Source organism: Coturnix japonica, chromosome 3, assembly GCF_054131305.1.
Source record: "Coturnix japonica strain WE chromosome 3, WE-NBRP24, whole genome shotgun sequence".
Lineage (NCBI taxonomy): Eukaryota > Metazoa > Chordata > Aves > Galliformes > Phasianidae > Coturnix > Coturnix japonica.
Genome location: NC_140665.1, coordinates 11788391 through 11932569, shown reverse-complemented (window position 1 = coordinate 11932569; position 144179 = coordinate 11788391). Strand labels below are relative to the sequence as shown.

Genomic DNA, 144179 nt, shown 5'->3' with positions numbered 1-144179 from the left:
TGCTGATACTTAAGAAAGTGTGAAGAACAGCTTTTAAAGCTAAAAGCGCACCATTAATAGAAATGATCTGCTTGTTCTCCTGTAACCTTTTATACGCGTTACACTTAAGTTCTTAGGCAAGGCATTACTTACCTGGTAGATAACTGTTGGACAAGAGCTGTACAAATGCTCCTCAAGGGTGCAAATCTGCTGAGAAAAATCACATCCTTAATATAAGGGTTAAATGAAAAGAGAAGAAAGTCTAGATTATATTATTAACTACTTCACAGTCATTGTGGCAGTTCATTTATGTTATAAAGATGGAACAATGAACATCAGGTACTTTTTACTTCAGAGCACGGTAGTAATAGATCTATAATATTTGTGTTCTCAGTTTTAATTCATGTTAGGTTTATTTTGCTTTTAATTAAAAATTGGAGTAAAAAGGATTCAGAAAAGTTAAACAATGAAAAATAATTACATATGTGTCCAACCTTCCCAGATTTCTTTGGGTGCTACCCTGAGGCCCACCTCCTTTCACCCGAAACCCTCAGAACAAAGCTTTAACCAAGCTCTATCGTTGAGCCTTATCCATTCAGTCCACGGTGAAGTAGTTTCTATTAGGAGTAGACTAAAATGTGCCTTTGCTGCAGGTACTTCCAATCAGGGAGAGAAGGGCTGGACAGCTGTGTATGTGAGGCACCTGTGATGAGAAGCACACAGCTTATGCCTCTCACACACTTTATTGCTTGACCAAATCAACTCCTGCTGTACTGAATCAAAGCTAAAGAATTACCAATCACTTTCCTACCTATGATTGTCGGACACAGACAACGCTATAATTGGGCACAGTGCTTAATTCAGAATTCATTTTTATTTATTTTCTACAAGAGGGACTTCACTTCTGTTTCTATTTACCCATTAAATGTTCTCTGCTGCCCCTGAGTAGCCAAGGTCTCTACTAGCAGATGAGGGGTTTCCTTTGAGAAGCCACATGTTGAGAGTTTTGTCAAAAACAGCTGAAGTTTAACACTCTCGTAGCATGCTACATTATTCATAGCATTGTTTTAATCTAGTAAAACATTTTCTTTTTTCTTTGAGTTGTTATTGTAGCTGTTCCATTTCCCTGGTAAATGATTAAGCATGTACTTGTACTAATTTTTGATGCCTGCAGGTGGTAGTGAGCTGAGCTGTCTCCAGCCCTACTCTGAAAGCAATACAGGTATTATTCTCCAAGAGAATCATGGTGTAGCTTTCTATGGCACAGAAAGTACCTCCAGGCACTGAGCTTTGAATTATAAAATAATTTTATACTTTAAATGTGAGCTCACATTTACAAAAGGAAGTATCAGAGTCAGACTGGCTACAAGACGAAGAATATGTTCATTTTGGCCCACGAGGCATTTGTAAGTTGTGTTCTTCCAGACTGAAAATTAGAGACTAGTCACACCTGTACTCCAATCAGTGGCTGGGTTTTTTTTGTCACTGTGTCACCTGTGAAGCTCTGGTTTGGGTGTTCTGCTTGCCAGCTTTCTGCCAAGGAAAGCATCTTTACAGCAAGACCATGATATACCTTCCAGGACTGTTTGGGGAACGGAGAAATAAATGTTTTGGAGCCCAAGTTTGTCAATGGTAAGTGTTGCATGGCTGTTTTAAATTGAACTGTCTCAGAATTTCAGTAATTAAATATAATGTTAGCAAGAAGAGCTTAATTCAAGATGTATTCATTGTGGCCTGAAATACTTTTAAAAGCTGTTTCTGGGACACTAGCCTCCTGGTAGTTAAATAAAACATTTTCCCTAGACTGTGAGTGAAACCAAAGATAGGGATGGTTTGCTGGGCAACAAGCAGATAAGGACAGAAGAGATATCTTTCATATAACAGCACTTCTGTGCTTTCTAGCTACGGCCTGACGAGGGCTTAAAAGCAAGTTTCTGTTTGATGAGAAGGCTGAAATTACAGTTCTATCTGTAGTGAAACAAGTAGCGGTAAGAAATGAAACACAGTAATTATATGCATTGATTCTGTTTGAATTAAGATGTGTGTGATTTAAACTCTCTGTTGGCAATTCTGTAACAGGGTAGTAGCTACAGCTCATTGTCATACAGGGATTGGGTGGAGGGCTGATGAGCTGCTGTGTTCTGGAGATGGGAGTACAGCATGGCTGCTAATCTAGTGATACACGCTGACATGGCTTCCCCAGAGTAAAGGGGTTTCTGTGGCATTCCTTCATAATGAGTGGCTCTTTATATGCATAGATATGGTGCTCGTTTTATGAAAGAAAAAACAAAGTATTAATGTTTATGCCAGTGGTAACAAGACTTCCTCCATCAAAATATTAGGCATCACTGAGGAAATCCTCCTGTTGCAAGATAATTAAAATATGAATCTCCTTTTTACATTTCAAGGGACTGGGAGGGAGAAAAACAAAAAGCAGAACTTGGAAATGCATGTGGAAGCCTCTCACTGATAGAACAGAAGGTTGCCCTTGTATTCAGTGTAGTAACTTAACTCTCAAGCCTTGCTTCTGTTAATGTTCATTAATCCATACATGAATCACTTGGTCTGACAGTGGAAAAATATGAACTCTAAATGCAAATTGTGGACAGATCAAAGGGAGGTTATCAGCGGTTTACTTTCAGGAGAGTAATAAAGGCTTCTGAGTTGAATAGGTCTAGCTTTTCACAGGGTGTCAGAAATGAGGCTAAAATGATTCTTATTGCAATGTTTTAAAGAGATAAAGTGATGTAAAGGAAATTTGCTGTGACATTGAGACAACAGACCTTGGAAACAAGCAGTTTGTTGACAAATTTAAGATTCATTGCCAATTCAGCAATATCTGTAGATCACAGAATTATATTCCATATCTCCTGAATAATAGCTGTGTTTAATGAAATAAATATGTCATGGTCTGAATTTTTTTTTATTTATTTATTATTTTTTTTGGCTTAGTGCAGGATAATACAACATATTTACTTTCCCATCCTGCATTAATTACTTGTCTGTTCTAGGTATATATATTTTGGTACTGCTACCTATAGACAACAGAGGGTTGCTGTTTTCTTTTAGATACTTGGTCTGATCATTATACCTTGAATATTCAGGTTGGAAGGCTTGGTATAATTTGTAGTTTTATTTATTTGTAAAGGGAGTTGGTGATTAAGAAGTCATAGTCATATAACCAGATTAACACGCCTCACTCACGCATGCTCACTCTGCAGGAGCTCTGCTTCTCCAGTCCTGGGGCAGGAGAAGAAAAAAGAGCTCATCTGTGCTCATCATTGCTTCTAGCAAAATCTGACAGCTGTTAAAGTAGCCAGGCAATGGTTTTCCTATTCCGTAGAAATTAAAATATCTCTATGCTTCTGATCTCTTCAGTTTTATTTTCCACATAGGAAAACTTTCAATTTTATTTAAAGAAGAGGCAAGGAGTTTCAGGGAGGAAGAGAGAAGTTCAGTAGGATGTCACCATCCTCTTCACCCATCACTCCTTGTCCTTTGGAAGAGCCATGGAAGAGCCCCACATGTGCACACAGTATAGTTATAAGTTTTTGTATAAGTATATATTTTGTATAAAATGTTTCTGCCTTTTCTCAGGTAATCCCAAAATGCATAAAAATGTTATATCACTGAGGAGGGAGAGAAGGAGGAGGGTGAACAGTCGTCACTATCAGAAAACTGGGGGCAATATAAAATAAGGAACGGAAATTCAGATGTCTCCATAAAGTATAAGCAAGGATTGTAATTCACTGCTCAAGTCTAAAGAGAATTTTCTAAAATATGCTGGTGTCTTCCTTTATGGTGTGCCTTACCTGGAATGGCAATACTTCATTCCTATCCCCAGCTGAGCAGGCAGTTGCTAAAATGCAGCGCTTACTGGGTTGCAGCTACTCCCTTGAGAAATTAAATGCAACTTAAGAAACTCTGAGTAAAGATAAGGCCTCTCACCAGACTTCAGGAGTCTTTTGAATATCTTCATTTGACATAACACACTACTACACAGGAAACATGATTTAAGCTTACAAGGTGCAGAAATGAGGATTACTGAAATGACAAGAGGGATTAGCCTGTGGAGGAAATAGCTGAGAGTGAATTTTTGCATCATGGGACCAGAGAAATTAATTTTCAACATCTTCTGCCACAAATGTTCTGTTTCTGTACGGCTCCTAAAAGTCTTTGGCCATCCAGGAGAAATATCAAGTATATTCAGTTTTGTTGGCAATAAATATGTTCTTTCTGTTTATCTTTTCCTTTTTTTTTTTTTTTTTTTTTTTTTTTTTTTTGCTCTTTTCTTTTTCCCCCATTAGTGAGTGGTAATTTATTGAGATCTTTCTCTTTTTTTTCTGACGTATTAAATATGAATATTGGTAGAAGATGGTAGAAGAAAGAGCCGTGTCACAGCAATGACTCATCTGCAACTGCTGTACCTTTATGGTAATGAGTGCATTGTTAATAAGTTGCTGCCCTTACGTAGCTTTGAACAGCTTTGAAGCTGTTCTTCACTGGATTATATCAGAACTCACTGAGATTTTTGTAAGGGCTACAACATGCCAAACGTTCTGGCGTTCCTGTTCAAGTAAAGGAAAGTAGTGGTAGAAAGCCTGTCCTGTGTGCGGTGATGGAAGTGTATGCTATGTGCCATTTGTTACCAGCTGCAAACAGTTTCTGCTGTATTTAAATACAGAATACATGCTAGAGTAATATAAGCAGCATTCTTTATTTTTTCCATTCCACATCTGCAATGTACAGATAGATTTAAACTGCAATCCATCTCTATTGGATAGATATCAACTGGGTCAAAACCAACTTGCAGCGGTAGAACCTTTAAATAACTATACAGAAAGGGAGTACTTATACCTAAATATCTGCATGAAGGCACCCTGTGCTATGTATGTCCCTAACCAAGGTATCTCATATTCACTCCTTCATGTAATACCCTCATGCTTGTAAGAGAAGTTGAAGATGAAAGCCACTCTTTGTAGAGGTGAATGCAGTGCTCTCCCCCCAATAAGGGATGCATAGTGAAATAGCTATCATCCTATAAAACATTTGTGCACCTAGTCTGCCATCGTAGCCCCCAGTGTATATTTTTAATATTAACATAGCATTTTTAAAGGTCTGCTGTCTGTGAAGCAACTTTTAGTTATCCTAGATGTGCCTTTTTTTCCCCTTTATTCACAGATGTCAATCTCTTATTCCCTGTGATGCAAGTTCTTCGATCCAGCAATCCATATGTAACTGTAACCGAAATCTTCTGACCCCTGAAAGTCCCACCTGTAAAATAGAATATCATGGAATTGCTGTGATATTTTTATTATTTGGATAAAAATCCCACTGGTATGGTTGGAGTTCTGCCTCAGTAAGAGCCGTAGAAGCATCCATTAGTTCTAGCTGGCCCTTAACATATCTTACTGGGGAATAGAGGAACAGTTAGTGTCTCAACTAATGACCTAAGTTTTTGAAAACCGTGTACACATTCAGGGTTATACCTGGGCTCATCTCTACTAGCAAAAAAAAAAAAAAAAAAATAGCATGCAAATGTTCTGCTTTAAATAAGGAAGGAGAAAAATAATACAGGAAATGTGCTATGTTGCGAAATAATGATGTAGGATGTTGCAAAAGATGAATTAGATGGGAAGTAGTGTTGTTTTGCACTGAAGGTGCAGAATTGAGCCATCTCAAGTTTAGTAGCTGGTGACAGGGCCTATATGTAGCCCTATTGTCAGCCATTGCCACCATGGATGCTATTGTTACCTTTCTGTTGCTCAGGCTTTCAAGGTATGTTGTTCTTCAAGAAACTGATACTTTAGCAACTTCTTGATGTTTTCTAGGTGAAGATATTGAGCTTGGAAAAGATTTTGAGAAGGCATTAAAACAAGTGTATTCACTGCAAAATAATTAGGTTAGCAGATCAAAATTAGAAGCTGTTTTCGATAAAACATAGTAGCACCTGGTAGATGAGGAGCACTAATGTTGATTTTATTTTTTTTTTTTTCTACATGAGGTCTAAATTGGTTGAGACTTCAGTGAACATGAGAATAAGTTGATTCCTGGACCACATAGCTCTTCCATTTTCTGTTGCACATGCCTACCAAAACTCACTGAATGTATTGAACCTTGAAACTTCCAGAGCCACAGAAGTCTCCTTCATTTCATAAGAGCATCTGTGCAAAAAGAACATCAGATTTTTAGTAAGCCAGTGTTTACGCTCTGTTACTAAAATATCCTCTGAAATGGATAATTCAGGAGACAGTTATATAGCTTGGTATGAAAGCAGCAATGTAAATAAGCATTGTTTGAGTGATGTTCTTGCATTTTTAGTAATATAGAAACTGGCCTAGGAAAGATAACAAATAAAAGGAGGAATGGTGCTGAAGACTTTATGCAGGTCTCTGAGCATCATCAGTTTCAGAAAAAGCTTGTCAAATATCCTGAAAATTCACCAGTTCTTTGTGAGTAGCTTCACTGAAACCCAGGCTGTAGATGCAGATTTAATTTGAGGTTTGCATTCGTGCACACTTCAGACAGATAAAAACTTTCCCATGTCAAGCAAGCATGAACAGACTATGACAACAAAATCTGGCACTTCTAGAAAGAAAGCCAGGTTTATTTCAGCTGTACTCCCAACATCTTGGTATAAATGCAGGAGAGTGTTGAAAACATCATTACAAACCAGGCACCACAAGGACAGGTTTTAACACCCTAGTTACTCTTTTTGAAAGGTCTTCATCTCATGTTACATGACTTAGGGAGACAAATGTAATGATATATGATAGAAGATACTGAAAAAATTAGGAAGCTTTTGTCAGTGCTCAGTGTAACATGCCTATTTGTTTGCTGTTGGCTGTTAAGACAGATGAGTAGTTAAATCAGTGTGTGGAAAGGTATTTCTGTAGGAGAAAACTGCATGTATTGATTTGCCTGGTTCAAGAAACCAGTGCATCAAACAACAAAAGGGTGTAAAGAACCTGCCCTGATCCTTGATGAGTGAAGGCTAACAGGGAAGTGCAGATTGAAGCATAGAGAGTGAACTGGATCTCTGTTTGTGTCTCTCAGGACCGTTAATAGATGAAGGGTGATGATAGTTGGTAAATGCAGCATATGTGTGCATTGGTTGCTTTTATGACATACATTTAACTCTTTCAGGATAGCACAAAGCTTTGTGAAAGCTAATGGGTGTCCTTTTCACCTCATTCTTCCTCTAAGAGAGAATATGAAATACTTGGGCTATGATTAAGACCTCAAGGGTAGGAACAGTGTGCAGATCCAGGAGTTGGATTCGATGATCCTTATGTGGGTCCCTTTCAACCTGGGATATTCTGATTCTGTGACTTGGCAGCCCAAAACCACAGTCATTGAGAGAAAGAAGAGAGGTGATCCTGGCTGGAGAGGGGAGGGCTTGTCCCTGGAGTCAAAGATTGTAACAATAAATTTTGGCAGAAAAGGTTGTTTTTTAAACCATAATGAGCTTCAGTTATATTTTGAATTCAAAAATTGTGAAAGGAAACCACAAATAATTAGACTCAGCACATGGTAATTTTATGCAAAGGGGACATTGAAATTGAGTTTACCTACAGGCCAGTAGGTGAGAATATTACATTAAGTTAGGGCAACTCCATATTTGAGTTTATAAAGCCCAAAATATTTCTTTTGAAAAGTCAATCTCATTTTTTCTAGTTGTACAGCTGTGTTTGTTTATCTAAGGACAAATGTTGGTCTTGGAGATGGAATATGTTTGTCTGATGTTTCAGCCCTTAGAGGCTAGTAGAACTCTACATATAATTAACACTTCTCTGATGTGTAATACATTGCAACATGAGTGTCGTGTCAAGTGTTTAGTTTCTTGCCTCTAATATTATTATTAGTCTCATGGAGCATCTAAGCATTGTAAAAAGCAAGGAGACCACATTGCCTTTGGCTAAGGATTTTGCTGCAGATGGACTTCGTAGCCCCTGGATTTACACTGTCAGAAACAAAGAAGCATGAAATTGTCTTAACCTCTTCGCTTCTGAAACTTTGGAGATGAACAGTCTCTAACAGCTGTCGTTATTTTGGTAAGCCTAATTCCTATATAAATAGGACTTGTTTTGTATTTGGGGACCCAATTTATTGAATTTGATCTTCAATTGAAGACTATGCACAGATCAGAACAAGTATCAAATCAGCAGACCACATTTACAGCTTAACTATAAATATATAGCATTTTGATTATATTTGATTTTGAGATTATGTTTTGAACGTTCATGTTATCATGTCATCATCTGCCACTTTAAATATCATTGTCAGCAAAGGACTGCTATAAACTTCCTCTTATTCTTTCTTTATCATCTTGGTTTTGAGTCAGCTGCAAGGACACAAAAACAGAAGAACACATGAATAGAAATTTAGTGCCCTTGTTTAGGAAACATGCAGTACACAACTGAAACAGATTTAACAGGATAAATATCAGAAAGCAAGTTGCCATCCATACCTTAATAAAGCATATATTACCAAATATACAGGATTTTTATGGGCTATGTGATCATACATCTTAAGAATTTTACTTACCTACAGAAAAGCACCTGATTAAAGTGAAAGATATATTATATTGCTTCTGTACTGCTTCTCCTGTAAATCGTCTTGTTTCTCACTGGGTCGAAATTGTTGTCCTGACTTCCATCACTTTCCATCAAATGAGGATCTGGCATGCTATACATAATTCTTTATGAATTCCTCTTAGAAACTGGTTTCTATAAAACTAAAACACAGAGTTCAGCCAAATTCACCTCACCAAAATGAGGGACTGAAACTCAGCAGTGCCAACAAACATAGATAATAAATAATTTGTTGTTGTTTTTGTTTTATACTTGGACCCAAAGAAAAGTTATATTGGGAAAAAGTGGCCTATTCTGAAAACTGGGAAAGAACTCCATTACCCTGAAATGCTAAGCAAGGTGAATATTTAGGAACCTGGGGATCTTTATTAGTGCTAACATTCTATCCCTTTTTTGTGTAGGTGGAGTAGAGATAGGGAATCATGGTTGACCTCTTAGTGGACTTCAAAGTGGCCACTTTTGACTGAAGTTTGACTAAGTCATTGGATTCTATTCTCTTCTGGCTGTGGGCTCTGGCTACCAGCCAGTCTGTTTGCCAAATGTGAGGCCTCAGTACAAAGTTCTTAGCAACTATTTTAGTCTAATTAGCACTTCCTAAAAGCTTGATTGAGACAGGGCAGGTGCCTTTGAGTATGCGTCATACTACTTGATTTAAAGCCTTGTGAGGACAATCCAGTCATTGTCAACCAACTCTATTATGTGATTAAAATTATGTTTCTCTTAGTGAAAGGAAAACTTTCTAGTAGAGAAAGGTTCTTCACCTGGATAGGATTTGAGGCCAACTCTGCCCACTAATAGCAAGACTCAAGGAAAAGGCATGTCTGATACAATGGTTGTAAGTTAAACTGCCATGCATGTTCCCCTGTAGGAGCAAGAAAGTTACTGAAATGATTACAGACCTCTATCTGGAGTTGTTCATGTTTCTCTCCAGGAACATCTGACTCATTCTGAGGACAGGTTGAACTGAATTTGCAGTAGAGAAGTGCTGAGCATGGATGCAGGTTTGTTCCTGTTTCTTCTCTTTCACAGCTCCTTCACTGAATTTCCTCTCAGGACTAGCACACTACCTGTGATCTGTGCATGTCTGAATATCTTTTGAAATATCCACATTTCTTTTTAAGTGTCTCAGCCTCCTCTTTTCTGATATTTCTTAAGTTCCTTGCTGTGCTGGCATTTTTTGAAAGATTTTCTAGCCCCACCAACATGCTGGCTGATTCAGCCACCACATTAAGTAAGCTTCCTACTTCCAGACACTTCCACTTGCTGGGCCCTCCAGAGAGACAGAGCTCTTCTGAAGATACAGCAAGGGGACAGCTTTTCTTTGTTCTCTTGAATGGCAGCCTCCTCTCACTGTTCTTGCTAAAACTCAGAAATGGTGATACCTGATATAGAAGGGCAGGTTGGCACTGTGAGTGTTCTACAGCCAAAGGCTTCTGTTCAGTAGCACTCCATCAACCCAATACATCTTAAACAGTTTGGGTTTATTCTGCTGTGGTACAGATCAGATATTCACTATTTCTCTTTCTCCTACCAAGCAAGGCACTGAATAAATGTGAAAATATTTGCATCCTAAATAAGATGCCCAATTTAATATTTTCCTTTAGGGCAGAATCTTCTTCATTCCAGATGGGTTCTCTCACTCCATCATGATCAACCTGGCCTACTTTATATGTAAACTTTCATTTGTCTATCTAGTTGCAAATACTTTTTCTGTTTTAATTTTGAAACAAAATTGGAAAACTGTGAATGTTTAGGCAGAGTGCACAGAGTAGAGTCGGATTCTCCTCATCTCTTCTGTGTGCTTACTTGGTCCTGTACGAAGCAGACACAAGTCTGCCAGTGAGCAGATATGCAGCCACACATGCAATTGATCACACGACTGTAGGCAATTCAAGCTGTCTTTTTTTGCAAAGAAATTACCGCAGTGCTTGAATTCCCAAAGTGTTCCTTTTTATCCCAGGTGTGACTGATGCTTAGCAAACCCACTCTCTCTTAATTACAAGCACAGGTATTATTGTACTCTGCATCTTTTATTTGATTTTTTCTAATTAAGTGGATCCCGTGCAGTTGCTCCTGGTTTGTTTGTGAATTCCTGTCATCTTTGTCTCTGCTATCTTTGGAAGGAGTAGCTCCGAAAAACAAAAACACAACAAAAAAATCTGTACATTTTTCTTACAAGCAAATTTCACACTTCAGATAATATTCTTCTGTAAAACGGTATTATAAAAAACGATTGAAGAGGTGCTGAAATATTAAGTTCTTTCATTAACTCAAGGATAAACTGAGTAGAGCTTTGGTGAGCCACTGCAGTGGCTGCATTTATGTTACTTCTATTGTATGCAGTTTATTGGTTAGCAGCTACTATTCAATCGGAGATATTTATGAGAGATATCCTGCAGACCTTAAAACGATTGCTGGATTGAAATGAACGTTAATATGATACCATCTGATGATTTTCATTGGACTCATGGAGTGGGGGGGAAGAGGAAACAAGACTAACTGATGACATAAGCTCAGAGTGGGGATGTAGATTTACAGTGAAGACAATCAGGTGCAGGTGGGAGGAGATGTATTCTGCAATTCTCCAGCACTAGAAGGAATTAGAAAAGTCTCCTTTGAGAAAAATGCACCGACTGTTTATTTGTTCAAAGTGACCTTGCAATCCATCAGCCATTAATTTGATAGCAAAGAACGTGATCGCCACCCTGTGGTTGCGGGTAGAATTAGGCTAATGTAATGTCACTAATTAAAAAGTAATTAATCCTTCCTGCTGTCTGCAGTGAAGGGTTTGTTTTTTTTTTTTGTTGTGCTTTTTGGATGTAGCTGGTGAGTTCATAAAGGATGCAGAAATACTTGGGAATGGAGGAGGTAGGACTGGAGGCTGAGGCGCCAGCATGACCAGGGAAAGAGGATTTATTTTGGAGACATTTAGCTTCCAGAAATGAAGCTCTTATCTCTGTGTGTAAGCTGTATTTTTCAGATTCCTCAGTTGTCTGAAGTTGACTTGGTTTTCACAGGATGATGAGAGGCATGTTCCAGAAAATAAGATGATGTGAGAAAAAATGCTCTGTGCAATAATTTGTCCAAACATTTTTCTTGAAATTTCCCATTAAGAAAGGAAGCCCCCCCAAAAAAGAACACCCAGAGGTGACTATTGCTGATATTGCAAAATTGCAGAATCACAGAGTTGTAGGGGTTGGAAGGGACCTCTGGAGATGATCAAGTCCAACCCCCTGCTACAGCAGTTCCCGACAGCATGGGTAACTTGTTCCAGTGCTCCATCACCCTCACAGTGAAGAAGATTTTTCTCACGTTCAGATAGAACTGCTGTATACCATTCATGATGTCAGTCCTAGTTGTGAAAGAAAATAGGCTTACACTTCCTTAGCAGCTTTCTTGGAGAAAGTCCTGATGACAGTTTTGTTCACTTATTCTATCTGCATGTAGGTTGCCTTTGCTGAGGAGTCATTGTCCTTTTGCAGAGGAAGACTAGGAAGATTAAGCTCCCTGTACTTACTTAAGCCATTCTGTGTGAGCACCTTCTTAGCTTAAATTTACCAGCGTCAGACAATGTTTTTAAGAAGCCTAGTGCTAATCCTATCTCTGTTTTTGTGAATTCTTAGTGCTCATGAAAAGTGATCGAACAACACCTTCCCCAGTACAGCAGCGCTTTGCCTTCTGCACAGGTAGTGGAGATCCTTCTGGGGTTGTTGGGCTTTCTGGGACTGAGGACTTTCTCCATATCTTTCAGCCCAAAAGTACAGATGTTCTCTGTAGCATGGAGCACATCTTCCATGAGGAAGAAGGTTTTGTAGAGCAAATAGAAACATCTTGCTGATTGTTTCGTTTTCTTGCATTTTTTGTAGTGGACAATGCGTCCCTCTTTGAAGAAAGGATCTTGAGCGGATCTGCTTTCAGAGTACTTCCACAGCATCATGCTATTTCTAAGGCACTGAGAGACCCAAGGGTGACCCATGGAAATTTTGGTCACCTGTAATTTAATTTCATTTAGAACTTAAAGCCCCAAAAAGTTAAGTGACTGCATTTAACCCAAAGCATACTTAACCTTTAACACAAACTGACTAGTGTGGATTGCCCACCTTATGGGTGCTAACATTTTTCTTCTACCAAATGCTTTTCCATCACACTGAGATCCTGTAAAGGCGGGGAATAAATATAACCAGTCACCTCAAAATCGAGATTGGAGGTGAAGAAATATAACTGCAGTGCAGTGTTACCATAGTAACAAAAGCTCTAAAGTGATCTAATCTACTGTTAAATTCCAGCTCAGAGATGAACGAAATCAACATAACGGAATAAATGTTACATTAAAAGGGGTAAAATGATATTTTGAGAGTGCTATTATGTTTGTGTCCACAAATACAGCATAAAAGCCACATTTGAAAGGAGAGGGAATTGGAATTGTGCATTTATCATATTTGTTTCTAGTCTGGTCTCTAATTAATATCCTGCGAGGATAGCTGTCAGGTGACTGGTTAATATATAGCCTGAGTTTACTCACACAGATGTACGGCTTTTCATAATATTCCCCTCCTATTGTTCTGTTTGTGCAGATGGAGAATGGTGGTCCATCCACTGTGCATCCCAGATTTTTTGAACCATTAAAGCCTCCCGTCTCTCACCATTGCTGGATCACTTGAAATGCTGAATCCCTTCTAAAAACTGGGTTAGAACATGAGGAGCCCAGAATGGGACTGCATCAGTAGGCAAAGTTGTTTTTTTCTTGTCTTAATGAATGTTGACATATCAATAGCTGTTTTTCATTCTATTTCAAAAGAACAAGCAGCTCTGTACAACTTCCCATCAAATTAATTAAAAAACATATATAGTTTTGAGAAAGATTAGTGAAAGTCATTAAGCGGGAAAGTTTATCACATTACATCATGGCATAATGTTCTGAGGTGTAAATCACATGCATTACCTGAACAGGCAGAGAGTAACGTGTTGGGGGGGGGTTGGATTTTATTCTCTTACCATTATGGTCATTGGGAGTTTCAGCTATCAGTGAAGATTAGCTGTGATTTTGGTTTGCAGGATTGGAGGCTGGGTTGTTTTTATTTTAAGCAGTCAGTGCTTGTGCTGTGGGTTTGAAATTCTAATAGCTGTTATTAGAGCAGTTCTAAACTGGCTATGATAGAAAATCCATTTTAGCGGTCTAGGTGAGTTCTGTATAATTTTGACTTATGCATAATAATGTAAAAATAAAAAGAAAATAGCTAAACTAACAGCAGTGCATTTCAAATAATTTTTTAAAAATTTGACTAAGAGATTTGAAATGTTCAGTATAAAGAAAACTTATTTCAGTGACGGAGTTTGATCAGAAAAAAAAAACACCCAGCTTCTCTTAATCTAAGCAGTTGGCATATATTTCACAATAGGATACATCTTCTTGATCAAAGACACTCCAGAATTTCTCTCTGGCTCATAGCAAGGAATAAATTAGGTTTGTGTTTTAAAAGTAGGTCTTCAGCTGTATTTCATCAGCAAGGAACAGGTGAAAATAGAATTTACAGAGCATGTCTTCTAGTTTGTGTTAATAGCCCATAAACAGCTTGCGAACAGCATGCTTTAGAGTTACATTTTGCTTTTCCAATGGGAGAAGATCAGCCCTTAGAAAATGGCAACTCATCTGCATGCAATTTACACGCTGCATTTTTGAAGGAATACATTTGACTTTTTTTGCTCCTTTTTTCTGGGAGGAGAATTTCATTTTCTCAGTGCAGCACAGAAGTTTTAAGTTCAGATTTTGAAAGGTGGATCCTGTGTTCTTTGCAGATGTAGACTTAAGGGTGATATTTGCAAAAATAACTCTTTCTAGCTTTTTCTTGGGCAATATGTAAAATCTATTTTTTTTTTTCTTCTTTTTGTTTTTTTTTGTGATATCTAACCATGTGTTTGTCTCTTTGTCCTTTATACCATGCTGATCATTCTGGTGTCTTACATAAAATTCTTGCCTCATTATTGAAAGGCATGGAAAGCAGAGCTATTTCTGAGGCAATAATCTTTGCTTTTATAGTCTATTCTCGTTCACATTGATTGCTTGAATTTGAAACTCTGATGACATTCTGAAGGTAATAAAAAACTGTGGAAGATTTTGTTTCTTTCTTTTGACAGCATATTCTTATAAAGTTAATCAGTGCTGCTTACAAGTGTGGTGCAGTTGCTGTTGACAAATTCAGGTAAATGAGGAGCAAGACAAATTCCATGAAGGTTGAAGCTGGGGAGGCCTTTGGCTGTTCTACTGGTATCCTTTGCTTTTTCAACTCAGTCTGTCTTCCTTCCATTTGAGACTTCACTGAACTTAGATGGATGAAGCTCTCTGGGGAGAAAAGAAATGCCATCATTCTCTTCTCTCAAACTATGCAGATTCCAAATAGGCTGGGCTAACTCAAGAGTCTCTACCCCCCTAGACATTAAAATGTACTATAGTGTAACAGATCCTCTTATCTGTTCTGTTTTTGAGTCCAATCTGACTCCTTACTTTAGTTTAGCCAATTAAAAAGTTCAAGATGATGTGTACTGATATGGAGGAACAAAGTCTCATGATAGAATTTTCAAGTGTATCTCCTCTATAGGGTAAGACCTCTTTTTCTGTGTACAAGTATGCTAGTATTTATTCTTTAATTTTCATACTTTATATAGATATTTTATAGGTAGCTTCAGGTAAGCGTAATAATATGCAGATAATCTTGTAAGTGAATACCACTTCTAAATCTTTTTGTCAGACCTGAATTCATATTTTTCTTACATTTTAGAGGTTCCATTTAGAGTTCCAATCCCTATACATATGGCATTGTGCAAATATATTTGAAATGTAACTTATAATGTAGTCTTCAATTACTGAGAAAGTGAAGGTCTAGTTGAGAGTCATTAATTTAGGCTTGAAAAAGCAGAGCTAAGTAGAGGATGGTGACACGATAGAATGGGAATGTTAGAAATTTCAGATCTGTACTTTTTCATTATGTCCACATCTGTTTTCATTGTGTTTCATCTTGTAAACCACTTTGCAGATGAGAAATACAACGATGTACCTTGCTAAGGGTGGCCAGTGATTCTTGCAGACTTCTATCTTGTTTTTAATACAGTCCAGGAGCAGATATCTGTGAAAATAACGTATGAGTGGAGCAAGTACGCAGTTACACTTCTCCCAGCACTTTCCCAATTTCTGGCAGTCTGTGGCTATTGACATACTGACCAAGTTTATTATATTAGTCATGTTTATTCTGGCATTTATAGGTCATTCTTCCACAGATTTCTTTTTCTCTTGCAAAACATTTTTGGCAATGAGTTTTGACATTTTGGTTATAGGTTGTGGTCAAAGAGAGAAACCTGCTTGCTTTTCCTAGTCCTAAAACTGCTGCCTGAAATTACAGAAATGAAGAAGTACCAGATCAAACTCGGGCATAAGGAATAAGCACTTGGTTGCCTCTACCAGCTTTCATCTGCTGCTGTATCCATTTAGAGGTGAGTTGCCTAAAAAGGCACGCAGCAGTAAAGCTGTGGGTACACTGTAGGCTTATAAGGCGGTATAATACTGATTTTGCTTTTGTTTTTCTTCCCTTCTTAATGATTCCTTCCAGTCTATTTTCCCTTCTTGATGCCTCTGAGCCACGAGCTGACATTTTCAAAGAACTATCCTTAATGACTCTGAGAACTTCCCTGAATGTTGAGAGATCATTTAAAGCACATTAATATATACATATTTAGACTAGTTCTTCCCCAAATGCTTTACTTTAAAATTCATCTGACATTGATTGATTGTCTCGTCACACAGTATTGTGAGATCATTCTGCTGCTTGTCACAGTCGGTTTTCATTTTTAGTACTCTGAATAATTTTGAATCATGAAGAAACTTTGCCATCTTACTATTAATTCCTTTCTCGAGCTTTAAATATGTTGAAGAGGACTCATACAGGCCCACAGTTTTGATGTGTTATGAGAAATGACTATTCTTATGCTTTATGTTCTACCTTTTAGTAAGTCATTAATCCTGTAAAGGACATTGCTTGTAGTTCCATACAATTTAACTTTTTTAAGAGCCTTTGGTGAGAAGCCTTGTCAGAACCTTATTGGAAATCCAAGTGGAGCAGATCAATCGAAGTGGCCTCATTCCCATTTATCAACTCTTTCAGCAATCCTGAATACCCTCGTGAGACATGACTTTGTGTCTTGGTTCTTCTGTGTTGTATTTATTTGTGTGTCTGCTACTTCTTCTTTTATTATAGTTTTTATCAATTCACTTGATATAAAAATCAGATTTACTGATCTGAACTTTACTGAGTTTTCCATTAATCATTCAAAGAAAAACTTGGCTCACAAATCCATGCGTTTCTACTGAAGCTTGTTTAAGCAGGGAGTGCTTTCATACGTGATTTGTTTTCAGGCTCTTACTGAAATATTAGTATCTATTCTTTCCTAATCTTAAACCTTCCTTGGTTACATTTCAGTTTGAGGCAGTCAATCTGACTTTTCTCCAGGAAAGAAATGATCCAGTGTGCCATTTCTCTTGCTTCCTATCAAATAGTGAAATAATGGATTTCAGAGCTCTGATAAATAGTGACCATTTGCTGCTTCTAGAAATTGTTTGGAAGACATGCTACTACTGATGCACTCTTTTGGAAAACTGTCTTTCCTCTTTATAATTTCATCTGTAAAATTCCCTTTTGTCTGTACATATCACTATATTTAGATTTGATTTCCTAACATGCACTTTCCCATTTTCTTCAGCTGAAAGCAGCTTCCCATTCTCAATTTTTTGGATTTCTCAGAAGCGTGAATGTAGTTTCCAATGTGATTTATTATCTCCCTTCCATTCTTCCACAAGTAAAATGAAATGGTTAATAGTACTGATGTGTGAATTATCTCTGCAAGGTGCTCAAATCAATTCTGTGTTGAGGGATTTTTGCTCCCCCCTCTCTCTAGAACCTCAATGAAACCCATCAACATGGCACTTGGTTGGTTTTTTTTAAAGCATTGCAGCCTGAAGTCAGCACCACTGTATCTTCAGAGCTAGTTCTACCTGAGCTGGGTAGATTGAACCTTGGTACAGTGCATTTTTCAGTCTCCTCTCCTGCCAGGTATCCAAGAGATGCTGTGTTGGATGTGCTAAACATGGTACTCACAGTTCACTTCATGTGTGCGCTGATGTCTTCAAGTTTCCTTCCAAATGCTCATGCACATTCTGAAATCAGTGTGCCATGAAAGCATCTGCACAAAAGCACTTGTTATTAATGTGCCTCGTTTATTTAGCTATTAATATGCCCGGTGCTGCTGCTGACATCAGTAAAACATCTTCTAAACGAAATGTCTGTTTAGAAGTTGACTTTGCATGCTAGTTCATTAGCTTGGAAATAATGGGAAGGAGAGTTGGAGGGCACATAACTGTCTGACTGCATTGATGGCTTTTTCTTAAATGTTGAGAAGGTGAGTCTTTAAGAAAGTCTTTGTCAGGAAAGTGTAACAATTGGTGGCTGAAGGGGGGAAAGATAATATTTTTATAATAGAAGGTTTTGTCAGCAGGAGGCAGACGAGATTGGACCAACAGAGAGATAACTGAAAAAAAAATAAAAAACAAAAAACCCACACCAAACTAGGTTTTATCAACAAAATACTTAAAGACAGACAAAATATTGAGCTTTTCTCTGTAAATATATTTAAGGTTCACTTTGTTCACCATTGGTGATAGCAATTGCCTTTTAGGTAGGATGTTCCATGAAGTGCCATAAGACCTTTCTGATGAGGTGCCCTAGTGCCTGCTAAGTCTGCGCAAGGCTGGACCATCTGGGACAGATTCTGATTTTACACCATTCAAAACACTCAAAGCATTTAAGCTGCTGGTTTCTGTACTAAACACAGGGAATGTATCCGCATAGTTAAACAATCTTCAGGGTCAATAATCATAGGCCTAACTTAATTTGTGAAGAAACATACAGATATAGAAAGTTGTTCTAGCAAACTACATTGTGGAAATAAAAAATATCTGGCTTTTTAATATTGCAGTGTTGAACTACATATTTAGGAGAAACTCTGTCTAGCACTCATATCAATTGCTTTTTAACTCGTTAAACAGTCTTTACTGTTTAAGTATGGTTTCTGTAGTCTTGGTTTTGCTTGGCATTGATGTCTTTCCATTTTATAGTTATGACATTTGTTAGGCTATGTATCAGTCTTTATTACTTCTATCTATTCGTTTCAGTTTCACCTTTACAAGTAAAAGACTATTAGGGTTGGAAGAAATCTTTAACACATTATTTAGCCTTCTTTTACCTGCAATAAAAGTAATTTCTCTACTGTAGATGATCTCTAATCCATGGATAGCCCTATCAAGGATATTGCCTGGATATTATTAGAATGCTTGATACCTTATTCCTGCTGCTATATATGGCTGCCATTATTTCTCTATCTTTTCAAGCAAAAATTTTATGTGAATCACAGAATTCACATAAGGTGTTGGAAGGGGCCTCCAGAGAAGGACCAAAGCAGGTTCCCTACACCAGGTTGCACATGTAGGCATGCAGGCGGGTCTTGAATATCTCCATGGAAGGAAACTCCACAACCCCCCTGTTCCAGCGCTCCATCACCCTCACCATAAAGAAGACCTTGCGCACATTGGTGTGGAACTTCCTATGCTCCAGTTTCTGGCCATTTCCCCTTATCCTGTCTCCACACACTGCTGAAAAGAGTCTGGCCTCGCCACTTTGCCCCCCACACCTCAGATATTTATAGACCTGGATCAAGTCCCCTCTCAGTCTTCTTTTCTCAAGGCTAAACAGACCCAGTTCACTTAGCCTTTCTTCATAGGGGAGATGCTCCAGGCTCTTCACCATCTTTGTGGCCCTCCGCTGGACTCTTTCCAAGAGATGCCTCTTTTTTGTACTGGGGAGCCAGATGAGGCCTTACCAGGGCAGAGTAGAGGGGAAGGATCACATTCGACCTGCTGGACACACTCTTTTTAATGAACCCCAGTATGCCATTGGCCTTTTGGCCACAAGGGCACACTGCTGGATCATGGCCAACCTGTCATCCATCAGGACACCCAGGTCCTTCTCTGCAGAGCTCCTCTCCAGCAGGTCATCCCCCAGTCTGTACTGGTGCATGCAATTATTCTTCCCTAGATGCAAGACTCTACACTTGCTTTTGTTAAACCTCATCTGGTTTCTTACTGCCCAGCTCTCCAGCCTGTCCAGGTCTCATTGAATGGCAGCACAGCCTTCAGGTATGTCAGCCAATCCTTCCAACTTCATATCATCAGCAAACTTGCTGAGGGTGGCCACTATCCCCTCGTCAAGGTCATTGGTGAAGATGTTGAACAAGACCGGACCCAGCACTGACCCCTGAGGAACACCACTAGTTACAGGTCTCCAGCCAGACTCTGCACCACCAATGACAACCCTCTGTCAGCCAGTTCTCAACCCACCTCACTGTACACTCATCATAACTTCCTTTTCTTCCAATTGTCTGGAGATGGCATCCAGCACAAGCTGTTCCATCACCTTTCCAAGGACAGAGGTAAGGTTGACTGGCCAGTGTTTATAGATGAATGTTCATAGATCTGAAAGTACATTTCCTCCTGAGCAAAAAGAAGAAAAATTCCTGTTTTCCATAGTTTTAAACACTATTTCTGTTCTACATCAGTCATTTCTATTCCAGGCTTCTAGCTAGAATGCTGACTTGTGGTTGAAATAGAACTTGAAGATAACATTTTTTCTTTATAAGCTACTGCTTTCTTTTTTTTATCTTCTATGTTTGTTTCACATACTTCCAAAACACATTCATTTTTAGTAGTTAAGAATTTTGAGGCCAAATATTAAGTATGCATTAAAAGGTGGGAATAATTCTTGCTTTGGTTGGATATTCTTTTTAGATTCCATTCATTTAAACTCCTTTTCTGCAGGTCTCTTGCATATTTAATACAATGATCAGAATTTTTTTGAAATGTAAAGGAATCTCACAAAACTTTGAAATGGTTTCATTCAACATTAAGGTATGTGGAACAGCCATCACTTGTCTCTGTCTTAGCCAGTGTCTTTCTCAGGTCTTAAAGGCAGAACTTTGATACTCTTCTTTTGCTGCATCTGGAGTATTTCTCTAATCATGCATCAGTGGCAGAATATCAATGTCGAGATCTGCAATGCAAAAGTCAGAGAAAAAGAGACACTAAAAGCTAGTACAAAAGCTACTGTAGCTGTAGAAAGTTTCCATCAGTTTATATTAATAAGCTACCTGTGTGGGGAATTAAGATACTAACCCATCAGCTTAGGATGAAGCGTTCTCAGCAAGTCCTCTCCTTTCCTTGTAAAAGACATGATACAAGGAACTGAGACATGATACAAGGAACTGGGCCCGTCTTAAGATGGTACCACCACCCAGTGTCCCTAGTACTATAAACCCTTTCCGTTAAGTTAGTAGGAACTTTTATGAGTCCAGAATTCTTCACACTTACTTTCATCATAATACAAATAAGCACAGAATGGCAATGTAGAGAAAATCAGACAGGTTATTCTTATGGGAATACAGAACAGGTTGATTAAGATACTCCAAAATTTCTGTTTATGGCTGAACTCAAGGCTTGCCTGGAGGATTCCCACAAAGCAGAACAAGCACTGTGAGTTTCAGAGTGCTGCAGAACCTAACGCTGGGCTGATAAGCAGCCCATGTGAATGCATACTTGGCTGGCAGCACCTCTTCTTGGAGAGAGGCAGTAAGCAACTTCCAGTGTTTCCACCCTGGCTGTAGTCTGTGGAGTTAGTTAGTATGCTGCAGCTGTGCAGATTTTCATTTCTGATAAAACTTAGCCTGAGAGGTATTTGCTGATGATTGTCAACAATCAAATGAATTATAGATGATGTTGGTAAACAAAATGCTGCCTTGATGAATGATGAGTTGGCTATACTATGACATGACTGCTAAGTCATTCAAAGCACTGATTAAACCCATTACAGTAAAATAATCACCATCCATTACCTTTAATGTCGTGAACTGACAACCTAGTTAAGGCAGCTGATGGTGTCAGCAAAATGATTTGTTGGTCTTCTTGCCCAATGACAATAAATCACTTCGATAAATCAATGAACAGTAGCAATAAAACAATATATTTTCATTTTTCTTGACATTCAATTACAGAGTGTGTATATGGACTTATTCTTAAACACTCAGTGATATGGCAGGATTCAGCATCCACCAGCAACTAATACATACAGTTGTTGAATTCTAGTTTTGTCCAATCATCTTTTTCCCTTACTGTTTTTTTCTTCCTGCTGTGTCTCCTGTTGTGTGATGCACCACTTGTTTTACACAGCTAGATTTTCTTATGTCTAAAAGGCAGAACTTATAATATACCTTTCACTGAATCCAAAGAAGTTTCATCTTCTAAAGATTTTAGAGATACAGCTCTTTTTTCAAAACCTGAAGGATAATAGTAACATTCTTCATTTTTCTTCTTGCTTGTAATGCCTCCAAGCAACTAAAGTTCATAATTCGGCTTATGGATTAGGTGAAAATTGAACTTGAAATGCATTTGGTCAGCCAGAACAGAATCCAGACTTCTGTGTTGCTTGTTGATGAAAACTATAAAACCTAACTTAGATGGTGGCCAGAGTCTTCCTACTGTTCTGCCATCACCAGGGGCATGCCAATCTGTCCTTTTAAGTAGGCAAAGAGTATTGGGAGTGTTGGATTTTATTTCAGAAGAGTATATCAGTATCTGCCTATTTCTCTGTCTCTTCACAGATATGTTTGTGTGTGTGTGATATTAAAGTTTTGGTTATGTACTGAATTTCAACTGAAGCAGCAGTTTCCCTGGAAATCAATTATATGTTCCTTGGCAGTTATGAAGGGCAAGGCTGAAATTATTGAGTACTTTCATAGAAAACATCATGCATTTTAAATAAATGTTGGGAAGGCTGAAATCCTTCTTTATTTATTTCAGACTAAGAGAAAATTTGGAGTACATTAGCAAATTTTTACTGAATTCCTTCCTCTGACCCACCCATTCACACACGCGTACACTGTACCAGATCTTAAGGAATTCAGAGGATATGAATGCTTTATGTAGTTCAAAGCAATACTGGGAGGGTAATAATAAGACACAAAACAAAATGGCTGTGGATCTTACTTCTATCCTGAGTCTTCTTGTCATTTTTGTGCCCTGTGTTCCTTTTTGGTCAGACTTGACTTTTTTTGCTTCACACTTGCATTGTTCCAGCAGAAACAGATCTCTTTCATGTATGTGTAAGGATAAGGAGAAAGAGTTCTCTCTTTTCCTTGTACTGTAGCAGAGCTTGAAAAGAAGAGCACTGTCTGAAGAAGTAGGTAATGTATTGCATCTGCATAGACTAATACTTAGAAGTACACCAAAAGTTTCTTAGCATCCTGGACCTCATCTCTAGTGGTTGAAGTAAATCTCAAAATATGCATCAACTCCTAGATTTCTAACCTTCTTTTTAATTATGAAAATATGAAAAGCATGACTGATATGCCTTTCTGTGCTGCTAACCCGGAGACTTCACTGAGGTGATCATTTGGGATGGTATGTTTTCCCATCGTCAGATCCTGTGCAGCCCATCAAATAGCTGAAAATAAGGTTCAGTTTTCATTTACTTCTGGACCTGACTCAGTTCAAAGTAATGATTTTATGTGGGATCCATTTCTTTTAGCACTTGCCTGCAGAAAACAGAAAGATCATTGTGGGGATGAAACTTTTTCAATGTGGCGATATAGCATATGAAAGATTTTCTCATTTCTTTCTAAAAATGGATCTGTCAGTAGAGAATGATTGGTCTCACTGGACATATGGGCAGTTAGAACAAGAGAAGCTGAATGTCACTAAGGGATAGTAAAAATGAACTGTTTGACTATAAATTATTTTTATGTCATATTTAGATTCAAGTATAGAAAATGCAAGTACTTGATATGAGTTATGTAGCAGACGCCAGAATGTGTCATGAAATGTTCCATTTTTTGATGAGAGTGAACATAGTGGAGACCCTGCATTGACTCTGGAGAAGAAATAAGTTGTTGGTACTTATTCCAGAAGTATTATCTGCAGCAAACTGTTCTGAAATTACAACTTTCAGTACACCGTGGGATATTTCTTGTGTAAGTTTTATTAAAAGATCATTTGAGATAACCATCTTCAATTTGGTTCTGTAAAATCTCAGCAGTTGCTCAGAAAACAGGTAGTAAAGCAGACTGCTGTCCTGTGTTGAACTGCCTGTCTGTGAGATCTGTAAAAACAGTTAAAAAGACACAATAGGAGAGAAATAAAGGTAGAAATAGGGATTTTTGTTGGGAAAAATAAAAGCTTTTTTTTTTTTTTTTCTCCAAGATTTTCTGGCCTTCCAACTCAAGATGTACCTGTATGTTCAACTTCATGATCTTTTCTATGAACTATTTAGCACACCTGTGCCTTTTCTGACAAAGCAGAGTGTTTAGATGTGGCTAGTTTGTTTTTTTAACCATGTATGCTCTCAAGTAGAAGCTAACTTCTTTGGGCTCTACTGGAGCTTGTTTGTATTTGTCATACTTCCTCAAGTGAGCTTCAAAACTGCCAGGACAAGGCTCAGCACACAGCCTTGACACTAAGCTTTCTTCCTTGCTAATGTTGCAGTTCTTGATTGCTGAGGAGGCTTTGACTTGCCTGATGCCACAAGGAGTTACCATCTCCAATGGGAGAAACACACCGGCTGGGGGGAAGGTATTTTGTATTGCAGTTTTCTGGCTTATAGCACATGCTCCTTAGGCTTCTCTGATTTTAGCCTGGTTTGGTATGCTCTGTGGAATTCATGCTGTTAACCAGTCAGTACCCACTTGTGTCACACAGCTGTCACTCCTGATCCTGAAATTAGAGAAGGGGATTGGGCTCCCTACTACCCCTCCCTACTGCTGATGAAAGCTTGGACAAAAAGCTATGGGAGGGTAGACTCAGGTCTTCTTTTATTCCAGCTGCACCTGATATGCAAGGCCATTGGCCTCCAGCAAAGTAGTGTGGCTTTGAGTCAAGGCAATGCGTAGAGGTGAGCACAGTGTTTTAGAGTCACACCAGAGAAATTTCATACTGTCAAAAGCAATTTTATCTCCTCAGCTCCAGAACAAAGATGAGATGGAATTCATTTTTAATGTGAATCAGTGTTTCCATCTGTATGAGAAGCCTTAGGTCATGGCCTAAACCAGTGATTGAACACCTGGTGAAAGGGTGTAGCCAGCTCTGGGAGCACAGGTGCAAGCAATTCCCAACAGGTGCAAAAAACCCTTCCCTAACCTCATTTAAGGAATGGCAGCTGTAGAGAAAGGTTTTCTACTTGGAGGTCATCTCTTTTGGAATGTTTAGTGAGTCCTGACCCTTGGAAAGAGGTAAGCAATTTCTTTGACAGATTGTGATTACTACATCTTTTGGGTGATCTGAAGCTGGTTTAAAGCAACTGTATCTGCTGTCTCCTACTCTTACACCATATTGGACTTTTACTAGACTATGCACTATTTCAGGTGGCGTAGATACAGCCTATTTAAGAGGCAGTTTTCCCATGGAGAGCAAGAGTATCTGTGGAGCATTTTTCAAGCAAATGCTCTTCCATGCCTTGTTAAAACTGCAAAGCACTGTGAGAAAATTGGTGATGTGCGGTAGATAAGCTTGAGCACTAAGCTGGTAATTTCTCTGTCTGAAGAGTTAAATAGTGCTTTTTCAAGTGAAGCAACAACTTTTTGTATTTTTGATAGCTGAATTCTGAGATAGGTGTGTTATAGTGGTATACTTATATACTGTATCTTTGGAAAACATTTATCACTGAGTACTGGTGGGTGTCGGAGAAAACCAGCTTGAAAGAATTGCTTGAATGAGGCAAAGAGGTGAGTTGTTACCTTGTTTCCTTTAATATTTCTAGAGACAGGTTCTCAATATTTCTGTTACTATGCTAGTGTTAAGAGTATGTTTTGTATTGGTTTAAATGTGTATTTCTATATAGATATTAGTTTTTTAAGTAGCTTGTAAGTTGCTGGTCTGAGTAACTTTCACTCTATGCATGTGAGGAAACCCTGTTAGATGATACTCAAGTTTTCCTTTTGTCAGGAAGAGATGACTTTATTAACCTTTTTAAAACATCATTGATAAGATCCTTGCCATTAAGTAGGTATGCTCTATCCCAGTCAATATTGATCTGTTTGTAAAGCTGGCTCTGCAGCATCTCACTGCCATCTCTGTAAACACTTTTATAAAAGCCTCAATATCTGCTGGATTTCTTTCAAAGCTGCTGTAGAATTTTAGAAAAAGTCCTAATTTACTAAGAGAGCAAATATTGGAAGTTCCCCCACGTACGTTCCATTTGTGTATTGGCTGAGTCTGATTTAATTAGGATCCCTAATATCACTTCCCAAAGTACATCTGATCTTCCTTGTGGCTGAGGGAAATGAAAAATGAAATATTGAGACCGTGCAGTTCCTGTCATGCAGCTCAAAAGATGTAACAAACCCTAGCTGATCCCTCCAATGCTTCACAGTGTTCCTGCATGCAGCTCAGAGAAAACTGGACAGTTTTGGTGTGCTGTGTCACGTACAGTTTGAAGGCGTGCTCCAGTGCTGAGAATATTGCAGGGAGAGGAGAAGAACATGCACATCTAATTTAAATAGCTCTCAGAAGTGCTTTCCTTTGTCTTTGACACCTGCCCTAGAGTAAATGCAGCACACTGCTAAATAACATCTTGTCACAAAGACCAAAGCAATGATTACGCTATGACTAGGTTCGTAAGGCAATTTTGTTTCACGCTTGTCTACTAAGGTACAGGCAAAAATGATCTTTCAGGAAGAGAATGAGAGGTTCTTTAAGCTGCGGGGCTTTTGTTTTTTTAGTATCTTGCCATTGAAACCTCCCGAGTGTTCTACTGCAGTCATACAGTAATCATATTATTATTTTTAAACAAATAAAAGGCTTTCTCTTTGTTAGCAATGCATTGTGTCCCAATTCACAGCAGTTTGTCACAAATTTCCCATCTTTTTTTGTCAGCTCAGCACATGGTGTTTGTAAACTGATATTTCTTATTTATTTATCTTTGTTGAGACTGGGGCTGTTGCTATTAAGAGCATTCTTACTGTGTTTTGCTGGAGGGAGGGAAAAAAGGTAAATTTTACACTTCATCAGTTCGCTGTTTTGATTAAAAGGTAGAAGTCAGTCACTTTATTTCCTTATGAGGCTCCCTCACTTGGCAGTAGTCTTAATTCATGCTTTCATTTCTCCTATAAGGGTGTATTCAGGGCTGTGAATTTGGTGTATATTGAGAATCCCATCAGAAAACTAGTATTCAAATCAAAGATTCACCAAAATATTGTTTAGGCTTGGAACAAATTAATGACCAAGGGAAAGTACTGAGATAACCAAAGTAATATATATGCATGCATGTAGGTAGGTACAACCTTTCCAGATGTTCTCCAGAACAGCTTGTCTATTAGGTCAGTGTTGGAGTGTCTCTGTTAATGTACTGTAGGACCACACTTACCTTACCCATGGAAATAGCCAGTTGATTACTCATACTCTGGGAACTGCACCACATTCATGTTACTTGTAATAGTCCTGGGAGCCAGATGCTATTTACTCTAAGTGGAGAACAAGGGAGAAGAGTCCTTTCAGAATATGGAGTGAGCTCTCTCAAAAATAACCTCCAGCAAATCTGTCTGAATCTGTGTCAGATGATCCTGACATCACTTTTTGCCTGCAGCTGTACTGCTAGAGAACTGTGACCTGAATACCCCAGACCAGCATTTCTTGCATCAGTGGAGGGCTTAATGGGTAGAACTTTAACGACATCAAAGTTTGCAAACCAGAGCAGCTGAGGCATGGGCACAGTGGCACAATGTCCTGCTGAGCCAACCCAATAACTTAGTAGGGCACTTGTGACATCTCTGACTACTAGTATTCATTTATCAGAGCCTGGAGCCCATCTTCCCTGTGTTGGAACAATGTTCTCTGTGACAGAGCCCAATGAACAGCTGTTGCCAGAGTGGGCGCACCACAAGGCTCTGCTTACAATGAGAAAGCGTTACACTGACATTAAATGAATTGCTGGAAGAAACAGACTGAAAAAATAGCCCCATCATTTTTATTTTACTTGGGGGAAGAATTTCATACAGTGAGGCTTTCAATCGGTGGGATAGATAATAGTTCTGTGGCTCTGTGTTGCCTTGTTATGTAGCTCCATGGGAGACTGTGCCCCCTCAGTTGAAAAAAAAGAAAAAAACACCTCTTTCTGCAGCCTAATGAACAAACTCCTTCACAGTGTGTTCCCCCAGCATATGGGGAGAAAAAATGTCTCAAATTGAATATATTGTTAGTGTTCCCAAAGTGAAAGGGAATAAAATATTTTGTTCCTGAGATGTAAGACTTTAATTTTTTTTATCTCCTATTTTGTTGTCCCCAGGAAAGGATCTGTTTTCTTTTGTAGGAAAACAAGTTGTGATCAGTAGAACGTTATCTCCATTTAAAGAAATGCAACAGTATATTCCCTGTCCTCACATTAACCAGAAAATAAAAATATTTGTTTTCTTTTTCTTGACACCTCATTCTTCAGTGTATTCTTTTTCCTAAACAATCAGTGTGAGATATGGTATTTGTGTTATGGTTTTCTGAGGAATGTGGTTGGTGCTCATGAAGGGGATAGGTTGGGACTGGGCATGGAGATCTTAGAGATCTTTAACACCCTTCGTGATTCTGTGACTGTACGATTATAATATTTTTGTGGGTTTTTTTCCAAGGTATTTGGTATTTACAGGTATTTACAAGTGCTCAAGGAAATTCAGGCTTGGGGTTAGGAAAATATGTCATGTCCAGACTGATGTGCAGTGGGTATGGAAAATGGAATATGGATGGGTGTGTGTTATCCAGTGGGATTCTGTTGCTGATCCAAATTTCTTGCACTTTTTTTCTGATCATGAGTTGCATCAGCACAACAGAGAGCTAATTCTACTTCATTTTCACTCTATAGAATCATAGAATGGCTTGGGTTAGAAAGGACCCTAAGGATCATCAAGTTCTAACCCTCTGCCACAGGCAGGACCACCAACCTCCAGACCTGGTACTAGACCAGGTTGCCCAGGGCCCCATCCAACCTGGTCTTGAACACCTTCAGGGGTGGAGCATTGACGGCTCTTCTGGGCAAATATCCCACCCTGTTACTACTAGCATATGAAAATAAAATTCAAATAACCAATTGAATGCACTCATGGCAGAGGAGAAATACAGCAGCTGATGACTGGGAAAGAGTTTGATTTTTCTTTTTTTTTCTTTTTCTTAAACCAGGTAACATGGATTGTTTTTCACCTGCTTTGCTCTGGAGGTTAAATGAGATGTACTGAGCTCTAAGTAGCAGCACAAGAGTAAAGAGGACTGGATCTCTCCAGATTTCCATACAGAAAATCTCAACAGGTAACAGAACATCACTGTTTCATATATATGTTTCATATTGCTGTTGCACGTGTATTCGAACTCTGTGTTCTGCAAATGCTCAATTATTTGTGTTACTATGTTCAACTACAAAGGCTAGCTCTTGGGAACTGTATTTAAGAGAGATTTCTGTAATAACTATTGAGAACAAGTTACTATGTGGTGTAATGAGAACTGTGTGTTACACCAAGAGGAGAAGTTCAAAGTCAGCGTGAAGATTTCTGTGACACCCAGCTCTGCATGTTCTCTGGAATACCATGCATGTTCCCTGTCATACCAAAGACCTGGCATGTTGCCCATCCAGCAGTGCTTTGTTGTGATGCTGTACTGATTAAGTGCAATTTGGCAAACTTGTTAAAAGCAAACCTGCGGTGTGCAAACATAGAACGAAATGTGAAACCAAAGTTTATAGCTTTTAAATTCAAGCATATTCACGAATAAATACTGAGTATTTTGATTTAATGTGTTTATCTGGCTATCCTGAAGGATAACTGCAAGTTTATGATCTACCAATGAGACCACAACAAGCTTAATTCTGCTTCAGGAATTGCAGGAATGCTATAGTAAATGGGCATGGTCATTTATGCTTGTACCTAATAGGCTATAGTTATCTATACTGCCTATATATGTTATATATTACGTAATATTTTAAGTTTTGGAGCCTGTGAAACTTGATTGGTACTCTCATTGTCCTCCTATGTCTCCGTACTAGATCCCACATTAGTGATTCTTTCCTTTAATCATTCTATGAAAGGCCTGAAATTTGTTTTTCTAGCATATGCATCTCTGTAGTTATTAGTTAAAAAATAAATATAGAAAAGAGTGAAAATTAATCTGCAATTATAGCATAATAATGGTGCAGTCAAAAAGCCAGTGAATGCTATAAGACATTTTATTGTGTATTGTTACGAAGCATAACAGTAACACTTCTAAATCTCTGAAATCCTACTAAGATTACATCGTCTTCTGTTATAAAAGGAATTTAGTACCAGTGAAAGATGTTCCACAGAATGTTGCTGCCTTTATGCAAGATGGATGTGCAGTATCAGCAGTGAGCATTCCCCCACTATTTAGGTGTCAAATGGTCTGTAGGCTTGCAAAACTAAATCAGTTGTTTTGGAAGAGATCTGTAGAGGTGCTGCAATTGTAATACGTCAGCCTAGGAACTGCTGTGATGCCATTGCTGGTTCCTCAAACTCTTCTGCAGCAAATGGTTGCAACTCCCTTTTCACAGTGTTACAACTTTGCTGTTGAAAATAACCTTAGAAACTTTGGGAGGTCATTCCCTGTCTTTTCCTTAATTGCTGAGATCAAGTCTGCTAGTTCCTAGGCCTCAATATGGACACAGATTTTTCCAGCATACCACCACATCAAAGTATTTCTGAAGCATGTGATGGCTGTAAGAAAATTACTTGCAAGTCCCTTGGCAGTGTCCCAGTCAGTGGATTGTTTGTATCCTTTTTTAGTAAATCCTATGCCCAAGACAGTGTGTTTCTACATTTCTTCTGCTGGTGAAGATTGCTTACATGTTTAGCTACCAAAGTCTTGAGTCTTCAAGTTTCCACTGCTGCTCTGAGCATGCAGCTGCCTGGTGTAGACCATCCTATTGTAGTTTACCTTTTGCCATTGCTATTTGGACCCAGACCTGATCCCTGTGCACAGTGTTTCCCAGTCACTGACACCTTTGTAGCAAGCTGTTAGCTTTACAGGATGCTTCCTGTAGAGCTAATGTAAACTCTAAACAAGACAATATTTCATTTAGTGAGGTTTTTAGCAACTGCCTGTTCTTGCCAGCTGGCCCCAGAAAACTTATTTTCCATCACCTGCAGTTGGTGACACTTGCCCAGCTGAAGATTGCTGCTTATCATTGTTGTTTTAATGATACTGCATCTGGCTTCACAAACCAGCTGGAATGAGAACAGTCATTCACTGAATGGTATAGATGCAAATATGGCAGTTGAATGATACGCTGCTGACTTCTGCTGTGTGTACACTTCAGGAATCCTCACTTTCACTGAAATTGTATCACAGACATCTTCCTCCAGAACAGAAACCCTCTGTATTTTGGTGTGTGTGTCACTACTCACTGCTTTCCTCCTGAAATAGATGCAGAGCTGAGGTTATGGGTGACTCTATTTTACATTTTCCTTGCACCTGTCCCTCACTACTTCTTCACGGAGATCTTTAGCTCAAGCTTCTTTCTATGTGTTCTGTTTTTGTTCTATTTTTTCCAACTTTACTTTTGCTGTTTTCTCTAATCCCTTTGGAGGTTCCAGTGGGGTTGGTAACATTTGGAGGTGTCTCCCTGGAGGAAAAGCCGCTCTCTCCTCCATCTCTGGAATCACAGGTTGGTAGGGAGTCCTTAAGTCTCCTAAACTACAGGCAGATGAGAAAGATTTCAGTTCTGAAGCTTAAACTTCCTAATACTTACTGAGGTTTAATTCGTTTGGGATGGCAATGGTTACCCAGTGCTTCTCCGGGATGCCTGTTGTTTTAGATACTGTTCTTGGCAATGGTGTTTATCTCACTCTGCCTTTTTTTCCTTTTCCTCCTCACTGAGATAACTGTGACCTCTCCCTACCCCCCTTTTTCTTTATCTTTCAGAAGCTATCTCTAGTTCTCTGTACAGACTTTGTTCTCCCTGAATTTGTTTGTGCCAGATTCTTTGTTAGGAATCCAGTGTGGCCAATGATCTGAGTCACTATGTGCTAATCATATTCTATTCCTTGATGTGTGTCTCGCTAGAAGGCCTTTGCTGCATTTCACATACCACATTATGGCTCATAAAGAAAGAGGGTTTCATGCTGGTGTGAATGTAAGTTGCTTTTTATTTAGAGAGTTACTTTTAGAAATGCTGCTAATGTACTATATAGTCCATCTGTAATATGTAGGCTGAAGTCATGGTTCTTTCTTCAAACTCTTCTTCCTTTGGCGTTTTGTGTGTTTCAGGTTTTAACAGGGACAGTGTCTCTGGGGCAGAAGCAGTGTTTTATTTCCATTTCCTTTAGTATTTAGTACTTGTGCAAACCGCATGCTTATTCTAAATGAGGCTGTTCACTATGTACATTAACAATAGTTTGAGTCTATGTCAGAAGAGGCATCCTGCTGAATATGACATCCGTTCAAAAGTGCTCCAAGAGCTGTGTGACTGTTGTGTCTCATTCTCTGATGTCTGTTTTTCTGTTCTGGGGAAGCTACTTCTCTCTTTTCCCATTCACCTGCTTCCTTGTAACGCCAAGTGTTCTTAAGTGCTTCTTCCCATTTTTGTGAAAGATAACTTCTAAACAAGAATTGACTTCTAAAAAAATGTATGGTGGGAGGGCGCCTGAGATGCTTGAAGTGCTGGCTGAGCTCTGCAACATGAGAGCAATGCCTTGGGTTGGTCTGGGCAGGGGTCTGAGGGGGCTAAGGGAAAAGGATAAATGGAATGTAAGGTGGTAGTGGTTAGTAGGTGGATGGTTCCTCTGGTTGATATGAGAGGTCTCTTTCAATCTTAGTGACTCTATGACTCTGCTGAACTGGGACGCGGTTAACCTGAGATCAGTTCCTGGGTCTGCTGCAGACCTTTAGTGACTTGGCCGAAGCACTGTGCACTCAGTGCAAGTTAGATCTTTAAGGTAATTCCTGGGCACCCTTATCTGGCTTAACCTAGTGCATGTTGGTTGGAATAGGTGCTATTTTTTTGGACTGGTACCTGAAATTATGTGGTTGTCTTCTGGGGTACTTAAGTCTCAATGTTGCCTGATCTAGTTTTGCATAAAGTGTGCTCAGACTGGAAGTTACCTGCCAGACTGGAGAGGGATAGATTTTTTTCAGATGGAATTAGAGCTTGATTGAACTCTTGGGGCTGAGCTCATCTTTAGGAGAGATTTTACTCTGCAAAGAATGATGGCTGCTTATTTGACCTTGCTTCTGTTATGCACATCAGTAGGGTTGTCCTTGATTTCAAAGGTAAATGTTGAGTGTCTAAAATAGTATATATATTTTTAATGTAGTTGTGATGTATCAGTGAATGCAACCACACTAGTGAGATTAATAAACCCATAATGTATAAAGAACTTTAATGCAATGACCTTTTAAGTCACAAGTTTAAAGGAAGCAGCTAATAGACAGAACTACAATATTTGTTAGCTATGCAGTGCAGAATTTACTGATCTTAGAGCCTCAGTAAATGAGCACCAGACCAAAAAATGTGTTCTTTTATGTTAATCCTTTAAATGAGTAGTAGTTTTTGCCACATGTTAAAGCCTCTAACTTTTAGGCAGAGGGCCTACAAAAAGGGCAGAGCAGATGTGAACTTTTTGGCTGTATTTCTGTAAATTTTGTGGGAAGTTGCCAGCATTCAGTTACATTTGCAGATCTCCTTTGATTGCCTGGAAATTTCTTATGCCCTATTCAGTCTTTTTTGTTTTTGTTTTGATTGGCAAAGGTATTTTGAGGTTGCTGTAATAGAAACATATTAAAATATATTGCTATATTACATCTAAGTTGTGTTTAAGTAGCACAAACAGTCAGACTTGTTTCTGGGTCTGACAAAGAAGGTGATGGTAGTCATATGTGGAGAGCTGCCTGGGAGTCATCACCCTTAACAGTTCAAATCATTATTCCTAATTGTGGATAATCAGCAAAGAAAAGAATTAAGTATGTGGCTTTATTTAACAGAATGCTTTGAAGAGGTATGGAATTCTTTGTGAATTATTCATGCTCTTTAAGATCAGAAGTGCTGAAACAAAAAAAAAAAAAAAAAGAAAAAAAAGGTGGGGAATTCAGCTGGGAGGTGCCAGTTGAGACACAAAACGATACTGCTGCTACATGTAAATGCAGCTAAAGCAAGATAGCTGTAACATCAGTGTAAAAAAATGTCTGTAGCAATACAGTTGATCTGTTCTTCAGAAATTAAATTATTCATTTTGTCCTTGATCAATTCCAGTTAGCATGTATTTGTGGCTCATAACTATTTCTTTGAAACATAGAAGCAGCTCACAGGGGAAAAAAAATGTCACGCTTGGGGAAAAGGCATCAAGAAAATCCTGCCATGATGTCACCTTCCCCATCTTATTGCCCCTACCAGGCATGTCTGAGATAACCCTTTCAACGGCTTTGGCACTTACTAGTTATTTAAGTTACCACTGCCTATCTCAATACTTTTCTGCTGTATTAGATGCAAAATTTAAATGAAAAAGGGAAAGAAATATTGCAGTGTGCTTTTGATTTGGGGTTGGTAGTTGAATAGCAGGCACAGTATGGACTGTCAGGTGAAGTCCTGGGAGGGATGGGTGGCAGCTCTGTTACCTTATTCTAACTTTCATATACTGGAATATCAGCATATCTCCTCGACATGAGAGATGCTTCATAGGCACAGTATGGAAACAGGCTGTGTCCACTTACATGCTAATGCCAGGATATTATCACAGCCTAAGGGTATAAAATCCCACAAAACAGGAGATAAATGTGTCAGTCTTAAGTACAGATTGAACACTTGCTCTTTTTTGTTTTTTTCCTGAAAAGTATATATTTGAAAATAGTTTGTTAAGGTTCATACAAATGAAACTGACTGAACACTAAGCGATTTTTGGAGACACGCCAGTGTGCCCTGTACCAGTTCTTTTCCGTTCTATATGCATGCAGAGAAGGTCAAGCCGTGAATTAGCAAACAGCTTTGATGGTGCCAAAGACAACAACCTGCTTCAATACATTACCAAATAATAGACTATAAATTATGTAAGCACTAAAATGCCAAGCAGCAAACAGCATTTCCACTGCTAAATAGAATCACCGAATTCATTAGAAACTGCTAACCCTGATGTATTTATTTTGAGGAGGATGAACATGAACTGTTTGCCACCAAACCTCCTTTTCTTTCTGCCCTTCTGTCAGATGTTCTTTTTCTTTTTTTAATCACATAGCTTCATTATGCAATTATCCATCAAGCCCGTCCTCTAGCATACAGAAACTGTGTTTTGATTCATGTTTAAACCAGCCAAGGTGACAGACATCCAAGGCAGCTCTAGAGGGGCACCACATGGCAGCATGTGCCTTCCCCCTCTGGGCTGTGCTGCCAATACCCTGTGTGGTCTTCCTGAGCATACCTAGATCTTCCCCAAGGCAGACATCATCTCTTTTCCCTTCAGAGGGTGGTTGGCTGGTTTGTTTTTATGGTGAAGTCACCTTATGGAAGTACAGCACATAACTAAAATCACTAGGATGGATATTCACCATCCCATATGTGTGTTTTGTCTGCACAAGTGTTTTTCTGATCTCTCCCACCAGAGGTGAGACATCTCTTGCAGTATCTAGCATGTAATTGAACCAGTGTGTGGCACTGGACGCTTCAGCATTAAGAAAAATACGTACAGTTCTGTGCAAAACATTGTAGTTGGACTTGGGTAGAAAGGATGTACAACTTCACTGAACTGAAACTTATTTATTGTGGACCGCTTTAAGTTCCTTGGTTTCAGGGAGTGAAATGACCTTGTTGGTTACGTTTTAATGTATCCAAGTCAAGGGATTCTTTGAGAAGCAGGAGTAACCTTAATAGGTGTGGTTTTTATATTCAAACACTATTTAACAGAAGTTCCCAGAGGCTGTAGCTGGACAGTATTATGCTAATACAGTTGTTAGACATACAAGGACAAGTAACGTGACATATGCAAAATATCATCATTGCTTATTGACAAAATGCTTCATAGGCTCAAAGAGCTAAGTATAAATTAGGCTAAAAATAAAGAAACAAAAACCAAAGTAAATATTAATGAACAAAATCCATAGTCTGGCATAGCAGCTGTGTAAGCTTGGCAAGTACCCTGAAATTAGGTACGTGGAAGGACTGAGGCGATTGCAAAGCCCCGTAGGAAAATCTGGTTGTTTGTATACAGTATAGGCTGCTAACAGGACGTTATTTTACAGAGCCACTAAAATTCAGTGGAATTGTTATCAAAGGGTAAAAAGAATAAGGTTGAAATACATCATAGGTGCTGGGTATGAGATGTTTGCCTCTGAACATTGTACTTGCTAAGCTTTATTCTTTCAGGGAACTCTGCTGTTCCTAAAAACATTTCTTTTCATGATTGCCTACTGCTTTTAAGACAAACTAATTCTTCCAAATAAAGACAATTTTTCTTTTTCTTGCATTTTTATCTGGTTGTTTCACTAAATACAGTAATTTTGTTAAAGCCTCCAGAGCAAAGACAATTTTCAGATTAATTTCAATTCCAGCCTGAAAAAAAATAAGAAACCATCAAGAGAGCGTGCTGTGTCCTGTGGCACTATGTTTCTGTAAGAGGACACAGGACACACATAATGATGTGTTTCGTAGCTGAAGTTTGCTTTGATTATTTGTATGCTTGTTATAATCTGCCAGTAATGCTGCTTAAGGCAAGGAGGTGGTGATTGTATGTCTTAATTCTGCTTTCTTCTTCTGCAAGGAAACTTGAGACATCAGAAAAGCAGCTTTCTTCCCTTATTTACTCCATAAACCAAGAGACTGGAAGCTGACCTTAGGTTACAGGTGTTTGAAGATTAGCTTAAATAAAGTCTGAGGAAAAAGAAAATACTTTGTAGGACTTCTTTCAAAACAGGAGGTGCTGTCCTTTGCCAGTTGAAGCCCCTAACAAAGGACTATTCTCTGTCAAGTACTCAGATTTTAGCATGAGTTGTCATTTTCATATGCGTGAAACAATTCAGATGCATAAATTTAGATGCATATTTGGCAAGCAATGGCTTCATCTCTTAGTAATGAACCACTGTCCTTGTGTGAATCTGGAGGCAGTAGGAATACATAACTCAAGAGCTAAGTACTAGAAAGTTTATCCAGTTTCTAGAATTATCAGTAGTGGCATGTTTCAGTTTTCTTCTATCCAACTTCTATACAAGATGGTCTATGTATGAGAAAGGGATCTTATGAGGTAAGTGGAAAATAGCATCTAATCTACATAGTAGAAGGCACTCAGTTACTGTGGAAAGCTAGTGCTCTTTAAGTCAGGACTGGATGCTGTATTCTTTAAAATGGCAAGTGTTTACACTAAGGATGCACTATTGAATCCCCTGCTGTTCTGCTAAACAGATATCTAAGGAAGAGGAAGAGCAGGGAGAACTTGTATGATTCCTTCTCATAATATTACTTTCACCTCCAGCTTTCAGCTCTGGGAATATTCCGTGTTTCTTCTTGCTTATCTGTTCAGCAATCTGAAATCTTCAATCTTCCAAGTAATTGTTTAATCTTTCCTTGAGTCAGGTGGACACAATACATCTAGTAATGTTTCTTGAGCCAGTCATCTTCTACAAGCTTCTGCCCAGACCTCTTGACCTTCTGCTGGAAATATGCCACATTGCCCTCTGTTGAATCACTTGGAGACAAAGAAGAAAAAGGATAAACCAGAAACTGTATACAGATATGAGGCTTAACTTTGGTGCTGTCACCTTCTCCTACACACACTGGAGAACACATCCTACAACAGCTGTGGTTTGTCAGTGATGAAAGTTGGGAGTTTGCAGTAGGATGTGAAAGTGTGAATCTTGGCCATGATCAGACCTGGGAACTTTTTCCTACTGGAGCTGGCGTACTTTCTGTCCATAAATTGTATGATTTCAGTGCTCTGACAGCTGATGCCAGCTCTAGATTTGGCCAAATGTGAAGGATACATTTGAGCTGGATTTCTATTTCTTCCTAAACCTTTATCTCATGTAGAATGGTTGTTGCTCATCCTTTTTCTTTAGGAACAGGTGTGTTTAGTGTCAAACCAGTATGGCAGAGAGTTGCATGGTCACCATGCAAAGTCTAAAGATTTTATTTTCTTGGAGTTGCTTATTTTTTCAGAGTTTCTTTTTCAGTCATTTTCTGCCTTGCTCAAAACTCAGCCCTCTTCCTACGCTTCAGTGTCATGTGAGCATTTGGTAAAATCACTTCTTTAGTTCATTTGAATTGAGATATATTAGGGTGACCAGAGGCTTAATGGTTCAACTATAACTACTTGAATCAGCTCCTGGGTAACATGCAAGGTAAGAATATCTCCTCATCTGCAGCAGAACCTGAGGCCCCTGATGGCAGTTATTACTAAAGGTTACTTCCACACATTGTTTGGCCAGATAATGCCATGTAATTAGGCCTTAAGACTAAGCAATGAGATAACTATTGGTGATAGGTGGATGGTTGGACTGGATGGATGACCTTGTAGGTCTTTCCCAACTGTGGAGATTCTATGATTTAATGGAAAGCTCTGTGTAAAAGCTGATGTGTTAGAGCTCAGTAATGTATCCATATAGCACACTCCTAGATCTGTTGCCTTTTAATGTCTCGGTTGCTGCTCTGATCCAGGGACAAGCTGTTTATCCAGACTGCCGCAGGCCAAACCTTCAGTACTGGTACTCTGGTACTGTGGTCAGGGAAAAAACAACCTGGATCCTTCTTACTTATATTCCTTCTCACTCTGTGATGTTAGTTGTATCTCATTGGTATTTTCCAGTTTCTTTTATCGTCACATTCATCTTCAACTGGCATAAATAATGTGTCATCATGAACTCAATGGATCTGTTACTGGAATCATGTCTGCTTCATGGTTTTTGCACAAAGGATGACATGTTCATAGGACTGTGGAGAATAGTACAGAAATAGAAAACCCTGAAAGTCTGGTGAATGCCAGTACAGTTTGGGAAGAAACCTCCACTGTCTCATGTGGCTTCACTGCTGTGCATAGGAGGGCAGGTAGCATAAAATAGTCTCCAGCATAGCCCCATAGCTGAGGAGATGAAAACTGCTCTGGTCATGCAGGGTAGAAAACAAGTATAGCTGACTTCCAAGGGCAGAACTGCAAGCCCAGGTTTAACGTGTTATGGTGGAGTGGGATGGAGTATCTCTAACTATTAAAGAAGGATTGTACAGCTGTCCTGTACTTGGTAAAAGGGCATTCACACATTGTCAGGAGTATTTTTTCTATCTCCCAAAGCTGCTGTGGTCTGGAAGGGTGCAAAGCAATTTTCTTGTGCTTTGTTTTCAAACAAGCAATAAAAGTCTTCCTGAGGCTGTGAACGAGGTGCCTTCTCTTGAAGGGCACACCACACGTTGTTTTGCAAACAGAGGCAAAGTCACTTTGCCCACATGCCAGGCCAATCAGAAGTTATGTGAGCAAGATGACCTTTAGGGTCCCTTCCAGACTAAGCCATTCTAAGATTGGTTCATTGGATTGCTGTGCCCAACCTGTTGTCAGTTTAGTCCAAAAGGTACTTTTTTATTTGTCTTTTTTTTCCCTCTTAGCCAGATGTAACAAAATAGGACATGTCATTAGTTGATAAATTATATCGTACTAAACAATTTCATGTGAGTCAAAAGAATAAGGAAAACTGCAGCAGAGGTATGAAAAATGAAATATGTTAGTGAAGCATGGCTTTAGTTTCTGCTTTGAATTTACAGCATTTAATAGATTTAACTTTAGTGGAAATACATAACACTTTTCTCCTTGGACCCACCAGTGGGTCTCCTTTGACCCTTCAGTGTTACCACAAGGGTGGCAGCAGCCTGGAGATTCTTTTTGAGTTGAAAATATGCAATCTATTGAGAGATGTGATAGAAGTCTGTTAGTGCTTTTTTATGTTTTTCACATAGGTGAGGGTGTTCTGGTGCACCGTCTGGGTTTAAGTTGGGTAGCCATATATTTTTAAGAATTTTAGCCATGGCCTGTGGAGTTTGAGTTATTTGGAAAGCATCTATGTGCTATGTAAACATCAGGCATTCTTGAGACAAACATGGGAAAGTTGAGCTGCTACCTGGGATGTGAGTGAGAACCTTAGCAGATCTCTGCCCATCCCCAGGCCTCCCATCACATACCAGAGAGTTCCCACATGCACAGGTAGCCAAGTTTCATCTGCATGTGTAGAAAAGCACAGAGCACATTTCAAAGCTTCCCTGACCCTGGACAAGCCAAGTGCTAGAGGTCTTTCTCTGCACAGAAGCAGCTACAAAAATGCATATTAGAATAGTGAGGTGCTTTGAAAACATGGTAATGAGGGCTATAAAAGTACCAGAGCTAGATGGAGAAGATTCTTTTCTGTCACTTGTAAAATCTCATTAGCCTACCTTCATTCTTTTCATTAAGAGCAGCAGCAGGATCTTATTTTCCTTCTCCTTTCACAGAGATATGCCTGACCTCCTTGGCATGTGCTGAGAGCACTTGCAGGCAGATGAAGAATGAGGGACTCCTCTCTGCCACCTTCCATACAATAATATGCTTCTAGCAGAAGACTGGGATTTTTTTAATTATTATTTTTATTTTCTTTTTATTTTCTTTTCTGTAGAAGAAGAAACTATTTTTAATGAAGCATATAGCATTAGATATTCCTGTAGCACCAATTCAAGTTACTCTCTGTTTTAGACATGCTTATTTGCTTACAATTAAGTGCATAGGGGATTTTTTTTCTTTTTTTTCATTATTGTATCCTATCAATGTAAGGTAAAGAATCTGAATGTTTTAGTGGTGATTCTCAGAACCTCATTCCAAGATTCATCCTGTTAACTTCAGAACTTCAGTGAGCCTGACTGTGGGTGAGGGAAAAAAAAAAAAAAAAAAAAAAAAGAATGCTGCTTAACAGTGTCTGAGGAACACTACAGGAAGAGCAGGGAAGTGTGAGAGAAGGAAGATGGCTGCAAGAGGTCCCACAGTGTTTAGATTTTAATACAGTCAATGACTGCAGTAAGTTTTGGGAGGGAGTCTGCTGTAAAAGGCTCGCTCAGAGTAGGAAAACCCTTGGTTGCCCTTCTAGAGAGGCTTAAAACAAAGGTGCAATATTCATTCTCGCTGTGTAGTAGTAAAAATAAAAAAAGGCTCAGTGATTCTTTGGCTCCTAATTATCACCTCAGGCAGCTTATTTAGCCTACCTGTTGTGAAGGTAACAAGTACCCATTGCACCGTAACACTTGTGGAGTAATTGTGTCACGTTTCAGCCTTCCGCTATCAATATTAATAACCTGCACTAATTGCACAATGCTTTCTTTTTTTTCTCTCTTTTTCCAAACCTGCTATGGGGATTAGTCATTAGCATTTTCTTCAGAGGCCTTAACAGATGTTGATTTGTATTCACAACTCTGTGTTGTGTTTTTTTTCTTGTATCAAGTGCCAGCATAAAATATATTTCCTAGGATATCTAGTGTCTTTTATGTATCAATCAGGGCTGAGCTCTTCCTTTTCTCATGCAGAGATGGCTTCTCCAAAGATGGATGAGGTCAACAACAGAGAAGGTAACTTTTATACATTGTGGCATGCCTTGGGAACAAAGACATCAGTAGAAAGTTAAGTGACCTGTGGTATTCTGTCAAGGTATTTCTATTTCAGACTTCTTTAATATATTTCAGTGCCTGAGATGCCCATCCAGTTTGAAAGAATTTCAGTGTATTTAGTTGCTCTAGCCAAACAACTGTCTGTCAGTGCTGTCTGTGGGCAGACTGTGCAGGTACTAGAGAAGTAAGCAAGTTTTCTCCTTATGGGTGGCTCAGTACTTCAGTCCTCAAAATTCCTCATGTGTGCTCTGCCAGGCTGCTCTCTTTCCTTCATAGGGGATTCTGGCTATGTGACACATTGTGGAGGTATCGTTGGGTGCCTTCATTTTGTTTCATGACAAGTTGCACTTGAAAGTATTAATAACCTCCTGACTTTTTAAGACATCCGGGTTTTCTGGATGGCAGTTTCATGGAAACTCGGAAACAGTGGGCAAGAAACATTGCCAGCCTGTTTTTTAGTGGTGATGAACATTTCTCTTTACTTATGGATTTAAGACTAATAGCTGAGTGGTAGATCATAACTGTGCTCAAAAACAGCCAACAATGTAGACTGCAGGAAACATGTGAGCAGTCAGTCTGTACTTTAAACATCCTAGGAAGGTGATTTTCTGAGCCATAAGTAGGGTCACAAAGGAATGTGGTTAGAAAGGGACTTCAGGAAGAGTTCGCTCCAACCTTCTGCTCAAAGCAAGGTCAGACCAGGTCGCTCAGGTGTCAGGCAGCACTGGACCCATATCTCTGAAGGGAGTGGTTTGTCTGCCCCATGTGCAAGATTTTGCATTCATCCGTGCTGAATGTCAGGAATGTCACATTTAAAGCTACCTGTCAAGCGTTTTATCTAATGTTTCCAGGCTCCTTGGAAACTGGAAATTACATCCTTAATTTTCCTTAATCTGGAGAGTTTTTAAAGGGATTTAGGTGTGCAGGTGTTCTGGTGCCTTCCATTTTAACCATTTCTCTACAGGTGCTAATATGCGCATGGATGGGTGTTGTTACAGGCAGGTTTACCCTACACTACATTTATGCAGGGTTACTCTTGGCTAACACCTCTGACCTTCATTTGCTAATGGGGAAAGGCATAAAAGAATACATGAAGCAAAGTGAGATTCTAGGCAGCCTGTGGTACGTGTGTGTTATTTTGATCCAGCCAAACCTATGCAAAGGAAAATTACTTCCATAAATATTATTCTGTAGACATATAATGGAAACCTAGCAGATGGGCTGTGTCTCTTATAACTGAGTGCAGACGAACAGACTCGAGCCTGTGGAGCAGTAATAGGTGGAGGTGGCAAGGGCTATTCTCTGACTTATGTGTTGCCTATTGCAAAAGCCTTCTGTAGGTATGCAATTCTTGAGGGTACTTATAACCTTCCTCTGACAAATCTTGTAGGTGGAGTGCTGGGTGGGAACTTCGCCACCAATGCCACAGAAGTATTGGACAGAGTAAAATAAATAGTCATAATTCCCCTGCCCCCCTAGATAATAACAGAAGCAGATTCTCACTATAGAGAAGTATCAGCAAAAATGTTAGATAGAATTGATGTCCTTTCAAGCTGAGCAGCACCCGTCCCTAGTTTAAGCAAATATGAAGGGCCATTTGCATCAGATGCTAATTAAGTTTCAGAGCTGGGATTTGGGGAATAACAGGAGAGAAGCAGGAGGCACAATGCAGTTATTGCTGCGTTAAATGTAATGCTGTACATGTGCAGCTCTGTGGCCTGCAGAGGTGCTACTTAATAAGAGAACTAATCACAGTCAAATTTTGAAGTCAAAGGACAGACAGTCACAGGAAATCTGTGTGAGAGTGATTTTATCAAATTTTTAATCCTTTTCTCCTTCCAGTGTTTCTTCTTGAGTGAATGCACTCCCTCTGGTGGCTCGTTTACTATCTCAATTTCATCCCTCTTTTAGTTAGGGTTGTGTGTGAGCAGCTGGCTAAAAATTGGGAAAGCAATAAGGTACTGCTTTTATTAGGCTAACTTAATGTTTTATGTTCTCAGCAGTGTAGGCACAGATAAAGCCTAGCTATTCAAATGTGTTTTAAAATAATCTCCATTCGTGAAAGGAAAAAGTAAAGCACAGAAGGAAGAAAAAATGAAGTAAGGAACTGCTTACAAGATTATTTTGGAGAAGAAAATGTTATCTTTTTTATCAGGTAAATATTCCATTGGCCTCAGTGGTCTGCTGTTATAATACCCAAGTTGATCATTCACAAAAGGTAAACCAATGTTATATCAAACTCTCTCTTAACAATTTCCTTTTAGGTGTCCATCTGTTATGTCTCACACTGTAGGGTTTTTAGGACAGAAAACATATTTTTCTGATCACAGTTTGATAGGAAAATAAATGCTATTGCTGTTTGTAAGCCCATAGGAAGAATCAGTGAGAAATCTCCACTCAGAAGGATAAACTTTTTTTGGGTGTGGTTTTCTTGTCATCTGTTCATGCAAGCCAATTTATTTACCTACATATTCTATAGAATGATTTTGGTTAAGCAAAGCCAATCTCACAGTGGTGTTTGGTAATTAAACTCTATTCTGAAACTGGGAAACATCAGTATAAAGAGTGTTAATTTAATTAGATGTCATGTTGTGTTTCATAACAGAAGCACAAGCCAAAACTGCTGCAAACCACAAACTTGCTTGCTTACAGGCTGATGTACTCCAAGACATGGTGCACTTTGTCTTACAAGGAACTGGTCTTGAAGAATTAGGTTTAAATGCTGAGCTGACTGTGTCTATACACTGCAGCGAAAAGATTTTGAGTCATTTCAACGTGTCTGGGGCAAGTTTGGTTAGGACAAATGCAAAAAGAGCTGGGATAGTTCCTTTTTACTTCTCTCTGTATCTCCAACAATCTGGGTGACTGATGCTTTGGTCAGATGATGTCCACAAAACACCACAGTTCTCCCAGCTCAGTGCTTGTGGACTTAGGCCAGTCCTAATTTTAGAGGCCAATCCTATTAATTAGGCTCATTTACTTTAGTCTTTAATGAGTTCTCCATGACCATATAGCACTGAACTGTCTATCCCAGAAAACACATAATTACATAATCTATAATATTGTTTCTGTCATGATTCACTAAATTGCATGTCTGTTGCTACAGTGCATCAATTTGAAAAAATTTTTGTTTCCTTACTCAAGAAAACAGTTTATGTTCTCAAGACCAATTTGCCAGCTGGAGCATGTATTTCCCACAAAGGAATGCAAAGATAAGGCTCTTATATAGAAGCATCACCATCTCTGCAGCTATACTTCCCTAGTAGGAATGTCAGTGATGGTGCATCACAGTCAGCCGTCTCCATAAGAAAAGTCCTTGCTCCTGGCAACTGATCCTCAGGGATGGCAGAGTATCTGTCTAGCTGCGATGTGTCTATGGAAGCACTAGTTTGCCCCCTTGCATTGCTTTGAACAAGTTGCTGAGAAAAAGGGATTAAACCCTGTGGTGGCTTGAAGATGCAGGATGTGTTTAGGAACTAGCTTTAGAGATCTGCCACAGACCTCTTGCAACAGGTTTTCAGGCATGTTGGCAGTTCCACACTGGTGATCTGAAAGCTACCTGTGAATCCATACACTCTAGGAAAAGACCTGGAGGTATCGTGACTTTTTATTTTTCTCCTTGTTCTTTCAGTGTTTTTATCCTGAAGTGGTGTTTGTCAGCTGGTAACAAATTATTAAGGGAGGATCATCGTCTGATTAACTTATCCAGGGAGCTGTAGTAATATGGCTATATGTTACTTAATGATGGATAGAAATCAAGAAGGAGATAACTGGTTCACAAAATTAATAGGCACTTGAATCTATTCTTCAAGACCTTGGATGGTATATAAAAAACAAGTCAGAAATTATTCCAAGCCTTCATTTATTCCCAGGTCGTTTGAGCATGGCCCTGAATCCTGTCACTAATATGCATAGAATTGCAGTTGTATTTTGTATACTAGTATGATTCTATTGAATTCAATGATAACTGCATATTTCCATCAGTTTTATCTCAGTGGTGTTTCAAGAGAATCCCGTGTTTGGGCATTTTTGTGTTGTTTAACAACGTCTCATTCTCAACAGCTTTAAATGAAAGTGGAGCAGTGTGTACTGTTCTGATAAAAATGCCTCACTAAACAAAAAGAAGGAGCCAACCTCCCTCCACTTCTTTATTAGACTCATAATTTGTTGTTGGCCCTGACCCAGTGTTTTAAAATGTCTTTGTTTCACCAGTTGTGTTAAAATGAAGCATGCTTCGCATAGTTCTGAAAGCCATTAATAATTGAAAAGATCCCTTCTGACTCCAGTGATATTTTTTTAATCTTCCAACTTCTGCATATAGAATTGTTACTAAGATCTGTAGCAAACTTTGTAGTTTGATATATGAAACCCAGAGTTAATCAGATTGCTATGTCTTCATCTCGGTGTCATTTATTTTGACATTCAACTTGAAGCTACTATCCATTTCATCAGTGCAACACGACTGTTGATAGTGATGTGTTTCAGGTAGAAGGTATGGCTTACGTTTGTCTGCTCCCTGTGAGGAGCTGTTGGCTGCCATGAGGCCTCCGCTCAGCATGCTCTACTCTGGGCTGGACAAACACAGGGGCCTCAGCACTGTTCATACATCCTCTGGGCCCTTCTCCCCCTTTGTAGCCTTCCTTTGGATGCACTCTAGCAGCCTGATGTATTTTTTGTGCTGTGGCACACAGACCTATACCCACTGCTGGAGGTGAGGCTGCACGGTGCAGAGCAGAGGGGAAAACCGATGCCCTCACCCAGTCTTTTTTTATCCTGTATATTCCATATTTCGTATATATGTAGATTAAAAGAATGAGTAAATCTTTCTTCTAGCAGTCAATCCCGTTCTTATGACACCTTAACAGAACAGACTTTGCATTCTATACACATAGCTAATTTAGTTCTTCTACAATTCATTACAAACATTCTCTTGTTAGGAAGAGATTGTCATGCTTTCTATATATATTTTTACTTAAACTTTTTCTATGTAAACATCATCATTCTCGTCTGGAGTATGTTCAAGTGACTGGAGAAAAATAGCAAATATTTGGTGATACTTGGTAATATTGGGGTTACTATGATGTTCATGAAAGAATTAGTTGAACAATTTAAATAACCTTACTTATCTCAAATACCTACTTATCAGTACTTATTTTAAAGGTGAGAATGGAGGAATCATTTCAGAGAAAAGACGCTGTCTTGTGTCTCATTAACTTTGCTTATAGTTATAATTATGGAGGAATTAAGCAAAAGAAACAAGCAAACAATGAAAATCCCAGCAACTTAACAGCTGCATTTACCAAGGTTATTCTTCAGCTTGCTCAGGATTTCAGTGTGAGTCAACATCAGCAGAGTTACCCGTGGAAATCCAACTGGTGAGCTCACTTAACGCGCAGATGACTTACAGGCTCTGTGCATATCTGAAACAGCCATTTATCATTACAACAGGACAAAAACAGAAACAACTCTGTATCACTGAAGTGTCATTTCAAGTGTCTTGTAGACAAACCCTGGTCCCTGATGATAGGTTGGTGCAGAATGACTCAGTGACAGGAATGTGTTAGCAAGGTCCCTTCCTCAAGAATTTATATTTGTAACAGGGAAGATAATCTTGCTCAGTCAGGAAGTGAATAACAAATAAGGACTCAAAGATGGGGCTCAGGGTCCAGGCCTTATGATCATGATAATGTTCTTGTAGCTAATTCTTGAAGCTATACCCCTTGTTGTGTAATAAATATTCATCCTGTTTATTTTTCAGTGATAAAATTAGCTCACTGGTCTCCAAAGATCATTTGGGTTGTGGCATTTTCTCCTTTTGGATTCCTTTAAAGGTGGCAGGGAGGGAGAGAGACAATTCAGCAAGTGCATAAAGAAGCATATCAGTTAAAAGTAAAGGTGTGTTATTTAGCTCTGGCTTCAGGGTTGCATAGCTTTTAACACGTGAAATAGATTATGCACCCTATAAAATACTATCTACACACACATATATTTTGCCTAGGAGCAACATAAAAGCTGAGATTCTTGGATCTATGAAGGGGAGCATAAATACTAGCTCTCCTTCAGTGGCAGAAATGCCTGGGCTGTAGGACATAAAAGTACTTACTTGTCCCTTACTCTTATCAAACAAAATGTGCAAATAAAATAGCTGAGATGGAAGGTTCCCCTTCCATTGTAGATATGCACTGTATCAAAAGCATTCTGGTTCATTCAGCTGTTGCCTGTGATTTCAATGACACTTTAAAATGTTAATCATAAATATTATACTACAGTTTTGGCATGGAAAATCAGCCTCTCTTCTCTCCATCCTAACGTATGCCCATAAAGGATCTTTGACCATGAAATGAAACTTGCTGAAAAAGCATCTCCCAGGAGTCACGTGTTTCATCTCAGCTTTTAGGGCGGACCTTCAAGGAAGGGCGTCTCTCTGAGTTGCTCTGTGAAGTCTTCACACTCCTTCCTTCTAGATGGAGGACAAGGAGACAAATGTGAAGACAGAGATGTCCTTGGGTCTCACCTGCTTGCTGATTCTCTTGGCCAGCTGCTCTGGCTGCCAGCACCGCACGTGCCACTGTGCAGGCAGGATATTCATCTGCCAGGAAAGCAAGGTGGTCCAGCTGCCCCGGGACATTCCCACCAATGCCACAGAACTGTAAGTAGAGAGAGGGAAGGGTATGAGCAGCTCTCTTGCCAGCTTTCAGCATAGCTACTGCTTGGTAAGCCAAGGGCTGTGTTTGTAGGGGGTCACTGGGGAGTCTCACACCAGCTGTGGAAAAGCACAGTGCTTCCTTTGGCACTTGGTTTATTACAGCTTGGAGCTCCTCTCCCTTACTCTTACAATGCTCCACTTCAGATCTATGTTAAGAGAATATGTAGTACCGTATAATACAAAGTACAGACTAGATTTTAAACGGGATTCCTTGCTGCTGTGACAGCATCTTGAAGCTTTGTAGGGTTCCTTTACAGCTTGCTCTCACACCATCAAGGCATGTTTCGGGCAGGCAAGTTGTACTACAACAACCTAGTGAGTTCTGTCTGTGCTGCAGGGCCTTCCCAAAGGTTCAGCCTTATTTGCCAAGAAGCAGCTTATTGTTTTCTGTTTTGAAGTCACAAAGGCAGTAAAGAAAGGACTGAGATAAGCTTCAGAGAGTGATTCTCCTGTATCAGAGAAGCAGCGTGACTGACTTGGAGAGAGCTGTGTAAAGATACAGTATTTCATTACTTGAGGAAGAGTTTTGTTTATCTTAAAGCTTCTTGTTTTCATGAGCAGTACCCTAAGGCAGCTGTTTTCTGTGTCACTAGCACAGGCAAGCAAGAGAAGGCACACAGTGTCAAGCACCTGCATAAGCAATTGTTTTCCTTTTAATTTCTCTTAAAACAGCTTCTCTTGCCCCTTGCCTGCACTCATAGCTGTCTGGCATCGTTAGGATCTACAGCAAAAGTGAAAGGAGTCATCCTGGATAAATCCTTCTACTAATAATTGGAGCAGTAGGTTTGGTGGGAGGATACAAAGAAGAATGATACATTGCGAGTTGAAAAATACATCCATATCTTGACCTTACAGACCACACTTACTGTCCCACAGTTTTCCTAGCACAGAAGTTTTGTTTTATTCAGAAGAAGCAGTTGTTATTCTCAGTGAATCAGTGACTGCAGTGAAAATTTGGAGACAATGCCTGAATTAACCACAGGTCAGTAAAAGTTTAAATCATTCTCACAACTAGAGGGGAAAAAAAGCCATCTGTGAATTAGGTCATCTAGATTTTGGGCAAACCATGCTCCAGGCATACACTGCTAATTTTGTTTAATTTTTGCTTTGATTGTTTCTTTAGATAACGCAGTTCAGGTCTGCCTTCCAGGGACTGAAGGAAAAAAAAAAGAAAAAAAGAAAAAAAAGAAAAAAAAAAGTAGTTTATAATTATTTCTGCAAATAAGCAGAGTTTTGTGTTGCCAAAAAGCACCTGCTAGCAAAACAGGATTTATTTCCAGCAGATCCTTGTTAACTTCTCTAGGGTTTGTTAAGGTTGTTAACTGCTGGTGTTTCAGCACAAGTGTGTGTTTCCTGAGGCAGGCTGACTACAATGTCAGTGTGACTGAGAGCATCAGCTGTGTCCTCTCTTCTTGCTGTAAATATTGTACTTGGAATCTCTTGACTTGACTCTTCCCATTTACACCAAGTTTTATTTCCTCAGTAGATAATTCTGGTCCTTGTAAACCAGGGCAGCCTGGGATTAATTTCAATGTAGTTTAAGAATTTGTACACAAATACTCTGTTAAGTGTGGTGTTCATGCAACTAAAACCAGATGTATTAGCTGAAGAGTTCAGTCACACATAAACCTTTGATCATTCAGACTGAGATGGGAACTCTAGAAGCGTGCCTTCTCATGCACCTCTATGTTGAGTGCTCAGTAGGGCTGTTCCAGCAGACTGAAATAGAGCTCACCGCTCCAGGTGCTATTGCAAATGCACTGCTGGTAACAGAGAAGGTGTTCTCTTTATATTTCTTCAAGAGTCAAAAGGGCTTTAGAACCTGTGTGGCACCCAGAGCATAGATGGCAACAGCATCCTCTTCAGGACATAAGCACATACTTCTCCCTAACAAGTACAGCTGCTGCAAGGTGCTTTGTTTCTCTAAGGGATCGTTCTGAAAATGCTGGATGTGGTTTCTGACTTGACATGAAAGAGGGGTCTTCAGTATATTTTGATCCTTTTACCTTCTCTTATGTGGTCTTGATGGCTTTCCTCGTTTATCCTGGCATCTTCCTTAGTTTTAGCTGTTCAAAAACATGTGCATGAAAGCATTAGAGAGAGAACGGAAGCTCAGTAAAACTCCAGCACTTCTGCTTCCATGTGTTTCTGTTTCACTACTCCAATTTCTCAAGCTGGGACAGGGGCAAGCAGCTATGTTACATAGTAAAAACAAACCTCGGGATGAAAATAAGAAATAGCAACCTCACAGAACAACTGGCTGTTCTGCTGCTCTTCGCTGCAGCTGATTTTTGTGTGATTGCTTTAGGTTGGTTTGTTGGCTTTGTTTGTTTGTGTTTTTTTGTTTTGTTTTGTTTTTGTGGTGGTGGGAGGTTTATGAGGTTTTTGACCTGTTGGCTACTGACGCGCTGCTGCGATGTTTTTGCAGTTATTTCCCAACAGTGAGAGCTTATTCTTGGCAGGGAGTGTGAGCTTTGCAGCATGGTATGAGAGCAAAGGCTCTGCTCCTGGCTCAGCACCTGCTTTAGCAAGGGCAGCAGAGAGAGAAGGTTTGCAGCCACTTAGAGTAAACCCTTTCTGACCAGCAGCACACTGAGCAGGGATTGGAAGCCACAGGTTTTCAGTTTTTCAATGCCTGCTTTTTGCAAAAGTTCTGGGGAGGGCTGCTGCACGTCTATGTGTGCGCTCTGTTCCTTGCTCATTTGAGATTCTTTTGCAGCTGGCCTGCCCCACAAGTTTGCAGGAGCAAATGGTTGTTATTAGCTGTTCTATTTTATAGCCTTTGCTTGGAAGGGGAGTTGCAAAGGAATATATTTTGGCTGTTGGATAGATAGATAGATAGATAGATAGATAGATAGATAGATAGATAGATAGATAGATAGATAGATAGATAGATAGATGATAGGATGATAGATGGTGAAATGCTTGTGAGAAATACATGAGGCTGTGACTTACTGTACTAGAAGCAATCCATGAGAAAAGAGAGTCATAAAGTTCAGATGGGGAATTTAGGTTCATTTATGTCAGTGTTAACTATTAATCAGCCTGCAGAGTGAGAGAGGGGGAAGAACTGATTCATCACCTGTGATAGTTCACTCCTTGAAGAATTAAAGGAGTTTTATGATGCTGTGTCAAGCTTTCTAGACCATCCTTATTATTTTCTAAGGTTTTGTTTAGTCCATAGAGATCTTGCTTTGAGAAAGTTATGCAAACACAAATAGCTTGTTCTCAAATAAAAGGGATCCTTCCAGGAATTTATCAAACTACTTCAAGCAGAATTGTGTGCGTAGCAAATGGGAATACAACCAGAGATGCTGGTAGAAACTTACTCCTCTCCTACTGTACCCTTCCTTGCTTTTGAGCTTTTGATATGAGAAGTGCCTTAAATCACACACTACCCCATGAAAGTAGAGAACTGTAGCCCAGCAGTTAGGTGCACCCATCTGGGCAAGATATTATCTCCCAACAAAATAAAGCTACAGTACGTGACAGCTTTGTAAGGGAAATGGAAAAGGGTTGCTTAGTTCAATTCTGTTTGCATTCTCACAGGGTTATGTGACAGAAGTATTAGTAACAGTGTTTTATCTGCTTCTCATAATTAGCGTTATTTTTAAAAGGTATTATGAAATCAAATTTGTTCATGCTGTAGTCATTAAAAGGAGAAGCTGTCTCCAGCTTGGTTAATTTTCTAATTTTCATCTGCTTCTAAACATCACTCACACAATGATTAGCACTCCTTAGTCCATAGCAGCAGGGAGATGTGGACCAGCAGGTACCTTCTGTTTTGCCTCTTTCTGAGCCACGGAGATGTTGTAAGAAGCATCTACTGGGAATAAAGACTACTCAAAGAAAGCTCGCAATCACTCAGCCAATTAAAAATTCCCCTTTATTTTAGAGTGGGGAAACCAGAGGGTCTGTTTGATGTGTTAGTAAGCCAGAGGCTTCAGCAGGAGAATGCTGCCAGTTCCAGAAAGGAGTAGCTAAGATGACTGAAATAATTGACACTAGAGACGACCCATCATCTCGCTCCTATCTGTCACAATGCTGCCTGAAAGAGGGGGAAATTGCAGGCAAAAATTAATAAGAGCAAGCCTTGATCATAGTGTTTTGTACTTTAAAATACCTTTGCCATCTTCACTACCTGGTTTAGCCATTGGCAGAGCAGTTTAAGTACATGTTATGTAGAAGCTTTTCTCCCACATATCTGCAAACTATAAACAGTGGGTTTTTTCTTGCCCTCTGCATAGGTGTTTTTGTACCACTGCTCAAGGTTATTTATTTTAGACTATCAAGTCAAGGTTGAGTAGATGTCTGCCCACTAGAACAGTGGCTGCCTCGAAATAGCAAGTTCTGTTATAAACCAAATGAGTCAGATGTGTCTCCCTGAGACACAAGCTACGAACAATGTGAACGGGAGCTGCAACACTTCCAGTGACAGCTGCAATTAGATTTTCGTTATGCTTTCACACATAAGGTTGATATTCTCAAGCAATTATAGTTCTTATTCAGGTGTTTGTACAGGTGGGCTGACCTTAATACAGGGTGTGGGGAGAAGAAACTAAGCTAACAAAATGAAGACCTGTGAAGCTTTCAAGTATGTTATGCAGTTAATCAATAAATCTACATGTTATCAGACAGGGATGGGGTAATATTTGCACAGCAGAGCACATGCATTTTGTATTGTGTGCTATCTGAAGCCAAACTTTCTTCCATCTTTTCCTATTTAACCAGTGTTGTTTCTGTTAATGTAGAAAAAAGTCTGAGATTAGCATTATGTTTGTCTCTTTTCAAATTTATATGATCAGTTCATGCTTTGAAGCTGAACACTCTAAAGCTTGTTGTGCAATCACCAGTTGTACAGTGCTGGAGAGGTCCAGTGCATATGTTGGGTTCTGTGTTTGACATTTCCATTGGGAGGATAAAAAGAAAGAAGCAGAACATAAGAAGACAATAAAGAAAAGTCTGAAGGAAGAAAGTGACACTAAGGTAGGATAATAAACTCTGTAGGGCAGATCTTCAGCTAATATAAATTTCCAAGTATGTATCTCTATAGAAACCTCCGGTTTCTACAGACTGAGAAGCATTTCAACATGAGGAGGTGCACTGTGTGCAACACAAGGGGCTTCATGCTGCACCATGCTCTGCTGGCTTATTTGTGGTACTGTGGCAATGAATACATATGCATGACTTCCACCTGACTTGCAATGACTGAAATGCATGATCTAGTCTGAAGATGTATAGGTGTGTACATGTGTATCTAATGCATCTTTGAAATGGAAATGCATTCACTTAAAATGCAGTTGCAGTATTTGACTTGTTATATCACTAAGTTTTTCCAGGGAAACAGAGTGAAAGACAAGAGTTATTTTTTTGTTTGCATATGACATTGAGACTTTAGAAAAGGTCTCAGCATGAGCCCTTGGGGTCAGCTATAGAGACTGCTTCTGTACAAGTCTGGGCTTTTCCAGCAGCTTCTGTCTGGTTCCCTGTGAGCCATAAATTGGCATCCAACTATCTGGATCCTCTGCCTGTGCAAACAAGTATTTCTAGGACAGAAGATGTTACTGCTGTTCTCCAACCAAACTGATTGTTTTACTCTTCACTGTCTTAGTCATTGTTCTGAAGTATTTAAGTCACACAATGTGACTGTCGCATGGAAGTCTTCATTGTAGGAGGTTTAAAAACATTCTAGTTTAGGAAACAGAACTTACACAGGCAGTGGCATCTGATCTCTGAGATCGATAATTGGTAAAAAGGCAAATAATTCATTGGAACAACAAAACCGAGGAGAGAAACATTGGTTAGGGGCTTCACTGATCAGGAACTTCCCTATTCTTCATATGCCATTTTGTGTTAGTGTGGATTAGAAAAATATTTACAGTAAAAATCATGCTCAGAGACAAAGATTTGTATAAAAATTGACTGGTGCTTGCACTGACATTAGCTGAAACACTGTCCTAAGCACAAAAAGTCTTGTGTCACTTGCCAAGTCTTCCAACAGATGGATGGGGTTCCTGGGGTTTCTTATCTTCATGTCTCAAAATAAAGTCTCCCTGTTTGACATCTTAGATATGATCTGCTTTACGTCTACTTACAAAGAATCATAACTTGTTTATTGAATGAGATTGATATCAGTGTTTTTTAAGTATTTGGAAGATTAAACTTAGGCACATGTAGCGTTGCACTTCGTCGCACTTCTTTCTTTTGTCTAGAACAAAATGTCTTCATCTTGGGTGTGTCCCCATTTAAATCTTGTCTCACTTATAGCCTAGAAGAGTTTGACTGTAATGTTATTTATGAGATGTGAGCTGATAGGCACCACAATTGAGCAAGAGAGTTCTGGTGAGTTCAGAAATAGGTAGTTTTCAAATTAAAATGTGGTTAAAAGGGAGAAGTTGTTAAGTTTAGGGGATGTAACAATATAGATCCATCTTTTATCTCTGATAAGAATATGGATTAAAAAAGCAGACATGGAGCAGACAAGGCAGACATGCCTTGTGCTACAACCCGATGGGATATAAGCTGCTGTGATGTTGGTGTCATGAAGCCACAACAACATCTCAGTTTTCCCTTTCTGTGTTTGTCCATATACTACATCTAAAGCTCCTTATTCTGTTTTTTAAATGACATGTGGGGAATTTCAGTTAATCATTTTCTGGATCTGGCCTTTAGCAATGTCATATCAGCACTACAGTACCGAAGAGTAAATCTTATTAACTCCCTCAAAACCTAAGCCATGTCTCTTAAAACTTTACGGGCTGTATTTTGTGATGTATATTGAAGATTTTCAGTGGAAGATATTTCCAGAAGTTCCCTGTTTAATTATGCAATTATTCACCCATGAAATCTGTCACCTCGTAGGCCTGCAGGAGAAAGTCTACTGCACAGCTAGAGGGTTTTCTCCCCAGCTGCCAAGGAGGGCCTCACTGAGCTGGGAACATCACTGAAAACATTAGGTATGTGGAGAGCTTAGCTTAACAAGGAGGGAAAATAAGAGAGTGGATGAGGAAAGCTATAAGGACAGACAATATGGTCATATCAAAGAAGATCTCCAGTGAATGTAATGTCTTGAAGTGAATAACGGCTCTAAATGCTTGCAGTTTATATATAGAAGGAGGTCCAGTGAAACTGAACCAAATTACCTAGCATAGCAAAGAGAAATAACTCAATCACTTAACAGAGGAATGGAAGAAACATGTGCAAAGTTCCCTATACTTTATACAGTCTCCCCAAGCTTGACAGTTTTTTATTTAGTTAACTTTCCTGAGTGTCCTTGTGCAGGCAAGCTAAAAGATAATTGGGATAGGTTCGCAGCTAATTTAAATTGTCATAGCTTCATTAACTTCAGTGGCAAGAGCTGAGTTCGTTTTCACTGTATGGTAGTGGGGACCTCTGCCAGCAGTGTGTTTGTGGTGGCAGTGAATTGGCAATCTATTTATGTGTGCATTTGTTAAACAGGACTCTTTGGGCACAAAATGCAGGTATTGTTTTTCATAATGGTGTATTAGTTTTATGGTATAAGAGGCAAAACTGTGTTAAGAAAAGTCACTTTCCTTTGTTTAAGATACTGACCTTTCCAGACAGAGCCTGCAAATTATTTCTCAGCCTCTGCCTGTGGTTTGATTAGACTGCTTTTATTAGCAGTGAAATGCAAGTCTTTAAAAAGAAGCTTATTTCAAATTATAGGTCAGAGTCGAGCCTGGATTTCATATAAGAGTGTAGAAAAAATATTTCTTCTAATTGTCTTACATAAATCGTAATGAGGAGCCCAACTGCTGCCTTTCTTCTGCTGCTGCTTCTTTGATTTTTAGCGTGTAGGGTCAGGAAAGCTTGTGATTTGTTCTCTTTATTTTATGTTTTCTTCAAAACATCCTCATGCGCTTTGGGAGCTCAGTCTGAAATATATGGATGTTTCTTATCTTTCATTACCTTATCAGGCAGCTTTGATGCATTTGTTCCTAGGTAGCCAGAAGAGGATTTACAGTTTTATTACATGCAAAGGGAGATATGTTTCTGCATGAAATGAAAACTGCCTTCAGTCCAACCTTGCACAAACTAGTCCTTGTTTTTCATTAGTATGTTTCCATAACTTTCAGGCTTTCTGAACCTAGGTTTTTGCCTGGACTGGCTAAATAATGTTCTATCTTTGACTGTAACACATTCAAAATTTGATAAGGTCAGGGCAGCCTGGACTTTGAACATGCAGTTGTTTGGTGAGCTGCGAGTTGAAGCTTTTCACTCTGTACACCATCTTATCTACACAAGAATGCAGTTGCTAGTCAGCACGTTCACATTTTTTGCCTAGAAATCCTGTTTTGTGAGAGCCTATGCAAGACTGTCCTGGTAACTTTCCCATTGATGTTACATTTCCCCATAGCATGTGTGAGAATGTGTTTTCTGATGTGATGCTTTGCTCAAATATAGCCAATTAATAGGAATTAATTTGCAAATAGTTTTTCATACACAATCTGTGAATCTTCAATTGTTTTCCAAAATCTATATGTGCATAAGTACTGGGTGGGGAAAAAAGTTCAAGCTTTCTATGTTTGATTCATCCTTTGAGTGGCATAAGGAGGGCACATATGTTGAAGTGTTGCTCAGCAAACATTTTTTGATTTGAAGTAGATATTAGTCATGTTTAATAAGGCTGTGGAGTTAGTCTGTGAAGATTGGAAGAGAAAGTAGAAAAAGTGATGCATACTTTGGTTTGGTTTTCTTCATTAAAAGGGATTGTCACGTGGGCAGATTAGGGATTTTAGCAGTTTTCTGTAATAAACCAAAAAGCAATTATTGGTTTTATATTCTTATGCTATACCTCACATTCAGGAATGACCCCTTGTATAACTGTCTTGCCCACCTTGGCTTTGAGAACTGTGGATTTCTGTGCCAAGTTTTGCTTTGATTTCTTTTTTCACTTACACAATTGCATGCCATAAATATATTGGGCTGTTGCCTTTCCTAGCCCAGCAAGCATGTTGGAGGACAGAACCCATGTCAAAGGACATGCTGTTTAACAGGAAGCACTCAAATCTACCACAGCCAGAGTCATCTATGCAGGAAAGAAAACTCCAGCATTGGAAGCTAGAGCCCATGCTGTATTCTCTGGCATTTCCATCCTCAGAAGTGCAGAAAATGAGCACAAATCAGCCAAATCCCTTTTCTCCTTGTTAACTACTGGGAAGTAATCATTGCTGAAGTCTTTTCTTAGTGCCTAGTCTCACAGCTGGAATATTTATGGATACACAGAAATTTCTGAGCCAGCAAGCTCTAAGTAGAGAGTTTGTAAATCTCCTCACCTTGCAGCCCCAGCGCTGTTAGGAGGAATAGGTTTGATGCCGAAAAACTCGCCTCATCCCTGCAGTTTTCTTTGGCCACCAAAGATACTATGGAAACCTTTTCTTTGTTTTGGTAAGTGAAAAGTCATAAAAGAAGCACAGACTGTGTAAGAAAAATGACAGCAGTACAAGAAATGTCCCAACAGAACAACTCTCTCTAGGTGGAATTGCTGGTTTGGAAAAACGCCCACTGTATCTGAATCCCAGGAGCTATAAATCTCCTATTTGCAGTATGTTGTTGCCATGTTGGATGAAGACCAGACTACGTTCTTCATGGTAGTGACCCCTGAGAGGAATGCCCTACGAGAAAAGGTAGAATTTTATTCCACAAGTATTTGTACACATCCTGATTGCTTTGCCCAAGCAGCTCTGTTGCATTCCAGTGGGACAAATCATAGGCGTGGAACTACCCATCTGTATATATTTGCAGATTCAGGGCTTTGTACTGTTGCACTGCACAGAAACAACTCCAAGGGAAAATAAAAGGGTTTCTGAAAGCACAAATGAAATACAGACCTGATAAAATGTATTTGAAGTTATGAAGTGGGATTTTAATTGCTTTAATAAGATATATGGAGATGTTGAGGTATTCTTAGTGTCTGCAAAGATTTCTATAAATGTTACAGATTTTACAACGTTCCTTTTAAGTAGCTAAAGTACAATTTTAACCCTTTAAGAAATGGTAAAGCTAGAAGATGCAAATGACAAGTCATTTCCCCAAGTACAGGGTAACAAATCAGAGGGGCAGCTGGGACTACAGCCCCTTCGGGATCTTATTCACCAGGCCACAATCCTATGGCAATATGTTTCCATGCTCAAAGAAACAAAAAATATCTTGCACATTCATATTGCTTTCTAATAACTTTCTTATAATGAGAAGGCTTTATGCTCAGCAAAAAGAAATGGCTGTTGCTTTGAATATAAATAATGAGTCATAACTCTACTATTTTGTGGTGTTCAAGCAATGTGTATGCAGTTTCAGGGCATTTTCTCCTCAAATACATTACTGCTATCATAGTACTGCTGCATCATTGTGTGTCCACATGAGTCCAGCCTGTTTTTCATCCTGTGAACCCAGGATGAAATCTGGGTTCATCTACCCAAGGCATGAGCAGACACTTTCTTCAAGTGCATCCATTGAGGAGTACTTTTTCTTTTGGTCATACTGATGTCTTGTTCTGGCAGGGGCAGCCTTGTAGTTTCAGGACTGTAGAGTTGCAGTAGCTACTGCTTGCCATTTTGTTTGTCTGACAGAGGTGTGCACACTGTCTGGAAGAAGTGCTCCATTGCACTGGAAAATGGGGATTCTGACTCTTGGTCAAGGCTTTGACAGATCTTTTTTCTCTGTCAGGCTGCCAAAAGGTGTCCTTGGTTCTAGGTGTAGATTCATCTGTTTGGTGTCCTCCAGGCTGAAGGAACGTAACAGTGGTTATCAGCTAAAATAGGGAATGAGGCAGGGGCTGCTTCAGAAGTCCCTGCTCTCATCTCCCTGAAGATTTTTTGCATTCCACAGAAACCTCACTAACCTCTGCTTTTGAAGCAGGCTTTTGTATTTATTAGCAGTGCCTGCCTTGCTAGCTAGAATATGTCTCTATGGTGTTCATAGTTTAAAGGAATGCACACATTTTTGTAATGCATGACATGCTTGTATCCTACTTTTATGAACATCTTTAGGCTTTAGCTTATATTGTACAGACAGATTCAGTGTTCCATTTGTCCAAACTCTGGATTCATGTGGGCTTTTGTTCCTCGAAGCCCACAAATCTATAAGCCTGAATCTTCAATATATTGTAAACTACTTTTCCTAAAACCCTCCAAAGATTGAAAGCAATGCACCTAGGCTATGTAGAGGCCAAAAGTTCCACCTTTGGCATTAAGAATAACATCGCCGTGGGAGTTTCCATGGCACTGGAAACTTCCTTCCAACAGCAGTATCTGTATTTCAGTAGTTGTCGTCTTAGAACCCAACGGATGAGCTTCTGTGCTAGCATACCTAACCACATGCATCTAAATTATGCTTGGCTTGCATGTTCACTCAAATGTTTTTCCCTCTTGGTTATTTAAAAAGAAAACTCTACAAATCTTATTGAGGAGGTAGTGGCTGAAAATACTTTCAGGGGGGAGGATGGATGGTAAGGTGTCAAATCAATGATTAACCATTCCCTGCCATATTAATGCTGAAATAGCAATATTCTCTATGTTAGAGGCTACCTATGGTGGATAAAGCAAATGATACATCTGTGAATTTCAGGGGATTATGCTTGAAAGAAAGAGCCAGGAAAATCAAAAAGTGTACACAAAGGCAATATGTCAGTTGTTTCTTTCTGTATTTTCATTGCATAGTTACTTTTCTTTGTTATTCGGTGTATGGACCCTAAATATTCGTTTGATGAATGATTATAGCAGTAGCTCTTTTGCCAAAAGCAGCATATAGTAATTTCTAAACACTGCCGTTTAATAAACAAAGCCCTAGGAAATAAATGTCCTTTACAACTGTCAAGCTCAGAGCAAATGTCCATTTTCTCATCACCACCAAGTGTGCCTTCATCTGAGAAAGTGGGAGAGAATGGCCAGGATCATGCCTACTATTTTCACAAATTATTTGCAGCAATAGATATAGATGTTACATTTAAAAGGGAAGAAAAGGGGAAGGAAAAGTGATTGGGGAACAAGATGGAATAATCAGAAATACTGAGCTACATGTAACCCAGCAGCTTAAGAGAGAGAACTTAGTGGCATGCTTCACCAACAACAAAATTCATTTCTTCTTTCATTTTTTGTAAGACCAGATCATCTTTAGAATTAAGAGACCTTTCACCATGTAAGACAGATTTAAAAAAGGAAAAGGAGATTGTGCAAAGAAGCTGTAATTAGAGATCTTAAAGTGATGATACGGACCTTTGAAATGGGTCTGAATATACGTAATGATTATAGAAGGGTAAGTATGAGACTTAGCAGTGACGTTTCAGGTTTAGTGGTAACACTGACTGTCATTCTACTAGCCCAAAGGCAAAACCAAACATAGTTAACCAAGTCTCTTGCAGCGGATTCCACCAGCTAGATAAGGTGTGCAGCACTTCATGTACAGTACATCTGCTGATTGTATATGTCACTGGAGAAGAATGTGAGGCCAACTCATTCTTTCTTTATGAACTCTGATCAGAATGATTCCATCTTTACATAAAAAGATTGTCATTATGTTGCTGATTAGTTAGCCTCTGTTCCCATTATTCAAGCTTATGCATTTGGTAAAAGGTCTCTCCAAATCAGTGGAAAAACAGGTATTGATTTCTATTGGATTGTGCAATATTGTTGGGTCTGGTCTTCTACTGCATCACTTTAATACTTAGTCATCAGTACTACAGCATCAACTAATGAAAGCCAAGGAGCTTTGGCAACATTTTTCTCATACTAATTATGAATTAATGTGTATATAGAAAGAGAGTATTAGACAAAATGAAGTTACTATACAATTTATACTCCTTTAATTATCTTCTGTCACAGCAAGTTATCATTACTTTTAATTAAGCAGATGTCTTTGGAGTGGTGAGATGTGCTGCCTCATACTTTGTGCCTGCTGGAAATGTTTATATTCGTATTGAAACTTTAATATGAAGTGTCAGGGGGGATAGAAAGAGAGCAGAGGTTTCAGTATCAAATAAATTCAAAAATATTTGTCAGGCTTGCAGTTCATCACTGTCATCTTTTGCCAAGGAAGTTCCCTGTCTTCTGCAATGGCACTGTTTGCTATAAAACATTATGAAATCTGCTTCTGATGGAAATGTAATAAAAACTGCTTAGAGATCTAAACTGAATTTTCTGTCAGATATTCAATGTTATGTTCTTGAAGATTAAAACCCCTTTGAATATTTATTTGTAAGGTGTATGGCTATTCTAGATCAGCTTTGAACTATCGCTGGAGTGTGTGAATGATGCTCAGTAGTGCATCTGTCACATATTGTATTATAATAAGGTTATTATTCCTCTTTCTCTGTTTATCTATAATTCAGCTACAGCAATGAGACTCTTATGTACTATATGTGGGCACAAAGCCCGTGTAACCAATGCAAGCTTTTCAGCCAGAGGATGAAAGGGAGTTAGTGAAGGTTATCAGTGCCAGGCATTGTTCTCACACCTCTAGGGTGTCATGCGGTGTGCCAAAAAGCTCTTCAGTTACACAGTATTTGATTAAATAAATTCAGGGCTCTTAGTTAGGACTTGGCTTAACGGTAATAAGAAGGTGATATCAGAAGGGGGGAAAGCAGAGGGGTTTTTTTTGTTTGTATTGTTTTGTTTTAATGTTTTAGTTTCCTGCACTGCACTCATGTTAATGCTTGGGTGTTTGAGTTAAAAACCTTGCAACGAATGAGTAGCTCATGGTGATGTCCTTTTGCTGAACGGTATAAGCACTCACATCCAGACCCAGGGTGGGTGACCTAGAGTCCAACTGAGACTTGAAAAGCTGTTTGGAGCTGCAGTGTGCTTTTCCTCAGCTTCAGTCTGGGGGAGGAGGCCACTATTAATCAAAATAAGCTTATGTGAGATAGGGTCATCGCCCTGTTACCCAGAGAAATAAAGCAGCTGAGATTCTTCATATTTTCCTGTCCTTTTAAGGGAGATCAGAGCGCGCTCTGTAGCGGCAGTATCTCTGAGTTGTACCCCTACCTTGCTTTGATGGAGCTGGTGACCAGCCCTTGTTGTGAGCATCAGTGTGTCTGGGTGAATACATGCAACACAGAGTAGGAATCATTTGTTGACATGATCTTTGGTCACCTGGCCCTGGAGCTTGTAAGCTCTGACTGACCTAAGCAGTCCCTGTGTAAAGCAGAGTTCCTATGCAAGAAGCATAGGAAGGAAGGAAGCAGGCTATATAGGTGCAAATGCCTCATGCTGATCAAACTTAATTCCTTCTTGCTCCCCTCTGGTGGATAAACCTTGGCCAGCTCTTTTGGGTGAGAGGAAACTCCTAACCCCAACAACCCTTCCTAACCTAAGCTGATGTACAAAAGGCCACGTTTCCAGAGAGATGAACTAAAATCTCTTCACTTGTGCATTCAGTTCCGTGTGTAATGAAGGATTTTTTGTGCTTCTCTGTCCATTTTGTTCTGTTCTCCCTGTAGATTTCTGCATTTACTCCCAGGACAAAGAATTCATGTTATTTATTTTCCCTGCAGAGGAAAGGAAAAAGAAAGGGAGGCTGTGTTTGTGTTTGGATACCCAGAAACATTTATAGCTCTGCATCCAACTCTGTGTACAGCTGTTCTGAGAGATACTAAAAAGCTGCAAGAGGCTTCTTGCACCACCTTATCTCCTTCTGACAAGAGAAGAGACCCCCTGGCTTAAAATGATAAGCTACAGCCTTGATCGATTTGATCTGTGCTTTTGTCCTTCATCATAATTTGAGCTATTGATTCTATTTATTAGAACTAATTCAAGTTACATAAACCCTGAGTGCTATGCTGTTCCAGATCAGGATGCTCTGGGCAGTCTGATCTGAAGCTAATCCATTCACTGCTGATTTATTTTCATTCTGTTTTCAAGCAGAGTTCTGTTCTGTGTGTCCTTATTTTTTTTCTTCCATCTCTCTCAGCAAAAAAAAAGAAAAAAAGAAAAAAAAAAAAAAGAAAAACACAAAAAGACACATTTAATTTCACACCTCAAGTGGGAGCGATGTGATCTGGATTCCTTTTTGTGATATGCAAAGTGAGCTCAGGAAAGTTTCTCTGGCTCGTATTTGTGCAAGATTTTATATGGAAAAAGGTAAGGAAAAATTAGAGAAACAGTACAGCAAATGGGTCACAGAAAGCCTTTAAGCATTGGGAGAATTACAAGGCCAAGTCTATTCCAGCTGCTGCTGTTATTTCCCCCTGGTACAAAATTCAGGGTTTTGTGTGTGTCTGGGGAGAGGACAGTTTGTGGTGTCCATGGGTGGTGAGCTGAGGCAGAGATATTGCCCGGTGGTCAGTAGCTTGCTTCTTGAAGCACCTATGTATGAGAAAAGAAACTCCAATCTTGTTTGGTTTCTGATTCCCTGGCTATTTTGCAGCAGATCATGTCCTGCACTCCAGTATAATGAGCGGGAAGCAGAAAGCTTCAAAGAGAAATGGTTTTGAGGAAACTGGTTTGGTCTGAGGAATAAAAGAAGGTAGAGATTGAAAGGACTGTAAGAACTTGAAACTTCACATCAGCAGCATATTTCTCCTGGCTTTAAAAAGATTAGCAAAATGACCTCAAAAGACTTCATGGAGAGCTGAAATGTTCTTTTAATATTCTCATTATTAAAGAACACTAAAGTGTTCTGATGGAATTTATTTTTAGAAATGTGTTGTAGAGCCAATTCTTTGGAATGAAATAAGAGTCTGGATGAGATGCCGAAAGCATTAACCCTGATTCAGTTTTACCTTTTGATCTGCTGGCAGAGGGAGGGCACTAATCTTTTAATTGTTTTAACCTAAGGAGCAACCTTTTCTTCTGTGAGACACAAACACTTGCTCTAGCTGCAAATATCAGAGAACATTTCAACACTTCAATGAGACTGAGATCACCTTTTTCCAGTAGTGCTAGAACAAATGTTGTTTGCTGATGTGGGTACATCGAATGGTGAGTCCCATTTTGGCAGAGCTGTCCCATGCTGGCTGTGTTGCAGTGTTTTTTTGCTTTTCTGATAGGTGTTTCTCCAACCCTGTCTGACTCAGGCACACCTTGAGTGGTGTCATGTTTTGGTAGTCAGACTTCTTCATGTATTTCACTTATGTGAATTTATACATTTCTCCTTGGACATCAACCACCAACAGTGTCCTGTAGCAAAATGCTACATAGCTTAACTAAATGTTATGCAAAGAATGAAGTTTTTCCATTCTTGCAGCTCTTCTTATCCAGCTCTTTTCTTACTGGACAGTTGTCACCTTGCTCCTTACTCCATTCCCAGATCATTTTTGTCTATGGTTTTCAGGCCTTGTGAAGACCTCTGCAGAATACCATTTATGAGCTTCCATCACTTTAATAACTTAGATCTATACTCATTTATTCCAGTCGGGTGCTATCCAATTTTACATAAGTTATAGAGGAAGAGGACAAAAGTAAAGGTTTCACTCACTAAGGTTATGTGTTGTCATGAATGCTAGTGTCTTTCTTAGGGAGTCTTTCACAGCCTGCATCTGTGACCTGATAGGTCAAGTTTCTCCCATCTTGGTTCCACCATCTTGTCACTATCTTTAACAGGACCATGTGCATCCATTATTTTAAAGTGCTCTACAGAGGTCTCATGTTTGAGAAGCACTCTGAAGTTGAAAACACAGAGCATATCTTCATCCTGAATATATAATTTCTGGTCAAGCTGATGTTTTTCTGAAACAAAAATAAATGCTTTCAAATTCATTAAAGATCTCATCTTGACCCTAGTACATGATTTTCTTTATGTTTTACTGGGAAGAGACATGTCAGTACTAAATGAGATAATATAGGTAGCGTTTGTAAGGTTGGTGGTTGTATCTGTTCAGGTTCATCATTATGACATCTGAAGGTAAATCCATGTTTATTAGAAGTTCAAAAGATAAACTCAGCATTTGAAGTGGTGAGCTAGCCTTTTCTAAAATAATGAAAATATGTATTTTATTTTAGTACAAGAAGAAGTAATAAGATTCCTGGCTTCATCATTTGTTTCTGTTTATCAGATTGGTGATGTCTATGGAGAAGAGATCTCAATAACTGAGAAAGACTGTGAGGGAGAAAAGAAACTGTCAGGGGAGTGGAGAATTAAATTGGAAAGAGCCCATCCACCTGCAATTCATATCTCTGTGAATGTTTCCCTCAGCAATAGCTAATACATGAACTGAAAAAAGTTCTCGTCATGGATACTGGGCAGCTAAAAAGAGAACCAATTGTGAGCAATGAAAGTAAACAGAAATGCTTACTGGACATAAATAAAATGTGCAAAGTATGCCAGTCAAGTAGAAAACTTCATCTTGGCCACTGTCTTTGAGGTGCAAGGACTATAGAAGCTCTCATATGCACACAGGAATATACTGCTCAGACTAATCTTGTTGGTGCTCACATGTTCAATGTGCTGTGTCCTTATTTCTCTTGCACAGGCAGCAGCACAATCAGGAGCCAGCTGCTGCCTCCTGGCAATAGTCAGCTGGGACATTCAGATCAGAGGAAGACCTGACCAGAGGGCACGAACAGAAGGTTTTGTGTCTTTGTGTGGTGCCAAACTAAATGAAAGATGGCTTTTTGCTGCTTTTGGTGGTGGTTATTTCAAAACATCTCTAAAATGCAAACGTACAATTTATTATGTGAAAGGATGGAAATGCCTCACTCAACAGAATAAGATATGGGACCATATGGCATTAGGCCAGCATATTTCTGTATTAACTGTGTCAGCACAAGTCTAATTGTCACCCTGAGAACAGTGGAGGATGTGCCATTCATATGCTGCTTTGGGAGTAGTTGTTTTCCCAACACTGCCAGTTGAGTTAGTTGTGTTTGGTGCTCATGATGCTTTTTGGAAAGTATTAGCATGTAATAGACATCAGAAAGGATATTTGCCTTTTCGAAGCTTGCACTCAGATCCAGAGGAAAAAGATAAAAGTATGATCACTTTTTCAGGTGCTGTTCCTTAAATGGTTTATGACCACTCTGGTATCTGGGAGAATCAGGTATTTCATTGCAACTTCAAACAAGCCTTCGTGTATCCAAATAAATCTAAATATTTGGTGGAGCCTCCCTTTCTTATTAGGCTGTGTGTGTTAGTCGAGTTAAGTACCACTGAGTATCTTTTCTCTGTATTGTTTTATTTTATGAGATTTTAACTGTGTCCCACTAAACAAAGTAGGTATTGTGCTTATGAGGCTATGAGGGAGAAAGGAGATTAAAAAGCATGATACTTGACAGTCTATAGAGCTAATCAATCACCAGCTGTATGAAGCTTAACAAGTGAGATGCTGGATTCTGCAACTGGAACAGGGCAACCCCAGATGTATGTACAGACTGAGAGATGAGATTCTGGAAAGCAGCCCCATGGGAAGGGATCTGGGTGCTCTGACTGACCACAGGTTGGTGAAGGATCTAGATGAAGAACCCCAGAGGGCAGTGGGCATGGAACAGACTGCAAAGGGTACCTATCACCTTTCTGGTATAACTTGTACTAATGAACAAACCATTGTTCCTCTCCCTTCTGAGGAGTATGATCTATTTTAACTCATTCCTGGGACAAGAATAGAGCTGTGTGTGAGTGTGATGTCTATTCTTGCTCCAAATAAAAAATGGGAAGAAAGTTCTGAAGAAGACAATACATACAAAGCCTTGGGCTGTAGACATTTTCTGTAACCCCTTTTGCCTTGACAAGTTGCCCACAGCAAAGAACATAAAATAGAACATGCTGAGGAAGAACAAAATACCCAGGACTTGTGCAGTGCTCCTTTTATTGGGAAAGTATGCAGAGATATCAATATGAATAGACATAACAGAGAGAGTTTGCTCAGAGTGGATGAATTTTTAATGGTTCATCACAGTAAAGATAGTTGTAGATATTAAGGTCACTTTTCAAGGAAGTAGTGTATATTTCACATGCTGTGTGTTTCTCAAAGGCCTATGAGAATAAGCAGAAAGAAGCGTGTGCTCTTCCAAATGTAGTGTAGTGTCTCCCAGGATAATCAATACTAATAAAGTGCAGCTATTTGTAAAAGTAAAGCAAATGCTGTTTTCTGGTTTTCTACAGCAGAGACAGAGTAACTTCATTCAGATAAGCTACTTATCTTACACAAAACAGTTTTCACTGCATGCTGTTCGCATTAATAGGAGCAGTTTTGACTGAGTTTTCAAGCATACTGTTGGCTTTTTTTGTGGGCAACTCATTCTTGACAGTTGAACTCTTTTTGGATGTGAGTATGGTAACTTTGAGCCTGTTCTCTGAATGTAACGAGGACTTGTTTGTTTTTGCAATTCATACTTGGTGACAAATCTTTATTCTCTGTGTGTCTGTATTGTGGGAACCAATGTCCCTGTGTCAGAGGGTGATCTGCAGTCATTCTACTCATGGGATGTCATTTGTGTTTGTTGCGTCTGCTGTACATTGCTGCTTTGCATCTAAATCTTCACTATAACATTTGTCAGACACTTTGCAAAGTGAGTTGACGTATCCAGGCAACTAGCCTGGATAATCACAACTCTGTAGAACTCAGTTCCTCTCCAGCTTTATCTCAGTGTAAAGCATCTCAGCCTAATGAGGTGGAGAATTTACACCAAGTGAGGAGCACTGAACATCTCAAGCCGAGCAGCAGTGTGGTGTTTTATCTCTTTTCCCGACTGTGATTCTTGGGATTTACTTTTCTCTCCATCTTCTTTCTGATTTATTTATTTTTTAAACCCCCAGAGTCCAAATTCATCCCACTCTGTTCAAGCAGAGGTATTTAAAGTCATTTTGGAGGTTTATTTTTAACTGCCTGAACGTGTGACCTCAGAAAGAAGTTATCTGAAGCATAGTAGGGGTATGTTACTGAGGACAGTGGATGCTTTGTCCTGAAATGAAAGTGTATCAGTGCTGAGACTAAACATACCATGTTTTCTTGGAAAACTAAGAAGGAGAGGAGGGGAGTAAGCTTACAAGCACATTTCTTGATCATTTTTGCAGTCATGTAGGTGCTTTAAATGATGCTTTTTTGTTTTCTCACTATAATTCTGTGTCCTTCCTGATCTCTCCATATTCCCTCTTAACTGCTGAGGGGTATATCATGCAGCTTATTAGCTGACCTAAGTGAGAATTTGGGAGTAAAGCAACCCCTACAGCAAGGTTCAGCATTACAGTTCTGTCAGGGAAACAGGACCTCAGCAGTGCAGGCAGAGATGTGCCTTGTTTCTGTTATGGTATGGTGGGTGCCTCACAAGTAAAATGCCAATGGAACAGCAACTGTAGGATCCTCAAATGCCTTCCTTCAGCTTTTTGTAGTTAGGTGGAATTATTTTGCCTAGCAAATATTCAGTGCTATCACCATTTCAAATAGAAATGCCATAATTACTATTCATTGTACTTCTAATTCAAAATAGAAAAGGAAATTGGTTTTAAGGGACACCATTAGTAAAGATTAAAGAGTGATTTTTCATATGCGGCTGCACATGTTACCTTTTAAAGTCAGACCTTCAGAGCAGAAAGGCATTACTAATAACCGTATCATCACAGTTCTAATTGTGTTTACTTTGTCTGTACATTTCACTGTTTAATAGTGCTAAAATGAAAATATTTTCTTTCTCAGAGGTTGCTGCTTACATTACTGTCAGGCCTGGAATGGTTCCTGAGTTGCATACCTGGAAGGACATCTTGCTCTCCCCCAGATTTATTGTGCATTTTTCATTTAAACATAAGTATAGTGTCTCTGCTATCTTCAGAAAGTATGCAGGCTTGCATGCAGCTATAATGCCTTACGCTTTTTGAGTTTCACCCTAATAGCTTCTTGTAAAATTTTAATGTTTCATCAGTTTGCTTATTGCTATTTGTGGTTGCCAGCTGTAAAAAGATTGCTTCAATTTCTTCCATTTTGGTGGAGCTAGAAAGACAAAAAAAAAAAAAAAAAAAAAAAGAAAGAAGGTTGACTTTTTGATTATGAGGCTGAAACTCAGGAGCTCTGGCTTCCAGCCCTGACCCTCTGACAAACTTCCTTTGTGGTCTAAGGAAATATCTTTTGGTTTGTATTTGTATAGCAAAGGCAGATGTAATTATTTTTCTTGAGAATTAAGGGGGAAAGGTGCCAAGAGGCTTGTAAGAACTTCTTGTACCCAGTTCTTTTTAAGTTCTGAATTGACTTAAATTTTTGTCAGGACCTGATGTCTCCTTTAAAAAATACATTAACCAGGCCTTCCAATATTTGAAGGGAGCATATAAACAGGAGGGGGAATGGCTGTTTATGAGGGTGGATGTGATAGGACAAGGGGGAATGGTCTTAAACTGAGACAGGGGAGGTTTAGGTTAGAGATTAGGAGGAAGTTTTTCACCCAGAGGGTGGTGACGCACTGGAACAGGTTGCCCAAGGAGGCTGTGGATGCCCCATCCCTGGAGGCATTCAAGGCCAGGCTGGATGGGGCTCTGGGCAGCCTGGTCTGCTGGTTGGCGACCCTACACATAGCAGGGGGGTTGAAACTGGATGATCACTGTGGTCCTTTTCAACCCAGGCCATTCTATGATTCTGTGACCTTTATCTTGTCCATTGATTCTGTTAGATGGTCTCATTGAGGAAGTGTCTTTTTTCAGCTACCTGTTGGCAGCTGAAAATGTCTTTTATACATGATATGAATGTGATAGAAAGGCTTGAAAGCCAGAAAGGAAATGAAAGCAGTTTTTGTGTAGTGGGGTTGATGATTTTTGAAGCCAGTTTAACGATTTTTTGGGGTCTGATTTGTGTATTTTGGACTCCTCTTTGTCTGCTGATAGGTAGGGGAGACCCTATGGGTCCAAAAGCGTATATGTCCAAAAGCAGCTGGAAACTGCTTTTTAGATTTCAGAAATCTTCCACTTAAGACAGCCGATTTTCATTCTGATCTATGAAAACAATTTTTAGAAAGGTTAAAATTCGAAATGTTAAACTTTGATTATGCTTTGAGAAAGGAACTTGAGACTTTGACCCATTGTGCCTTTGCTTGTAGATGAACAGACTGTAACTCATGCTTCAAGATCCACGGGGTCTGAAGCCTGTCCAAGCTCTGTGTGCATGCTGAGAAAAGCACTTCTGCATGGTCAGAGGCTTCTGCCTGCCTTGGTTTGGGTCACCTAGACACCATGTTGCAAAGCATGAAACAGCTGCCATAAAATAAATGTTTTAAGAAAAAAAAAAAGCTGAACTCAAGGCCTAGGTGGCAACTGAGCTCTTCTTAAGAACTGATGGGCGGCAGTCAGCTACTCGTTGACTTCTGCTAGAATTATTTAGCTCAACTTGTGAATTTCTAGTCCAAAATCAAAAATCAGATTTGTTGCCATAAACAAAGAAGGGTTTGACCTTTTACATTAGCAGTTGTTTGGTTTTTTTCTGCTAATAATCCATTCATGTATTTCAAAATATTAAAATACGCATGTATTTTATGACTAATTCCCGGGAAAATGCTGTTGTTTGTGTATGTCTGCACATTTCTCTTCCTGTGTTTATGAGACCCAAATCAGAGAACTCATTCCAATGAGCTGTGGACTTAGAGATGTTCTTCACAACTTTAAATGAAATCACGTTTAAGTACAAAGGAATTTCATGATTCAATCCAGTGAGAATTAGGATAAAAATTAGGGCCAAGCTGGCACAGCCAGGTTTATTTACACCACCTGAGACACAGTCAGCAATGTCTATTTTCTTTTCTTTTTTTTCCACTTACAGCATGAAAAGCAAAATAATCCTTCACTGTTGCACTGACTCATTGTGCAAAACCACAAATAAACACAGGCAGAATTTTGTTGATTCTTGTATTTTGTCAAGAGTGTGTTAAATAGGTCGTAGCATCATTTCATTCTGTCTTCTCCTGATACAAGGCAGACTTGTGTGCTGGGATCTACAGCAAATCTCCAAAGCAAGATGCAGTAACAAAGAAACAACCAAAAATAATTACAACAAGAACAAATTAAATATCGTTGTAAATCTTTTGGTCTAACAAAATGCATGGTATTGCAGAAGATTAGATGGCGATAACATCAGTCTGTTGGCTTGGAGACTGAAGTCAAATGGGTTTCGACATCCTGTTGTATTTATTTATTTGGAACTTGATTTAGTGATTTAGCAATATGGTCATGGGATATTTTAGGTTTTTTTGTTTTGTTTTCCTTTGGTCTTTATGATCTTTATGATAAAGCTTATACTGTCTTCTTGACATAGTTCATTTAAACATCATGAATTTGCAAATTACAGGGAGGTAATTCTACAAGACGCACACTTTCTGATTAACTGTGTAGATAAGACAAATGAGTTTTCAGATGTTTTGTAAGAACTGTATTCAGCCATGTTGAATGAAGCAGAAATTAATGGTTTTTTTTGACAAGCCTAATTTCCAATAATTGTTGCAGTTGTTTGTTGGTCAAGGTTATGGCTGGTGATGGGGGGCATTATCCAGGGAAGGGAGCTGGGAAGAGTGGGCACCTACACAATGGGAGTTTCAGGGAACTGTTTCAGCTGCTGAACATTCTGTTTTAGGGAAAGGTTTCATACATCTCTTTGTAGTTGAAAATCTTAGTTATTCAGGATCATTTTACCTCTACCTGCTAATTTCTTTTTCTTGCATCACCTTCTACACACTTAGAGATAAACTTGGCACTATGATATTTCTTTTATACTAATGTAGCCATATAGAATTGAGATATATTTGGGTTGTATGCCCTTCATTGTAATACAATGTGCAAATCATCTGTGTCAGTGGCTTCATATCAACTTAGACCTTGCCCTCTTAAATAACCAGGTTTAGATGTATGTGCATATGTAAATAAAACAGTAAGTGACAGCTCTGCTATAATTCTGACAGGCCTAGCCTTAATTAGCAACAGTGTTTTAGTAGTTTTGTAATGGAAAAATTCACTCACAGCCATTCACGAGATTAACTAAAAGTGATAAAAGGCATATTGATAGATAGATAGGTATAGATAGATATAGATAGAGAGATGTGGATAGGTAGAAATTAGAGGTGGTACATGGGAAAACCTTTAGAAACTGGGCATGTTCAGAACAGAGAAGTATGACCTGATCTTGCATGAGATTAATTATCTCTCCAGATGTAACAATATTTTACCACACAACAGAAAACAATTATTCTCAATTAGAAAAACTGAAGTGGATAAAATCGTTAAAATATTATGCAATACCATATATTTAGGTGCCTATATATGCAGTAACTTGCTTATACATATACCTATATGTATATATGTGTGTGCATATATATGTATATATATGTATGTGTGTGTGTGTGTATATATATATATATATATATATATATATATATATATATGTGAGGTGTATATCTGACCTTGCATGCCAGTAGTAACTAACTTCAGTTTCTGTTGGTAAGATCCCAAAGAATGACCTTCAACAGAAGTATTTAAACTGAGAGTTATATCCTCTCTGGACATCGGGGGTTCCACAGGAGAAATGGGCCAGATTAAAATCTAGCTTATACTGCTCTCCATAGGCAATAAGCATTTTTAGTGCTATTATATCATTATACAATATCATTATTATACCATTCTTTTATTTTCAGCCAGATAAAATGAAAGGTAGCCATGTTTCCTTTCTTTCCTTCCTTATTACATGTTAAGCTTTTGATGGCTCCAACAATGGAGACCTTGCAAGGACTTCTAGGATGAACTGTAGCATAAATGATAACACTAACATCGATGAACTTTCAACTTATATCTACATATATTTATTTATTTTTTTTAGCCTGTCCAAGGGAGAACAAATCTAACTGTAATGTCTCTAAAAGAATGCTAGGGTTAAGCATTCTTTTGTTCTCCTTGGTGGCACAAGGAGTTTCATAGCCATGGCTGCACAATGCTTCACCTGCAGTAGGGCACAGAGAGAGGTTCCTGGCTGCTGAGAACCATTTGGGGTGAGGGAGGGACTTGATGCTGGGACTCCATCCCCTGTGTCTGTCCTTCTGCTGCTGGGGTAGCATCAAGGGAGTACGAAGCCTTCTGCCATCCCAGTAAAGGTGCCATGAGTAGAGCTCTTTCTGGATTTTTGTTGTTGCTGGTTTGGGGATTTTCTGGGTTTTTTTTTTTTTTTTTTTTTTTTTTTTTTTTTTTTTTTTTTTTGTATATGTTGAGGGTATGGAAAACCTGGGTGCTTTGGAGATGAGATGTGCATCCATGTAACTGCCTGCACAAGGTACAGATTTTTGGATCACGTAATCCTTAGTCTAACCTTCCTCATGCCCTGTGCCAGGCACCTGCCTTTGGGTTTTTAATTCCACACCATGTGCTGAAGTTGTAATGGACTCCATTGCACAGTTGATAATTCAACAGGTATCTGATTCTAATTTTCAGTATTAGTTTTAACATTAAAGCTGACTTTATTAGCCTACTTGGGGATGTTTAAAAACAATTAACCTTAATTTAATGAAATGGAATGTGAAACTTCAGTTATTAAACTTGAGTTCTACCTTCACTGCTCCAGGGCACTAGGCATGGAATTCTGGCTTTTTATTAGCACAGGATTGCAGACTATTCAGCAAAGCCCAAGGTTTGATTCTTCTATGCACTTGTAGCATTACTTATACAGGTAACCTTATATATGAATGAAGTTCCCTTCTTTTAATTAGTGTCACAATCAGGCTGTAAATTCTTTGTGTGGTAAGGAATGGTATAGGCCAGTGTTTAATTAAAGAATTGCAAATCTATTGATGATCTACAGAGAGGATTTATTTCAGAGTGCGGCCATAAAGATATGTAAGTGGCTTTTCAGACTGAGCCCACTTTCTAGGGTGCCAAAATTAGGCATGTCTCTACAAAGGAGAGGTTAGGAAAGGTTTCAAAGTAAATCAAAGTTAAACAGTTGCCTGATGGTTCAGCTTTGCAGCACTAAGCCTGCTGAGCGTTCTGCACAGATCCAATATCTGAATTCTGAAAGTACAGACATAGCTTTGCATGCATTATACTGACTGTGCTTTTAGCAGGCCTTTACAAATTGCTTGATCCAGGTTAGGCCTTTTCTGGAAGCCTTTTAATCCTTCAGACATTTGCATAATGATCTCAACGCTATAATATTTGTGTGACAGTATATAGAAGCTCGTTCTAACTTACATTAATAATAGTGCAAGAATAATGGAATACCAGTCTTTCAAGATTGAGACAGCCACACATATCAGTGCTTAAAATAGGATGGGGCAAAACTCACTGCTAGCATAATCCTAGTGACATCTCTAGAGCTAAATGAGTTGTGCACTGACTTTGTCATGTATAAGTAAATGCTAACTTGAAATTTGATAATCCAAATGAGGAAACAGATTCTGCAGAAGATCTAGAATTAAAAATCAAAACAGAAATCTATCAAAATGGTGCTCCAACAGAATATTACATACTTTTTCCTAATTTTTGATTAAAAAATGATGCACTCATATGAAAATTCTAAACTCAACAGCTGAAATAAAAAATAAGTAAGGATTCTATACGTAGTTGATGTAAACAGCAAGGTATAATGTTTCTAGTTTTTAAGCATTGTGTTAAAATGTGCAGGACTACACAGCAGGCAGTACCAGCCTGATTTCCCATTTCTTTAAGGTGCAGTAGATACTCTAATATTCTTTTTGTTGTTGGTGGTGGTTGTTGTTTTATGTTTTAATGTTTTGTAGTCCTTTGTTTACTGTGATAAATGAAGATGAGTTCAGGTTAACAACAAGGTTTATCTGATATTTCAAACATTTATTCTTCATAAAGCATTTTCTGTGACCTTTAAAAAATGATTAAAGTATTATCTTGGCCCTTATGTAATAGAGTTGTGTATTCCAAAGTTTCAATTTTATGGCATATTATGAACTAATTAGAAGAGAGACTGTGAGAAGCAATAAGAAGTATTAAAGTGGCACTGATGGGAGATACAAACTGACTCCTTAAATTATCTGTGCAGTGGGTTAAGGCTTATCTTGCACAAACATGCATGTAGCACCTTACTGCCTTGTTTAAGCAACTCATCCCAATCCAAACTCAACAGGGCTGCCTCATCCTGTGCTTGAGCATCTCTCAAAAGGGAGGATGAGATGAAAAAGACACAGTGCCCTCCAACTGTGCAGCAAAGCTGCAGTGACCAGGTGTTTATTTCTTACTGAAGCCAGCAGGGAACTTGCAACTCACTGATTGATAATCTTTCCCCAGAAGCACCAGAGGTAACCCAACACAGCACTGTAATTTTGGTCCAGGCAGGCAGCTGGAGTCCCACGAAGCCTGCAAACATTATAGCTGTATTTCAGCTGTGAAGCCTTCAGGCTGGAAACTCTCCTTGTATCAGGGATAAAGGTGTCTCCTGTGTTGGCAAGGCTGCCATACAGTCCTGTTTTGTGAACAGTGAATAATCACCCCATTTTCTCTTATTTTCAGGAGATTTGTCCTCACCAAGATGAGAGTCATTCCAAAGGGAGCTTTCACAGGACTTCATGACCTAGAGAAAATGTATGTATTTTGTCAATATTTATCAAGACACAATCATTATACTTTAAACAGCAATTTCTGGTTACAACTCCTTCTTTTACTGCCCGTGAGTAACCCCTGTCTCTAAGCTCCACTTAGTTTCATCTTTCTATTTAAGAAAACAAACAAGTTTTCCATCTTTTAGCTTATGTTCCAAAGCACTGTTGTCACAAATACTTTTTGTATCAAGTAGCTGGGCTGCCCTTGGTGAAAGGAGTGGTTCAGCAGGGAGTGCCATTGCAATTGCACACAAAGAGTTGCAGCCAGTGTCTGGGAGTATGTGAGAAGCTTCTTGCACAGGATAGCTCTGAAATTCTTAGAACATAGAGAGAGCAAGCATCTACTTTCTGTGAATTTTACAAGTAAGCCCGGAGTTACAATTATGAGCATTTTCGATGAACAGATGTATCAGCTACCCATTAGTCTGCTGTGGTGAATGCATTGAAGCCCTGCAAGACAAGGAAGAAAATGCTTGATCATATGTTATAACAGCAAAGGGACTAGTGCAATAGGAGGATGGTACAAAAGAAAAAGTGCTCACCTGTTTCTGAAGATCTATGCTTGTGATAGAAACTCCACAAGGAAGGGATCTCCAACCAGAGATGCAGCCAGGGTCCACTCCTTTACCTGCACTCCCAGGGCTGATCTGGTCCTTTCCCCAGGTGATCAAACAGTGGTTCAGGCTGGGACTCAACAGTTACTGTAAATACATTTCCTGGAATTCTTTATCTACCAGAATTCTACAGGTTAACTGATGCTAGCGTAAGAAAAGACAAAATTCAGTGTAAAATATGAGCATGGGGCATGTTGTATTTTTCAAAATTATTTCATTTTAGAAACTCATTCCGTGCTTGTACCTTCACTAGAGAGGGTTGCAAATATACTGTTTGTCCAAGAAGGGCCTGAACAACAGTGAGGAAATGCGCTTCAAGATCAGTGCTGTTTTCAGTTCTGTTTTTATAAGGGCAAAACTGCCTGCATTTCTCTGCGTTGTCTTCACCTTTTATTGCCTCGTGCTTCTGTTTAAGAATATAGAGGAAGGTGAGCACACCAGAAAGTGTAGGAAGTGAAGATACTAGAGGATTTCAATGGGTCTTGGTCAATAGCATGTAGAACTACAGAAGAGAGTATTTTGTTGGTGGTGGTTGTGGTTGTTTGTTTGTTTTTAATGAAAAAAAAAATAGAGAAAATAAAAAGTATTGTTTTCTGTGATGAAGAATCACCAGTTAGGAAAAAGATCAGTGCTGTGTCACCAGTTCCTTTGGAACTTGTTTCTTCCCAGTCATGCTGAATTCCTTTAAATATAGTCCTTACGGAAAAAAAACATTCAGCTTCCTAGACTGTGAAGTGGGTTGCAAAAGTGCTTTATAAGTTGCTCCCATTGTCTTTAATTACTCAGAAACCATATGCCAGATATCTATGAAATTAACCATTACACTGAATAGAATGTCTCTAAGTGGCGATTTATTGTTAGCCAAAATAATTACTAATGGAAATGAGCTCAGTTTGAAAGAGTATCTATGTACTACTAGAATGTGGTGAAGAAATGGGGACATTCTACAGCAAAATACCCTTGAAAGTGTGATAAATATGTAAATGAGACCAATCTACATCAACAAAGAATGCAGTATTTGCAAATGGTGTGGCAAACAGATGAAATCTGAAAAAGCTCACAAGTCCTAAACCTAATCCATAAAACGTTGATCAGAAATATTCATGATAACGTAGAGACCAAATAAAGTGTGTAATCAAATGATATATTTACACATAAAAACAGGGCTTTTGTAGGAAAGCCTCATTTCTCTTGCAAGATCATGCACAAGAAGGAAGATTAAAGCAAACCTCAGTTTATCTAAGGAATAGAGCTAATAATGGTGTGATACCTCCATGTGGTAAAATGTAGATAGCCTGATGTATACAAATGAGATACTTCAGTGTAGTATATGCATGTGTTCACGTAGAACTAAGCAGACTAAAAATGAAGAGTGTTAGTATCTCCTGAGTGTTACTGATTCAAAGTAAGAAAGAAAGTAAGAAAGAAAATAGTCTGTAATGTTTCCATCAGTTATCATCTCTAGGTGATTTCCAACAGTGTTTCGGACAATGAGGGAGGCTTTAAGACTCACAAATTGCAGGGAGCAGTCATCTTTGGAATCATTCATTGGGGATGAGCTGGTTGAGTGCAAGTTAAATCAAAAATTAATCCTCTATAATAATCTTAACTCAATTGAGTTTACATCCAAAGTGAATGAAGGCTTTCGAATACAGTGACCAGTAATGGTAGGTTTTAAGATAAAAGTAATTTAATAATGTTTTTTCAGTGTTTCTACTTTCTATATGCACTTCGGTTTCATCCTATACGCTCAAGCAACCAAGAGTTTTGAACAAATGCACTTCTAGTCTGACTCGTTTCATGGTACCCAGGGAATTCTTTTTTTCTTCCCATTTGTACTGTCCAAGGAATCTCCAGTATGGACACTAGGGACTGCAACTCCTTATGGGAAAAAAAAATGAGCGTGATCTTGAAGTGTCAGCATGGAGCACGTGATCTTCCCTCTCTCCGTTTTAATTACAAATCAAAATATTTGTTTTTATCTGTTGCCAAACAGAAATATTGGAAAATGAAGAAAATTGTCACTGGGATATTCATTCTGTTTTGTGATTTTTGAAAGAATGAAAGCCTACTTGAAACGCTTCCAGCTTGTGTTTTTCTTCTTGCCCACTTGGATTCCTTCAGGTACTGAAAAATCACAGAGTATCCATTCTGCACAGTCATAGAATCATGAACTAGTTGGGTTGAAAGGGACCTTTAAGGTCATCTAGTTCTGACCTCCCTGCTATGTCTTATAAGACAAAGTTTCCCCCAAGCCTTTTCTGGGGAAAAAATATTTTGTTAAATAAAATCTTCCAAGTTACAAAACACGTTGAAAGGTTGTAATCATTCAAGATCTCTCTTTGTAATGGAGTAACAATGATTTTATTTATTTTCTTTTTTAATTGAAAAGTATTTCAGAGACTCACAGATCTGGGGAGCATCTTAACCAGCTCTTTGCTACCAGCTGTGTAACTTATGCATACCTCTGCCTTCACATTAATTTAGCAGAAAGGGAAGCAGATTAGTCATTCTTGTTATATTGATATTTAGTTTGTTCCTAAGAAGTCTTAGCCAACCAGAACATGGTAGCTCTTCTAGACTCCTACTTAAATAACTTGTTTGCACTACCAGAACAGATTAATTCTCCAGTTACTAAATTAAAAGGCAACACCATGCAGGCACATACCTGGCAAGATCAATTCAACATGCTCTGCAGCTCCTATGTCATCTTCAACCCACACTAAAAGTACTTAATTTGGAAACAAAGCCTAATGCAATATTGAAATATTTCTTTTTATCTTGCTAAATCTCCTCCCAATTCTATGGTCTAGCAAAGTAAATTCTTGAGCGGTGGTCTAACAATGCATCATATTTATAGGAAGTTTGGTCTGATCCTCAGTAGCTGAACTAATGATGGGGAGGATTAGGATGTATTACTGCTCCAGGGGGAGGTGAATGCTTCAGTCCCAGTTGGAAAAAAGCAAACAGGAATTTTATTTCAAATCACAGGATGAGTGGGTAGTTTAGCTTAAGCGAGAAGGCTAGACAGCAATTTCATCTTCAAATCAGTATCTGGATGCTATCATCCATGCTATCAAGTAGACTGAGGATGTTGATCTCTCTTGGCTTTTGAAATACCCATATAATGATTTTTGGAGGACAAAAGAAGTCTGGCTGAGGGCTTCTGACATGCTCCTGATCTGTGTCATTAAGGAAAGATGTGCTATGGAATGCTGTTCTCTGAACAATGATATTGTAGTGAAGCAACAGTATTGCCTCACCCTGTGTAAGCCAAATAGCCTGTGCTTTTGTATCCTGAGGCCCAATTCCCTTGGAAGTTCATTGTCAATTACTTCTTCTTTTAAAAGATTCAAATTAATAGAATGATGCTTTATTTCATGATTTGCTCCCAAAATCTACAGTTTTGGGCAAAGGCAAATTTTAAGAACACAAACCATACTGTGTTCAACAGAGCTGGATGAGGCTGATCCTTTATGATCTCTGAAAATCCTGGAAAGTGTTAAACTTTAAGGGCTGAGAGACTGTGAAATGAAGTCTTCTATCCATGGAAGATAGCAGGAATGTAAGCACTAGTTATCTATAGTATCCTCATGATTCTGTAGAGAAAAAAAGCTTTGGATCATGTCTTTATCTCATCACTCAGGTCATTCGAGCCATTGCTTTTTTTGTTGTTGCTGGGACTGTTGACCTTGTGATTGTTCAAACAGATTCTGCTGGTCTGCTGTGACCTAGATACATTAGCAGCAGCGTATCTTGTATATGGCAACCAACCTGATGTATGATGTTAAAATCTTTCTCCTTTGCCTCTGTAACCTCAAAGACAAGTCATGCTTTCTTATTCAAAATGAGTTAACATTAATGTTTCATCTAAACCAAAGTGAGGTATGTGAAAACAGTGAAAACCATTCAGGAGAATATTTTGAAGCATGTGCTAAGGTTACCAAATCAAGGAGTAACTTGCTTCCCATGAGTGGGGAAGGAGCAAAGTTCTTGGCTTGATTTTAAAAGTCTCATTGGGAGACTGAGTAGTAGAAAGTGACACTGGCTGTAAGTCTTTTTTAGCAAATTTGAACAACATGGCAACTCAGTGGGTAAACAATCCTGACCTTCTTCAGCGGTATCCATCAAAACTGCCAGGGTTAGCAGCTGTCTAAGGGATGTCCATCACTCTCTCTGCTCCTGAAATCAGTTTCAATCAGCCCAAACATGATTCTGTAACACAGCAGCATATGGTCCAAAAGGAGGGAAAAGAGAGAAAGGCAGAAATTGTACAGTCACCTAAGGATAAGCAATCTATGTCTTCTGCTCATAAAAGAGCTGGCTGGCATGTCGCCGTTTCTCCAGGTGTTTTGGCATAATGTGTTGTGTTCTGCCTCATTCAGTATGTAAGGGGCTGTGATTAAATGTGACCATTAAAGCTGTTCTGAGAAAATAGATTTAGTGTAATCAGGACATTTGGAACTTGTCTCTACGTAGGAATTCCTTTCCTTTTGGAAAGTTTTCCTATTGGAAAACTCTACTAATTTTTTTTTTTTGTAGGAGTTGCTGTGATGATCAAATAAAGTAGTGCTTGCTTACAAAAATATTTATTTACATCCCTGAGGTGAAAGGCAGATGCAGTGCTTTCTGTGTATCAAAATATGTACCAAATCAGGTAAGGATCATGCTTTGATAACAAATACTCCAGGGTGAAATCTCAAGGTGTAACTTAATGGATATTGAATTCTAATTTATATTATAGGAAATTATGTGTAACAGTATGCACCCTAAGGTCAAGGCGCAAAAATAAGTAGGCTACTGAATGCATTTAAATGAGTCTAAATATGTAGTATCTCTGAGGGAATAGAGGACTACCGTTCAAAAACCTTAAGACCAGTAACCAGTAGAAGCAAAGAAATGGAAAGTTCAGGCTGGCATTCCAAAGAACAACTCTTTCACTGGGGCCACTGCTGTGGTAAAGGACTAAGCCTTTCATCTCTGTAGTTTAACCCTGTGTAAACTAATAGTGACCACAGGGCTGCCCAGCCACCACACACTGGTATGAGGGCTGTGAGCAATCACAGGAATTTTCCAGGTTCCAGTGGGTGGACTCATAAGTCTCAGATGCTCCTGTCCCAGTTGACTGTCTACATTTAGTAGTGATTAGCATCTCTTGTCTGTACTGGAGGGGCTGCTTGCGCTTCAGGTCACTGATTCAGCAGCAAAACCATGTAAAGGAGCTAATCTTGCACTGCATGCATTCCTTAGCCTGACAGCATCCAAGGTGTCAGTCTTTATTTGCCCATTGCTGTGCTCTGCTCTTTTGAAATGGGTTCCCATAAATGGGATTTGATGGAGAGCAGCCATGCGAGCTTCTCCCAGGGCACCAGTAACATATCATCAATGGAGAAGCTGGGCAAAGCACTGAGTTTTGCAGCTGTTTCTCAGCATGGCACTGAGTGGCTTAGGCATATTTCCTTCTAGAATGAATGTTATTGCTACAAATGACCACTCTCTAACCTTTGCAAACATCAATCACAGAGGGCAAATTTTAGTGTCTGGCACAAAAACATACGAGGTCTGGTAGGTTTGTAATTAAATTTATTTCTTCTGAAAGTAGAAGCTGTGTTATGTGTTCTAAATACAATGTAATGAGCCGAGACTAGGGTTTTTTAGTATAATTTATAAATGTTCTGCTGCATCCTCACCTGGCATTCTAATTTTCCCTGCCAAAGTTTATCTGTGGAAGAGGTCTTACATTTGCTGTTATTGTTGTCGTCTCTTGCAGTTACAAACCAAATGAAATGGGTATTTAATATTCTTGTCAGTAAGTCACTTCTGATGTCAAAGAGAAAAGATTTTAATTATGGCTTTGTAATACTTCAGTAAATGCATAGTCTGATCTAAAAGTTTTACAAATACTTTGGTGGAAAAGAAAAAAAAAAGACAAAATAAAAGCACTTGAAAGAAGTAGATAAGAATTGTAAAATCGATTCATTATATCCACATCAGCATTTTTTAGCTTTCCTATTTAAAAAGTCCCAGAAAAGAATACAAACATTTGCATACTTTAATGGGAACATATTAGAGTGCAAAAACAGTATTCCATAACTCTTTCTGTGTGGTTTGGTATCCTTGGTATCTTGCTTTCTTTGATAGAACATATTTAGAAAGGGGGGAAAAAAAAAAAAAAAAAAAAAAAAAAAAAAAAAAACATTTTGTTGTTACTTGCTTGAGCAAGAATGAAATCTATGGGAATTGTTAGCATAATCTTTATTTGTTAGCAGTGTTAATATAAAGCCAGCATTAGAAACTGAAACTCTGCTGCTCATATTTTCTTGTGATGGAGTACATCTCCAGCCGCTGCTGCAGGCGGATCTTCTTCATGCTGTTGTAGAAGTTGGGCAGATCAGAAGAATCGTCTTGGATATCATTTCTTGTCCCTGCTTTATGGTTGTCTAGACGCAGAGACAGTTAAAGCAAGAAAAATGGAAATCCATTTTCCTGAATATATGCCAAATATTTTAATGCTTCTCCCCAGTGTGACATGTTCACATTACCTGAATTCATAAAAGTTCAGCTGGCGGCCAGTCACAACTGGTGCCCCTGAGGTCTCAGTACTGGAGCCAGGTGGTAAATGATAGGAAGGGAAAAAATGGTCTCAAGCTGTGCCAGTAGAGATTTAGGTCGGGTGTTAGGAAAAATTTCTTCATGTAGAGTGTGGTCAAGCACTGGAATGGGCTGCCCAGAGAAATGGTGCAGTCCCTGTCCCTGGAGGTATTTAAGAATTGTGTGGACGTGACACTAAGGGACATGGTTTAGTGATGGGACTCTGCAAGTTGGGTTGATGGTTGGACTTGATGATCTTGAAGGTCGTTTCAAACATTCTAGATGAAACTTGTTTGAAGAAAACAAACTTCTTAACATGAGCCAGCAGTGCGCTCTGGCAGCCCGGAAAGCAAATGGGATCCTGGGCTCCATCAGGAGAGGGGTGGTCAGCAGGGATAGGGAGGTGATCGTCCCTCTCTACTCTGCTCTTGTGAGGCCCCATCTGGAGTACTGTGTCCAGGTGTGGAGCCCTCAGTACAAAAAAGATATGGAGATTTTGGAAAGGGTCCAGAGGAGGGCCACAAAGATGATCAGGGGGCTGGAGCACCTCCCCTATGAGGACAGGCTGAGGGAGTTGGGTTTGTTCAGCCTGGAGAAGAGAAGGTTGCGAGGTGACCTCATTGCAGCCTTTCAATACCTGAAGGGAACTTACTCCCAGGAGGGGAGTAAACTCTTCGAAAGGGCTGATAATAGCAGGACTAGGGGAAATGGTTTTAAGTTGAAGGAGGGAAGATTTAGGTTGGATGTTAGGGGAAAGTTCTTTACTAGAAGGGTGGTTAGGTCCTGGAACAGGCTGCCCAGTGAGGTTGTGGATGCCCCGTCCTTGGAGGTGTTCAAGACCAGGTTGGACAGGGCCCTGGGCAACCTGATCTAGTAAATGTGTATGTTTGGTGGCCCTGCCAGGCAGGGGGGTTGGAACTACATGATCCTTGAGGTCCCTTCCAACCCGGGTAATTCTGTGATTCTGTGATTCTGTGATTGTTCATTCTAGAACTCTACAAGTCTAAGACAACATACGTGGAGAAAAACAGTTGCTTTTTTATGTGTTTAAACATGGGTTCTGAATTCACTCAAAACGAAGTTTAAGGATTGCAATGTATAAAAGAAATAGAAGTTGTAAGCCTAGTGTTCCAAAAACCCACCATGAGGAAGTGATGAGAATGATTGTTACTGCCTATTTTATTGCTATAACTGGAGAATTGCATTTCAATTAGAACTGTTAAGTGACAAAAAAACTGCAAGAAATAATTCACACAGTGAATTATTTGGCTATGGAAAATGCATCATGACTGCTGATAAGAATCTTCTTGGTAAAAAGCAGGAACTGCAAAGGAATCTCAAGAGAATTACTAGAAAAGGGCTTCATTCTACTGAAGAGAGAAAAATCTAGAGTCTTGTGGGAAAGGGAATAACTAAACATTTCTGAGAGAACTCAAACACTTGCATTTAGAAGTACAGATGTTGCAGCTGCTCACTTCATTGTGAAGCACCTCCATCTCTGCTGCCTGGCAGACTTGCTGGTGTGAGGGCCTGCAGTCCCTGGCGCACCACAGTGCTGTGTTGGTGGGAGTCTGTTGGGGTTTGGGTTAAGGCATATCCTGAGAGGCACTTAGGCTGTGTACTTCCAGGCATATTCAGTTTCTGGATGTGGTTTAAAAATTACTGCTGAAAAAAATAAAATTTTTATATATACATATATATATATATATATATATATACATACATTACTTTTTTTTTTTTATGGAAAAGTTTTGGGTTTTTTTTCATCATAAACCAGATTTTTTGTTATTATTTTTTTTCTATTGATTGTATTTCAGTGTGTTTCTAATGACGACACTATACAAGTGCAGAAGGTGTGACCTTGTTCCTGGCATACTCTAACTGGGATCTTCTTCAATACTTATTCGTACTTACTGTTATTGTTCAATGTTTTTTGTCACAGAGGGGAAGGTTGGCACCAGTTCAGAAATGGTAATTCAGTTTCAGGAGGACTTCAGAAGCACTATTCAGTCTGCTATTTATTTTATCTATCTTTTTATTTTAGAAATAATGCTGGTGGAATTGGCATGTTGCAATGGAGAATTGCTTCCCATTGCTGTACAAATGCTGATAGAAGCCTCAGCATTTATGGAAAACAAACACCGAGATGAAGTCAAGGCATTTATTTTCTAAGCAGGAAATGTTGTCTGACAACGTTATATTGCACAGCGTTTATTTCTATAATGCCGAATGACTGATGTGGATTTAATCATTAGTTTGATGGGTGTTTTGCTCAGTGGAGAGGAAGTTGGGCATTTCTTCATTATTAGTGAGCCGCATTTTGATTTTTCTATAAAAGATGCTGCTATTCTCTGTTCATCCCAGGTGTAAATCCAGAGACTCGTTGCACATATTGTTTGCTTTGTGACCAAGCCAAGAACCATTTGCTTATAAAATAATGTGAATATTTGTTTGGATTTCTTGAACAGAAAAGTGTCTTTTTATGAAGATCTCCACATATGTGCTTGATTTTCCTTAAGAAAATAATGGATACCATTTGTGTGTATCATTTGTGACTAAAGCGCACATGAATGAATATATATGCAGACAGCAGAAGATTAGGAGCTGAGGATAATGCCATGCTGTTGACTTTCTTCCTTCAGACCCCTGTCACTGAAAACTACTAATGCCAATTGCTGAAGGAGGACATTGTAGAGAATGTTTCTGGAACAATTATGGAATAAGTTCTCCAGATGGAGGAAAGAAATACTTGGTTCATCCTATTCTGAGGAGAAACGCATGTAATACATAATAGTGAATAGCTGCCCAGTGCTGATGCTCAGCACAAACTCCTTGAATGTTTTCTGTGCGTTACCTGTGTGCTGTGAATTTTGTCCACTAAAAGGAGTAATGCAGAATTTCATTTGTGGACTAAAGTAAACTGCTTCTTTGTTATTCAGAGACATTTACTTTTGTCTTGCTTGTCTATTCAAGAGTACAAAGAATGACATCTTTATCTGGAAATATTTATTCTTTCTGGTGTAATTATGACGTGAAGGTGCTCATTAGAACATGTCTAATCCTTTTGTGAATCTTATCATTCATTTTGAATGAGATTTTATGATTATATGCTTTTCCTTTTAGTTTTCTGTGCTTTTAAGACTTCTTGTACTGGATTCTTAAACTTTTTTTTTTCTCCCACTCGCGCTGTGAGAAGGGAGGAGCATGGTACAGTGAAATGGATTTATTATTTACTACTTCAGTTCCCAATTACATGATGCTCCTTAGGAAAAGTGACAGCAGAAGAGCTCCATGGAGGCAGAGGGATAGTACATTTCCTTTGCAGCCTAATGAGCATGTTCGATGCAGAGCAGCTTTAAGCTACTACAAGTAGCAGGAGTTTTGCAGTCAGGTCTGGAAATATGCCACTCAGGGACTGCACAGAGGAGCAGCACTGGAGGTAATGAATGTGGTTTCAGGGAGGTCTGGGCAGGGCTTGGAATAAGTCACTGAGGATCTGTAAACCTTCTCCAAAGGTGCTGGATGTAATGAGAGAGGCGTGTATGAACTCTCTTCCATTCTCTTCCACCTAACCAATTTCCTTTGAGGTTTTTCTGCTTTAAAATTAATTATCCTAGTTTATATTTTAATCGAACCTGTCTTTTTTGAACTTAAAAGCCTTTTTTCCTTCCTGGGAACATTCTATACAGAGGAAGGTTGAGACAGATTGCATCAAAGCTGGCTTGAAGTGTTGTCACACAGCACTATCCAGACTTCCTTGCCATAATGATTTCACTGTATAGGCAGCTTTTGCTCTTCCACTCCCTGAGCCCCGACCTCTTTGCAGGGCTGAGCTGCAGAGGAGAGATAACCTCCAGAAGAAGAACATCGGGCAGAGCTAAGTGGCAACACGTTTGTACAAAGAGGCAAGTAAATCAATCACGGTCCATCTGTCCCAGCCAGCCTCATGCCTGAACATAACTGATGACACACACCGTTTATTTAAAAATAAGTTGGGTCTGTTTTGGTGTTTTTTTGCCTGTGTTTCTTGGTAGCAGATTTAAAAGTGCTAACGAGTGGCTTTTCATGAGCCTTCATCTGTCAGTGCTGAAGAGCCTGTTTTGTGTTCCCTAGGCCCAGAGTACCTCTGAATAGCACACCATGTTGTCATCCAACTGTGTTGCCAGGCACAGTGCTTATGGGGTAAGCGGTAACATGTTAACGGACTGTAAAAATACGGGGCAAATTCTGTCAGAGATTGGCAGTCACTCAGGTCACCAGAGGGAGATGTTTCTGATGAGGTCCCAGCACTTGTTTAAATCCCATTCCCATGAACTGTTGAGCCTCACTTTATTTCAGGTTTCATGTAGCCTTTCCATGTAGGATTGTTGATTTCAGATGTAGGGGAGCTGATAAATATATCCAACATATTTATTCTTGCACTCTGATAGTGTGAAGTCGACATCATTCCCAGCAATGTGATCACAAGGCATCTTTTTGTCTGCAAATCTAGGGATGCTTCTATTCTTCATAATTTGTGAACCTGTTCAGGGGTTAAAAGCTTTCTGTAGTCAGGTAAATGGCAGGAGTATCCTTGGTCATGACTCCTTTTGTTCACTGAAGTGTGAACAATAGCAACCATGCTTTGAGGAAGATGGGCCGGGATCCCACTCATTCTATTCTAGCCATTAGCGACTCTCAGTAGCCTTTTTAAAACTCTGCAGAGCTTTCTCCAGCACTGACCTTGTCTAATCATATTGATTGTTACTAACTGAAGGCTAATTAGGAAGCAAGTTGCTATGGTAATCCTTGAGTCATACGTATAAAGAGAAAATACTGCTAAAACCACCAGTGCGTGGTGACTATTATCTTAGTTAAACAAATTAAAAAATATAATTCATTCAGATTAATTCTGCAATTCAAATGGAGATGCAGTATGCAACGAGGAAGTTTTTTTTTTTTCCTTGCTACTACACTTTCGTCTTTTGCAACCATTTTGTTCTTTCATTTGTTCTATTTTCTGAGTTATGCATCATTTTAGGACAAAATTGAGTTGGGGTTCTTCATCCCACATCCCCAAACCTTCCTCCCACACAAAATATGTCACAAGCTTCCTGTGACAGGAGGATGGCTCAGGGGCAGAGGATAATAGGACTCAAACCCCCTCGATTTCTAGGTCATTTTTTCATATCCAGTTCGTGTATGTGTGATGGATGGTTTATTTTCACATAGGTAAGTCGGTGCTTTGCATGCCATGTGATGGTGATCTCAGCCTGTAGCCTCAGGAGATGATGATTCACTACAAGGTATGACTGCTGCAGCTGGCTTTAAATCAGAAGCCTCTTTTGGCCGTACTTTGAAATGGCTCCGCAACAGAGCTGGTCTCTGTGGGTGACTGAGCTCCACTGTGGGGCACTGTGGGAAGGTTGGATTGCTTTGGCTGTGCTGTGGCTTCCCTATGGATAGATGGAGGACTTAACTAAAGTGAGATAACATCTTTCCATTTTGTTATTAACTAAATGTAAACCAAAGGAAAATCAATGACCCTCTTCCCTGTGTACTGAGGGTTCTTTACCCTCTCCTTCGGCACCTTGCTGACCAGTCAGATCAAGCACCAAGTTCAACTTTTCTGATCAGCCTCCATCCACAGGTCTTTAACTTCAAAAGAGGGAATCTTTCAGAGGGAAACATGGTAATGTTCCATTATATGTACTAAACTTGTTTACTCATTTTCCTATGAAAGTCAGATACTCTGGATTCAAAATATGCATTTTGGTTTTAGAGCAATGCAAGAAACAATATAGAACTTACCCTGTAGTTTTTAATTTGGTACTTAATGTGCACAAAGCATTCATTTAAATTCAAAAATTAATTTGATGCTTTTGAGTGTATGTATTTCTGTGCCCCTTTGTGGATTGAGCCATATGGTTTCTAGAGACAACACTTATGTAGACATAAATAGAGGAAAAAAATGTATACACGTTCATCTAAGATGTAGAGTGCTAATGAAAATACAAGGCCAGTATATTAAAGTTAATGGGCTTCCATGCCTTTTGCTTGGAATATTAAACCTCCTTCAGTCTCAACTAAAGCAATGACAGTAATCAGAAATTAGTTTCTATGAGCCTGGGTATATATAGCATAGTTACAGCAGAAATCCTTCATATGGTTTGGGAGCAACCTCCTTGTAAATGGGGTTAGATGTGCAGAAAGGCTTATGCTCACTGATAACAGTAATCACCATCATGTGGCTGTCATTTTTTATTGCTTTGATCACAATATTCTATACATACACAAACATTAAAGTATATTAATATACCAGATTTTCACCTGAGTTTTATGACATATTCTCTTTCCACTATTAAGTCTTTCTTACCTGTATGCAGTTGTGTAGTGTTTGCAAGTGTAGAGGCTTATTTATGTCATGGAAATCCAGTGTCACAATCAGGTAAGTCAATCTAGCTGCACTCTTGTTCCGTACAGCTTTTACTTCAGTAGTTGCTTGCTGGTGTTTGTGTTCTCTGTTGCATCCTAATACAGAGAGAAGTTTAGTTTTAACTTTGGAAGCATAGAAGATCCCTTTCCCAAGTACATTATATCTGAGTGCCCCAATCAAGTACATATTTTTGCAGTGGGGTCTTGGCTGAGTCTGGAGCTAAAGCTCAGGAATAAGAGCTTATAGGGTCAAGGCCTCCCTTCGAAAGAAAGCATAGGAATAGTAAATAGTTATTTATGAAAGGAACAAACGGATGCAAACAGAAGAGGAGACAAAAGGAAATCTCTGGGCTGGAAAAAGATATTTTGCAGGGATTGTGTAACACTGACTAAGGGACAACTAAATCCCTTCAGGAAGACATTTGAAAGATGTAGCAGATGATGTTAGCAGCTGGAATATAATGTCTGTATTCATAATTGAATTTCACATTAGACAATGCAAATATATTTCTCACAATGGATCAAGTCAGGAGGTTTTACTTTCATTGAAGTGAGTGAGACATACTGCATGGTGTGCTCTGGTGGATATTCAGAGTCCTCTCATAAGGTTTGGGAACATTTTTAACCAAGGAGTGACAGTGGTGTGGCTTTTGTTTTGACAGTTTCCCCTTTCTGTCTAAGAAGTTTATTTGTACATATCTGAGGCACTTACTATTGTGAATTCCCCTGTTTCTATAATGCACTGGATTTAGTAATGAACAGCTCTCCAGAGTCACCTCTTGTTGTGTGTATGCACTTATATTAAACACTTCAGAACTCTGTTAAGTTGTCTGGGAACATCTTCTTCAAGATGGTCTCTTTGAAAAGGCTGTCAGTTGACTTAGGGTCCTAGAAGCCAATGTCCAGGACAATCTGGGCTGGTGATATCTTTTGATATTCACTCAAAATGAGTTTGAGGTCAGGCAGAAGTTGGTCTTCTCAGGAGCAGGGTTTTCAGTTTCCTCATTCTGACGCTGCCCTAAGTGATTATCTGTGGTGTAACTCTCTCATCTGCCCAGGTCATTCTCAATAAAACTATTCATCATTAACTGACTACCAAAGCTAGGAAAGAAGCAGTAAAAGATAAGTGGCAATACACTCTACTAGCCCATTTCCATGAAGGGAGTTACGAGACAGGCATAATGCTTGTGTCAGCATATCTGAACAAGGAGGACTCTTTCTCCGCTGAACAACTGCTTTCTTTACCACCAACTCTAAAGAGCCTCTGGAGCTCACTGCATTTGAGAAAGACATACCACTGCTAGGGTGGGTGTTTTTATTTTAGAGAAAGCTTTCTGTCTTCCCTACATCTTTCATACTTAAAGGGAAAATTTAGTGACTGTCCTTAAATCAGTTGGGCTGTCAGTCAACAGGTACACCTGCCCCAGTGTCTGTGAAGCACCAGAATGCAAACCTCTTTCTCTGGGCTGCCTGTGTTGATAGGAAAGACAGAGAGCTAGTGGCTCATTTCATTCAGAATTGGTCCAGGCTGGGTCCCTGCCTCTTTTAAACTGTTTCAAGATGTAAGACCCTCCAAATATATACTGAAAATCTCCTATCAAACTGAAATCTCAACACCTTAGTGAATATTGTTCATTAGGTACTTTTGCTTTATAGCTACTATTCAGCCATTTTCCCTGTAGTTTGCACCTTCCAAAACTGCACACGTGGCCACTATAACTCCCAGTCCTCAGCAAGGAGAGTCACATCAGCATTTCTCTATTCAGAGAATCTGGAACTGCTTACTCGGAAGAGAAGTGGAGATTCGGAGTTTAATTTTCGACCAATAAAGCAGCCACAGGAGTGCAAATATCCATCCCAGATGTGAAGTGAAGGGACCGTGGTGCAAGGTCAGCACGTGTACTTCTGGCTTCAGACTCTGGAGCCTGCTTTTGTGCTGAAAGCTGCCATTTCTTTCCTCCAAAGACCTGGTCATGATTTGTTTGACTTACAAGGCTTCCTGTATTTTCAGTTTTACCAACAACAAGCCAAAATTAGTATAAGACATCCCCTCAGTTCTACAGTATGAGAAGGTATCTATCCCCTCAAACTGCACTCATTATAAAATCAATTCTTATAACGATGTGGCTTCTGTAGCTGTGTTTGGTCGTTATCAGCTGCAATTCCACAGACTAATCGCATGCTTTTTCAGATTAGGCAGACCGGTGTAATACTGTTACATGGACAATTAATTTAATGCAACCCAACTCTCAACAGACTTTCATCTGGATTGCTGGCATGGTGCTAAAGTACTGATAGAAATAAAAAAACCCTTTGCTTCAGCCTGCTGTGCAGAAATTTGAATTATATTTCCCATGCCTGAATTGATTTATTTGAGAGTGTGATGCTGTGCCCTTTGGAGAAGGAAGGAAGACACAATATTGGTGCTTCCTGATAACCTCCTTCAAAGACTCAGGTATACGCTATTTTGTTCCAAGTGTGAAATCAGTATTAATGCTCAGCTGGTGAAATGGGCATACTGCTTATTCAGGTCAGTACAGTGTGCGTGTGTTCCTTCAGAGAAGGGAGGGGATGATGAGGAGAGTCAGTGTTTGAATCCATTTTTGAAATGCCAATAACTCTTAAGATGTACTGGCCTGTAACTGCCTGGTGTTCAATGAATCATGGTAGGGGGACAAGTTTTTCATGCGCACGAGGAAAGTGACGTGAGAAAGTATCAAGCATCTATTTTTAAAAGGTCAAAAAGGCCTCTAATATTTTCAAGAAAAATAGCTTTTCTTTTGTAACCTGTTTAAATCAATGCAGTAGCATTTTCCAAAGGAGATTCCAGACTAGCCTGTTTCTGATCAGACCAAAATAAGTAAGAGGTCTTCAGTCCCTTCTGCATCAAGACTAGTGTACCAGTGCTGCGTGCTTAACTTTTTCATTCAGACTTAGCAAAGGCTGTTTCCAGTGAGCTCACTCAATGGATCCTGATTGAAATCCACCGTTGTAGTACAGAGTGCTCAGGGCGGCCATTTGCACTACGAAGTGGTACCTCATACCTTCAGTATCACTGTGGGTCATTGAAGGCTGCAGCAGGGTGAATAAAATTCTGAAGAATTCACAACACATAAAAGAAGAAAATGAACTCCCAAAAGCCAAAATGCACGTCTGTGGTGTATCACAGGAAGTATAAGGTGAGGAAATCAAGGGTATAGCCAGTGCACATATCTCCTTTGCATCAGAACTTAAGGAAAACTGCAATTGTTTTCAGGGAATGGGTCACACGCAGCACTGCAGAGGAGGGCAGTGTGGCTGAAGAGAGGCGAAATTTCCCCTTACTGCTGTGTGCCATGCCTGTGTGTGAGCAAACAAGCACTCAGAAGACCTTGATCCATAGGGCCGCTAGTCTGTCAACAGGGATGTGAAATGCAGAAATCCATAAATCCTCCTGCAACCACAAGCATCATACAGCTGAGCTCATCAGTCAGGCACCCATTGCCCTGTCATTGACTGCTCTGCCACTGATACTACAAGGTCATTGTGCTCAAGAGCGAATGTCACCACGCACTGTGTAAGGGACTCCTGCTGTCATCTGCCTCTAAGCTGCCATGAGCACACTTCTTACAGCAGTTTCCATGTTGTGATCTGTATTAAACCTCTTCCTCTCTAGAATCACAGAGTCACAGAACAGCCCAGAATAGAAGGAACCTTGGAAGACCATCAAATCAAATCTTTTATGGGAAAAAAGGAGCCCACATGATGAGATTATCCAGTACCATGTTCAACTGCATCTTGAAAACCTCCACCAGATCCTTGGGGAGGGTGTCCCAGTGAGGGGTTGTTCTCACTGTAAAAATTTCTTTCTTACATCAAAATTAAATCCCATTTATACCCATTGCCACTTTGCTTCTCCATGTGGCTCCTTATGAAGAGAGGGCCTCTGCTCTCTATGGACACCATTTTAGTACTGCGATACTCTGATGAGGTTTCTCCAGAGCCTTCTTTTCTACGGGTTGAAAAGATACGACTCCGTCAGTCTTTCCTCAGCTTCTCCAGTCCTATGATCACCTTTGTGGCCCTCTCCAGTCTTTCTGCATCACTTTTGAATTGTGGAGACCCAAACTGGACACAGTTTACTTGATGTGACCTAACAAGTATTGAAACTATGCTTGAGAAGATGCTTAAGCGTTGTACTGTACTGAGGTCTCAGTTTTGGGGGCTGGGGAGTGCTTAGATCTATTTTTATAAAGAAATTACTTCTGATTATCTTATGTAGCATCTATTCAAAGGCTTGCATGTATTAGAAATTATGCTCAAATTGCTGTCTAGATTTGGTGTGATAGCTAGCACTGGAGCTAATAGTATCATTCATTACAGACAAACAGTGTAATAACAGTCCTATCTTCTCTCGTGATGACATATAACAAGATATGCATTATGAACAATCCTCTATTGATGTGTTTTTATACCGTAAGACAAATCTCGTGCACAAATACTGGCCTTTTTTCTGTTTGTAGTTCCCACTGCAGGCATTATTTGCTCTCCTCTAGAGAGGATTTGACTCTGCTGAGTTGGTTAATTGGTGTTTGGGTTTTTGATGATCAGGGTATGCCTTTACCACTCTTTACCAAGGAATAAATTGTTCTCAGAAATCACGCAGCCAAACACAGAGCAGTGCTGCTCCTTGCTTGCAGTGTGTGACTGCTCTCCTAAACTGAGTCATTCTATATTTCTCCTTACCTGAGTGACCACTTGTAACAGGTACATGGAGACCAAAAGGCCAAGAATAGCAATGGCCTTCTGTTAGAAAACAGCACTCCCATGCTGGGAAAAGGCTCAGAAGCCTGACTCCTTCCTGAAGAACTTAAACTGTAGAGTATGATGATAAGTAATCGATCACCAACAGGGTTTTCTGGGGGAACTTTAGCAGAGGATGCAGGGTTCATGCAGGGTTGTACTGTCAAATAAATACAGCATAGTGAGTAGCAGATTCTATTCGATACCTTATAATACGTTATTTTGAAAGAAAGCAGGAAAAGAGAAAAAAGCCAATGCAAAATATTTTGGTGGGTGCATATGAGTTAATTCGTTGTGGTGCAGCACACCAAAGGCAACCCCAGATCCCTCCCCAGTAGTGAGGACTTTGGGAACCTGGGCTCTTATCCTAGCCCTACAAGGGACTTGCTGCAAGAGACCAGAACAAGTCACTGCTCATTTAGTGCCTGTTTCCACTGCTTCCCTTTGTCTGCTTCAGTGGGAAGCTTTCCAGCACAGCATCCCTTACAATGACTGTGTAATTTACATAGAGTGGGGGAAACCAGTGAAAGCATTTTGTTATTGCTTGTGGATAAAGAGGGATATCCCAGAGCAGAGATCAGGACTTCTTCTCTGAAAGCCTTGAGATATAGAGGGGGAACTACTTGTTAAAATAAAAAATGCCGAGCCACCGACTTGTTTTTCTAAAGCAGAAAAGGTCAGATGAACAACATCTTTCTTTTGCAAGGCTGTTGTCTTTAATGGGCAGGTGATTTGCCAGGTACAGTTCAGTTGTTACTCAAGAGAAAGTGGAATACTTTTTTTACTTACTTGCAGCAATCTTTGTGATTACTTTTTAAACATAGACTCGATACTCAGATAATTATAATATAATCCATTATTTTACCTCGGGCCTGTCTGAATCTATTTGCAGCTATCATCATTTCTAAAGAACAAGATACCGAAGAGCAAGGGATAACCACTTTGCAATCTGTTCATCTAAGATTTCATTCCAAAGATGTCTGCAGCTGTAATAACAGAAAAATCCAATAGATAATTACAGTATCATCAGGTTGTACTTGCAGTCCAGTATTTACTTCCTACAGCTGATCTTAGGCTGGGCATTTTTGCACCATTTTGAAAAATGGTCGTGGTGAATCTTTTGGCATAATTATTTTCACTCCATCTTCAATGACACTACCAGCATAAGAGATGTAATCAGGATGGGTTGTACAGCAGCAATTACCTCTGACTTGCCAGGGGGATTCTGAAATCTCTGAATCATACTAAATAAAGCCTGTGCTATCTGTTTGCCACTCTACAGATTGAGGAAGAAAAGATATATGCCTCTGGACTAGCAGGAGATGCATCTGGCGTGTTGATAACAGCAAGCTGGCCATTTTTGTTCCTCAATTGTGTAACTACAAGAGGGTATTCACTGTACATAGAAGAGATCAGACAGGGGGTTCACCAGGGCATGGGATTGTTCTTGATGTCTGTGCTGCTTTCCATTTGGATCTGTCTGCTCTTGGCTTAATTTTAATCTCTGGGGTTTTCATCAGGTCAATACAAGAAGCACGTCCTACAGCTTGAGGATGTGTCCTATTTCTTGGGAACTTTTTAGACTTGTTCTCTTTCCTAATTAACTTTCATCTCCTGAAAGTTAAAATATTGCATTAAATTTCAGTTGGTAATTAGTGATGTCAGATCTGCAGTAGACAGTGGTAGCTTGGCCTCGAGAGGTGTACTGTTCTGGGCTGCCTTAGTTTGCTTTGGCTGGCAATTCCTATGCATTCCTGAGGTGTGTTTTCTTATCTATTGTACACCGCCTTTTTAAAACAGATCTGTAATTTAGGAACAAGTTTCTTCTGGATTTTTTCACTTTTCCATTGTCTTCCTCACAGTTTAATGAAAGCACAGCTTGAAATATCTTGACTTTTCAATTATTTTTCAGAGAGATCTCACAGAATGATGCCTTGGAGATCATAGAAGCAAATGTGTTTTCCAGCCTTCCCAAACTACATGAAATGTAAGTAATAAGCAATCTAAATTCAAAGGAGAATATTATAGGCAAGTGTCACAGACTTAGCAGTTTGGTTCAGGCAAGTTGTGAAGAATTTGTTGCAATATAGGAACACTGGAAATCTCACTTTGTCTTTTTCATCATCTTAGCCAACATTCGCATTCTTTCCCTTGTCAGCTTATACCAAACCACTTAAACAACTGCCAGTATCAAGAAACATTGGGGTTTGCTGGGTTCAGCTGCTCTTTGGAAGAAGTTCTGCTCTCATAAAACAAAAAAAAAAACCCTCAATACGCAGTACCACAACATCCCTGGGCAACTATACATATTCTAGCATGCAACCACTGATATTTTAAGATCTAAATGTTCACATATTTCCTCTGATGTTTCATTTCCCTGTTGCAGAAGAATCGAGAAGGCCAACAACCTCGTGAAGATTGATCAAGATGCCTTTCAGCACCTTCCAAGCCTCAGATATCTGTAAGTCTTCTTGGTCTTTGAAAGCACTATAATGATCTTAAATTATACATATGTGTTTCTATCCAAGCTGTGCTGAGCACTTCACTAAGACAAGATAATGTTCACTCTTCCCTCGCTAGTTGCCTGTTGATGATCTACATTTTCATACTCAGGCTCGTATGTTGTCTTCAGAAAAGCTGAAGGTACTATTCTCAGTGGAGAATCCACGGAGATTCTACAGTGATATCCAAACACAAAATCTTTGCGCTTTTCTAAGCAACATGTTGAAACTAAGTGATGAGAAAAGGATTGATGCCTTTATTTTATTGCTATAAAAGCAGTTCTTTGAAATTCCTCTTGAGAGCTTTAGGACAAAACCTCATCCATCTTTGCCATGACTCTGCCTTCTGTTAAAATTTGTGCACATGATCTTAACCATTCAGATTATTTTCTTTAGCAATTATAGTGCTATAGCAATAGTTTTCATTGACATTGGTTGTGAGAAGATTAAAACCTCGGAAAGCAAATGCACTGGTGTAAGCTATACATTTATTTTATTAGCCACCTTCATCAAGAATGCAAGTTGCACAACTGTGGTTGCCATATTAGATCCCACGGTGTTGCCATATCAGATCCCATGGGGTTGCCACCATGATTCAGTGATAACTGAATCCATCCTTAAAGTAAACTGCTACTCAGAAATATTTTCGCATTCTTAGTAGTAGTAGGGATTCTCTCTTAGTAATAGGGAAATAAAACCTTAAGTTTGCACTCTCAGAAGAAGAAACCTTGCACCTTTCTCCTTTGGTTTCAAGCAAAAACTTTCAGACCAAAATTTGATGTGAATGATTCTAACTCCCCAGCTCATTGAAATTGCAATTGCCAGTGTGAATTTTCTCCAGCTGAGGATCTAGTTTGCCACTCAAAATGTATAGCACAGCTTCAAATTCCTTATCCCAATGATATTCCTTCAGATTTCATATTTTGCAATAAGTTGTCATAAAGTTTAGACATATGGGATTTTCTTATCCTCATCAGGGATGAAATGTTGTCCATTGCTTTTGATTAGTGTAAAATAGCACTATGAGCAGTGAGAAACATGCTCCCCTTTTTGAACATTTGTCACTCCATACTTCTCTGTGCATTGAATCAAATGTTTAGAGTTACTTTTTGGTATAAAAAATCAGCTGCAGTAGCTCTACTATGATCTCTAGAAGCAACAGATTAAAAAGAAAGAGGATTGCTTGTCTAACTAGCTATTACCCTCACCTACCCTTTGGCCAGTCTTACCCAGCTTTCCAGGCTTTTCCAGAAACACAGTGATTTGGTGACTAGAAAATTTCTTCAGGTTTTATTGACATCCACTTCATTCAAGTCTGTTTTAATTCCAAACCTTTCCTCCAATCTAAGTTGATAAAGTCCATCTTTGCAGATTTATATTGTATACTATTTCTATCCTTATTTTACACGGTGAAAAAGACTCTTCCAAGAATGTAAATAGTACAAAAGATGAGTATGAACTGCTGAATGCGCCTTTCAAGCTAATGATAAAATTGGAGGTAGCTCCATTGTGGGTATAAATTAGTGTCACATCATTGGCTCTAGTGAAGCTACATCAATTAACATCACAGGGATTTGGTCAAAACAGTTTTATTGAAACAGATTTTCAGCAGTATCTGAGCTGTGTTCCCCATCAGAAAAGGGCAGATGAGCCTGAATTAGCAGTGTAGGAACTTGCTGGACTTGCAGTTCGCTCTCAGATACCCTGGCATGGGGGGACAATCCCTGGACATACAGGAACTCCTATCCTGTGCTGCATTATCCACACCAGCCATACAGATGGGTCTTGAAAGAGCTATACCTCTTGTTTGTTACTCTAAGGAACAACTGCTTAGGGGTGCCTACAGCTAGACCAGTGATTGATAACAGACTGAGCACTGGAAGTCATTTCTGAAGAAGTGACTTCTACATTCCTTTGCCTGCCCTGAGATACAGGGCATGTTCCCTTTTCAGCTAATCCTGCCTGCATTACTGGAGCAGAACATGACATCCCTGTAGGAGTCTTCCAGTGAGCTGGGTTTGATGCTGAGTTATGTCGTACTCATATCATCTCTATGTATAGTCACTAAAGCAGGGGTCTCAGATCCGTGCCCACCACTGAGCTCGCTGTTGTTCCTCCTGAAGTTTCCAGCCTCAGTTGCAGCATATGAGATGAGATGTGTGTTTTCATTCCTTGTGACAGTGCCATGGCAATAATGGAACTGTTAAAATACATTTCAGAAAACACTGCAGAAAAAAAAGAAAGAATTATTTACTGGCAGTTTTGGGGGAAAGAAAAAAAAAAAAAGTATTTGATACAAATTAATCAGTGTTAATGCCTGAGATAGAGGCCAGGCACCATGCCCATGAGTTTAAAGACCTTTGCCGTTGTTGCTTGCAGGGCTCTCTCTGTGCTGCTTCAAAAATGCTTGCATAACCACTAGATCATATTTATGGGCAGGCAAGAAGATCTGGCTAATGCTGTCAGTCCTCTCATCAGCTTTATGGTCTCGTTACAGCCACTGGCTGTTGAACATTAATACGCTTTTATCTGTGCCAACCCGAGTACAAATGCATTCTCCACCTGATCCACTCCCTTTGCCTCTTGAATCATCATTACTGGAATAGCAAAAATGCTACGGAGAGAAAAATACTTTAAGACAGTGTTGTGATCTCCTAAGCCTTCTAGAAAAATGCAACCTAAACTTCCTTGCCAGTCGTTTTGAAGCTGTGAAGTGGGTTGTTAATTGGTCTTCTTGGATATATGCCAAAGAGACAGACTGCTTCAAAATGGTAACTTGCTGACCTTTTCATCAGTACAAGATTATTTGTCTGGCTCTCATGAGGGAGAGCTGTGGCATTGTCTCTTTAATAATGCAGTGATGACTTTTCAAACCTATTTTCTTGCCAAAAAGTAATCTATGTCTTTTTTAGGTTCTTTTTTTACAGTGAATACATCAATGTCCTGCATTAAGAGATCACATCTTGAAACAGAAAGATTTAAATATAAGCTTTTTTTCAGATGAATTTTTAGGGCATGAAGCTCGATTGCTGGTGGGAAGCAAAATGGAGGCCATGAGAACCTGTTTGACCCTCAGTGTATTTTGTAGTGCGGAGGAGGCAGCCCAGCTCCAAAGGCTTGTAGCTGCTTCTACCTGCTGCCTTGTCTGTTGGAGGTCTTGCCACACAGATGCCTGGCATGCTTCCTAAATCCAAACTGTATTTGTTGGGGACACAGCTAGGCATGCCTAGCAGAGATGTCCACCTTGTCTGCAATCAACCATGAAACCTTTTCTCGGAGGTAGATTTACACTAAAAAGAAGTGACATTCCACTCCTTCCTTTTGCATGAGAACCTTCTGGTTAAAGACCCCCCTTCAGCAGTGTCTGCTATGGATTACACTCTGCTTCATGGATCATAGGCTCAGTTTAGCCTACAAGACCCACTCCCATGTGTCAGAGAGCTCTCTTGCTGTAGTCAGGCCCACATGCAGCACAAAGCCACTAGCATGATTAAGGGACACATAAATAACTCTTCCTGGGTGATGCACTATTTCATTGCTTACCTTGTGTTGGCAATTTAGCAAACATCCACAGTAAGTCAATGAGCTGAATGAACAAAGTGCCAGTTTTAGTCAGAGTAGCTCCTACCAACTCAGTTTAAAAAGAGCAGGGAAGTTGCTATATCTGGAAATAAAGCGGCCAGAATCTTCCAGGAATTCACTTCTGAAAGACTTTTTGTTCTCTGGTGATCACAGTGCAGTGTTTTGGGTTTTTTTTATGTGCTGACTCCAGTAAGCCTTCTCAGAAAGACAATTAATGCTTTGGAAAGCAGCCATCAGCGATTTGAAGCACATGTTCTTACTGAGCTGTTTAGATATAGCAAAGGGGAACTCAGTTTAAGCTCATATTAAAGAGGACATTTGTTTAAAGCGAGGCTACTAAGGATGTGTACGTTATATGATAAAGATATTGACAAAACTGTGCTGCAGTAAAGTTATTCAGTAAATTGGATTATCTACATCCTAACGAGATTATCCACTTGAAGGCCTCTGGAGATTTGCTGGTGGAATAAAAAGAGGAGAGATCTAGGCCACAGACTAGCTGCATGTTTTTTTGGTTCTTTTTCTGAAATTAATTAAAAGAACATCCTCTCCTGTTCCTAACCACTGTTCTGTGCCTCTGTGCACTCAGTACCTCATACCTGTAGATCTATTTCAGTACAGAATCTTCTATGATTTGTCAGAACACTTTGCTCTTCATCCCGCCAGTGTAAACCAAACCCTGAGCACCTTGGTATTACTGGGAAGATAGGACTGTGGCATCACCTAACTTGTTTATTCATACATATATGAATATATGAAAAGCATAGAATTTCCACTGGCATTGCCTGAACAGAACATGTTTAAGTACCATCATCTTTCATTACAGGAACAAAAGGATCAAGATTTACTTGGGAGAGTAAAATGGATATGAAAGCTTTTCATGTCTTCTCCTCAGTCCTGCAATAGCCACGCACTATTTGGCAGCTGTTTTTGTCTTCATTTTCCTATTAAAGCAAAGGCATGCCATAATTTGTATTAACAAGTAGCTCTTGAAAAGAATTGCGTTAATTTTAGTATATGACTCATTTAAAATGAAAGGCAGCTTCCAGACAAAGCCCAGTACTTGTCCGACGTTTAGAGAGTGTACTTTACAATACTATAAGTGTGCATTTGCGGGTTCTCCTATTGGTTCGAACTTCTTTGGCTAACTCCTTTCACAAGCGCAGAAGTACTTTACATAATTGCAGCCTTGTGAAATCCACCTGTTTCATTAATCACGCTTTCTATTTAACCGTATGTAATAGTTTTCCAAAGGCATTTTTTAGAGCTTTCTTGGTCAAAAGTGACAGCTGTGATTTTTAAGCTAATGCAATGTCAGACCACTCTGACTCCCGGGATAAAACAGTTACTGACATTTCAGCAACGTTTTCAAATTGGCTTCATGAATATTCACTACACTTCTTTATATACTATTTTTCCTATGTATAATGCAATGCTTTTTGTTACGAGGTAGATAACCAGTTGGCTTTTCAGTGTGAACCTCTGAGGATATCCAGATACCACCTCAGAGAGCTCAGATGAGTGCTTACGCAAGTGAATGAGTATTTCACAGACCTTTTTGGTCCTTCTGGATGTGGTTGTCATATTTGTCTGTTTCATTTCAGTTCATAAAACCTGAAAGTTTGAAGCTCTTCTGAAATAATCTAGGTTAATAATAAACATAAAATGAGTGCTGTTACTTTTTGCCCGGTCCCAGGTGGTGCTTTTCATCACCATTCAACACAATCAGCTGTGCTCCCCTTTTCTTTCCTTAACTTGTGTGGGGGAGAACTCAGCTTGTGCTTCCAATAGAAACCTTTTTACATTAGGGGGCCAAGTTTCCTCTGGACATACACCATGTATGTGGCTAACATCAGTTTTTTTGCTGCTTCCATGTTAAGTTCAATGTGCTTTTTAGTTTATTAGTTATGGCTTCATTCCTGGAAGAGAACTAATCACCTTAATTTCTCCTCTTGTCCTTAGGTTAATATCAAATACAGGCCTTAGGTTTTTACCTGTTGTCCATAAGGTGCACTCCTTCCAGAAGGTTTTGCTGTAAGTTTTAATGATTTTATAAGCTCCTTATGAATGTCTTGCTGTTCTAACAAAAGCTTTTGAGATAGAATTTGCATTGTGCTTGCTTATTAGCATTGTCATAGCATTTTTGGCTGCAGTTTTGTTGGCATTGATGATAACGTAGCCTAAAGGGTCTCTATTCTCTGGAACTTCTTTCTACAAAGCACTGTAGCTTGTACTATGTCAACTACTCTTCCATTAACGATGCTATGAGTGCACGGGTACCTGTCCCAGGGGGCTGATAACAGCCTTCCAGTTCTGTTTCACCAGCTGAAATTCAAACCAGGCTGGTGGATGTGGGAATTTGTTGCCACCTGGTGACAGTTCTCTGGTCTGCATGGAAAGAGTTGCTGAACTTTGTGCTGTTTTCAGTGGTTGGCAATGAGAACAAAAATCACTGGGAAATACCTCTATCACACTCAGTTAATTCACTGGTTGTGAAAAATGCCCCAGGAGTGTAATGTATTCTTCTGTGAAAAAGTTCAGTGCTATTAGGAGGAAAAATATGTAAAGCCTTGTGAGAAAGCTGGTTTGTTTGTTTTCCCAGGAAAGTCACATCTTTTTTCTTGGGGGGGAAAAAAAAAAAAAAAAAGAGTTGTTTTTTTTCATGGAAAAGATCTTGACAAATATTCTGTATATATTCTGTATAACTGTATCAAAATCAAAAGAAAGAAACAAAAATGGGAATTAAGCAACTGTTTTTTCTTTTTGATGAGGTATATTAATAGCATGCAGAAAAACCTGTGAATCTTCAAATCACTGATTATAAGATTTCAGTCTTCAGGAACACTAATCCTGCCGTTGTCTTACAAATACTGTAGACATGCATTATGTACAAAATATATTTATCTTGTACGCTTGATGAATAATTTTGAGAACTGCACTTCAGGGCTCAATGAAGCCATCAAGCAAACGCAACAGCTGTGGAGCCGCAGAACCTTCTGTGGAGCCGCAGAACCTTCCCCCTGCTTACCATTATCATCAGCCCTAACTGGACTTGAATTGCTGTGTCCCAGTGAACAAGAGATATTTTTTTTTAGGTGAAATGCCCCGCTTTTTGTAAGGCCTTGACATAAAACAGACCTTGGTTCAAAGCCTGGCCATGCTAAAGCTCAGTGAGAAAATTCTTGCTGACTTCAGTTGTACTGGTGTTTAAATCCCAAAGATAGATCCTGATGGGTTATTGAGGTTTATGAGGACCTGTCTGTTTCTCTTTTGCATTGGGAAACTTTCACTGCTATGGGTGCCACACTCCCTCCCTATTCCTCTCTCTTCTGATCTCAGTGTGAAGAAGGGTGGACGTGTCAGTTAATACAGTGCTGTGGCCATATTTAACTCTCGGTATGAGATAATTTTGGTACCTCATTTAACTTCAGGCTTTGCAGATAATTAATTTTGTTCCATGCTTCCCAACAGAAACAGCATGAAAACAACCATATCCCCAGACTAAATTATGAGTAATGCTGTTTAACTTCTTTGAGGTCTATTTTGAGCAAGCAACAGAATGTATATCTGCCGTTCTTTCTGTGTAGCAGTCAAAACTGCTGAAAGAGTGAAATGCAACAAACTGAACTGACAGGGGTCCTGAGTTGCCAGTTCTGAAGCGCATACCAACCTTATAAGGAACCTCAAGAGACATTGGTGGGTTATTTTTTTCATGGGTTTTCAGGTCCCTTGCTGAATCAGACCAAAAAGGTCCTTCCATCTTCTGGCTGGGAGGTTGTAAGAAGCAGTCACCTCCCAGCCACACAACTTGTATTTAGTGGATAACAGATTTATCAGTTAAGTCAGTTTAATCCACATCAGGGTTGTAAGACGCACCCAGCTTGTGTGCGTTTCAAGGGCTTAAACCAACCTGGGAGGCAGGCATGAGGGAGATAGGGGGTGCAGAACAAGAGGCTGGAAATGTTTGGCTCCTAACTCTTTTTAGCAGGAAAATTTGCTCTCTGCAGATGGTCAAATGTCTTAAAAGCTTAAGTTGTCAACCTTTGCGTTAAAGAGTTCCTCAGACTTAATATAACATAAAGCAGCATTTGAAATATCGTAACATATTGAAAGACTCACAGAAGTGCAAAAAAAGTTGTTGTTTCCATTGTATTTTGTTTTCCAGAGATGTTCAAGACAATATCCATATTCGTACAATTGAAAGGAACACATTCATGGGCCTGAGTTCTGAAAGTGTGATTCTGTGAGTAAGACATAGCAAATTCATTTCTTCTCACAAGCTCATTCCTTCTCCAAACCTGAGCTGAGGATACTGTGGGATGGGCTCTGTTCTACAGGCTTCCAAATTCAGTTGGAAGTTTTAGACTTCACCCCTACTCCTGCAATCTCTGCATTCTTTCTTGCTGCCATGAAACAGTAATGTATGTTGTTGTTGTTGTTGTTGTATTCTAACTCTGCTCCTTATTTTAAAACCCCTGGTAGAGTAAATTTTGTAATTACTAATGCCAAGGTTAAATGTATTCCACCTACAGCAACAGTTCATGTGATACAAATTGTATTCAGAGGGATGGTGTGACTCATAAATATTTACAGTCAGACACATCATTCAAAGGCATTTGTTACCTTGGCAAAATAGATGTAGATGTTTTGAAAATACAGTATATTTGTACACAATGGTAATGCATTGATACAGGCTGGTTCACAATGCAGTTCCATGCTGTGTGGTTAGATGACTCCTCATTTGAGTCAAACAGTCGTGTTTTTTAATGGACTACCTGGCTTCTTCTGTTGGCATATCAAACCATACTGTGTGCTTACTAACAAGCTCCCTTCATTCCATTGAGCCCGTGGCCAGGCTGGAAGAATCTCCAACTGTGTATGCAGCTAACCTCTCTTCATGCAACAGACAATTAAAGACTGATTGATTTGGTTCACATTGATTTTGGTGGGAGCAGAGACAAACCATCCATACTTGAAGAGGGGACAGTAACAAGTCACCTGGCTGTTCTCTCTCCTTTTTCTCCATAAGTTATCCGCAACCTGTCTGTGCCAAGTTCCCTGAAGTTTTAAACATATACACACACGTACATGAGATATTCATGCAGCTATCTCAAATGTATTCAACTAATGATACCCCAAATGTACTTATTTATCTTTCCTCCTATAATTATAGTATTCGCTGCTCAGATGGGATGTGGTTTTGTCAGAGTTCTGCACAGCACATACCTTATTTATTTCCATAATACCACAATGGGATGAGAGGTGTATGCCAGGTTTTTAGTGTGATTTGCCCTCCTTATAGCAGTCAAGCATTCAAGACTTCCAAGGCACAATGAGCCCCCACAGTCTAAGGAGAGCCAATTTTAGCAGGCTTACTGTGACAGGCTCCCAGCTTGTGTAAGCCAGTAATTTGGATTGCATCTAAGATTGCTTTATGCACCAAGGAGGTGAATTTTAAGTGGGTCTTAAACATACCACTACAGCCAGGAAATGGTGAGTAAAAGCCCACATGTCCAGGCTCTGATTTGTGCCTTTGTTTCACTTGTTACTATCATAAGACTTCCAGATTATTCTGGGGAAACAGCAAGGGTGCTGGTTGAAGTGATGGGAGAATGTGTCTCAGTAGAGTCTTGTCCAGGTAACAACTGAGAAGGAGGAATAACAAAGCCTTGGGATCTAGGCAAAATGTTGCTTGCTCTCTTTACTACCTGAAGACAGTTTGCCAGCTGACATGAGTGTACAGTCCACCCTGTATGACAACAGTAACTCAGAATGTATGACTTCAGTATCTCATTGAATTAGTCAGTGAGAGAAAGCAGTATGAGCTAATACCGTGATTTAAAGCATATACATCAGCCTAGTAGCTTTGAATGGATACGATCAATTTAATATAATAAATATTTTAAATGCCATAAGCAGGGACATAGCTCTCCCGTGTGCCTGATCACTCACGTCTAATAGTGCTATTGCAAGCAAAGAGGATGATGGCCGTTTTTCTGATGTGATCTGACACACACTGTAAGCATGGAATTACGCGCATCAGCCTTCCATGGTCAAAAGGGTAATTCCTTCAACCAGACCCATGATTGATTTTCATAGTGACCTGAGCTCACCACCTTAGACCTCAGATAAGTGGGTCACTTGCAGGCTCAGCTTTCAGTGTGATTTAGGAATGTGGCATCTGTGTTTACTGACAGTGTCACTAAATCAAGCCAATTTTGCCACCAATCAGACTTGTTGTGTCCTCTTGGAGAGAGCATGAGTTCCACTGCAACGAGATGAAAGATTACACCATAAAGATGATAAGCATAACTGAACCAAATGTAGATTTTCAGGACCACGAAGGGAAGAGATGGAAGGACGTCAAACATTCATTAGTTAATGCACTACAGCAAAAACTTGTCGGGAAGCCCTACAATTCTCTACCTTTGCCTTCTCTCAGAGGAAGGAGCCTGGGGAGATGTGGAGCAGGGCTGATGTCATCGGAAGAGGCAGCTGGTATGAGAACTGTCTAGTTCCCAGGCAGTTTGGCACCAGCCACATCCTTTTTTCCTTCTTGAGCCTGTTTTATTTTATTTCAAATAATAATTGGCAAAGGTTAAGCTCTTCCAGAAGCATCTCGGGAAAAGTGAAGTGTATATATAAGGAGCAGCAACAGTAGAAAAGGTCTCACTTGTGCTGGGGTTAACCTGATCCAGCCTCGCTGACTCCCTTTGGGCTTCCCAGGGCAGCTGAGCAGCATTAGTGACTTCATCAGTTCCACCCTCGCTTCAAAAACTTACTCTAACTCTGATGGTAATGCTGGTTTGCCTTCTTCATATCTGCACTCTGCAAGTCCTGCTTCTAACTACTGAGATCTTTTCAGCTGAGATTCTTAGAAATTTGGTGATTTAAATATTCATTTAATAATCCTTTTCAGTGGTTTTATTTGCACATGAAGCTGTATCAGAACACTTTTTGTTTTTTCTTCATTGCAGACGGCTAAATAAAAACGGGATTCAGGAAATCAAGAATCATGCATTTAATGGAACCTGCCTGGATGAGCTGTAACTATTTTTTGTTGTTTACTATTCTGAAAAGCAATTATTTGGAGATACAGCAACTTTTCTTAATCTCTGATTATTTTAGAATCCATATTGTGTTTTCCAGAAATCTAAGTGACAATCACAACTTAGAAAAACTACCAGATGAAGTCTTCCAAGGAGCCATCGGGCCTGTTGTTTTGTAAGTAATATTCAGATTTGTCTTTTCTTGTTAGTAAGCCTACAGAAAAGACTGAAGAAGAACATGTGAATGACAGTCTGGATTTCAACATCTCCCAAATCATGCAGTTCGAAACTGGAAGTGTAGAAAAGTGGAAGCCACATGAGAATATCAGCCATATCAGCCATATCTAGATCCATGCTTTCACTTTGTCCTCAGGGCTTTTAGATTATTTACATCCAGGGATTTAAATCCAGATTCCTCTCCACAGTTGATTAAGCTCTGTAAAAGAGTAGTTCTGCTTCTTTTTTTTTTTTTTTTCCAGAGAAAATACAGTTTGTTTTTTATTTGGGGCAGAATCAAGAATAAGTAGTTGGGTTCTCAGTGTTTACATCTGAATAGCGCACCCTTAAACTGTTTACAAACAGTGAAGATCTGCCCTGCACCTCCAAAGCTTAGTTCAAAACTGAAAATCCCTGCCCTAGAGGGACGTATATATCTCACACAGTTGAGATACAGCTCTCATGTTGGCTGGCAGGCTGAAGAGCATGATCTGAGCAACAGGATGCTCATGGATCTCAGCACTTCACACTACACTTTGCTATGCTGTAAAACACCTGTGAGAGTGCACAACTGCTTGTGTCTGTGAGCACATGCTACAGCATGTAAGAGCTACAACAAAGACAGGTGTGTTTTTCTTGTGTCACAAATCACAACTTCATCACATTCTTTCTTTCTTCCCATCTGTCCTAGACATCCAGAGGGTGCTAGATGTCAATCAGAAAAGGTGAAAACAGGTAAATGGGAGCTACTGGAAGATGTTACACAGAGATTAAAGTGGTTAGAAATCTAAAAAAAAGAGGGAGACAAATGACTGGTTAACATTCTGAAGGCATTTTTCCATGTAGTGATGGTCAATGCATCTATGACACAAAAATGTGTTACTGTATTCTATTCCTCTTCTATCACTCCCTCAGTGCTTTCCTCCTTTGGAAAAGACTGCCGCTGGAGCATCTTTTCAGTAACATCATTGATGTTTCTTTGGAAAAGCATTGTTTCCTATAGCAAAAAGTAAATGCATTTTCTTTGCAAGTTGTAGTGATTCAAAAGGTTCATAAAATTGATATGGCTGTACCTCAGATTCATTTGATAGTTCAACTTCTAACACTGAGTTACTTGTGTAAGAAGTTTTCAGTTCCATTACCACTCTATCCACTGTTCTATGGATGGGAAATTACCTTTTCATCCTGACTGAGATCAAGAAAGCAAAGCCTTCTTACTCATCTGTCACTGTGGCTTACACCTGGAATGCTGAGGAAATGATTGACCCATACTCATATCTTTGCTGGGGAAATAGTGCTGTTGAAATCGAATTTGTGCTGCAGGCTGCCATGTTTTATTAGATGAACATCAGGATGTTTTAACTCTTGTTCTTCCTGAACCAGTTCTCTGTGGTCAATTAATACCAATTCCTATCTTATATTTCAGAATACTTAAACGGCATGGAAGAATGACAAACACAAATAGTAATGTCAGGAAGCACCTAACATTGTCAGCTTTATGCAGGCTGCACAGTCTCAGCAATCAGTTCTTCTTTTGGATGAATTAGAATCTCACTTTTGGAAAGACATCAAGTTTTGAGTTAAAGGAGTTCAGTGCTGACAGTAAGCAAGGAAATCAAATGGCTAATTACTCCCACACATATACAAATTCCTTCTATACAGAAATATGCTTTATTTCCAACTTGGAGTTTTGTAGCTTCAATTTCCGTTCACATTATTTCATTTAATCTTCTTCTTGTGTTCCCACAGCTGTGGGGACTGACATGAACTTTTACTGGAGTCCCTAGGAACCTCTGCCTCCTGTAAGCACTAAGATCATGCTGGAGGTACCAGCAAATTGCAGGAATCTACAGGGAATCCCTCAGCATCCCCCTCTCTATCAATATATTTCATCTGATCAATGATGATCCATTCTGGGCTGAGCTCTCTGGCTGTGTCCTGCCTCAGAAGCAGTGCAAGGTACAGCCATGGTCTTTCCTATCCTTGCAACTTGACTACAACAGGAAACCCACAGATGTGGACCACAAGAGACCTCCAGAAATTCAAGAAGACAGCTGAAACCCCGAGGCACAGCCAGAGGGCACTTCAGATACAGCTGCTGGAAAAACTGGTCTCACTATTGGTCTCCCATCTCTGGCTTCTGCTCTGCCAGCCATGCCTTGCTATTCTGCTACGTTCCTTTCAAACCTGAGCTGACTGTCATCTGGTCAGTGTTCTGAGTAATTCAAAAAAGATTCCCAGAAGGAAGAGGAAGATGTTGGAAGAGAAGTCAGATTCATTTTGCTGTTCCCACACCAACCTCTCTCAAGTCTGATGACTAACAGCCAAGCATTAATAATATACCATGTATTCCCATCACCAATGCTTTCTGGTTTGATTTCCCACTGCTATTTTATCTTCTTGTTCATCTTCCATATTTAATTTACCAATCCTGTAACTAGGGAGGAACATCCCAAAGAATCCCTGCACTGAATTCTGCTCCATGATGTCTCGGTGGATAAAACTACTAAACTACCTGCACAATGTCTGCGTTTCCTCTCTGGGGGAGTCTCTTGATGGTATATCAATAATTTTCTCTAATAGACATCCCAGCAAACTCTGCAGTAGTTTACAGAGCCCCTTCCCCAACTCACTTTGGCTTATATGCAATAATGAACGCGCACACACACACAAAGAAAATAATTTTAAAAGAGAAGTGCATATTTTCATGGGTAAATATTCAGCATTTATGAAATTGTTTTAAGATGCACAGAGACACGGATCCGGTAATATTTTCTTAGATCCAGATGTACTTCTATTTATTTATTGCTTCCACCCCATATATTAACCATGTGGGGCGCTGTACACTCATTTTGTACTTCTAGTTGAAACTACAACCCTGGGGCAGCAGTGTGGGATCCATCTCCAAAATTTCCAGCTGTGGGCACAGTATGGAGACAAAGACCCTCCTTGCTCACAGTCAGTAACTTTGTATTAGCTGAGTGTGAATTTGTTAGCTAGGGCCACCCTATGCTGCAGACTGTGCATTCCTGTATTAATTTTGTTTTGGAGAAAGGGGAATGAAGCTGGAAATGTGCATATGGTGCATGGCAAGTGTCTGAACTTCACAGAGTGCTGCTGAAATCTGATTTCCCCTTCACACAGGACCACTCTCCTACATTAATATGATAATAAAAACACTTTGTGCCTGTTGCGATGTTCTGTAATAGGGATAAAATAACATGTTGTCCTGACATTGCACTGTTAGAGATGGATGCATCTTGGAGGGGTGGGCATGGAGAAAATGACAGATGTTGTCAGTTCCTTTATTAGGATAAATTCTTTTCTTTTGTAAGAGAACGAAGACCAGATCAGCCCTGCATCCTGCATCACTCTTGTCCAGTAAGAGCAAGGAAGCTAAGGGAGGGCAGGGTGATTTTACATAGTCCATTTTACTTTGGTCTAGAAGAAAGAAATGTCCTCTCCTGTTGTCAAAAGCTGAAGGACACAGTTCATCCCCAGCCAAAAGAATATGGGGATGTTTTGCTCTGGATATTATGCCATGGGGACAGAGATGGAGCGCTGTTGGTTCTTTTTCCCTTTTCCTACATGTGTGACACTAGTCTCAACTTAGTGTTTGCACAATGTTTTTCCTTCTGTATGCTTCACTAATGCTCTCTGTAATACATCTGTAGCTGCTTTTGATAACCTGTCTCACAAACTAATTGCCTTCCACATAAATACATCTCTCCTAACCTCCTGTAATCTTACCCCTTCCTCTGCTTCAGTCGATACTCTCTTTGTTTTTAAACCTCTGGAAATATTTCAATGTTTTTGTTCCTCACAGTTTGAACTGTATCGCCTTTCTCTCCCTTTAATCTCTTTTCCTTCCTAATGAGTACAAAATCTGAAATCCCCAACCTCTCCTCGTATCTGTAACTCCCTCTGGGTTCTCTTTGTGTTTATTGCCTCTTCAATGGTGGCCTTTGCACGATGAGATGTTCATGAGGGACATCACGAACTTCCAGTGTTCTTGAATGAGTTTTGCATTTATTTCAGTATTTACTAAATTAAGAATCATATGGAACTAATATTTTATGTCACTGCTAATCCTCACACAGAGGGCATTGGGATCTTTTTCCCAAATCAAAATAACATCTCTTAATTGCTGTTTACAGTGAATAATCGTTCAGATTTCCTTGAGGAACACATACTTATTTATTCCTGGATTCTGTTTTCAGCACACATTTCCAGTTGATCTCTTTTTAATCACTACTCTGGTAATGAGTAGGGCAATCTATAACATGTCTCCACTATGTACCTGAAGTAAATTTGCTTTTTACCAGGATTTTCATATGTTTTCTTAAAGGGATATTTCAAGGACAAGAATCAGCTTCCTGCCAAGTCATGGATTAGAATTCATTAAGAAGCTAAGGGCGAGGTCTACATACAAGTTAAAAAAACTTCCTGATTTAAGCAAATTTAGATCTTTGATTGAGGCAAACTTCACCTATCCTAGCCATTGCTGTGCATTTACAAACTGGAAAAGACAAAAGTAAGTGATTTCATTTGTTTTAATTTTTGGTGTTTCTCTGCAGTTGGTAGTGAACAAACTGGCTATGAAAGTACATGAATAGAAATAAATAAATGCACAATGCATTCATGCTTACACATGCTGCACAGTGCACTGCCTCTCCATTCCAGGTAGGTAATAAATTTTGGTAGACATATTGGTATCAGTGCTTTCTCCATATGAGACTCCAGCCTGCATGTGTCGTTGGATCATCTCTCACTGGGACCTGCTGTTCTGCACCAGCCTGGAGCCACCACGCTGAAGATACCCATCAGAAAAATGTTGATTACTTTTCAGGAGGTAACTGGAAGCACATCTGTGTTTCCAGAGAAGCAGGTCAATACTTGGCCATCAATTCAGGAAGGTAACAGGACTGCAGAGTGGTCTTAACTCTCAGAAAACCACACTGAAGTTGGAAACAAATAAAATGAATTAATAGAACAGAACAGACCAGTTCGGTTGGAAGGGACCTACAAAGATCATTAGGTCCAACTGCCTGAGCACTTCGGGGCTAAACAAAAGCTACAGTATGTTAATAAGGGCATTTTCAAGATGTTTTTAGAACACTGAGAAGTACAGGACATCAATCACCTCACTATGAAGCCTGTTGCAGTGTCTGAATACCCTCATGGTAAATTGATTTTCCCAGTGCCCAATCTGACCCTGCTCTAGTTTACCCAAAGTAATTTCCAGGGCTTGTTTTAATTTGCCATCAGCAAAGATGTGCTGAGAAATCAGGTATTAATGATTTCCTTTGAGTATTTTCAACTATTCAGATAGGCTTTAAATATACGCATTAACTATTTAGTGATCTCCAGAGATCCCTTCCAGCTAAGATTCTGTCAACCTCCTGAATCTGCGCCACTAGAAAACTTGAGGCACCGTACCTATGGAAACACATGCTATTATTTGAAGTCCTTTTACATAGCATCTTTGGAATTTGCCATGGCAGAAAAAAACTTATAGGCTTCTTCAGGCACACGGACTTGGTTACCTGCCTGCCCCAATGGCAAAGTGGCAGTTACTTGCTAGTGAGTTCAGGTTGGTGAAATCCCAGAGGCTGTTGTCACAAGCTGCAAATAAATGAATGACATTTAAAGCAATAAAATCAGTATACGGCAACTGGTGTCCTATATGGAACTTTTCTAGAAAGCAGTTTCAGTGATTAAAAAATACTCATGCTATGAATATGTAGCAGAGCTATATAGGTTTCCTTGAGCTGGCCTATCAAATCTCATTTGTTCCCTACAGAGGAAAACAAGCCTTCTTAAAATATATCTTCTTAATGGCTCACACGTTTTCTGGTCTTTGCTGAATATATTGTTTCTACAGGAGGACAGCTGAGCTCCAGAATGCCCCAGTAAATTATCTCAGAAAAGAAAAGTACCCTACATGGCTGAAAGATTGTTAAAATAGTGGGAAAATATATTAAGATCCATTTTTGTGGAGTTAATAAAACTGAATCTGTGAAAGACTTTAATCACTTTTTTGTTTTTTTGAAGGAGCTATGCTTAAACTTAATATATCCTGTTAATGCATGTTAATTTCGGATTTAAAAAGCTAAAAATATTCCTGAAAGAATAGCTACACTTCAGCAACAGAGATGGTTCTTTCTTTCATTTCAATTTGTTCTATTAATTTAATTCAAATAATATTTCATTTAATTGTAGTTAACAAACAAAATTGCAGCTAACAAAGCAGGAAGGCTTTTGTATATTAAAAAAAAAATAGGTGTAGAAGGGAACAGACCAAAATCTACGAGGGAGAGCCAGCAAGAAATTGTGGTATTTTGGCTAAAGTTATGAAATTTGGTGTTAAATAAACACATTTGGAGGAACCATTTTCTGTATACAACACATTCCAGGTAGATCTGAACACGCTGTGAAGATGACTGAATGCCAGTTGCCTCCATTTAGAGATGAGCTAAGTTTTCATCCATTGAGACTGTGGCAGGAACCATTAGGATGACATCACTGTCTTGTAAAAGAAATGCATCACCAGTGGGAAAAAGTATAAAAATTCAAGCCAAATCCATAGGTGCTCTGCTGTGTTTAGAACAAAGTTGAATGCATTTATGTTTTCAGTGCTTACCAGACATATCTCTTCTAAAACTATCACACATAAATACAAAATGATTAGAGCCAATGAATTAGATCAATCTTTCCTGTTAACTGCTTTTAAACATAATTAAAAATGATCATTACATTTGTACAGTTGTGTCATGTACTGAACTTGGTAGGCGACCAATATCCCCTGTCCAGAGATGAATGTCTGCCTGTTGTTTTGGTGCTATGTGTTTGAATACCAAAAGTATTCCCATGCAATCCAGCAGAGATTAGTTGCACATGCTGCAGCTCTACGCACTTGCATTTCAAAGCAGCGTTCTTGACGAGCTGTGTGTATCCAGGGCTGCTCAGGTTTTTAAAGAGCTATTATTAGTCTGCAGTGTTTGCTCACACAGCATCTAGTATTTCTCTGACAAGAGTTGTACTTGGTTTAGTACAGTAGGCATTGCTTATTCTGCTGGGAAAAGCAGTGTGAGCTGACTTACTGTGCCTCTTCACCTGAACCAGTCATTCCCCTGTAGAGGTTCTGTAGTGAAAATGCTATGTCACAGCCTGAAGCAGTGACTGAGCACCTGGTGGGAAGGCATGGCCAACCCAGGGGAGCTCAAGTGCAAGCAATGTATCTGAGTGACTGGAAGGGCCAGAGCCAGGACCCATCCCTTCCCAGACCTCATTTAAGGGTTGGTAGTGGAGGTGAGTTATGCCACTGGAGATCTCTGCCTTCCAGAGGCCTTCCAGAGTTAAGCAGTTTTCCTTCCTTTGTTTCTGCATCCACAGCTGCTGCATTTGGGCTTGTTCTCATTTGCTGCAGCATAGCACTGTGTTACCCTGCTAGTATCACTCTACTTTTCATCATTCTGTGGCATTAAAGGTTCCGATCTCAGAATTTTTCCTGGTATTCCAGAGGATGCTTCATAACCCCTGGAAGCATAATTCTAAGAATCACTGCAGTATTTGATGCACCTATGTATGGGAAATTGGTAATCACAGCCTGAACCTCTGATTAATCAGCTGAGGCAAGTGTCTGGTCAGCTGTGGGAGCACAGGTGAGAGTGATTTAGCTGTGCTCCTGGAAGGGGTGGGGCTTGACTCCACCTTCTCTAGACCTCATTTAAGGGCTGACCACCACTAAGGCAGCATCTCTTGGAGATTGCTCCCTGGTGGAGATTGCCTCAGCTTTTCTTGGCAAAGGCATCCACATTTTCCTTTGCAAATAACTTTTCCAATATTTGTCATCATCTATGTTACCATCTTCATAACATTCAGCCTTACAACCTATGAGAAATCTCAGGAGGAACCAAAACATGTGGCTCCATTTGTATAAGATTTCCTCTTTTTCTGAGATTTTTGAAGCACTTGAGAACCTTAGATAAAATAGGTAAATTGCCATAATGGATCGTGAGCGATCACTTCTGTCTGCACCAGCTCTGTCCTATTAATGGAAGTATTAAACTTATGAAACAAAGTTTTGGCAGTTCTGATTTTTTTATTATTATTATTTATTATTATTATTATTTCATTGTTCAGAAGGATTGTATGATAAATTTTTATCTGCAGGTTTGTCATATTGGTTTGTCATTATACAGTATTCCATACTGTGATGGTGACCTAACAGTGAACTGCTTTTCAGGACAAGTCCAGTGAGGTATGTTGAGCTCCTCTCACATTCCCCTGTGATTGGGAAATAATATCCTTCAAGCTCAGGGCAGAGATTGGATGTTAAAACTCTAAACTTGACAGAGACCATTATGAACTTCAGCAAGCTTTTGGCTTTCCTTGACATAAAGATCGCCTTCTGCCTGAAAGAATGGCACTGTTATGACTCTGTCCTTGAACTTGGTCATTATTCTTTGGAGGAGGTATCACTTGAAAAGCTATTTTTAAAGAACATGGCAGCATTGGGGGTCATGTTTGGCTCTCTTTTCACAAGAACATAATATCAGTTGCTCACTACTCACTTGATGTCACTCTTTGGTAAGGATGGTTGGTTTGAGATAGGGCCCAATGCAAAACCGAGACCAGGACTATTTATTCTGCTGAGTGCATTTCTTAACACACAAGATCCTGCTGTCACCAGATCCAGATGGAGTGCATGAAATATAACTGCTCACACAAACACTGTTGTTTTTGTCAGAGTGTCGTGATAATTTTAATGTTATTCTTTACGTTATCCTTTCTCTGGGTTATTTTTCAGGGTGTTTACTTGGGTAAAACAAGTTAAGCAGGAGCTCTGGCTTACAAATAGCCCAGATTAATGAACTGTTTTATGATATGTGCCCTGTCCCTTGCCTAAAGTGTTTGGATTTTTGCTCCAAGAGCACAAAAGGCAAATATTTCAGGGCGGTCAGTACAAGGTGATGGCTTTTCTTTCCCCTGAGAGTTTGTAGTTGCCCATCATAGTGCTCGTGATGCAAGGAAGCAGCCAGGAGACCCTTTGCTACCCATCCTCAAAGCAAAGACAGCAGCAAACTCTGTGGGAGCCTGATTCTGTTTGAGACCTCTGGGTGTTAAATAATTCAGGAATGAATAAATAATAATAATCAGAAATATTTCACTGGCCTTACATAGCTGTCTTATCTGTGGGATAGAGCTAGCTCTAGGCAGTCTCCATAATTTAGGAAATGGCTTATTTTTAACTCATAGCTGAGAAACGATTGGATAAAAACATTTCCTTCATTTACTAAAACCAGGAGCTGCAATAGCTTTCATACCCTCAAGTGCTTGTTACACTCAAAACTGAGGGACTTTCTCTCCTGTTATTTCTCCTCAAAAGCACATACTCCCTTTCAGCTAGGGAGTCATTGATATATTGATCAACACGCTGGGCCCCTCACTCATCCTTACCAAATAGAACACAGGGGAACAGAACGTAATGCCTTGTTATTGCAGCTGTGACCTCCACAGTGCATATTTGACCTCCCAGGAAATCGGCTTTCTGCCTCAGTTGACAGGCAAGATAAAAAATATTAATAACAGCAGACAATGCTCAGAACCTCGTAAGAAATGTTTCTCACCTTCTGGTGCTGGATCTTCATTAGTTTTTCTTTCTTCCTTTGAAACTGGATTGTTTTGAAGATGGAATAAATACACAAAGAATAAGAGTAAATTTAGGTTACCAAAGCGGGTTCTAGCTTTTAACCTACTGCCCATTGTTTAACCAGTTCCAAACCGCTTGAGTAGAAAGCTGTCCAGTCAAGATGGGAGATAAGCTGTGGTCCTGTGCTGGAAAACAGACACCAAATTTACTGTCTAAACAGTAAGTGAAAGTAGGCAGAGCAGAACTGTGTTTGCTTTGCAACACATTGTCAACTGTTTTATTTGAGAATTCAAATCAAGTTCGGATCTACCTTTATGCAAACCTATGGCTGTAAGTTTCTGGAACAGCAAAACTTTGATGTTCTACAAGAAACAGTTATTTAAGGCCTTTATTTCTTACCTCAATGGATCTGATCTCAGACAAAACATTTGTGTCTTCCCTCGGTCTACACATGGAGAAGAAGGGTTCCAAATGAATCCTCTAGAAAATAAAGCCAAACACAAAGTAACTAAATTAAAACAATTATAATAATAATAAAGACAATCGAAGAAAAAAAATTTCTTGAAACTTTTCCATTTTTTCCCACTGAAAATTCTCAAAACATTAAAAAAAAAACCCAAACCATTCTAACAGTGGTTGTGGAAGCTAAGGCTTCCCTTCACTCCTTCCTTTCACTTCACTTTCCTTGAGAAATGTGGTTGAAGCAAAATATTCTGCCAAGTCTACTACTGTTATCTGTGATGGTATCTGTCTTTCAGAGATTATCTGGAAGCCCTGCTCGCTTCATGCTATTTATTTGCTTTAATGGCCAGTGACAAATATGATATTAGATATACTCAAAATGAATGGCACACACTGCAGATGCTCTGTGCCCTGAAGGAATTTTGGTTTTCAGTACGACACATTGACTGCCAAAAACTTCAGGAAAAAAAGGAAGTAATACTGATGAACAGGGGAGTGATTCAGGCTCCTTTCCTTATAGGCCACACTGAATTGATTCTTCAGAGTCTGGTGTTATGTAGGACATCATGTGTTTTCCCCATGTAGAATCACCTTCCCAGTGACAGAGAAATATGTGAGAAATAGAGCTGAAATAAGGGAGGCTTCTTACTCTGTCCAGGTGGATAACTGCCTCAAGATTGCTAGTAAGGCAATCACCAGGATTTCATTCCCATATGTTTTATGTTTGAAATTAATTTACAGTATCATGTAATGTTATATAAATAGGGACCTATCAATCCATTGCTTTCAAGTTCCAGGCAAACCTTTACAATCAGCTAACCAGAAGAACCGAACTGCTGACGTAAACAGTGTGATTCTGTGTTTGTTGTGAGCCTCATGCTGTGTCTCTTAGTTTACAACTCTGCTTTTTCTGTATGTTTTTGTTTTTTAACAATTTCAGCACGGAATTATACCCAATATGTGGCATATCTCAGGCTAAGCAAGACCTCGCTGAACAGACTGGCAAAAAGAAACGCAGACGATCTGCAGCTGAAGATTACATTTCCCATTATGGCACACGTTTTGGCCCTGCAGAGAACGAATTTGACTATGGCTTGTGCAATGAAGTCGTCATTGTGGCTTGCTCACCCAAACCTGATGCCTTCAACCCCTGTGAAGATATCATGGGACACAATGTTCTGAGAGTTTTGATATGGTTTATCAACATTCTAGCTATCACTGGGAACACCACTGTCCTAATTATTTTAATAAGCAGTCAATACAAACTCACTGTACCTCGCTTTCTAATGTGCAATCTTGCATTTGCAGATCTCTGCATAGGTATCTATCTGTTGTTTATTGCATCAGTGGATATCCAGACCAAAAGCCAGTATTACAACTATGCCATAGACTGGCAAACTGGGGCAGGATGCAACGCTGCAGGATTTTTTACTGTTTTTGCAAGTGAGCTCTCGGTCTACACGCTGACTGTGATAACTCTGGAAAGGTGGCATACTATTACATATGCCATGCAACTTAACCGCAAGGTTCGACTTCGGCATGCTGTGGTTGTAATGATTTTTGGCTGGATGTTTGCTTTCACAGTGGCACTTCTTCCCATATTTGGCATCAGCAGCTACATGAAGGTCAGCATCTGTTTGCCCATGCACATAGAAACACCATTTTCTCAGGCTTATGTTATATTTCTTCTAGTGTTGAATGTACTCGCCTTTGTGATCATCTGCATCTGCTACATCTGCATCTACTTTACTGTGAGAAACCCCAATGTTATCTCTTCAAACAGTGACACCAAAATTGCCAAGCGCATGGCTATATTGATCTTCACAGACTTCCTCTGCATGGCACCAATATCTTTTTTTGCAATATCAGCTTCACTCAGGGTTCCTCTCATCACGGTGTCCAAATCCAAGATCCTTTTGGTTTTGTTTTACCCCATTAATTCCTGCGCTAACCCTTTCCTCTATGCCATTTTCACGAAGACTTTTCGCAGGGATTTCTTCATTCTGTTGAGCAAGTTTGGTTGCTGTGAAATGCAAGCCCAGATTTACAGAACAGAGACTTCCTCATCTGCTCATAATTTCCACACAAGAAATGGCCATTACCCTAATGCATCAAAAAACAGTGATGGGACTATTTATTCACTGGTTCCTCTGAATCACTTGAACTGAAATGCTTGCATGAATTTGTGTCTGAGGCAGTGTGATAATCACTTTCAACTATTTGAATAATGACTTCAACATAGCATGCAAACGTATTTTTTTATGAGAAAACATTTCTATTTCCACTTTGCTTTTTTGTTCGTCCTCATAGATGACACATAATCTTCATTAGTTCTTGAAGGACAAAGAATGAGACTGCAATATACGTCAAAGTGTCCTTGTAGAATTGTGTCCAGAAATAAATGAGCTTACAAATGCATATCTCCTACTATACAGGCAGAGAATCCCCTCAGTCTAGGAAGATGTCAGATGCTTATTGAGAATGAAGTAATAGTTATATGTGGTCAAAAAGGAGGAGGAAAAAAAAAAAGTAGAATTACTTCTGTTGTCTGTAAAATGTGTTGGAACAATGGCAAATAATATTAACCATGTCTTCTGAGATTACAGGAGACAGAAGCCCAGTTTAATGCGCCCTACGACTGCGTTGATCGAGATAGGTGGGCCCAAAGGATCAGATTTCATATGAATTTCTAACAGTTTTGTTCAGCTTAAGTTCTGTTTTAGAAAACGAGAGAGGAAAAACAAGAGCAGAAGGAATCCTTCATAACAATTATTTTTCAATGCGGTTTAATAAAGTTGGGTTGAAACTGCTTTTGCAGGGCTGGATCCCTGGAGTGGGGCAAGGTGAGCCAATGGGTACTCTTTGAGAGTGTAAGAGGCACTGTAGGCCTGTACCATCCCTTCATGGGACACTGATCCATTTATAGCTGCTTTCAAGGTAGCTGTTCGTGGTTGGTTTTTGTTTTGTTTTTAACTGAAAAAAAGCAGTGTAAGAAAAAAATGCAAGATACATTTTATTCATACCTGCAATGCCCAAAAAGCCTCCTGGTTTCTCCTCAGCACTGAACAGTGTGTTTTATGTGTGTAATCTTTAAACTATTTTGCATTTTCCATTCTGAAATCCATTTTAATAAAACCAATATCAAAACAAAGTGCCTTGAGAACAACTGTACGGTCAGAGATATGCTGATGAAGTAAGCAATTAATGTTACTGCTTATCTGGAGAGTTCCATTTATGCAGTGCAGCCTCCACAATTGGGTTGCAGTGACCTATGAATGAGACTTGCCTGATGAAAGCCTCCACAATGAAAAAACCTGCATTCTCAGAGAGTTAAGGAAGCACAGAAAGGTATGCATGTCTGAAACTTCTTAAATAGGTATCTTTGCAGCATTGACATGTCTTTGTTTGAAAGAATCTTTTCCATTAATTCTCATTTCCTATGTAGTAAGACATAAACTACTGACAGAACTTGAGTTTTAATCATTTAATATAAACATATTTAAACTATTTAATATATAGAAATTACCCTTCTCAGATGAGAATCTTCTGTTTTCCTTTCTGACAGCCAAGGCTTGGAATGTCTGATAATGGCACTGTAAGTGCCAGTCAACTATAAATTCAGTCTTCTGTTCAGATAGATAAGTGCGCGTGCAAGAGATGAGCCACAAGTAGCAAGGAAACAGTCTTTGTTTTCTCTAGCACAACAGGAAGCCTTGTAGTTATTCTAACTTGGAGCCCACTGTCAGCTTGCTCCACAGACCATCTGACAACCGATAGTACTGTAATGTCTTCTGGTTTTCCTCCCTGCCTTTCAAGGATTCAGGATGGCATCATAGTCCACCCAGAAAGAGCTGTTTCTCTGGGCTGTCATCCAGCAGCAGAATTACTGGGTGTGACACAGCCTGTGTCACTGCACTGTGTAAGCAGATATAGTTCAGGCTGAGACCTGGTCATCTCTCCCAGCTCCATCAACTTCCAGTAACACATAGACTCATGCAGGGAAAAAGGAATGCAAGTGTTGAATAAACAGAAGGACAATGACATGCTGGAGACCACTTGGATCATGAACTGAGCACAAGCTCATTATGAGCACCAGGATAACATTTAACTAGTATGAATGGACTCAGCAAAGGGCAAGTAGGCCAGCTGGAGGGTGAAGAGGGTATTTCAGAGAAAACCAAAGAACTAGATAAACATATCTTTTCTATTAAACTTTTTTTTCCTTCTCTGTTTTTACTGGATTTACATTTCCTGTGAGTGATTGCTTGATTAGTCCCAGACTCTGAAAGCAATCCCAGATGCCATTCTGCTGGTGCATCTTTGCCTTACATGACCCTTGTATTTCAGTCTCCACCAACCCCAGAAAATGTCGAGTTATAGAAGTATGTCTGCCTTTGCTCTTGTAGTGCCACTATCAGAATGACATAGATTTGCTGCCTTTGGGGATGCCATAAACAACTTCATCTGCCTGATAGAAGCGTCACTCCTTCAAGCACGTACCTTGAGAGGAGACACTACCTGACCTCCCCAGGAACCACATATCTGGAGTTCTGTTGGGTAGTGAGGAATGGGGTCACTACCTTGATAGACTAAAGGGCACAGCAGGAACATTGCCACCACAGGTAGAGGTAATGGGAGCAGCTGGTCAAAAGCATCAATAAAAGCAAAAATCTGACTCAGTAGAGAAAATGAACTGTGAGCCATTTTCTTTACAGCATTTGCTCTGGGGGTTGCACAGATATGCCAAGCAGCATTTGCTCATTAGAAGGCAGGTCTACGTTTGAGCTTGTTAGGAATGCAGGATGAGGCTTTGCATCCCATTTAGCAAGTCTGCGAATCATCTGACTACATTTCTTTCCTGTAGATTCCCTCCTAATCATTCCACTGAGGACACAGTGGATAATCTTACATTTAATTTATGCAGCTTTGTTGCTGAGAAGAGTTAATAATGCGAAATGATTTATCCTTGGGGGAATAATCTGACTACCCCTCCCCCTCCTGTGAAGAAAGAACAGAAAAGTAAGGTGCATCCAGTTCAAATGGTCAGGTAACCACAGGCAAACCTCCTCACATGTTTGCATTCTTAATTTGAGCACGTGTAATCTCCCATTACATACTGCAAACGTGGATTGCATGCAAACTCTTCTCCACAGTGAGCTCTTTTAGTCAAAGTTAACTGCAGACACATATTTGAAAATCTGGGCCTTGTTTCTTTAAAATATTCATGCACAGGAGCAGGATTTTACAGCTGTCATCTGGATAATTAAACTCTTCATTAACAGTTGTTCTGAAACCAGTAGGTGACCTTTAATTAGGGATGAAAGTACTCAGGAATGGATTTCAAGCATTAAAAAATGCAGAGAACTCCCTCTCTTCCCTCATCCATTGAAAACCTTTTGTAAAGCATCAGTTTTCCAAGAGAAATAAAGCTGGGTGAGACAAACATGTATCCAAGTCTAATACAACAGATGAATGCTTCGCTTAAACTTTACTGTAACTAAGATTTGTAATTATTCCTCTGCCTCGTGCTTCTTTTTCCATATGTCACCTGGATCTTTACTACCTCAACCTCGACACCACCAGACAGACGTATCCACAAGAAAAAAAGAGCCAGAAAAATTAGCAAGGGCACAATGAGAGCAGTGCACAGATCAGAACGTGCTCTATTTGTGGGTGAAAGACTGAAGGGCAGGAGGTAGCAACCTTTCCATTGAGACTTCCTAACATCCAGTGCTAAAATTCTGCGCTCATGGAGCTGTACTGGATGAATGCAGCTCCCCGGCAACAAACAATGGGAATGCACGTGGGAAAATATTAAGGAGAGAGAAAATCCACCACTATGGAGATTCATTAGGGATCCTTGCTGGAAGGAGGGGTGGTCACAGCATTGTGGTTATAATTATAGATGTATTATTACATAAAGGAGAAAATAACAATCACTATAACTTAACTACAGTTTCTAGCACTTAGCTCTGGATTTCTGGAACTCTGACTTGCACATGCTTCTCAGGTCCCCTCAGCAGACCATCTGCAGATCAGGTTAAATTCATATAAAGCAGCTCCTGGTTGCAGCCATAATCCAGGCTCAAGCTTTATGTAAAGAACACGAGTTACTCAGTCAGTGCTCAGAGGAAAATGAAGGCAGTGGAGCCATCCCTGGACACCAGGGATCATGGGGTTTGCCATGTAAGTGTAATATATAATACAAATATTTTGTATATGCTGACGCTGTGAAAAGGAGAGCAGTTGCATTCGGTGCCATTCAGGCTGCATACAGCACCATCACCAGTCTCCTTTGCATTGCAATTCAGTGTACTTCTTATGAGTTACAAAGATCTGATTAACTTTAATTCTTACAGCTGCTTCTTTTCCCAAGCTGCATGGACTGACGTGGCCCTGAACATCTGCCTCTGCTTTTCCCCATCCTGGTTCTACCTACAATGGTGGTTCATGCTGCCTGTGCCCAGAAATGCTCTGCTTTTACCTGCTGTATTTTATCCTGTATTAGCAGAATACCATCTCCTCAGAAGTATTGCCTCAGAAATCAGCAGCGAGAAGTTCAAAAGTCTGCTCATTGTTCAATCTATACAGAGTGAACTTGTCTTTTTATGTTGCTTTCCAGTTTCTCTTTGCTATTTTAGCTATTTTTTGAGTGATTGCTGTGAGGATAACTAACCCTTGCCCAAGCTTCAAATGTTCTGCTTTGAAGGAGTCTCTGTTAGAGGCAGCCAACATCAATAAATCAGGGTGAAACACACAGATTCCCCTCCCTGCCTGCTGCAGGTTCCCTGGGCTTTGTTTCACACAGGTGATTCACAGTTTTCTTTCCCTGATGCCACAGATGTGTTGGCAGCAGGAGGCATTCCCTGGTGAAAAGCTGGAGAAAGTGGGGCCATCAAAAATGTAAAAAGCAAAGCCAAACTAGGGCAGCTTTCAAAAGGCCTCCATATTCTCCAAGCACTTTCCCACTTCAAGGGAAGGCCAAAAGCCTTTCTATTTCCTTTATCCGTTTTCAATTTCCTAGACCAAAATCGGCACTAAAACAGGATTCACCCCACCTTGGTGTCTCTACTTATGTCTTATTGCATAAGGCAGTACCAAAATTTCTAAGTATTAGAAGGAGTATTTATATTACTTCCACTAGCATCCTGTGTTACTCAGCAGAGCCAACTTGCCTCAACTTGAGGCAAAAATTGAGTTGAGTTAGATGTCTTTCCCACAGGTATTGAGGCCATATCTCCATGGCACTGCATTATTTTTGTGCCATATTGACTTAACTGATATTTGTTTTATATCCAACTACTCCATTTTCTCCTATTACCCAACACTGCCTTTCACCAGGACTACACATTCGCTCCCTTCAATAACTGCTGCTACCCACACCACCACTTTTAGCATCAGTTTTCCTTCCGCCTACAGTCAGTGTTACCTTTTCATGTGTTTACAACTGAAATCACAGCACTCAAAATCACTGAAAAAAAAAAAAATGAAAAAAATCCAAGGCATAGATATTCTATTTCTTTCACATAAAGGCATGTTTACCTCTTGGAAATGCTCTGTCTACAAAATCTTCTTCCATTCATTTAACACCATCACGACTACCACTCAGCTTCAGTGCCAGTGCTGACCACAAAGTAAAGGGCTAACAGTTAATCATGTAACTAATAGGCAACTAGACAGGTCTAACTTAATTTCTTGAAAATCACTTTCCAGGAATCCTTTGGCTAACTCTCTCTTTAGGACTAATTCATTAAGAAATATCTTGTTTTTCTTCTGCTAAGGTTCCCATGTGAGTCATAGCTTAATTGGATACTCAGTTACCCTCTTCGTAATTAAAGATCCCATAGCATGTTTTCATTAGGTGACAGACAACATCAGTGCTCTACCTGGTGTCCTCTTTCCTAGCAGGTGCTGGTGATGGTACCTCAGGCTGTGAGTGAGCTGGGGCTGTTTGCACAACACATGCTTCCTTTGCTCACAGCATTACTGCAGCCTCTACACTTTCCTAGATCTTGCAAAGCTCCAGTTAACCATTGTGTGTAGGCAATAGCTACATAAATACATACTTACATAAGTAGGCAGAGATCTTCAGAGATCCCTAAATAACCAGTAATACCTAGATAAAGCACTCATGGATGTGGGCACCTCTTTTGAAGACAAAACTTTATCACCCCCTTAGTCTCAGTAAGCTGTTTGAGAGAATGGGTTATGGTTTAGTACAAGATAAAATGACAATCTGCCCTATATTATGTAAAATGTATGCAAAGAAAGTCCCCCAGATCTCCCTCATCTTCATGGTTTATCCTCATAACTCAAAAGACCACAAGAATAGCACAGCCACTGGCAGAGCAAGAACAGCAAATGGGATAGACAGACAGCATCGGGGAAAAAAAAAAGATGTGGCAAAGCACTCAATGGAAGCTTTTTCTTTTTAGCATATCTCAGTAGCAGAACTATCGTCTCAATTTTAAGGCTGCACCCAGAAACCAAGACGGCATCAGGGCAAAATCTTCCATGTCCTGTGCTCTGCAGCAAGAAGACTACTGCAGAGGAGGGAGTCCTGGGAGAATTTCAAAGGCTTTTTCCCTTTTAGAATGTCAGCAAAATGAAGAAATGATATTGAGGAAGGAGGGAGGCGGAGATGGGGAAGATGAAATTTCTCTCACTTAAAATAAGACTACACAAATAATTCTTATGAAGCAGTGAAAAGAATTGCACTGAAGAGGCTCATAAAAACACAATGTCTAATTTGTCTAAGCTGGGTGTCCTGCAAGCAATGGTCTGCACTCAGACTAATATTCATCCCTGTTCAGAGTACCAGCACAAGAGCCATTTCCACAATAAATGACCTTTAAGCAGGGCTGACATGATGTGCAAGTTCTGTGCCAGCCCTCTACACTGCAGCAAATTGCACATCAAGAAGGTAACGCTTGCCTTTTGTCTATGAAAAATTGCTCACATCCTCCACCACCACCCCTAGCCATTCCTGTCATACACTTATTTGCAAGTAGTTTTGACTAGGAGGTGCAAGAAGGAGACATCTAGACTTAAGGAGCACCTGAACTCGTCCCTGTTCCAACTGCATGGAAAATAACAGAAAACGAAAGCCTGGGCAAAGAGTTGCCCAGAGCCACATCCAGCCTTGCCATGAATTTGCTTGCCTTCAAGTATCCTTACCTATAAGCAAACCCTCCTGAGCTCTTTTGCTGAATTAAATGCACACACACACAAAGAAGTTGTTTCATCACCAAGCACCACTTTTACCACAAGTCTCTCACTGCCTCATCATCTCCTTACAAGCTTTGTCTTCATCTTTCGCTTCACTTATCATGAAAATGATCCATTCTAAACCAAAGGGTAGATAATGGCAGGACAAGGGGAAATGGTTTTAAGATGAGGGAGGGAAGATTTAGGTTGGATGTCAGGGAGAAGTTTTTTTTTACTATGAGAGTGGTGAGGTGCTGGAACAGGCTGCCCAGAGAGGCAGGTCCCTGTAGGTGTTCAAGGCCAGGTTGGATGAGGCCCTGGGCAGCTGGGTCTAGTACTGAATGTGGAGGTTGGTGGCCCAGCCTGTGGCTGGGGGATTTGGAGCTTGATGATCGTTGAAGTCCCTTCCAGCCCGAGCCATTCTGAGGTTCTATGATGCTCTGTGTGTGCTGTTTCCTACCTTTTTGCATCTCTCTGAACTGATGCTGTTACATCTCCCTCTTGCCTCTGCACTTGTCCCTGCCTGTAGCAGACAGCAGTTACGGAGTTGTGAGTAATGTCTGAAATAGAAAAACACTGCAATCAAGAAAACTCTATTTAAAAACCAAGAATATCTATTTTTTCCCTTTGATTTTTTTTTTCTTTCTTCCTTCAAAACATCCTTTGTAATCCCAAACATCACTGTGAAATGGATGTTGACAGTTCTCACTTACTTCAGAGAGGACTTCATCAAAGGAAACGTTGCAGTGTTCTTCCCCTCCCCTCTACATAAGCGCTTCTTTCCTCCCTCCCCCTGCACACACAAACACTGGTTTTCTTTCCCATTCCCTCTTATGTTCTGTGTCTGCAAGCAAAGACGCAGAGCACAGCTCTTGGATAGGAATAAGCTATGCTTCTCAAGCACACACAGCTCATACAGAGGCCTGGAGGGCCCAGGGATTGGATGCTGTTTCCTAGGGCAAGGGAGAATCTGGAAGGTGAGACTATTTGTTTAAGAAAATTAGAAGGCGCAGATGGAGAAGCCCGAGAGCATCTGTGTCCTGACTGGGGATGAACTTCTGCAGCCAAAGAACTCACCCCTCATAAGAGCCAGGTTTAGATAGCTTGAGCTGGTCTGCTGTGAAAGAGAAAGGTAGTGAGTGATGCTAGCAATTCTAAGAACAGATCATCACATTACTTATGTGACATCAGCTGACATTTATCAGTTAACAAGAACAATAGCACATAAAGACTTGTGTTTAAAGCCCTCCCAGGAAAGAAAACAAACGTAAACACTGCTAGGCAGTCTCTGATAAAAAAGTCAGGCTGGATAGGCAATGTATGCCTCACTCAGTGCTCCATGCCCTGCAAGAGACCTGGGTGCCCTGTCTGTCCCTGCTGCCTCCTGCAACTGGGCTTGGTGGGCAGGAGGACTGGGTGGCCTTGTTCAAAACACCTGTCCCACCCATGACCAGTGTTTTGTGACCAACTGCTATTTTTGTGTTTATAAGCCTTCATTGTGGTTTCCTGGCCATTCCCGTAATTGCATTAATTTACAGTTGCATAGAAAATCCAATCTTGACCCATCTGTATCAATAATTCAGAAGCTTCCCTTTCCTCTTCAAGTAGCAAGCAGCTGTCCTGGATTCCTACTACATCCAGTGCTTAGAATATGAATGTGGTGGCATCAGTTACTGCTGCAGTTTAGTAGCAGTTTCTGTCGTACCTTTCAGCATTATTTATAATTTGATTGCTATGCCCATGCATCTTCCAGGAATGGACATCACGTTTACTTCTTGGAGAGGGCCCAAAAGCAGTAGTAAGTATTCCCTCCTCCCTTCTCACACCCAACAAGCTTTGTTCTGGACAGCTTGGTTAACCCTTTCTGTTGCAGTGACAAAGATGAAGGACCTCTTCCTCTGCACCAGGAGCACTCACCACTACACCTCCTGAACATCCCTGAGCAAGATCAGTCCACTGCATCTCAGAGGAATTCACTGTGTTGTGCATTCATGACAGTCACTTTATACTAGCAAGACAATACTAATGAATTCTGGGCTTGTTTTGAGGCAATAAAAAAGGCTTTCATGTTGGAGGCTCAGGGAAGCCTGTGCAGCAAGAACTGACTGCGGTTTCTAAATGTCTGAAAACTTCTGAAACCAGACTTTTTGCCAATGGGAATACAACAAAGCTTGTGACCAGGAGAGCTGGAGTACAAGTGATGGGCATGCCCCAAGGCTACATCAGGCTTTTGAGACAATCCGTGCATGAACAACAGAGGTGCACAGTTCCACTATGGGAATGCCTGAAGAGGTGGAGGAGTAGCACCCAAAGGGCATACACACGTTCCTGGAAGCATCAAGGTGCATGGGGAGCCCACCCATGCCTTCACCTATGGGAAACTTGCCAGTGACAGCAATCGAAGTGTTTCCAGTTGCCAAGCATCAAGGGAAATTCTGCCTTGTGAGCCCTGCCTGTTGCCTAGAGGGGTTAAGAGATTTCCAGCCCATGTCTCTTGTACTCATATCATCATGGAAAGGACCCCCTCCTCCTTCACCCTCCAGCAAAGTCCAAAACTCCCCAAAGAAGTGGGCACAGGGGATAAAGCTCCTTTCTGACACAGTTTTCAGATCAGAAGAGCCATAAATGTAGGTGGTTTCACCTGGATCAGTCTCCAGGGAGTGGGCATACTGCCTTAGGCACTGCACTGCCTTTGGCTGCTTCCCCAGCACAAGGTCATCCCCGCAGTTAGCCCTCCTCCCTGGAGCTGCTCTGTCTGAAAAATGAGTGCCTCCGAGAGTGGTATGGCAGAGCACTCCCACACACAGCTGCAGAGGGAGTTATTTAACAGCACGGATGTTATTGAAGCACAGACTGTAGAGCCTGCTCTCTTCCTGCAGTATAAAAGGCAGCATTACATCATGCCTCTGCTGTGAAACACTCCTCCCTTAAGGGCAGCGTAGAGAGGTTATCTCAGAAAACACGACAAAAATGCAAGGGTGCTGGCAGGTGGGCACAGACAAGGCCAGATCCTTCCACTCCTGTGTTGGTGACCTTGCTGCGTTTTTCCTCTGCCTGTGGGACATTACTCTCTGGGGAGAGGAGAGGATGGGGGTTTGCAGTTTTGCACTTCTACTGTCCGTGAAGTAATGACAGAAATACCCATAAGAGTTCAGCATGATGGAAACGTACCTCACCTGAGACGTTAAAGCTTTAAAGGTGCTAAATGTCTCCTGGGGGCCTAAGAAGAGCCAAGGACCACAAAGCATGTCAACAGCATCTGAACAACACACAGAAAACTATCATCAGTCTGGGCCAGACCACCAACCAAAACCAAGGTTGTAGTTTCTCCCATGCTATGTGAAAGATCCTCAGATTTCATTTCTGTTCTCTGTGCTGGTGATGCTGACAAGAGTTAGGATACATTTAATACCAGTTTAAAAGTTTAAGACAGCGCTGCACTCAAGACCCTTACAGGAGTCTGACAGAGAAGATTTACTTACAGCAAAAAGGCAGACGTTCATCACGATATCTTTCCTGACATCTACTGCTACAAATACATTGCTTTGTTGCTCTCTCTCCTCCTTCTCCAATCAGTAGGAAAAAAATATAGAGAGAAATAAATTTGTTTCCAGCCCTATAATAGATGCGTTTCTTTTACTTCAGGATTGATCTCTTTGTGTGTTGGTAAAAATTTGCAGTCTACTTTCAAGTATTTTTGTCACACGTTTCCATGTTTTTCTATTTATGGGATGAATTATATCAATAAAAGTCCAATTTGCTGTGCTGTATTTGGGGAACAACTGCTGTATGAGAGCTGGTTCTCTGACGTTCTCAGATTCTCCCACAAAATGCTCTACATCTTAACATCCTTCTTGGGAAGAATATCCTCGGAGTTGCCTGGGGGAGGATCAAGAATAAAGCATTTTCCATACAGCTCTGGACAAAAACTGATGTCCCATTAAAAGCTCAAATTCTGTTTCTGGAGCTGTTATTAGAAAGGTTGCCATATTTGTATGAAATCCCACAGAGGAAATGCATGCAAGCATTCTGCTCAGCATGAACCCCAAGCACCCATCACAGTGCTGGATTAGCTACAGTAACATGTTCCAAAAGGCAGATATAATGCAAAGCAAATTGCACAACCCTTTAGTGTGTTTTGACACCCAGAAAGAGAAGGTACCACTGAACATTACAAATATACAGAATCTGCAACAATCAATCACAAGGCCGCAAGAAAGGAAAAAAAAAGAAACATAACCAGGTTGCCAGCAACAGCCAGATATTGGCACAGAAGGGAAAAGTCAGTCTCCAAGGAAGAATGGGCTCGGTATGGGCTGCCTGCTTCCTAAAGATCTGGAAGGGTTTCTAGAAAAAGCAGACTGGAAGCAGGAGCTTTGCCCTGGAAGGTTCTTAATTCCCTGAAGCAGAGTTATTGAGCATGAATGAGGAATGAGCTTTTTTTGTATCATAGGGAAATGCAAAATGAAATGGATGTAGTTCCTCACCTTTCCCACAGTAGATCAGAGACTCATTCCAATAGGACTGCCTCAGTTTCATGAAATAATGAACAAAGGGAAATCTGCAAAATAAAGTGTGGGTTTTTTTCATTATCTCTTAGTGTATATGTTTTACTCTTTAATATTTCCTTCCTCTGACATTTATTTTGTAAAGTCTTGAAAATAAAGGACGTCCTGCCTCACATCCTCTGTCACTGAAGCTTTCACGACAGATGTGATTTATCAGCTGAATGTATGGAGGGTAATATTAGCGACGTGGTCAGAGCATGGGGTCAATCTAATCTCCACAACAGAATGAAACTACACAACTCATTGCTTAAATCTTGGTATAGATCTAGGCAAAACAATCCAGTTCTCCATTGGTTATGGACATGGCACTTGTCAGGTTGCTGGAGGACTATACTCCCCTCAGAGATAGCCCACAGCTCCCCAGCTGTTCTACTGCCTCAAGAATGAGGACAAAATCACTAGATGTGGCACAGTGCAGTGAGAGACATCCAGCTCCTGCCAGCACTGTCTGCCCTGACTAATCTGAACCCGATCGATTTGGAAAAAACTTGTTCTTTGCTATCATCTGCTTGGTTGGAGGTAGAAAGGAATACTCAGACCCATTTCTGTGTTTTAAATATTGTCATAAAACGAATGAGTGCTTTTTTTTCCCCTTAGAACCTGAGTGACCAGCATGTCCTTATTGAAATGGGTGCATTGTGGCCTCACAGGTTGCATCTGCTAATCATCCCTCCCGTTAACTTCAAGTCCATTCCTAAAGACAACTTGAGGAATTCCGGTTTACAGATCTAAGTAATGTTTTACATTTAAGCTCATTGGAGGGCAAATAACCACAAGGAAATAAAGAATCCAATCCATAAAAAATACATGGCGGGGACCAGCACTGAGATTATTTCTCCTAACACCTGCATGTGAGTTCAGGCAGAGACCCAGAACACCCGCCATGTGACTCCTGCTAATGATCACAAAACAAATCAGTGAGGTTTTGTGTTTTCTGGGGACAGCTAAATTACTCCATCTGCCATTTGCGCTGAAGGTGTTCAGTGCCTAATAGATCTCAAAGCAAACCCTGCTGGAGCCAGTCAGGAACTGGCAGCCAGGTGAGCTTCACATGACTTCTAAGTTTGATGGAAAATATTTCTCACTGCTGGGTAGAAGGGAGTTACTGAATTTGATTACTTCAAGATGCTATCATAAAATTAAATAAATAAATGAATGAAAAGCAGAAATTAATCGTCTTTGCTCCACAACAGAGAGACAGAGAAAAACAACACACAATTTCAAACAGAGGCCAAAGTGTGGTAAAAGTGCTCATTAATGCTGGTAACTGAGCCTAACTCAGTGTAAAGAACAACACTTTAAATGTGTGAATATATTCCACACATCTACATATGAAACAGTTGCTTTATGGTAAGGACAAATGCTCACCCAAGCCAGGACTGCAGCAAACCACTTCTTCCCAGAGCATGACCAACTTGTATTCTCATGTAGAGATTTTCTGCCCTTATCATGGAGGCAAAAGAAGACGTTAATGATCAGGATATAGGAAGTTTTACCGGAAAAAAATAACAAAACTTATTAGCAAGATGAAGGAAAAAAAATGTCATAAATGTGTCATAAAATGGATTACTTTGGATATAGCTCTCTGCTATATAATCAGGGCTTACATTTTAGAGCAAAATGTAAGCCAGTTTTAAAGGAAAAATAGCACATCATGTGGAAATATAAGAAAAGGTAAATTTTAAAAGGAAATATAAAAATACGAAATAACAGAACAGGATCTTGCATTTCAGGAGTGAATAATAAATTCAAACATTGAGTTCTCTTTCATTCTTCAGAACCATATTTTTTCAGCATACTTACTGTCAGCATATTTTTCCTCTGCTCAGCTTGCTGCTAATTACCACTGGTGAGAAATTTCTGGAGCCACAAAAAAGGAAGGCAAAAAAAAAAAAAAAATGCTGTCATTACTGTTATAAGCGCACAGCAGAAATCACTAATGTTTCCAATGGTCTCATGAGAGAAATTGGAGTTAGTTCTGTCTTACAAATGGCAAACATGGGCACAGATCCCTTGAAATCACTTGATGCAGACATGCAGAATACCTGAAGCTCTGCTCACCTTGTCAAGCAGCACAGCTTTCTGGAAGAGTGGAGCTGTTGAGAAGACCACGTGAAGACCAGAGGTCTATAATATTTTATGTGATTTACAATATCCATGCAGGTAGCCCTTCCTATTTATTTACTTCAGGTCTGGATTCATAGAATCATAGAATGGCTCGGGTTGGAAGGGGCCTCAAAGATCATCAAGCTCCAACTCCCCTTCCACAGTCAGGACCGACAATCTCCATATCTAAAACTAGACCAGGGTGCCCAGGGTCCCAAATGATAGAGTTCCATGGAGATGAGCCCACATTAACAAACACAGTGCATTATGTGCACATCTTTAGCATGCTCCAGAAAGTTCATGGGGTCCAAGACTACTCCACAACAGGAATAAAAACTCCAGTGAAGAGGGGTGATAAGAAAACTGATATTAAAAACACACTGGCTGTGCTCTAAAATGCTAATGAAGACTACACTGCATGTACTGAGATGGCTCAGGTCTCTGAAATGCTAATTCTGGTCACATTTATATCATCTTCTCACTTCAAACTAGAAAGAGGTACATTGTGAGATGATTTGAGTGTTTCAGAAGTAGTAGCCAAACCAGAAATAGTCGCTATAGCACTCAGTCAACTGTTACTACTGATTGCCTGAAGATGGGGATTGTTCAAGTTCCATTTTTCAAAAGTACATTTTTCATCATGCCATAATCATTACCAGGACTATTTATAAATGGATATGCAAGCTGCACACCAAGGAAAAAAAGAATATCTTTTCCTTTTGATAGTATGTTGCTTGAAAATGTGGGAAATTTTTTCCAACTAAAAATCTCACTTCTAATACCAAAGTCCTCAAGTGTCCTTGGAGTCCTACCTTCCCTTATGGAAGCATTTACTTCCATGTGCTGCTGGGGTCTAAGGAATCAATAAATGTAAGAGATGAAGGAGATGCTGAGACAACAGTCATGACCTTGACTCCGTGGTCTGTGGCAAGTTGAAGTGAAACGCCAGGTCCAAACAGTACTCAGCTCTGTCTAAAACCAGTCTGACAACAGACCTGTGATGAAGGCTGGGTTTTTGAAATCTAGTTACATCTGTACTCATATTTTTCTTTAACCACTAAATGACACATTCCCTCTAACAGAAACTTGCACAATTTGAAAACAAAGTCAATGAGGAGTACAGACTATGGCTAATATCACTGCGTTATGATGACTGTGCAAAAGGGGCCTTCTTTCAGTTCCTCCCAGACTCTGCCAGTACCAAAGTAGCGCCAAGTGCTTTGTGCACATGCATTATTCAAGACATGCACTTTTAAATGAGAAATTTTACATGCAGAAACCAGGCAGTGGTAAGATATACAATGTAAACAATACGTGGAGAAGTTATCAGTATGTACATGGTGGTAATATTAGGCAATAAAGGTGCTACCACAATTGATTGATATGCCTTAATAATGCCTTTCAATTTTCCTAAGGGAGGAAGAATGAAATGGAACTGAGACTTCCCAGTGTTAAGGACGGCATTTTGTAAGTTCATATTTCTTCACAGTCACTTTCTAGGAAAGGACTTTGCAATGAGTGTAATCTTCTCTTAAAAAACCCTCCCAGTGTGCTTCCCTTTACGAAATAGCACTAGCTGTTATTAAAATACATATTTATTCACGTGGAATTGAAAACATTCTTATTTCATTAAGCTTCTACAAGTATATGGTAATAGTAAATGTATCAGGTCACTTCACTATCTGCATCATATTTATCTCCTTTAAGATTTTGCTTCCAAGCATAGGAATAGATTGGAGCAAAATATGTTTTAATACAACGCAAAACACAAAGCACTTCAAAATAAAATCATTCTTTTCCATCTGCTTTCTTTATGAGTTTTGCCTAAGGGTTTGATTTCATAAAAACTAGACAGGAGCTCAGCTGCTCATGCCATCCAGAGGCTTTAACTGTGGGGATGGAGATTGTAAATGTGGTTTGAGATTTCCATGCTGAACATTTGTGTTCATAAGAAAGAACCACTTGCCCATAATGATAAAGCTAAATTTGTACAGAACCTGCACAGGAGGAAATAAAAATAATGTGATTCTATCAGCATAAACATCAATATAATGAGCTGCTTTGTCAGAAGAGCCATGTCCTTCACTGTACAGACACCCCCAACCACCCTTAGACCCAAGCCTTCCTGCAGAGTCCCAGGAGTTTCTTGAGCTTACTCACCTCTTTGGCCTGAAGCTACTGCTTGTTTAAACCACCGTAACTGGCTTCCAATTCTTGAAGCCCATAGAGGGCAATGCACGGCATCAGCCAAAAAGCATCACCCAGCACCATCTGCAGCTAAGTCTCCTGCAAAGGTAACTGAGCATGGTGTGTACTTAAGGGACATAGTGACCCCAACAGAAGCCTGGATAAGATGCCTACATGAGTGATTATTATTAAGTGCATTAACACATTCCTGTCCATCCTGAATCTCTCTCCGGTCTCTGTTCTTACTCCCCTTTTCATTCTCTGTTGGCTATTTCCAAAAGCTGGCTATTTCCAAAATCTACTTCACCACTAAGTCGATATATATAACTAACAGCCCACTTCTCTGCATTGCATAAACAAGACACACAAGCCATGGCAGACCTTAGCCTCACTGCACTGAAGCTACATGCTAGTTAATGAGACACATTGTGCTTCATCCCCTGGTCATGTGCTATGCACTCCTGGCAGTCTTCCCTTCAACATTTCTGACCACTCCGCCACTTTCCTCACTTATATGAAGCTTTACCGAACTGGAATATTTCAGTTCATTATAGCAAATAATGATTGCTAAATATCACTAAATTGGTAGTTGCTAAACTGCTAAACCAGTGCAGAAATACAATACTGAATGCAATGGGCATACCCTCTCTTGAATCACAATTTTCCATTCACAGTTGCGTTCTGTAATACAGCAGCTTAATTGGTATACAAACCACCTAGTAGGGGCCAACCTTGGTATTTGCAGACTGCTAATCTTTTCATCAAGACGGCATATTTCAATTGTTTTGCAGAAATCAAAATATATGGTGTTGACATTATTAAACAGAGCAGAGTGATGTTTCATAAATCTACAGCAACGCTTCCATTATTACTTTAATTCCTTACTTATGGATCCTTCCTTTTACATGATTTATCCTCCAGAGAGCCATGAGATTAATTGTCTGTAATTTACTGGGTCATTCAATTTACCCTACCAAACAGTGGCACAATATTAGCTCTGGCATTCCTCGGCCCTCATGCTCTAAGACTTGTTAGAAATCAGTGCAAGGAGGTCATACATCTCCTCAGGCAATCCTTTCCATACATCTGGATACAGGTGCTAGGGTCCTGAGATTTAAAAGTGCTTAACTTCAGTAGTTATTTAACATCCTCCCTAATTAAGAACAGAAGACAAAGTGTTTGCTACCATGCTGTGACCCAAAGCCATCATTCTGCTTCTTTTTCATCATAGGAAAAAAAAACATTACTGACCAGTCCTGAGGCAAAACTTTGGGGGATAGGTGATATTTTTATTAGACTGATAGAACTGATCATAGAGATAGTAGGTCTAATAAAAGATTTTATCACCCTCTGAGAAGTTCACCTTATCTACATCTTTAAAACACCATGGCTCCAAACAGCATCACTGTGGGAAGAATTTTAAGTTTTTTTAGTGTTGAGACAGAGAATTTTATCATTCTTGTCTTCAACCTTCCATGTGCCAAGGCTAAGGTCCCATCTGCTCCTCATACATCTGAGGAATTATAGAATGGCAGGGATTGGAAGGGACCTCAAGAGATCACTGAGTCCAACCTCCTGCTGAAGCGGGCACTCTACCATAGGTTGCACAGGTAGGGATCCACCCAGGTCTCAAATATCTCCATAGAAGGAGAATCAACAAGCTCCATGGGCAACCTGTTCCAGGGCTCCATCACCCTTACTGTAGAGATGTTCTTCTGCATGTTTGTATGGAACTTTCTACATTCAAGTTTCAGACCATTACTCCTTGTCCTATTGCTACACACCACTGAGAAGAGCCTGACCTCATCCACTTACCTCCCACCATTTTTTAGACATTTATAAACGTTTATCAGATCCCCCCTCATCTTCTTCTGCCCAGGCTGAACAGCCCCCAGGTTACTCAGCCTTTTCTCATCCAGGAGATGCTCCAGGCACTTAGTCATGTTTGTGGCCCTTCACTGCACTCCAACTAAAACAAAGAGGTTTACACTGCTTAGAACTATCTTCAGGCTCTTTTACCTGTTTTCCAAATTTACTGTCAGATTTAAGAGCATCACATTCTCGTTTACTCTGTTAACATGAATGTGTAAACATATCTGGTTTCTCATATAATTGCTGCTCTCACTTCTAATCTGCAGCTATATGTAGCTTGTATTTCCCTGATTGCCAAATTTGAGGGGCTTGAAATTTAATAAACCTCTCTAGACGAGTTTTCTATTATAGTTTGTACTCTGATGTTTCAATTTTTCTCATTATCGGTTGGTCTTTTGAGAATTATCCCTTTTAACAGCACAGAGAAAATGAGAGATTGCTGAGCATCTCTCTTCCAGCTAGGATCAGCAAATGCAGTTGGGTTTGATCACTCACATTTCATCAATGCTATTTACTTCCTTGTGCAGAGATCAAGTTGCCTTCTGTAACAGAATAAGACCTAATACTGGTTTTTCTTAATAATATGTAATATTTATTTTTTGCTTGTTCTTAGGAAACTACCTAACATTTTTAGAAACTCCAAGGAAAGCAGTTTTAGCAACTGCTTATTCCCTCTTATCTCACTTAAATTATAAGGGGACACTGTTGATAACCAACTAACGTCTTTGTGCTTCACTTTTTTCTCCACTTAATCACTGCCTCCCCGTCCTTCTGAATGGAGGTCTGTGAACTTCAGCATGTAAGAGCTCTTAGTCTTGAGAAATAAATCACTTTAGGGGACACCATCTTCCTTGCAGAGAGCTCTTTCCAAGCTACCACAAGCACCCAAAATACATACACACCAGCTATTCTATTTAATTTTCCTGCAGAGGCTATAAGTCATGATCTGTGCACTCTGGCTATCTTTGTCTTGCTACCAGCTCTCAATAATACTAATGATATCCATTTTCTTTTCACAAATGGGAATGTGTAATTCCATTTGTTTATGTCCCAAGCTTCTCTAGCTATTAAAGAATTGCTCTTCTTTAAACCCCTCAATGCCTTGTTTCTCTGCATCACTGTAACCTTGAGTTTACCCAACACGACTTCAGGCAACTTACTGTGTTAGTGTCTGTTAATTCACCATCATTTGTATACTGGTTTTAAATCCTCTGAGTCAATTTAGGAACTAACTTCCCAAAAGATGGGCAGGAAATGCAGATCCAAGGCAATTCATGTACCTTCGAACCTTCCTCTGCTACCTCTGGTGAGCTGACACCTGCAGCTCTGCAATGCCAGCACACTAGAGGTGTAAAACACCCTCTCTCATTTAGAAGTGGTGGTGCAGAGAATCACATCCAACTCTTCTCTTAAATTTGCTTTCCTCTTTTACATAATAACATAATATTGAAGTCCAGAGGTCACCTCCTTCTCCCAAGCACCTCACCAAAGAAAGCTCTTCTATATGTCCATACAGCAGCGTGATGTAATCTATTACATCAAAACTATTAAAAGCACTGGTTTTGGTGACCACAGGTTGTGCAATCCACTGATGCAGCAGATATAAAATGCCTGCAGTTTCATGAGTAACATCACTTCTCTAGGATGCAAAGGACTGCATCCAGCTTTCACTCTACTAACACAGGCTATGGGCAACCCACTTTATCTATCATGATTCCAACTTGCAGCACCAACAGAGGCCTGGAAGACCAAATATTCTCTCTCTAATACACACACCCTGATAGATAGCTCCACCCTCCCCCAAGCACTGTTAATCCAGGGCTTGTACTGAAATAAACAAGCTTCATGTTGACTATTTTGCTTTCATTGGTGGGTATTCCTCTGGCAGTTCTGCACAGCCTTAGGATGAGCTGCAGGGATTAGCTCTGAGCAGCCCTCAGGGATATAGTGTCAGCTGTTCTCAATTTTTGTCTGTGGAGACAATCTGACAAGTGCAGCTAGGCCTGATAACAAAGATCATGCCAGAAAGGTGCCAGATGCAGTGCTGTATCCCCCTCTGTTCCCTTGGCACCTGGCAGGCTATTTAAACCCTTTCTCCTATCCACATACACACTGTGGGACACATTATACGCACATGAAAACAGCCTCCCAGTCTTCACATGGTAAATCATGAGCAAGTCCTTGCAAAGTACAATGCGTGCTGGAGAGCCCAGCTCTCTATGTGGGGAGAATGGCATCCTGCATTTTTTTTGCACAACCACCAAGATGAAGTATTTGCACTTTAAGGTGGCAGCAGGATAAATCCTCCCTTAGCTGTCTAAAGCAAACAAACATTATCTTCAGCGAGAGAGATCTGCAGGTAATCAGTTCAGTGTGAGCTCTTGGTACAGCACTGTGGCCCTGGACAAATGTAATCATTAGGTACATAATTAGAGTATGGATGGAAGTAGGGAGCTTAGATTTTCCCTGCACATGAAACTTATCCATCTGCAATGGAAATACTGTGTCTGTCACTCAAAAAAGCTCTAAAAAGGTAGAAAAAAGATTCAATACATATCCCTGAGAATGATTAGGGAATATGATAGCACGTTTAAGAACAACTGATTCTAGATGCTTAAGATATTTATCCCGTCAACTTGCAGAGGTTACTTGGTTATGTTCTAAAAATTCCGACCTGTGCAAAAAGTCTGAGCAGAATTCATGCTCTTACCTAGCAGTCAAATACATCAAAGAGCAGATGGCCAGAACCTGAGGCTGGAAAAAAATAAGAGTGGAAAACCAGTGCAGTTTTAAACAACATCTATACTTGATCACAGGTAAATTGGATTCTCCCTGACAGGAAGACTTTGTAGTAAAGAGATAGAGTTTAGTTTCACTACTAATTTGAAAAAAGCTAAGGGCAGCCCTGGGCCCTTCACTACTGCAAGGTGAATCCCATGCTAAAGAAATTCTGCCATGCTCCCCCGCTTATTCACTCCAGGAGGGCAGGCATAATGGGGCACAATGGGGCCAATCCACATCTGCAAGAAGATGCTAAGATGGCTTCAGGGTCCTGCCCTGCAACATTTAGCTGGCATGACAGAGGATACTGTCTGTCCCACTGCATGCCCTCCCTGCTTATCCCTATCATCAAAGCAAGAGCTCAGGGGACTGGGAAGGTCTAATTCCCAGTGCCACAGCTCATTGATTCAAGAGCTAATGCAAACCACAATTGATTGTGCAAGTAATTATTAAGTCAGAGTGATAAGTGCAGCACTGCAGAGAGGCTGAAGGCAGGTCAAGCTATGACCCTGCTGGAAGTCTCCAGCTAAAGGAGGGAAATCTTCCCTGTATGAATTACCTGAGTTTGTGCAGCAGAGTCTTTAATTCATTATAATTTAATTCTCTGAGGCATAAACTAGAGATCTACAGCCACTTAAAACATCTGAGTGAGAGCATCCAGGCATGCTATGAATTTTGCTCAGTCTTCCCAACTACACTTCAATTTCTGCTTCTCATGCAGATGCAGACAGACAGCTTTTTGAACTCAGCCTCATGCAAACTCCCAAGGACAGGTTTGGCTCCATGGTGTCTTGATGTTTTGATCAGGAGGTGGGCTTCTGAGTATCTCTATGCACATTTCCCTCCTGCTTCACTGATGGCATCTTTTACCAGTCCTGCTGTGAGAGGAGCATGTTCCTCAAAATACTGTTTCTGAGAGTCGATGTGAAGTGCTTTCAGGTCTCATTTGGACCTAACACTGCCTTATGCAGGGGGTTTTGTAGTTGCTGGAGGTGCATAGCAGAGTTCTAGATGAAATAAGAACTCCAGTTCCTTGCAGCTGAGTAAGAGTTTAAATTTGGAATGCACCAGGTTTTAAAAATTGAGTGTCTTCAATGAGGTCATAAGCGCTTATACTATTTCTCCATATTACTAAAAACTACCATGCAGATTAAGGCAGCGAGGTTCAAAAATGTATTTGAATCATTATGTGAGAATTGCAGCAGTAGATTCACACACCTAAACCCGAGCTGGGTTTTAAGACTAGCATTCCTTTTGTCTTTTATTCAAAGCCAATTACTATTTGTATTTTATAGAAAGCTACAAGCTTTAAGATCAATGAAATCTTTCCGATTTAGATCTGTAACTACTTAAATTACCCTTATCTTGCCCCACAGTGCTGCTGCTTTTTAAACTGTAAGAACAGCACTTCCCTATGCACTTGGTTATAGGGTGATGGTAATGACACTTCTTATTCCAGCAGAATTTCATCAAGCTCATAAACATTACTATGCCTTTACATCTAGTTGAGAGATTTCAGTTGGATATTCAGCTATTTACTTCCAAGAAAAATGGTTTCTTTTCCACACAGAAATTATCACAGCTCAAAGGAGCCTGATCTCCACCAGTCAAGAATTTACCCTCATATGAGTGAACCAGCTCCCACATTAATTTAATTAGAACTTCTGTCTGTTCTAATCTGACTCTTTGTAGAAGCGAAGACGCTGGAAGTGAACCAGGGATATTGCATTAGAAATTTTAGCAACATCTGGAAGGCAATTTGCAGGCTGCATTAGACAACTATGGCCAGACTCCCTCAGCCGAGGCTTTCTATAGAAAGTAGCTGATGGCCTCCAAGAAGAGGCAAAACAATTTGACCCATCCTCCCTGCAGCAGTGGACACAGGTAATCCCACCAGAGTTGCTAATCCATCATCTCCAGCCTCTTCCATAGCATACCTGCAATCACAGCTGGACAGACAGAGATAGAATCTATGCCACATCCACACGTCTGCAGTGTGTGCCCATGGCATTGATTCGCCATGCAGTAAAGGGCATGCTGCTCACCTCCCCGCAGCTGAGGACCTGCTGTCTGGCATTTCCAAAGGAGTTCCCTGCACTGGTACAGCAGCTGCCAAGCACAAGCCAACAAGTGGCAGAGACTCACCCTGCCTCACCACACGATAACACGTTTATCTCACCCTGCTGTTAATAAGCCTTCACAGCTCAAGAAGCAAGGATCTTTGGAAACAACAGCTTAGACTTTGTCCTGATTTCACTCCAGCTCCCTGCTGACAGATAGTGCAAGCAAGCTCTTATATCTTGTCTCACTTTTCTGATTAAAAGTATTATCTTTATGTGAGGCTAGAATTTAAGGTATCAGATTGGACTCCAGCTGTAGGTAAGTGACAGTGTTTGCCAGATAAGTATCCTCAATGCTTTGCCGAGGGTTTGGTTTTCTGAAACAAACTGTAATGATACCATAAATAAAAAGTGGCACACAGGAGAGCTCAAACTGACTTTCAGCTCTAGCAGAGTGATAAAAAGGCATTGCCTTTCACCTAGGATATAAGAAACCTGTAAAGGGTTATCCAGAAAATAATCCATTAAGCATGCCCAATTAAAAGAAAGGGGGAAAAACATAATAAGCAAAGTGCTGTGCAAGGACTGTTTTCCTAGGTAAAACAGAGATAAAAATGAATATGCAAAGTAGTCTGTCATGATAAAACACACAGGAGCTCATCGATCACTTTAAACCATAAATACAAATCTTTTTCTTACCTCTAAAACTAGAGCTGGATCTTTAACCACGTCGGAGGAGTAGATAATAACCCATCAAGAACCCACAGAGACTCAGCTACCAGCATGAAGATTTTGCTCTATTTGAGACAAAAAGCACAGATTTAGCTTTCCAAACACAAATGGGAAACAGCATAAGGGAAATCAGTGTCTGCTGAGGGGAATATTTTGTTCTAGGTGGGATAATGATAGTCCTTTCAGGCTATGTCACATACATAACTGGCTCTCTTTTTTCATTAATGAATTTCTATCTCTGGCTCACTGAACTGAGCCACATGAACAAAGGTGATCCAACAAAAAATAATACACTTTACATTATTAAAAATCATTCATTTCTATGGAAGTGTAGGAAAAGAGAAGCTGGCCTGCAGAAGAAAGGCCTCCTCTCCCATACATCCATATAAATGAATGATTTCACTAATGTGAAGAGAAGTCTACTACCATTAAACCTTGTCAATGAGATCAGAAACAGGGCCCTGCTATCTGCTCCTTAAAGTACATTATTTTTTGTTAGATCACCTTTGTTCATAACACGGCCATTGAAAATTTAATGTTCTTACATATATCACTGTCAGACTTTATTGCACATTCGCGGAGGAAAGTAATTCCATCAAGTGATGGACTATGAAGGCTACTAAATATAGATTTATTGGAAATTCCAGTTGAAGATAAGTGAATCCTTTCTGCCAGCTGGAATGGAGAGCTACACTCAAGCCCTTTCCTTACCTGTCTATCATTCTTGATACATCTGTTGAGTTCTAAAATCAGATTATCATTGAGGTGTCCGTAACGTTATTTTTAAATACTCAGTGTTTGTCTTAGCTCTGGAACAAAAGCCACTTTAGTCCGTAGACTAACCAATTGGCCAGAATATACTGACTAAAGCAAGGAAAATAAAAGAATATTCCCTTTGCTACAAGGTCCTGTTCCTACATCTCACATTCAGAATACAGTTCCCAGGCCAAAACTCAACAGCTGGTGATCAGCAAGGTGATGCGGAGAACATGAAGACAACCACAGGCCTGCACTATCAGAGGACCACCACAAGTGCAAGCATCATGGACTGCCATGGGGGCAGCTGGGGGTGTCCATGGCGCAAGCCCTTGGAAGGAAGATATGCATTTACTGACCAGAATAAAGCCATCAGTAAGCCAAGTTGCTTTTGTCTCCATTTCTCACTACAAAACAGAAAGATTGCAGTGGGGCATGAAAAGGCTGCAAGCAGACCTGGTGACATGAGCTAGGTGTTCAGGGAGAGGGCTGTTACCACAGCCTGCTGTACCAAAGCCTGGTGCTTTACCTTTTGCTGTAGAAGGGCTATAGCCAAACCCTGGCGGTGGATCAAAGCACCTGCTGCTGGA

General features: G+C 39.8%; 1 protein-coding gene and 1 long non-coding RNA gene across 29 annotated transcripts; one reads left to right on the top strand and one right to left on the bottom strand.

Moving 5' to 3' along the window:
• Positions 1-28872: 28872 nt before the first annotated feature.
• On the top strand, positions 28873-120471 carry FSHR (follicle stimulating hormone receptor). 26 transcript variants are annotated; one of them, XM_085542743.1, is made up of 11 exons: positions 47688-47930; positions 75366-75437; positions 95768-95842; positions 96242-96316; positions 101901-101972; positions 104104-104181; positions 106916-106984; positions 107067-107162; positions 111552-111737; positions 115379-115466; positions 118261-118383. In XM_085542743.1, exons 1-10 carry the CDS (start codon positions 47746-47748, stop codon positions 115431-115433), a joined length of 963 nt encoding a protein of 320 aa, XP_085398869.1. In that variant the 5' UTR covers positions 47688-47745; the 3' UTR covers positions 115434-115466; positions 118261-118383. The 26 variants fall into 26 exon arrangements, with proteins under 26 accessions (XP_085398865.1, XP_015712377.1, XP_085398869.1 ...); XM_085542740.1 differs by lacking the exon at positions 115379-115466 and adding an exon at positions 87871-87944 and having other exon boundaries at positions 47886-47930; positions 118261-120471; XM_085542739.1 differs by lacking the exons at positions 47688-47930; positions 115379-115466 and adding an exon at positions 28873-28998 and having other exon boundaries at positions 107088-107162; positions 118261-120471.
• Positions 111743-142898, bottom strand: LOC107310855 (uncharacterized). Of its 3 annotated transcripts, XR_014944476.1 has the most exons (7): positions 142801-142898; positions 132899-132955; positions 132464-132538; positions 131015-131088; positions 117258-117338; positions 116836-116880; positions 111743-112828 (listed from the first exon to the last, which is right to left on the bottom strand). It is a non-coding gene; the product is annotated as an uncharacterized LOC107310855 (long non-coding RNA). The 3 variants fall into 3 exon arrangements; XR_014944475.1 differs by lacking the exons at positions 131015-131088; positions 132464-132538; positions 132899-132955; positions 142801-142898 and adding exons at positions 126988-127087; positions 127605-129095 and having other exon boundaries at positions 116836-117043; XR_014944474.1 differs by lacking the exons at positions 131015-131088; positions 132464-132538; positions 132899-132955; positions 142801-142898 and adding exons at positions 126988-127087; positions 127605-129095 and having other exon boundaries at positions 111743-117043.
• Between the last annotated feature and the right edge of the window lie 1281 nt (positions 142899-144179).

Bases quoted from the DNA above. Each gene is read 5' to 3' on its own strand.
- FSHR (XM_015856889.2), top strand. From the start codon at position 47,746: ATGGAGGACAAGGAGACAAATGTGAAGACAGAGATGTCCTTGGGTCTC. The intron at 96,317-101,900 runs GTAAGTCTTCTT...TCTTGTCCTTAG, and splicing joins CTTCCAAGCCTCAGATATCT to GTTAATATCAAATACAGGCC. The intron at 101,973-104,103 runs GTAAGTTTTAAT...TTTGTTTTCCAG, and splicing joins TCCTTCCAGAAGGTTTTGCT to AGATGTTCAAGACAATATCC.